Source organism: Myodes glareolus, chromosome 25 (genome assembly GCF_982192425.1).
Source record: "Myodes glareolus chromosome 25, mMyoGla1.1, whole genome shotgun sequence".
NCBI lineage: Eukaryota > Metazoa > Chordata > Mammalia > Rodentia > Cricetidae > Myodes > Myodes glareolus.
In genome coordinates this window covers 22,314,355-22,444,670 of record NC_142050.1, presented here as the reverse complement: position 1 = coordinate 22,444,670, position 130,316 = coordinate 22,314,355, and the positions used below count along the sequence as shown (strand labels likewise).

Sequence of the window (130,316 nt, the reverse complement as noted above, 5' to 3'; positions counted from 1 at the left end):
CTCTTGGCACCACCCAGAAGGTCATCTCTGCTGTCTCCGCACGAATCTTCCACAGCAGGACACTCAGCATCCACTGGGTCGTCTTCTTTATCTCTCTGGTCGGTCTCGCTGGCATCCAGATGTATGTCAGCATTCCTAGAAAAACATAAACAAAACTCTCCTCCCAAATTAACATTTAAGAGTATTAAAAACTCTCAGTGTAAAAATTCAGCACAATCAGTACTGGAAGTAGGCTGGTTTTGAACTTAGAGATCTGCAGGTCTCTGCTTCAAAAAGCAAATCTTGTTTGCCTGTACCAGCAAAATTTTGAATTAAAAATTAAGTGTATAGAATGCAAGAGAAATCCTTTCTCTGGGGGAAGCTGTCACTGGTAGTGTAGTCCCCCTCTATTGTTTAAAAACCAAAGCAGTTGTCACTGGGAATTGAACTCAGGACCTTTGGAAGAGCAGTCAGTGCTCTTAACCTCTGAGCCATCTCTCCAGCTCCCCCATTCAGATGGAAAAAACCTCTAGGTAGCATTTTTTATTTCACCCGTTGTCAGGGGCAATAGGTAATGATAACCAGGTTGACGCGCCTTTATTATGATAATTAGGACCAGTTCTTTGAGGGAGAATGGACGTCGATCATCTGGCTACTTCCTGCTGACAAAGGGGCGATGTTTGGGGGATAAATGTTTTTATCTGACTGAATTTTTGGCGACAAATGTTTTTATCTGACTGAATTCTTGGCGACCTTGACTGAGGGCGGCGGCAGCAGCGGACAGCGGCGGCTGCCACAGCTCCGCCTCTGAAGCCCATAATGGCGCGCTCCGCATGGCCCAAAGGCATGGCTCCGCCCCGGGCCGTGCGCGGGCTCGCCGTTTCACCTCAGGCAATGAACTCGCACCGCCGGCTGTGAGTCTTTTTCAAGCTCCGGCGAGGGGGGGCATCCGCCCACCCGTGGAGGGGCTTCTCCTGCCCGGTCCGCCCGCGCGCAGAGCCCCGTTCTCTGGGAACTCACCTCCCCGCTCGCCCATGTTGCTATGGAAACACAGTTTTTCCGCAGAGCCTGTGCTGGGATTAAAGGCGTGCGCCACCACCGCCGGCTACTTCCTCAAACAAAGTTCAAGTTTTCTGTACCTGAGAGCCAAAGACTGAGCTCTCTTAACAAAATTAGGCGAAAATCACCCCCAAAAGCTCTGTGGCTCTTAAGAACAGGGAAGGCAGTGATCAAGTTTGCCTCCCTACGAGACTGTTGCCTCCAGTCTCTAACAGCGAGTACGCAGGTGGACGGAGAGGGAGCGGAAGCCGCGGTCTCCCGTACCCCATCGTCCTCAAAGTCCCGCCTTAGTTACCTCGCCTTTTTTGCTGCTGTTTACATTCCTCCTGCACTGAACTTAAGGGATTTTTCTTCCCCGTTGCTTTCTGTACCTTCTTTCAGATACCTTAACTTTGATTTTTTTTTTTTTTTTTTTCTATTTAGGCCTATCCTTTGAAATTCCTTTTTACATTTCTTTTCCTCCCCTTTCTGGGGATTTCAACCGACGTCACTCACCGCTCCATGTTCTCAGAGTTCTGAAATTCAAGGCTCTCTGTGCTGGTGTCTGATCTTGGCTTTTTCTCCCGGGCTTTCTCAGGGTCCCCCGGCGTAGTTGTCAGGGTCCCTCAGCGTCCGGGGTTTCGAGCACCAGTTGCGGGGCGCCATCCTGTCCAGCAGGAATGAACCCCACCAAAAACGAGAATTCCTTCTCTGGTCACATCTTTATTTGGAGCATTCCCTTGAGGAAAATTGGGGGAAGGGACGATAGAGCAGGGACGAGAGAAAGCTTAGAGAGAGCAAGTAGGGTCCCGAGGCATCTGCTTTTAAACGGTGGAGCAGCTTGAACGCTGTCCTGATTGGTTAATGCCATTCTGCTGGTCTGAGCATGTGCAGGCAAGGGTGCAGGCAGGGTTGCTCAGCCCCACATGGCTACCTCCAAACTGCAGGACCACCTGTGCCTCCAGGTGGCTCCCAACAGTCACGGTGATGCAAAGCTGACTGACTGACACAGGCTCTTAACTATGTTGCTGGATCTTAGATGTTCGGAGGCTCCCCCTGGCTAGCCAGGAGCGTCAACCTCCTTGCGTCCCTCCAGCTTGCATGTGTTCTATACATTAGAATCTTGTTTCTGAACACATTCCCATTCACCTTCAGGTATAGGCAGTGGTACTCTAGCCCTGTGGCATCGTCTGACTGGCCTACACAGAGCCACATCTTCCTCCCAGGCATGTTATGTTCACAGGCCTTAGGGTACTGACTGTACCCTTCTACTTATCTAAGCCTGTACAGAAGCCAAGGTTAATTTCTCCAGCATGGAACCCAAACGCAAGCAGTCAGAGGCTTGCACAGGATTGGCTCAGTTTCTAAATTTGCTGGTAGATGTTGAAACTGGTGATTTCCTCAGCCTCACTGAGATCCAAAGAGATCCTTTCTTTCACACCACCGAGCAGACTCTGAAGGCAAGCCCCTCCTGATGTCTGCATTCTTAGCCCTGAGGGTGCAGCTGGGGAAGGCTTCTGTGTCCTCATAGCACGTGCCTTATCAGTCTGTTCCACTAGTTTGTCCTCTCCCACTCGGTACTTTTGACAAGATCTAGAATTCCAACAATGGAAACCATCAACCAGAAAACAGGAAAAAGATGCTACACAGAATAGTCAAGGCAATCCACTTATTAATTCAAACACTGAGGATAAAAGTCATCTTTACTTATTTTACATTCTTTGTTACAGCCCTCAGCTTGGCCTATGTCTTAGTTAGAGTTTCTATTGCTGTGAAGAAACACCATGACCACGGCAACTTACATAAAGGAAGGAATTTATTTGGGACTTTTGTATAGGTTCAGAGGTTTAGTCCATTGTCATCACAGCACAAGGCATGCAGCATGCAGGCAAACATGCTGCTGGAGAGGTAGCTGGGAGTTCTACATCCAGATCACGGGGCATCTGAAAATGAGAGTAACACTGGGCCTGACTTGGGCTTCTGAAACCTCAAAGTCCACCCTCAGTGGCACAGTTCCTCCAACAAGGCCACACCTACTCCAACAAGGCTACACCTACTCCAAAAAGAGCACACCTATTTCAACAAGGCCACACCTACTCCAACAAGGCCACACCTACTTCAACAAAGCCACACCTCCTAACACTACCACTCCTGATGGACCATTTTCATTCAAACCACCACATACAAAAGGCAAAACGTGAATTTTTAGTGAAATTAAATTAAATCTGAATTTCAAAGATAAACTCAGAGTTTGTGATGATGAATTAAGATGTTTACCTTCTTGCCACAGCCTAGAAAACATGAGGAGCTAGTTACAGAAAGCATATACAAAATTTTTCTGGTCCAATACTGGAAAGTGATAAGCCAAAGAATGTTAAAAAGAAAAATCCGAGTATCCTGCACTGCTTTAAAGTGTGTTTTGTGGGAGATTAATATTTATTGCATGTAAAGAGGAATACATCATGAAATAAATTTAGGAAACATAGAATTAAACTCAGTTAAATGTGCCTAACACTTCTTTGATGCTGGTAATTATGTGATTTTAGGATGTGATGGAAGATGATTTGTTTCCCAACATAATTTGACAGTGTCTTTTCATGAGAAGCCGCTTGTGAAGGATGTTCGCATAATTCATTGCCCGCACTAGCACAATTTTAAGAGACAGGGAAATCTGTTACAAATTACACCAGAGCCACTGCTTCAGACTCGACTGTGAAGGGGAAACCAGGATGTGAGATAAGCCCGCTCTCAAGGGATTTGTTTACTTTGGAACACACGGAGAAAAGCTGCACTAAAGTAGTCAGAACTTATACTGGTCCATATCCAATATTTGTATTTGTGCTGATAACAACAGCAACAGGAGGATCATAAAACCATCAAACATAACGATGTGGGGAAAAAAAACAAACCCTCAAGTGTCCTCAACATTTCTACTGCTCTTTTCCTGAAAGTGTCTAATTTGATTGATAGGATTGTCCTGCTGGAGAGAACACACTGTGGAAATCCTCATTTAGCAGCTAAGATGATAATTAAAGAACACTGTCTTCTTGTCTGGAAGACATCCCACTGAGAACACAGAGACAGTAAGATCAACCACGGCTTCTTTCTCTTATATTGTGAGGATGGACTGCGTGGCAAATGATTCCGACTACAGAATGGTAGCCGCTCTCGGGTTTTGATGCGAAATACAGGAAGCACCATCACAGAATGGTGCTTATAAGCTTGGGTTACTTAGAAGTAACCCAAGCTTGGACCAAGTCCAGTCCATAAAAACTCAGTGAGAGCCACGATTCAGCAGTATGTAATCAATAGACGTCTTAACTTCTCTAAATACTGAGGGTTAATTTCAACAACTGCTAATTCATCATCCATGGTGTTATTATTTCAATTTAAAAATACACAAAAATAATAATGAGCTATTTAAATATTCCTTTCCATAAATACTTGTGAATCCTGGTGTGTGTTATACATATACATTGTAGTTCTGACTGCCTGGTTTATGGCAACTGAATTAAAAGGAGTTCTAGATACCTTTGACACTTTCTGTTAGCCGTCACGATGATTTCTTATGTTCTTACACACTAATCCAAGTTACTTAAAAAGCACAGGTGAGGGGCTGGAGAGATGGCTCAGTGGTTAAGAGCACTGCTTGCTCTTCCAAAGGTCCTGAGTTCAATTCCCAGCAATCACATGGTGGCTCACAATCATCTGTAGTAAGATTTGGTGCCCTCTTCTGGCATGCAGGCATACATGCAGGCAGAACACTGTATACATAATTAAAAAAAAATAAATCTTTAAAAAAAAAAGCACAGGTGAAAATAGTAGTAACTAACTTATTTTCCAAGTGACAGCCACTATATCAAGTGTTTCCCAAACATCATTTGATATAATTTTTTAATTTTAAAGACTACACCACTGAGCTACTCCCCATATTCTCTTCTGATACAATTCTGACGCTTTTGAGGCAGTCCTGCCCCATTTTATAACATAAGAATCTAAAGCTTTAAAAAATTAAACACTTGTCCTGGGCAAATAACTAGGCACACAGGGCAAGGCTATGCAGTTGGTAAGAACAAAAACTGTGAATTTGGAATCTTTGCTTCAATTACTTGCTCAGATCCTCAGTGAAAATATTTTTGGCAGCTTATTTGTTGAACAAAAACAACTGATTACATCCATGCAACAATACAGTAAATAAGTTACGGTAGTGATTTGCCATAAAACTTGTCGCAAATGAGCTAAATCATTAAGTGACTTCATCGGATTCGTATTTAAGTTGCAAACTTCTATAAGATGTTCCGAAAGGTCAAATCAACAGATAATGGGTATTCATGCTTCAAAAAGTCAGCCAAGATAAACAAGTTTAAACCCTTTAGAAGATGACTAGATAAAATGCAAAAGTCTATAATTAATGCAGACTTTGGGTAATTATGACACTTCAGGCAATTAAGATTGACATCACTAAAACACACTTTCTTGGAAAATGTCATAATGATTTCTAACACATACTAATTTAAAATTTTAATGAAAAAAAGAAGGCTTGTCTCCTAGGTCCACAGTGTTAAACACACACCTTTAATCCCAGTAGCCACACTAGTTGCCATGGAAACCAAGTGGTGCATGCCTTTAATCCCAGGGGTTCACGCCTTCAATCCCAGCCCTAGAGAGGATTATAAAATGGAAGGAAACAATTCTCAGTCTCAGTCTCATTCTGAGATTCCTGGAGGCAGGATTGCCATTTCAGACTGAGGTTGAGGCAAGAGCTAACAGTCGGCTGCTTTGCTTTTTGGAGCTTCAAGCTGAACCTCAATTTTTCTCTCTGAGTTTTTATTAATCATGTTTCAATGTTTAGTGACAAAACTTTAAAACAAACAGCTGGGAGGTGAAGGAACACGTTTTTAATCACTCAGAAGGCAGAGGCAGGCAGATTTCTGTGACTTGAAAGTCTGCCCAGTCTACACATCAACTTCCAGGATAGAAAGCTACACAGAGGAACCCTGTCTTGAAAAAGGAAAAAACAATGTTTTATAACTGTTCAAATATACTCAAACCAAGGATCATTATCAACCAATCATATTGTTTTTATAGATAAGAATAACCCATGGTATTGTGGGGTGTTCTCCAGGGAAGACTGCTGAGATGTGGGTTTAAGTCAATAGACAGACTTGATTAGCCAGCCGGTGACTACACTGGATGCTCGGGATCTCAGTGTGGCACTAAACCTTTTTCAGGTGAGCTCTTAAGCACAAAAAGCCTGTCTTAGATTGTCATACTTCAGTTAACAAGAACAGTTAGCCAGAAGTGGAACTAGAGAAGTCCAAAGGAACGTTAGTAGATTCAGAGACTTTCCCAGAACTGTGGATTTTGATGGATTAGGTCATTGTTTTCATTTGGCAGGTGGTGGTGTCTATGTACTGAGTTGTATGGCATGAATGGTACTTCCATCATGACGTCATGTGCTAAAGTCTGTGGCCTACTAAGGCTTGTGGCCCTGTTACAATGGAAAATCTCAAACCTATTTAAAAAAAAAAGATGATTTTGTCATTGACGCTCTACTCACAGGACCTACAAGATAGAGTCAGCTCATATATAGAGCCATTAACCGATGAACAGTTAATGTAAGCACGACACTGATACACAATGAAATTTTACTCAGCTATAAAGATAAAAACCTTTTCAGGAAGGTGGATGGAATGGGGAAAAAATTACACCAAGTAAGGTAACCTAGGCACAGAGAAACAAATGCCACTGCTTCTTCCGTATGAGGGTGCTAGCTTTAAACCATTAATTGTATGTGTCAATTCAGAGCACTGTGGAAGCCAGGAAAGCTGAAAGGCCATTGAGAGGGAAATGCTATAATGGACGGGTAATAATAGAAGCAGGTAATAGAAAAGTGGGGATCGGGAATACAAGGGCGGGTGGGAAGCTTTATTGGAAAAGCAGTTGCGGAGTGGGGAGGTGAAGTGGTTGGAGGAAGGTAAACCAAGATGAAGGGGTATGAAAAGGCTGTGTGGGACCTACTATTATGTAACCAAATTTAATAATTTAATTTAAAATACAAAAAAATATTTTAAGGGAGATACCCTTCACAACTGGAAGAAACTGCTCCAAGAAGCCATAGGTTATTGAACAAACATCCCCGTGCCAAGAGTGGAATACCTCCCTTGGTTGGCCAGAGAAGTCCCAGAGGTCCCCACCACAAAGACAATCTCTTGCCACTTCTCTTGGTTTCCCATCAGAACTAAATAAAACCTTACTGCTAAACATACCTTGATTGCGTGATAGAGAGAAATCAACCTGAACTGAGCAAGAAGTTTCTTCCTACTGGCTAACTTTCACAGTCCAGTCTTAGAAAGTACTAAGCAGTCTACTGGGGAAGAAAGAGCATTCATGGTCTGAAGCCTGTGATCTTCAAAAACCAACCTTCCAGACAGGATGTCAAACAGTGGTGCTACTGCTAAGAGGAATTGCTAGATGCTCTCTAATGAGATCTGAAGCTGGCCTGCAGGAGGAAATCCATCTGTGTTACTAAAAACCTGGTCTAAACCCCATAGTAGCAAAGATCACAGGCAGAACTGACACAGCATCAAACTAAATGGTTAGTTATACCAACAGTAAAATTCTGCCTTTTGCCTTAATCAAGGAAGCCTTTCTTTCCAGGGAATAGTGATGAACGCAGAGGCTCAGGGCTGTAGAAGGGTGCTGGGGATAAGTGTTGATGTTCTGCCCTAAGCAAGACCTTTATACTACTCCCTCTAAGGTTCAAGAAGCACTGTAGAAGAAGCGCAAGAAAGAATGTTAGACCCAGAGGACAGGGAGAAAGGATGTGAAATAGTTTCTTCTGGAATCACAAACCCAGCAGCTACAGATACCTGCACTGGATCTGAGCAAGAGTGGGTCAGTTAATAGTCAGGAATAGACGGAGGAGGAGCTCAAGGGTCCCAGCACTTACGCTGAGCTATTTCTGCTGATAGATTCATAGAGACAGGGAAGTATGATTTTCAGTAGTGTGACCACTGGTGGCCTCATCAGTCTGCAGAGGATAGTTCCAGTCCCGTAGTCACACAGATGTCCCTGGGTAAACTAGATGGGTTGTAAAGGGACTGGTAGGAATTGTGATGGGAGGAAGATGTATAGGTAGAGGACTAACCAAAATCCATTGCATGCATGTTTGAATTTGTCAAATAACAAACTAAATAAGATGAGTAGGGGAATATACTCAAGTTGAGATAAAACAAAGAATGCAGAGACATGTGGATTGTATCTTACTTTGTAGAGCAATTTTCTTGAAACTTATAAAAATTGAAAAGTTCTAAATTGATACCTGTGAAAATGTGTTATGGGCTAATGAGTACTGGATATGCCTGGGAAATTGCTTCCAACTCAATTTCCTTCATTTTCCAAACAGATGTGGTGGCCTGACCAGCCCTGAGTTGCATTTGTTCTGATTCTGTACAGCAGGCGGTCTGCCAACTCTGTTCTACCACGATAAAAGTTGTTTGCAAAGTTTGCTAATTTACACAACTGTACTGGAACTATTTTTTAAGGTATGGGGTTGTTTTGGTTTTTCATTTAACGAAGAGAAAAAAAACACCAAACAAAATCCAGAGATTTGAATAAAAGAAGCTAAACTTAAGACTTTGCCACAGATAGGTTGCACTCAGCATTTGACACGTGGCACAGAAAAAGCCTGGCATGTTTTGCATTGTTGTAGATGTGAATGAGGAATAAAAACAAAACCATTGATTGCTTTGTATATTTACTTCTGAAATATAGTAAGAACATGGTCTTTTGTGGCATTTTGAAAGGGCTATAATAGCTTCATTTTTGTGTGTCTATTTGCAGGGGAGAGGGTACTTTGAGACAGGGATTGCTGTGAGCCAACCATTATGTGACCGAAGACCACCTTGACTTCCGGTTCATTGTGCCTCTATTTCCCAGATATTGTGATTGCAGGTATGCACCCAGCTTTATGCCAGTTCTTTCTTAAATTAGTTGACGCATTGGTCTCTCATTCTGCAATTACACTTTTCAGGTGCTTGCTTAGCACCACAATGTACCAAGAAGGAAGCTAGCCTCAGGGTAAATTGCTTATGGAGGGACACGGGAACCAATAAGAGGCACCCTTTCGAATCTGTCCACTGCAGAAGTGCAGGAGAAGAGAAATCTAACCCAGAGAAAGCTTCTCAGATGCAAGGATACCTCAGACAAGACATTAAATAGGAATTGGAGTCAGCTAGACAAAAGGGTGAAGAGGGAAGACCAGCAACGCTGGGGTGAAGAGTCAGAGGCAAAAGCCTCTGAAGACTCAAAACGAAAAGAAATCTTGTTCAACGAACTGAAGAGTTTGTGGGTGGAAGAAGACAGTGATGTGTGTATGAGGCTAATTGGGAAATGCATTGAGGAATGTCAATCCTCATGAAGGGGATGGAAGATAACAAGTCTCTGTGATACAATCTGACTGGCATCTCAGAGAGTTCCTCTGACTGCAGAATTGAGTATGATTCAGAGGAACAGGAAAGGTCCATTGCTTAACAGCTGCATTATTTCAATAACAAAAGTTAGGCACCTGATCCAGGTTGTGGTGACGACGATAAAGCCTCACGAGGAAGAAGAGGCAGTGTGAGTAGGATGTAGTCACTGAGGTCCAGGCAAGGGAGCAATTGAGCACAGAGTCAGAGCAAGGGCTGGTTTTGAGAGGGAAGCTGCTGGTCACCCTCCGCTTACCACTGCCTAGCAGAAAGGCACACACAGCAGGTCTGAAGCAAATGTTTGCTAACCAGATGGGTGAATGTGGACCTGTTTCCTGAACGACTGACCGCTTTCATTGGCATGACTGTGTAATGGTGTTTGCTCAAAAGTCTCTGCTTCTACCCAACTGTGGGCTGGATTACTTGAACCCACTGAACTCAACTGTTCAATCTCAATCAGTCATTAGTCACCTTGTCACGATTTCGGTTCCTCCTGAGCAGGGTTGCTACACTTCTCTGTGCCATTCCATCCTGCTCACCTCACTCCCTGTGCCTTACCTACATCCCTCCCTCACCCAGAAACCTCTGACTCACTGTGTCCCCTCCCTTCCCAGACTGGCTGGCCTCGGCGCCATCACTCCTAAAAAGCCTTTTGTGGGTTGCTTTGCTTGGTTTAGTTTCATGCAGGCCAGGCTGGTATTGAACTCACTCTGTGGCCAAGAATGATTTATTTGTTTGTTGAAATACACCTCTGTGGTGGTGATTTGAAAATGCCAGCCCACAAACTGCTGATGACAAATTTTTCTCTTGCCTGTGGTAAAATGAGACTGGTGAGGAGGATGTATTGGGTTTTTTTAAATAAACAAATAAAAATAAATGTCATATTTATGCAGTTCAAACAATTGGTCTTTGTTTTGCATTATGTGATCATACTTCTTTATTTTTTAAGAAAAAGACTTGCAGTCAGTCGGTGTAGCATGAGGGCCGACTTGTTGGGGTTTTCGTCCCGCCCGGTACCCCACAGCTTGCAAATCCCAAAGAGAAATCACACACAGGACTCCATAAGGTTATAAACTGATTGGCCCATTAGGTCAGGCTTCTTGTTAACTCTTATAACTTATGTTACCCCATTATCCTTATCTACATTAGCCACATGGCTCCGTACCTTTCTCAGCTGGGCAAGTTACATGCTGCCTCTTCGGTGGTCTGCGCAGGAGTGGAAACTTCCTGCTTCCCAGAATACTCCCAGTCTCTTTGCTCCACCCCTACTTCCTGTCTGGCTTTCCCGCCTATACTGCCTGCCTGGCCAATCAGTGCTTTATTAAAATATGATTGACAGAATACAGATAATTCTCCCGCACCAAGTCGGGCTGCAGTGGTACACACCTTTAATCCCAGCACTCAGGAGGCAGAGGCCAGGCAGATCTCTGTGAGTTCAAGGCCAACCTGGTCTACAGAACAAGTTCCAGGACAGCCAGAGCTACACAGAGAAATCCTTCTCAAAAACAAAAACAACAAAAATACTTTGTTATGTTGTTTTAAGACAGAGTCTCCCTATGTAGCATAGTCTGGATCCCCCTCCCTCAGCCACCCAGCACTATACATACAAACAGCAAAGTCCTGTCTCTTCAATAACTATGTTGATTAAAGAAATAAAAGCACACTACGTAAGTATTGCATTTGTTTCCAGACTTCTTTCCTATATGAATCTGAGGCAGCTATTCTTGCAATGAGCTTCTCTGCAGAAGGACCTTTATAAACCGTAGTGCAGTCAGCTGTTTGCACCACAGAACACCTCGTGCTAGATGATCAGCTGCAGTGGACACAAGGATCCATCACCCAGCTCCTCTTTGTTCCAGATGATTGAAGGACCATTGGCAAACAACTTCCAGTTGCCAGCTCCTTCAGGATTCCTCTGCTTGCGGATAGCCTCTTTGATCAAGGCCATGCCCCTCTGGGCTGCTGGCACCAATGAGGACTGCCATCTTGAGAGTGCACTGAAGGACATCATGACTCCAGAGATTTCCTGGGATGGACCAAAATTACTGTTGGATCTGTTTCATTACTCAAGCCTGACTTCAACCTCCTCCTGTTCCACTTCCCTCTCTTCCATAGTAGAGATTTTTACGGCCGTTCTTCTATGATGGCCTAATCATGAAACCCCACCCCAGAACTGACTTTCTGTGGAATACAACCTGCTGTGTTAACTTTTTAAAATCCAAAACCATATTCTCAATCATTATATATGCCCAAGATCCTTACACTGTATTTTAAACATAGTAAACACTTGATTCAGTGAGATGGGTTACAAAGGCTTATAGTCTTCCCCGACCCCACAGTTCTTCTTAAGGGAAAAGAATAGACTAAACAAACATAGATTTAAAACTTCATTGTGTGTCCTCATTGTGACTATGTCATAGCAATTCTACTGTAGCATTGCTTGATTGTTATGTTGGATTTATATGCTGATATATAATTTAAAATGTCAAAATGATATGGCATATACTTAGAAAGGCTTGTGAGTCTCAAAAAAACCCTCTAGTATATAAAAAGAAAAGTCATAGAAAAATTGGAAAGTTTACACAAATCTTAGAATAGAAATGAGGGTACCTTTGTTTGCTTGGTTTCATAACCACATGGAGTTTTAGACAGCTATCCCCAGAAACCACCACTGGGAATAAAGCAGTTTCTCCTTTGGGGTTGAACTAATGTCTCCCTGTAAAACTCCAATTTCATGGAAAAGTGTCTGCTTGGCTGGAGTCGCACGCCCACCTGTTTAAAAGAGAAGTACCCCTGTATAAACGTTTCTCACCCAGACTACAAGCAACAGAGGGTGTAGTTCTTCCAATGGCAAGTGAGTGTTCCTAGTAAGATCAGGGCGGTGCAGGTACGCACTGATGAATCTGTCTGTCTTACACAAGTCTGTCGGGTGATATGAGCAAGATACACCCTGAGACTCTTAGTAACATCCCAAGGTGCTTGCTCCTGGTAGGAATCGAGGCAGCCTTGCAGTGGCCATTGCCCAGGAGAGGCAGCCAAATGGCTACCGGATGTCACATGCTCACCAGTGCTCACAAGATAGGTTTTCACCAGATGGACAAACTAAGAGCTAGAAAACAGAGAGACTTAAATGTAATCTACTAAATCCATGAAAAGAACATGAGGACACAAGCTTAAATTATCGAGTTGAAACTTGCTGGTTTTGATAACGGTGATTTTAATCATAAACCTAACATTTATTATTGCTACAATGATGTATACAATATTTGCATCACTCACAATTCTATATGGACTAGGTGGCTGCTTGACCTAAAATTGCCTACTCTAATTTGTTTACTGAATTTACTTGGTGTTGGGGCTGCCAGGTAAAATATACAATATCCATTTCATTCCAGATCAATAGAAAATTGTTTTTTAGTACAAACTCCCCAAACACAGAAGGGGACATGCTTAATACTAACAATTATGTCCTTGTCTATTTGAAATTCATGCTGAGTGCCCTGCTTTCTTCTTCTTTATCTGACATCCCTATCTTATGATGCACACATGACATTTTATCCGGCAGTGTGCATTTCCCTGACTGCTGGTAATCACAGCCTGATTTCAGGAAACTATCTTCTGCTTCGTAAATGTGTGTAGTGTGCATTCTTGCCAACCTTTGCTTTCATTGGTTTCCATTAAAGTGGTCATTCTTACCAGAAAAACAATGTGTGTGGTTTGGGAGAGCTACCCAAGCTCCCAAGATGCATGACCTAAGTTTTATCTATGAAAACATTGCAAGTTTCATGTGACAGTGACTAGGTCAGTATCCAGGATGTACATGTTACAGGCATCGAAAACCTGAGTTCAGACTCTTGTTCTATAAGTAGAAAGGAAGTGTATTTTTCTTTGTTTCTTCAAGATTTGTGTGTGGAAAAAAAAGATTTGTGTGTGTGCAAAAAAAAAGATTTATGTGTGTAAAAAAAGATGTGTGTGTGTGTGCGCACATGCATGTGCGCACACACACACGCGCACATGCATGTGGGTACCCATTGAAGCCAGAAGTTGGCATTGGTCCTCTAAAGCTGATTTGGTTCTGGGAACTGAACTTAGATCCTATGTAAGAACAGCAAGTGCTCCTAACCAGTAAGCTATCTCTTCAACCCTCGAGGAGAGTTTTTCTTGGTGTTTATGTTTGTCATCTTGTCCCTTTGTTTTTCGTGAAATAATTCTAGATGGATAATCATAAATCCAGTAGCTATTTAGAGTTAGCACATGGGGAGATCCTGCTCATGAATCCAAGCTACATAGAGAAATACTGCCAGTCAGGTATAGGAACCAATAGGCTAGGTTTTCCTTCTTTTATTTTTAAGCTACACTAGCAGTACTTAGATTATAAAAGTGATCAAAATTTTCAAAGTGTACTGAGCATCAGACTTTGTTGTTGGCATCTTAGCAGACAGTAATAGGACAGGAAATAGGGGAGAGATACTGAAAGAAAAGAAAAATCATTTAATGCTTCTGGAAGGCCTGTTCACTTCCCACAACTAAATTTCAAAACAAGTATCTTATTTTGTATTTTTACAGAGAGACTGTTAACTTACATTACTCTAGAATATCCTCACAGTGGCATTATAAAAATATAAAAATAACCTATATAAAGTTGAATTTCTGATTTTTTTTTCTTACAGCAGTCATCCATTAAAGTCCAGAATGTTTAAACTATACCTTAGTGCATTTAGTTCTGTAAGAGATATAAATTAATGTGGTACAGCCATGCAGCCTTACTGGGATGCAATTCAAGGAAAAACAAAAAACTTAGGCTACCTAGGGAATCCAGGGGAAAGCACTTCAATTCAAAACTTTTGTAAAGGCTTCATCTCTTACTGGGTTTCGAAAGAAACTAAACGAGGGTGTAATAAGGGGTTTTGCTGTTTGGTGGGTTTTTGGAAGGCTGGTATTCTATATTGGTAGTTGAGGACAGACTCACGTGCTTTGGAAATCAAAAGAACAAAAGACAGCTCTTACTGAAGCTAAGAAAAGGGCTTTTTTGACAGCTCAAAGAGTTCTGTAGGAAGTATGGTCAGGAGTCCTTCCTGCCAGGTATGATACAAACATAGTGTCCTTCAGAACAGAACACAAATTTTTAGGAAGCTGGGTGCAGGAGATCTTTTCAACTAGGAATTATAGGGGCCACTGGAAAGAGTGAAAATATCATCTAGTTGTTACAAAAGAATAAGTTTTATAATGGAACCTCAGCAAGAGGCAAGGAAGGGAACGGCCAGCAGCTGGCCTTGTATGAAATATCTTGGAAAGGAAATTAAAACAGCTTAAGGAAGATCAACAGCAAATAAAACCTAAGCAGCATCAAAGAGTGACAGGATGTCTTAGAATGGACACATCTAGAGAATCCATGCCCTTGGAAGAATGTTTGCCCTATTCAGGAAGCAGAAGGAGAGCATTGTTTGCTACTTTTAAATACAAAACAGATTGTGGTATCAAGGGGAGGCCTGAACTGTTGGGGTTGCAAAATTGTGGGAAAAATGTTGACGGTAGAAAGGTTGATCACAAAAGCAGTTTGTGGTTCCAAGCTTCTGACAAATGAAATATCAAAAAAAAAAACATATTTTCTATTACTTAACTAGCATTCACCTTTCATTGTTTTAATTTTGAACAGCTAAATCATTTTGTTAGCAGACAATATTTCTGAGAAATTTGTGAAAACTGAGAAGGGAGTTAAAGGGTACATACTAGAAAGGCAGACCCTAAGTCCCTTTCTCCCTGCATTTCCCATCAAATCGACACATACATGGTGCTGTGAGAAGTGAGGAATTTTCTGTGTGATGTGTGATTTCATTTTAAATCCTTGACTACAGAAACCTTTATTGACTACAGAAACCTCTCTATTGTCAATTTTTCTCCTTACTTTTATACCGACATGGCCCCCTCTTCCCTACCTGCCTCAACTTACATAAAAAATAAAATACATAAAAAAAATCAGCTCTTTAGTTGCCATCTTTCATTATCCACAGAGTAACAATTAATTCTTTCATTAATCCATAAATTAAAATCAAAATTTTCTAGAAGTCAATTTACTTTTCCAAGAAAAATTGGCAACTGTAGGAGGAGAGCCGCTTGGTCATCCCAGCCACTGGCTAGCTTAGCCTCAAAATAACCACACAGAAACTGTATTAATTAAATGACTGCTTGGCCCATTAGCTCTAACTTCCTATTGGCTAACACTTACAACTTAATTTAATTCATCTCCATTAATCTGTGCCTTACCATGAAGTTGTGGCCTACCAGCAAAGATTTAGCATGTGTATCTCCAGGAGCAGCAGCTCCATGGTGTCTCTGACTCCACCCCTCTTCCTCCCGGCATTCATTTTCCTCTTCCCTCCCACCTAAGTTCTGCCCTATCAACAGGCCAAGGCAGTTTCTTTATTCATTAACCAAGAAAAGCAACACACAGACAGAAAGACCTCCCACACCATTTCCCCTTTTCTGTTTAAACAAAAAAGAAGGCTTTGACATAATAAAATTACATATAACAAAACAGATATCAAGCAAGAATTACAGTTACAATATTTCTATTTTCTCTTTTATCATAACTAAGGAAAACAAAAACCATAACTATCTATCTTTTCTTCAACTCCATTAAAGATGGATATAATATTACCTAAATAAGCAGGAAGTGCATTGTAAGCAACTTCCAAAACTCTAGAAATGACAGAGACATCTCACTGCCTGGACAGTCACCCAAAGTTCTTCTGTACAGTTGGGGCATCCATCTTCAGCCTACAGGCCCACAGTATCCGGCAGAGTTTTCCATGAAGCAGGAAATTTCAAAGACAGGTCTGCCTATATTGGCAGTTTGCAGTCACTTTCTTCTGTATCCTGTAGAATGTCTCATACTCTTTTACGAAGCAGGAACCCCGAAGGAACATTGAAAGACCCCGCCTGGCTTAGCTGCTGTAATGCCATATTATAGCAAGGCTTAAACTAAGAACTAGGGCTCATAATAAGGTCACAGATGATATTGTCAAGTCTGCATAACAGGATGCCTGTGGTTAGACATCAGGAGTTTTGCCACCTGCATGAGAAAGTCCCCAAGCTGCCATGCACCCAGCAGAGAGCCAACACCCTGTCTCAGGCATGACCTCATGGCCTCATTAAAATTGACCAATGAGACCCCTGTAACCATGCATCTGCTTCTGTATGCCTGCTTCTGCCTACCCCAACCCCATATAATCTGCCCCAAACCCAGCCCGGGGCGCTCAGTCCTCCACATGACTGTAGCACCCACAGGCCCTGTGTGAACAATAAAAATTGCCTCTTGCCCTTGCATCCAGTGGCTCAGACTTGGTTCTTGGGCGAGGGTCTCCAAGTGTTAAAGACACACTCTGGGGGTCTTTCAACATCTCACCTTTAGGCAAGTTCAGCATTCATTTCTTTGCAGGTTCTACATGTCCAATTTATTCAACAGTCCAGGCAAGAGCAGTTTCTTGCCCAAATGGCTCACTAAATCCATAAGGAGCCTCTTTCATCTTCTTCTTGAAGTAGTTTGGTGCTGCCAGGAACAGATGTGTCTCATTGTCATAAGTCCTAGATTCTTAAAACATTTTAAATGCCATATTCTGAAGGTCTCTGAAAGATTTGAAGAATACCTAACTAACTGAAATATATCTCTAATATATCTAGAAAACCTAACAAACATGACTACAATCTTGACTATTATTTAGATGACTATCTATTAACCTATATTTTTAATTATACATTATATTTTTAAATGAGCTACACAATTATAATACCTTAATCAAGAGCAGGAATATATATATATAACAAAATTGACCTTCAATTTGTATCAATAAACCAAGATCCATACGAATGAAAATTATTCATTTCTATAGTATATCCCCCTTTAAATGTAAACAAACATTTATAGACAATATTTGGGAATATGGGCATAGATTTGTCCATACTGCTTCCTGATGATTGGGGGCACTGTTATTCAAGTCGTTCATGATATATCCTGTGTGCTAGGTTCATCTTAGTCACCAATTGGGTGAAGTAATTTTTCGAGGGTGTTCAAGGCGACCTTTCAGGGGGACATGGTCTATCAAACCATATTGATCTAGAAGCAATCCACAGGTTCTCATCTTCTGTAAAAACAAAAGAAGAACCTCTTTTCCAAAGCACCATATACTTAGACCCAAATTCTGAAGTCCAGATACCTTTATAATATACATGCTAGTTTAGCTTAGCGGCCCATACAATGAAATGTCTCTCTGAACTTAGCTCCTTCACAGCAATAAAATTCAAAGCTAACACAAGAATATACATAATCCAGACTCTCTGTGAATTTTCCATTATTACATGACTTATTTTTCTTTTACTCCTTTTAATCTATGGCTATCTGTACTCAGTCTCTTTAAAGACTTTACCCTTTTTTAAGCATTGACTTTATGACTCTCTATATTCTTTTTCTTCTCTCTTCCAAACCTACATACATTTATCCAACACTGTGACCCATTTAGAGTTCTTTTCCATCTGAATTTGTTTTTATTGTTTATCTGTAATTATTTTCTGATCAGAAGACTTTCTTAAAATACTAAGTAGCTTGTTCTCAGTGGCCCCGGGGGGTGCTGGCTCTGCCTCTCTCAGGCTTTAAATATGGTGTTGGTAGTTCACTTCCGGCTTTAGGACTGCCCAGTGGGAGCCATCCTCACCACCTAAACTCTGGGTAGCACCATGCAGTATATAAAACTCTTTTTTCTGAATAAAAGCTAAATGTGCCATGCAACACAGTGCATGATCTGGAAACATCTCTGTGTATGGTGGCAGGAATCTGCCATGCTCTCCTGCCTGTGCATGCCTAGTAGACCTAATCCCACTGCTGCTGCTTAATGGAAGAAAAGCCACTGGTGCTTTGACTACCTGGTCCCCTCTACCAGCTTCAGGGGAGCACTGGGCCGTGGGCATGGTTTCAGTTATTTTCCTACTGACCCCAAGTGGGCACAAAAACACCAGAGCCCACAAATGCAATTTAAATGCTCCAAGGCCAGAGTTCACACTGGCAGCCTGGCCCACGAAGCTGCATTTTAAAACTGTGTGACTTTTTTACTGCAGTTGATGCTAAGTCAAGAAAACCTCTCTTAAAGGAGCTGCAGCAAGCTGCCAGCAAACAGCAAGAAGCTATGTTAAACTCTGTATTTTTGTGTCTAGAATTCTCTTTTAAACTCTCTCAGGTTTTAAGTGGATTTAGCTGGCCACGTGGGTGCCAATCTGTTGCAAGGAGACCACTTGTTCCAGCTAGCTTAGCCCCAAAATAACCACACAGAAACTGTATTAATTAAATCACTGCTTGGCCCATTAGCTCTAACTTCTTTTTGGCTAACTCTTACAACTTAATTTAACCCATCCCCATTAATCTGTGCATTACCACGAAGTCGTGGCCTACCAGCAAAGTTTTAGCATGTCTATCTGGGGTTGCTGCAGCAGCTCCATGGTGTCTCTGACTCCACCCTTCTTCCTCCCAGCATTCATTTTCATCTTCCCTGTCCACCTAAGTTCTGCCCTATCAACAGGCTGGTACAAACATCCTCGTCGCCATGATTGGCCAGGCAGGAGGAGTAGGTGGGAAAACCAGACAGGAAGTGGAAATGATGCAAGGATTGCAGGAGAATTCTGGGGAGGAGGAAGTTGATTCCTCCCACTCCTGCCCAGATCACTGAAGCAGCAGGATGTGAGCTGCCCCACTGAAAAAGGTACTGCACCACATGGCTAACATAGATCAGAAAAATGGGTTAATCAAGATGTGAGAGTTAGCCAGTAAGAAGCCTGACCTAATGGGCCAATCAACTTTATAACTTATAGAGATCTCAGTGTGATTTTTCTCTGGGACTAAACAGCTGGGGTACTGGGCGAAACAGAAAAACACAAACAAACAGGCCCCACTCATGTTACAGAATGGCTCACATGTGGATAACTGCATCCACAAAAAGCCTGAGAAAGCTTGGGAAAGACTAGACTAAAGCATTTCAGTTTTCAGCCGTAGCAGGAAAAAAGCTGCGCTGTTTTAAAATGCCAGCTTTCTGGGCAGTCCGGCCAGGGAAAACTCTGACTCTTTCAAGCAGGCAGTCCAGACTATGGAAACAATGTTGCAGCTTGCTTCCTGGCAAGGACCTTGAAACGCTTTAAGAGCTTTTGAATGTTGTCTGCTCCTTATTCCTTAGCAAATTAAAGACCCATGTGGTCAGAAAAAGAGAGATATACAGTAAAGAGAGATTCAAAGAGTAAAAAAAAAACCTCTAAATGGTTTACAGTGTGTTAAAAATATATGCAGGCTTGAAAAAAAAAGGTGCAATATGGTATCAGAGAAACATCACCCTTCACATTTTTACTATCTTAATTCTACCTATCCAAGGGCATGGGAGATCTTTCCATTTTCTGGTGCCTTCTTTAATATCTTTCTTCAAAGATTTAAAGTTCTTGTCATATAGGTCTTCCATTTGTTTGTTTAGAGTTACTCCAAGATATTTTATGGTATCTCTGGCTATTGTGAAGGGTGATGTTTCTCTGATTTCTTTCTCAGCTCATTTATCATCTGTGTAAAACAGGAGCATTTAGGTTGTTTCTAGATTCTGGCTATGACAGATAATGCTGCTATGAATGTAGTGGAGCATATGTCCTTGTGGTATGATTGAGCATCCTTTGTGTATATACCCAAAAATGATATTGCTGAGTCTTGAGGTAGGTTGTTGCCTAATTTTCTGAGAAATTGCCATACTGGTACTCAAAGTGGTCATACCATTTTGCACTCCCACCAGCAAAGGAAGAATTTCCCTTTACCCCACATCCTCTCCAGCATAAGTTGTCAAAAGTGTTTTTATCTTGGCCATTCTTACTGGTTTAAGAATGTGCCAATGCGTTCAAGTATACTTTTCACTTTCTTTTCTATGAGGTTCAATGTGGTTGGTTTTATGTTGAGGTCTTTGATCCATTTGGACTTGAGTTTTGTGCATGGCAATAACTATGAACCTATTTCCATTCTTCTACATGTTGATGTCCAATTACATTACCACCATTTGTTAAATATGCTTTCCTTTTTCCATTTTCTTGTCAGCTAGACAGGCATGTAATTTGGATTAGAAGAAAAATAGTTTACAAACTTTTAATAAGACATGCAATGGCTAAAACTTTAATTACAATATTTTTATGGAAGACCTTGAGCCACTAAGTAAAATTGTTAAAGGGAGCAATGATCCAAATTCCAGTGAGCAGCTTACAAAAGCTGTCAGACAGGTACTCACCTAGGCAGAGTATGCTATACAGAAATAGCAGGTACATTATATTAATTATGACCAGCCTTGGTAAGCATGTATATTACCTACAAAAAAATTACTCCTATCGCAGATTTAGTACAAAATGGTCCACTTTCATGGCCGTACCTTCCCATGTCACCAGTTAAGGTGGTAAACCCTTATTTTGAAGCAGTAGCTTGCTTAGCACAGAAGAGCAGGATGGAATGTAGGAGATATTTTGACAGAGAACCAACTATGGTCAATGTGCCTTATACTAAGCAGCATATTAACCTATTATTTCAAAATAGTGATTCTTGGTCAATAGCATTTGGTCAGTTTAAAGGCCAGATTAATAATCGTTTCCCCGCTGATCATTGCTGCAATTCACACAACTATATTTTTTTATTTTTCCTAGTGTTGTAGCACAAGATCCCTTAAAGGATGTTATACTAAATTGTCCAGATGGTTCTTCAAATGGAAAAGCTGCATATGTTGTTACTGGTGAAAAGGAATTATGGAGTGTGTCCATAGTTACTTGGAAACAATTTAAAAGACTAAAAGCAGGAGAATTAAGAATCTCCACATAATGCCTTAAGTCATGCACCTTTTATGCATGTCCGTGAGCAATCTGCTCTGGACAGATTTTGGCAATATGGCACCAAGGTGACCTTTGCTAAGGCAAGGTAAAAAAACCCTTGCACTGGGTTGTGAAAAAGACCTGACCCTGTATCAGTTTGGGGTCGAGGATTTGTTTGTGCCTTTTTTATAGGAAGAAAATAAAGCTGGATGAGATGACTATATATACAGCAAAGGAGTGCTAGCCCTGATGACATCATAGCTGCTAGTGCCCCCACAGAAGAGTACCAGCCCTGATGACATTACAGCCGCTGATAATCCTGATTTCCTCGTGCCACCATGTTGCAAGCTGAGGAAAGAGGTACCTGAACCAATGATCCTGATAGAACTTGTTGGAGTCTGACAAGGGAAAGAAAATCATGGCAACAACTTGTGATTTCCAGTCTCTTAATGGACTTGCTACACAGACTTCCAGACCTAGTGAGTGTTATGCTTTAGGCCCTTTAAGGGGCAAGCCACGCCCACTTCCGGCAAACCCTGACCTCTCTCCACCATCTTGGATCTCTCACTTACTGCCCCCTCTTGGAGCACACGGGTTCTCCCCCCCCAAGCTTCTCCCCTCTCTCTGTCTCCTCCTGACGCGCGCCCTCCTCTTCTCTCCTGCTTTTCCTTCTCTTTCTCCTCTTCTCTCTGTCTCTCTCTGTCTCTGTCTCTGTCTCTGTCTCTCTTTCTGCCCACCTCCTCCTTTTCCCCTCCATATCCCCCCTGAATAAATATTCAACATGTTGTGTCTATCCATGTCTCTGTCTCCTGCCCGCCTGCCCCAGCCGCAAGCCACTCTGGGGTCAGGCACCAGGGACCCGCCAACATTTCATGCCACTAGCTGCTCAGGGAACCGTCCAGGGGATTTTGCAGCATTTTTGAAAGTGAGTCTTAACCTTGGAGCCAGACCAGAAGCGCAGACTGAACATTTGACTGTTTTACTCTTTGGGATACGGGCACTCATTTTGACAGTATGGTATTCAATCTGCTGTTGAAATATAGAACCTGAGAACTGAGACCTAAACCTTCCCCTCAAGGGAAAAAGGACTCATTACAAGAAGTGTGAAGCCCCTCTTCAAATATAAGGAGGGTAGCCTATGAGTTTTTGTTGCTGCTCAGAGACTGGTACAATTACTTAAAAGCAGCAATGCTACTGGACTCACACCCATCATATAAACCTTCCTTGTCTTTTGATTAGAATGGATTTAAGAGAATTGTGATATGAAAAATTGTGGATTTATTGTTAATTTCCATTCTAGAATTATGGTATTGACTGGTTAATGTTTGTAACTGCTTGAGTTTACCATAAGATGTTAAGAAATGTTTGACAATTCCAATGAGTTCTTGGATTTGACATATTTGATAAAAAAAATTTAGATTTTAATACAGTAAATAAAAATTAAGAAATGCTCTAGACCTACTGACGAGGACATTCCCAACCCTGGTGATCCTCTCTCCTTTAATTAGCAGACTGTAGTCATTAGGAGCATAATTATTCATGAAACATATTATTGCAGATATATTGATAATATATTGGCTCAGAGACACAGAGTATTTCTCTCCTTTAATCCTATGTTTACAGAGGTAGACAGCCAGTGACGGTTTTGATTCTTCCCCCCCCCCCCCCCAGGCACCGAAGACACGGACATGCATAATTAGAATGCATGTTTCAAAGACAGGTAAGTCTGGGGAAAGGGAAGTGTTCACCTAAGGCAGACGAAATTATATTTCCTGTTGCAGAAGCACAGGCTTTGGTGGTGGTGGGGGGGCATGCAGGCCCATTTCCACCTTGTCTGCCAGTCAGAGAGTTTGGAGATTTAACAAGCATAGTTGCACATCCTAACTCAGGAGGGAATTGTTTGGCTCTTCTGATGTTAAGATGGCTCAATGCCATCCTGATGGGTGGTCAAGATGTGCAAGTAAACTTCCGCTCCTTCTATTGTAACTATGAGGTCATCTAGGGAAGGGTGTCTTCAGCATACATCACCTAGAGCACCTTTGCTACCTAGACAACAGAATGCTAATGATTTGATGTCTCAGAGTGATAAAGCCATTGACTGTGTGTCATGTTAATAAAATCTTTTGTTACCTTTTCCCCTGTTTTTTGTTGGGTATAAAAGTGTTAGAAAAATAAACGTGGGTGAGTTTCAAAAGTTCAGTCACTGGAATGTCCTCCTGATACTTTCTATGTTTTCTGTCTTATTATTTTTATGTCCTCATATTTTTTACTTATATTCAATTCCCACTCCCTTACCCTGGTGAGAAGTATTTTTGTCCAGACCAGTCCTTAACATATCAGGAGAGTCAGTGAAAGGAAGCAAAGATTAAAGAGGAAAGTGGTAGCTGACAAAATATCCAGGGAGGCAAGGAGAATTATGAAGTCACTTATCTGTCTTCAGGGAATAACTTTGACATTTATAGTCAAATGTGTGGGAGCAGAAATCTCAGCCATGATTCAAGTGTTTAGCACTGGAAGACCCAAGATTATTTATCACAGAAGGAAACAAGGTGCTCCAAAGAATGTGGATAGTTTTTAGACCTCTGAGAATCTCTCTGTCTCTCTCTGTCTCTGTCTCTCTCTCTCAGACACACACACACACACACACACACACACACACACACACTTCCCTCTTCTTTAGCATATTTCTTTGGCTATTACTCAAAACTCACATTGAGACTCTGGACTAGGCATAACAGTGTCATCTTTACAAGTAGAGATTTAAAAATGCAAGAGAAGTTGGGGGCAGTATACAGAGATCAAAAACAGGGATTCTAGTTAAGTTTTCAACAATGTTTGATTTGAGGTATAAGAATAAATGAAAAGAAGTATTGGCAAAAAGTGAATAAGTTTGACATGATTTGGTAACTGGTAATTAAAAGACAAGGATGGTTTGAGAAATATGAGGATGAGGTGATTTTAAAGAATCAAATTGTAAGACTCGGTGGTATTTGGTTTTCAACAAGCCATAGCATACTGGAAAAGGAAGATCTGGGATGAAGTGCATTAGTTCGTATGTTCATAGATGATACTGAGGGACCTATTAGTTTGTTGCTGCTACTTTATTCCTCCGGAGAGATATCCGGGAAAAGATTGGGTAATCAAGCCATTAATAAGGTTTCTGAAAAGGGTGTGGGTTCTGCTGCAAACAGACCCAGATTTGAATCAGCTCTCTTCTTGACATTGTGCAAGTTATTGGAAAAATGTTACTAATAAAGCCTGTAGAGACCATGGAAGGTTAAATTCAGTGAGAATGTAAACAAGGCATCCACTGTAGAGTCTGGTGCACAGTGCATGTTCAGCTGTAATTGCTTACATTGTTCCATCAAGTGGAATTAACAAACCGACCTCTCATGAAATACTCTTTTGGGCCCTCTTATATTCAAAGTCAATTAAAAAAAAAAGCAAAAAGATTGATCTCCATGGTTAACAATATGATGTAAAGCCACAGAAAAAGCAAAGTGAGTGAACATTTGATTATCAGAGACAGACATCATATTCACAGATAGTAGAGAGCAGGCAAAGAAGAAACTGATATATTTATAAATACCACATAACTGAAGTCTGAGATACTTTTAATGGTCTTGTAGTCATCATTAATACTCTTAGTTCAAGGAATATTGGTGGTGTAAATAAGATTACATTGCTTGATTAAAGAAAAAAGGAAAATGAACAATGGAATAGATTACTCTTTAGAAATTGTCTATGCGTGGAGATACATACACAGGTTAATAACTAGTCAAGGAAATTCATTATTTAAGTTCCTTAGTTACTTTAAGTAAATAGTTTTATTTTAATGTGAGAGGTATTTGAACACACTTATACAATACATTTATAAGAAAGAACCAATGGACTTTCTTTTTAATGAGAGAAAGTAAAGGACGGAAGTTTGAAGCTTTGGATGGAGCAAGATACAGAAAAATCTGGAGTAGAGCAAAGCAGGTTTAAAGCAACAGGGTGTGTGTGTGTCCCAGTGAACATGGAGAAGACAGACCAGCTGGATGCTCACGTTTCTTTTATTCACTTGAAGAATTACAAGGGATTTCAAAGAATTGTGAAGTCCTATGCTGGTAGTGTCCTATTGAAATCATGATACAGAAGATAAAGTATGCTGAGAACGAATTGTATTAGCCAGGTTCTTTAGAGGAACAGAACTTCTTAGAATTATACACACACACACACACACACACACACACACACAAAATTCTGTAAGTTCTCTCTCTCTCTCTCTCTCTCTCTCTCTCTCTCTCTCTGTGTGTGTGTGTGTGTGTGTACACATTTATAAGAAAGAATCAGTGGAGGGAAAGGGGAGGAGTGAGTGAATTTATTGAAATGGTTTACAGGCTATGGTCTAGCCAACACAGTCATTTTAACTTTTAACTTTTCATTTTATTTTGTTTTGTTTTCTTTTTCAAGACAGGGTTTCTCTGTGTAGCTTTGGAACCTGTCCTGGACTGTGTTGTATAGCAGGCTGGCCTTGAATTCACAGTGATTCACCTGCCTCTGCCTCCTGAGCGCTGGAATTAAAGGCCTGCACAACAACTGCCTTGCTACGTTTTAAGTTTTTTGTTAAAAGTCTAATAATACAGTTGATGTTCATTCCATAAAGCTGGATGTCTCAGCTGGTCTTCAGTACACACCATAACCCTGAATACGCAGGCTCTAAAGCCAGTGACTCGATGGACCATCCAGTGAGAGCAAGCAATGAGAGAGCTAGCTTTCTTCTTCCACGTCCTTTATCTAGGCTGCCAGCAGAAGGTGTGGCATGGATTTAAGGTGGATCTTACAACCTCATAAAATCTGGATTAAAGGTGTGTCTTCCCACCTCAAACATCCACATTAAAAGTGGGTCTTCCCACTTCATATGATTTAACTAACCACCTTCGGTGTTGTTCCCAGCCACCCGGGCTTCGTTAATTGCAGATGTCGTCAAGCTGACAACCAAGAATAGTCATTACACAACTCTAAATCAATCCGCCACTGGTAGTAAAGAGCCGCATAGGCAGTTTATTTGAAAACAACAGAAACTGGCCCAAGCTAACTAGGGCAAAGGGGCATTTATCAGAAGGTTACGGTGAGACTTGGGTCAGCGCACTTTAGTACAAAGGTTAGCTCTCCTGGAGCATCTATCATCCTGGCATCATCCTAGATCACTGTTAAAATGTCATCATGCTGGGGCTGAAGAGATGGCTCACCGGTTAAGAGCATTGCCTGCTCTTCCAAAGGTCCTGAGTTCAATTCCCAGCAACCACATGGTGGCTCACAACCATCTGTAATGAGGTCTGGTGCCCTCTTCTGGCCTTCAGTCATACACGCAGACAGAATATTGTATACATAATAAAATAAATAAATATATTTAAAAAAAAGTCATCATGCTGAAATGACCTGTAAAGCAGAAACTGGTAAATTTATTAGGTTCTCGATCAAATCGATGATTCCCAGGGGAATAGTGCTGTAAATAGCAACAGACAAAGACTCGGGTACTTTGTAAACAATTCTAGAGGGCCAGTGGTTTGAGGTGCATGAAAACACATGCAGCTCTTCTGATAGTTATGACAATAGGTTCAGTTACGATTCCACCTGTTTATCCAAAGATCACAAAATGCTATTTAGGAGCGGAGGCAAGAGCAGAATAATGCCACGTATTAAAGTGGTCTGTCCATAGTCCCTTAAGACATGCATGGTAAGACTGTGGTGCATGGACAGTAAGCACGGGCTTGTCCTAAAACAGGAAATTGTGAAAGAGTGACATTCTTTTCATATGTGTCAAATATTATAATGCAGAACTATAGCCATGCCATCATTGCATAAGAACTGGGTCAACATGGCAGGTCAGTTCTAGTGCCACGCTAGCTGTTCTCTTCAGCCTACCATCACTGCAGAGTCATTTCAGCCTAGGAGTGTTTCTAGAAGATTCAGCGTTAAACACCTGCCTTCTTCACTGTCTTACAGGGAAAGCGAACTGTGAAAAAAAGAGTGCAATTTAACTGTAAAAAAAATCCTTTGTCACATTTACTTTGTGCATGTGGGGGGGTGCGTATGTGCCTGTGTGTGTGTGTGTGTGTGTGTGTGTGTGTGTGTGTGTGTGTGCATATGTGCATGCATATGTGCATGTGTGTGTGTGCATGTATGCATGTGTGTTTTGTGTGTGTATGGGTGTGTATGTGTCACAGCCTGCAAGTAGAGGTCAAAGGACAACTTGCAAGAGTGGATTCTCTCCTTCTGCCAGGTGGGCCCCAGTGACGGAACTCAGGCTGACAGGCTTGGTGGGAAATGCCTGTATCCACTCAGCTATCTTGCTGGCCTATAATTTAATTTTTAAATTGTTTGTTGAAAACATTGTCTCGGTATGAATCCTTTTATTAGAACATGATAGGAAAGCTTCTGGAAAAGTCTGAAACAAAGGAGGGAGGATTTATATAGGCTGTTCAGTATTTACACAGTGTTTCTCATAATTAGCAGCAGAAAGTGAAAGCAGGTCTTCTAAGGAACTGGATCCTGGAACTGTCCAGCTGTGGGCGGCTCCTACTGGAATCGCCGTTCCTCTCTACGTCTTCCAGTAAGTTTATTCCATTGCGCTTTCCGGGTTAAAAATCACTTCCTCGTACATGCTAGTGCCCAGAAAATAGTCACGGCATATTCCCCAAGTTCCAGTATTACAACCTACCATAGTTAGTATCTGGTAATAAAGCATCATCTTCAGTGCACACGATTCGCAAATCCAGGGAGATCACGTTGATTGCCCAGGTGGGATTGAATGACTAGAAAGTACAGTGACCAAATATAAAGGTGGCTGCAGCTGTCAGGAATTGTGCACGTGAAGATTGCAGAAGAGCAGGTATCTGTTCTAGGAAATGCATGAGGAACATCACGTAGGGAATCTTGTTGTCAGCACATGATTTTAAAAGCTAGCAATGAACAGAAACTTGGAAAAGCCACAAGGGAATGAGTCGGGAGATAGGACACATGTTACTCTCTCTGAATGACGTTTAGGTACTGGGAACTCAGAAGGCCAAAATGCAGCTTGCACCGTTATGTTAACAATCATTATTGCATCTGCCCCTGAGTCTGACCCCTACACAGCCCATTTCCCAGCTTGTAAGTAAGGTGGATTCCAGTTGGATTAAGTCCCTAAGAGGCTCCAGCAGGATACTGGAGGACCAGGTCAAGAAAGAAGCCAGGAAACTTTTCTCTTTCCTTGCCTGAGTGCTGTTCATCCTGCTTGAGTCCACCGCAGAGACCACTACGCATCTACTTTTTGCTCAGCAACTACAGCTCTTCCTCCAGCTTCACTGTCCCACTGACTTTCTCCTCTTGCTGATCTCTGAGTTTCTTTGTGCCTCAATGTGGCCTCACTCCTATTAAGATAAAAGTCTGGATTAAATTCATTCATCTATACTACATAAAAATTCTGGGACTTCTCAATTTACAATCCGATCAATATATCCTACCTACCCTCCTACTACATCACCTACTTGTCAAAGTTCTGAGTGCTTCTTGCTTACAGCCAGGCTGTTACAAGCGTGTCTAATGGGAGCCACCGCCCACGCTGCTCCTCCTCCTCCATAATGACCTTCTTGCCTCAATGTTGGGAGCCACCTGGAGGCACAGGTGGTCCTGCAGTTTGGAGGTAGCCACGTGGGGCTGAGCACCCTTGCTTGCACATGCTCAGAACAGCAGAATGGCATTAACCAATCAGGACAGCGTTCAAGCCGCTCCACCGTTTAAAAGCAGCTGCCTCGGGGCCCAACCCTCTCTCTCTAAGCTTTCTCTCGTCCCTGCTCTATCTTCCCTTCCCCCAATTTTCCTCAATCAAGGGAATGCTCCAAATAAAGATGTGACCAGAGAAGGAATTCTCGTTTTTGGTGGCGTTCATTCCTGCTGGACAGGATGCGCGCCCCGCACCTCAAGACAATTCTGCTGAGTGATTCAGGCCAGAGCTCCAAGAATTTATCTAAGACCATGCCGTTGGTGTTGCTGTTCTTGCCACTGTTCACCTTCTTTCATTTCTTTCCTTATCTTTCCGGAAGAACATTTATTCAATAATCATGTGTGCTTGGCTTCACACGAGTGTGCCTCTGAAGCAGCGGTTCTCAAGCTGTGCCTTGCGAACCCTGGGTCGGGGGGTGGGGGGGTCCAATGACCCTTTCCCAGAGATCGCCTAAAACCATCAGAAAAAACAGATATTTACATTACGGTTTATGACAGAGGACTGTATTACAGGGTCACAGTATTATGAAGGCTGAGAGCCACTGCTCTAAGGACTCTGATCTGAGCGTTAAGTGTGATTCCTTTCCAAATCTCAGCAAAGAAGGAAGAGAAAGGAAGTATCAACAAATTAGTTGCGTTTGGTGATCTAGGTTTAAGATGCAGAGTTCTGATCCTAATATTTCAAACTTATGACTATCGAAAGGCAGACCGCAAATCAAAGAGGAGAAAGGGAGCTTTCTTTACTTCCGCTCTCTGTTCTGGCCTCCAGGTCCTAGGTGTTTATATGCTCAGAGTGCAAATGTATATAACTGGATGGTACAACATCTTTTTTGTGGGAGACTTAGATTTTGGTTGCTGAGTACCATCCAGGTTTTGTAGAGATGCTGTTATTACTTCATTGCAACTTTATGTCTTACAAGAATCTTAGGAGATGAGTTTGTCTCCACGGTACAATGAAATTTAGCATTGTGATCACTACTGAGCCAGTCTTCAACCCAGGTCTGATTTACTGTCTGCATTTGTTACTTTACATTATGCTGCCTTTAACGAACATTTTAGAGATATGTAATCAACAGCTGTTGCTCTGCAACAAACCAAAGATATCCACATATGCCCATCCACTTTTCTCTCTTTGCCATTTTTAGACACAGGTAAATGAGGAGTTCGGACCACATAATTGCTAAGGTCCCTGCCCACTCTAATGTATTGTTTCTAAATAAAGATACTGAGTCAAACGAGTCCTGAACAAGAATAAGGAAACTACTCTAACATGGTCACTGACTCGGACTAAATCATGTTAATGGTCATCATGTTTTATATATTAAAAGAATTACCAAAAACAATGAACAATGTTAAATTCCAGCCACAATGAGTTGACGCGTTCTCACTGATTTAGTAATTATTGAATGCTATGCATGAAATATGAATGACATAGGACATCAGGCAGATACACTGGAAAACAGGTATCATTTGTGTTTGCTACTCTATATTACTCCATTTTTTTGGGGAAAAAAAGGCCTCCTCGGGCATTCAGCATCTTGGAGCTTCATCTGCTCGCAATTAAATTAACTAACGGTTGGGTCTCTTTCGAATATCCTTCCTTTCCCTCAAGGACTTCTAACTTAAACTATAGATCCCTAATATTGAGATTTAAATCTCAGGCTCTCTTGAAGTTAGGGCACAGGTCTGCACAAAACCCTAGAACTCAATATGCATAACACACACTAGACCAAGAATTTCATGAAATATTAGTCACCAGATACCCATTCACTTCTGTTCTGAAGTCCTTTAAACAGATGGCATTTAAATTTGGTAGGCTATAATTCTTACTACCCCATGCAACAGTGGAGTCAGGCATAAAGCAGGGTTTATATATTCGGTTTATACGGCCAAAACAGTATTTGTAATTGTAAGTGTTACAGTTCACAGAAGAAAATCAGTCACGAGCCAAGGTATACCACAAAGTCACACAGTGCAACAAATCTCACGCAAGAAATTTTTTGGGAAATACACAGGAGGGTGCTTTGCACAGGAGAGAAGCAACAAAGAACTAGCCAGAGGCAGGATTTATTGAGGGTTCGGTAGGAGCAGAGTTCTCCAGGGTAGCTGGGATTTGTGGGGTTTTGTGGCCTGATCTTGGGCTTTTTACTCTGTAGGGTTTGGACACCTGATAGGGTATGGGTCTGGCCCTTATGGCCTTTAGAGTCTTCTGTGGTCAAAAACTGGCAGTTGGAGGTCCTCAGGGGCAAGTCCTGACCACTTACATGCCTCGAGGTGCTTATAATAGTAATGAAAAATTTAATGCTATTTATGTTCTCTCATGCATTGCTATGTTTCAAATGTTGCTGATTTTCTAAATCTGAAAACCATGGTGTTGGTCATAGAACTTTGATCTGACAATGACCCTCGTGATCACTAACTCATTTATTTCACAAATTATTAAGCATAATCATATAGTAGTTCAGGTACATTATTAAGATCGTTGGGCTTGTTAATATCTGAATGATGAATTTCTTGCTATAACTGCTATTTTGCCAGATGTGAATAAAGAAGATAATCGACCTGTAGATTTTACCATATCTAAGCCTTAAGCCGGACAAGAATCCCAGCGCTTCATCATGAAGACCCCGTTCCGCAGAAGTGATGAGATTCAGACACAGCCTTGTATACCTCTATGCTTTACAAGCTCGGGGAGGGGTGATAAACTCAAGCCCTGGGGTATTGTCCTCTTGCAGGACACCATCAAAACCCCTAGCAGCCTGCCTTCTTGTGCAATGATTAGTGAGTCCTCTCTGAGATTACTGATTCAGATCCAGTTTGGGATTGTCAATTGGAATTTCTTCAAAGTGTTAAGGTGACACTAATGGTGCTATGACAATGTTATTTCAAAACCACTCATCTATCTTTCCCTAGACCCTAGTTTTTTAAAATTTTCTCATTTCTAATACTTTTGGGGTTCTTATTCCTAGCTCCAAATATTAGTCATGGATTTATAGAGTCTGAGCCCAAACATGATGACAATTGAGACATCACTGGAAAAAAGAAACTTAGGCGTAGTTTCTAGCTGCAAATACGATGAAGCAGGAAGTCTGAGAATTGACTGCCAAATCTCACAGACAGAAAAGACAAAAAGAAAACTCAAGGGAGAAAACCATTTAAAAAGTTTTTTTTTTTTTTCAGTTCTACATGGTGTGGATTCTAAATACAAAGGATATGTATAATGCCTAGTAAAATGAATGCAAAAGATGTCCTTATGGGTACATTATCAGATTACAGAGCTCCACGACAATGCTAGAAACCTTAGTGGGTAACAGTCACATCCAAACACACTAGATAAATTCTGTCACTGTTACAAAATACCTGGGAAGGTTTTATGGATTTAAAGGCTGCTGTTCATGGTCATTTGGCCCAGTTGATATGGGTCTCAAATGCCACATACACTGAAGAAGGACCATATTTCAAATGATGTTGTTCATCTCATGATAGGAGACAGTGGGGCATCTAGGGCATCAGTGGTCCTTTCTGAGGTGGTACAAGGAACAAAACCATACAGATAATATAAGACCAAGAAAGCTTCTGCCACAGGAAGAAGTGAAGTGATCCCACACAATAACTAAGAATATGAATAGCAGCCCAACCACAGTTAAGATTAATATGGGATAATGAAGCATAGATGGAGTCTAGATATTAGTATGGGAAATAATTTAGAGATGAATTTTTTACACTGTTTCAAGAATATACAAAAAATGAAGTTGAGTTTTGTGCTTGTGTGGATGCTAACCAGTAAGGGACCTCCATGAAGCACATAGTCTGTGATTTACTTTAAATAACTGTTTATAATTGAGCATATCTTTCAGTATTTAACACTAAAATCAGGTTCAAGCCAGCCACATGGCTACAACTGCACTGTAACACCTACTGGCAAGCAACGGTTATTGCACCTACTTCAACTCAAACTCAACCACAGGTAAGATTTATAATTTAAAATATAAATTATATAAAAAATGTAAATTATAAATTTATAATTTAAAAGGGCAAAATGATAGATAATTTAACAATACAAGAGTTCAATAGCTTTTTTACTTATACTATGTATGATTTTATGCAAGGTTTATATGATTTCCCTCCTACATCCCTCTATTTGATTCTGGGGATTAGCTTTGTCCTTCATATTTTCTCCTTAAAAACATGGTTTAATAATAGGGCCAAGAATGAGGCACTTTTAGAAATGATACAGTCTTTACAGGCTGATAATGACCAACTAAAAGGGAAATTCAGCACTCTAGAGAATTTGACAAACAAAACCCAGTCAATGACAGAGGTTGCTGAGACATTGTCTGAGAGAATTCGTACTGTTAAATGTATTAATCAGACTCTGTCAAATGGTTATGATAGACTGACTGATAAAATGTCTCTCCAAAAAGGTAATATACATACTATAAAAATTATGTCCAAGGATGAGACGTTATCTTTACTGGACAGACTTCAGACCTTAAAATCCTCAATGAGGACATTAGCACAAAACACCAGGCAGGAGATCCAAACTTTACAAAAGGCAGTGGTAAAAAGATTAAAAAAGATTAAGGAATTTATCAAATTTGATGACCAGCGACAAAAGGTACAAAGGCAAAATTTAACCTCATCAGTACGGAGCAAACTCCAGGATAGCTTACCCAGAGTTCTAGCTGCCCTATCCAGTGATATTATCAGAAAGAACATCTGGCACCAAGTACCCTAAGGTCTCTGAAAATGGTCTGTCAGCTATGTGAGGCCTTAGCCAAAATTGGTTGCTTCAATATTGCAAATGAGTCTTTGGGTGATTGCTCAGGTAGTCAATTGTCTCCATTATATACTGCTCGACTCAAGCAATGTTATCTCCCTTCTCAGGCCTTCGATGGGGTTGAAGATTAGATAGTCGTAGTTACCTTCCTCTTATAATTCAGCCAAGTATATTTCCAATGCAAGACTGAGACTCTTTGGAATGGAACGTTTATTAAAATATTTATCATGTGTTCCTTGCTTAATATTGTTTATACTGGTTGTGATTTTATACTTGATATCTGTTCCTATTGTAATTTTGTATTGGGTTTGGATCACTCTTGTTTAGACAAAAGGGGGAGGTGATGGGGAATCTTTGTCAACCAGGTACCCTCTCTCTGTGTGATTCCCTTGCAGCACAACTGAGCTTGGACTTCTCATTTCTGTTTCGTGAGTTTCCCCCTTATAATAAATAAAAATATGTTTGTTTTATCTTTTAGCTAGCCTGGTTATTTCCCTAATCAAGCTAACTTCAACATGCAGGCAACAGGAAGAGAATAAGACACACTAGCCTGGCTAGAGCTTCTGAGACCTCAAAGCCTACACCCAGTGATCCACTTCCTCCAACAATGTCACACTTACTCTAATAAAGTCACACCTCCCAATAGTGCCAGTCCCTATGGAGCCTTTGGAGCCATTTTCATTCACACTACCACAGACATCCAGACTGTTTCCCTTTCCTGGATATTGTGAATAGGGAAGCAATGACTATGAATGAGCAGGTATCAGTACCCATGAGTGATATAGATGGATCAGATGGGGCATTTATTTTTAGCTTTTTGGAGGAACCTCCACATTGATTTCCGTAGTGGCTGCACAAGTTTGTACTCCCACTTGTAGTAAGTCTTCCCCCTTCCCTATATCCATACCAGTATTTATTTTGTTTACCTTAGTCATTCTGACCAGGGTGAGATTATGTAGCATGGGATGCAGTTGTCCACGTGGGCACCATCTGTCGCATGATTGTAACATGTGGGCCTGCTAGTTGGGGTTTTAGTCCTGCCCTGTTCCCACAGCCGGTAAGCCCCCAAAGAAAATCACACAGCGGTCTCCATAAGATATAAACTGATTGTCCCATTAGCTCAGGCTTCGTATAAGCTCTTATAACTTATGTTAACCCATTATTCTTATCTATGTTAGCAACATGGCACCATTCTGTAACATGAGGGACTGCTTTGTTGGAGTTTCTATCCTGCCCAGTTCCCACAGCTGGTATGCCCCCAAAGAAAATCACACAGAGTCTACATTAGATATAAACTGATTGGCCCATTAACTCAGGCTTCGTATTAGCTCTTATGACTTATATTAACCCATTATTCTTATCTGTGTTAGCCACATGGCTCGGTCCCTTTTTCATTAGGGCAGGTAACATCTTGCTTCTTCAGTGATCTGGGCAGAACTGGGAGGGAGCTTCCTGCTTCCCAGAATACTCCTGTTCTCATCACCCTGCCTTTACTTCCTGTCTGGTTGACCTGCCTATCCTTCCTGCCTGGCCAATCAGCGTTTATTTAAAACATGATTGACAAAATACAGACAATTCTCCCGCACCAAGAGTAAATCTCCAAGTAGTTTTAATTTGCCCTGATTGCTGAGGGTGTTGAACATAAAAAAATTTGCTTTTCAGACATTTATATTTCATCTTACGAACACTGTTTAATTCTGTGACTCATTTTAAAAATTGGGATTTCTCAATGTTTACTCACTTTAGTTCTCTTTTGTATGTTGCAGATACTAACCCTCTGTTAGATATATACCTGGTAAAATAGTGATCTCCTTCTGTAAGCTGTCTCTTGAGTGATGGTGTCCTTTACTGTACAGAAAGTTTTTAGTTTCATGAGGTCATTTATTAATTATTGACTTTCATGCCTATAATATTGAGATTCTATTTAGAAAATATTTTCCTATGCCAGTGAGTTCAAATGTATTCCCTAAGTATTCCTTTATTAGATATAAGGTTTTATGTTGAGGTCTTTGATCCTCTGAACAGTTTTGTGCAGAGAGATGCAAGTCAAGTTTCATTTTTCTATCATTATATCATTTTCTATACCTGTAGCTATCAAGTTTGACCAGTACATTTTGTTGAAGATTCTGTCTTTTCTATAATGTGTATTGTTGGCTTCTTCATCGAAAAATTATGTGACTGCAGGAGTGTGGGTGTATATTCAGGCCCTCAGTTCTATTCTGAGTCTGTATTTATGCTAGCACCATGCTGTTTCCATTAGTATAGCTCTGAAGGTATTATGGTATTACTTGAAATCCTTGAAGGAATATAAAAAGAAGGGAGTGGGGGAAACCGGCCTCTGGGGACAGGAGCAGCAGAAGAAAAGAGAGAGAGAGAGAGAGAGAGAGAGGAGGGAGAGAGACAGGAAAGCAGAGAGAGAGAAAGAGACAGACAGAGACAGAGAAAGAGAGATGGGAGGTAGGCAGGGCCCTTTTAAAAGGGAGCAGTAGTGAATGTGCACAGGAGATGCTCTTAGCGGCTACAGCTGAAGACGTAGCCTGTCAGAGCCTCAAGGGCAGGCTAGTACAGAGGCCTGAATACTAATAGGGATCGTGTTGAATCTGTAGAATACTTTTGATACAATGACCATTTTCACAGTATTTATCCTGTCAACACATGAGAATGGGAGGAGGTCATTTCGTCTTTTGGTATCTTTGGTATCTCCTTCAGTTTAGATTTTTCAGTGTTCTAATGTCTTTACTGTACAAGTCTTTCCATTCCTTGGTTAGATTTATTCCAAGATTTTTTTTTGAGGCTATTGTGAATGGTATTCTAAGTCAGTGTTCTATTGCTGTGAAAAAACACCATGGCCAAGGCAACTCTTACAAAGCAAAGTCTTTAATTGGCTCTTGCTTACAGTGTCAGAGGTTTAGCTCATTGTCCTCATGGCAGGGAGCACAGAGGCATGCAAGCAGACATGTTGCTGGAAAAACAGCTGAGAGTTCGACATCTGGATCTGCAGGCAACAGCAAGAAGCAACACTGGGCCTGACTTGGGCTTTTGACAATTTCAAGCCCACCCACAATGACACACTTCCTCCAGTGAGGCCTCACTTACTCTAACGAGGTCATACCTGTGAAGTCTTCTTAAGTAATGCCACTCCCTCATGACTAAGCTTCCAAATGCATGAGTCTATGGGGGCCATTCTTATTCAAGTCACTGCACCCTACAACAGCAACAATGCTGCTATAAACTGGACACCAGAAGTTAGCAAATAAAAAGTGTCAGGAATTCAGTTACTTCTTTTGGAATTGTTGGCCAGTGTGATCCCATTGACACCCAAACGTTACGGGCTATTTCCACTGCTCTTTGTTACCTGCCCTCCAGAACTTGACCTTCCGCCTATTGCTGAAGACACCACCTATCTGAATCATAGAACATGAAGGAATCAGGTTGGTATTGACCTGATTCATTACTACTGGCTATCTTTCATAGATGTATCCATGCTACTATAGGAGAAAAATAATCATCAGGCAAATCCAGGTGGGACTCTTGTGAGCTACACTAATGACTGGCCTGGCAAGGCCTTTCCATTATTAGATAGTGTAATAGTGGCACTAAATCATAGGAGTAACCAACTACTTTGTGATTGGATTTAAACCCCACTCCATCAGATGAATCCCATACCTGGCACCTTCACTGGACCACGAGCCTATGGCTACACCGACTGTAGGCACAATGGGTGAATCTACTGTTATTAGTTTGCTAAATGGATGTATAATTAGACAACTCCTAATGACTTCTCTTTACACTCTTAGATACTTTATCTCTCAACCCTCATCTGCGAAGCTTGTATTTGCAGTAGATGGTGATTAACGGGGAGACTTACAACTTGGAAAGTGTAGAAGATAAGAGGCTACAGAATGCTCAATCCACATTCATCCACACACACCAAAGCTCAGCTTTCATTGTGGTAGAGGGGATGAGAAAGATCTAAGAGTCAGAGGTGGCAGATGACTATAAGGAAAGTGCGCTCTGGCTGGCAGAGCACCTGCACATATGCACTGACAGTCGATGGAGACAGCATGCATGAAACCTGTGTGAGTTTTAACACCAAATCACAGCATAGAGTGAGTCTTAGTGATGAAATCCCACCCCTAACCATTGAGCTATAGGCAACTGTTAACTGCTGGGAGGAGAATTTTAGAGTGTGCCCCTGGTAAGTTGACTGTGCACCAGTAGAACGCCACATATCTAAGAATATTTGGGCAGCAAAATTTGGTCTTGGTGGTTTTTAAAAACAATAATTTAAAAAAAGACACAAAGTTGGGTGAGTAGGGAAGGGAAGGTAGACCTGGGAAGAGTTGGGGAAGAGGGTGCACACCAATCAAAACACACCGTGTAAAAATCTCAAAGGAATAATAAAAAATTTAAAAGTACAAATTAAGTTTTAAGCTATATGCAGATGAGATAGTATCCTTTACTAACTATCAGTGATGCTACGGAGTCATCCGGCATCTTCACGTTATCTAAGAACCCATTTGCTAACTCACCTGTAAACTGACCTTGAGCACATTATAATAAAGAACTAATGTCTCCCCTCTCTCCTTTGGAATAATTAAAGTAACAGCTATTGAATATTCATTAAAGTTAAAGAGCAGCAGCTGGAACGGAAGTAAGCAGCATCGTGGGAGCTGTAACATGCTTAGCACTTCACATCACTCCATGAGTAAAAGTATGCTGTAGGGGTTTAGGGACTAGATCATACAGTTGCAACAGCGATCACGGGTAATTCACCAACACTGAGTAAGAATTCAATTTCCCACTAAAATCAATGAGGAATGTGAATGGGTTGCAGATAATCTATCAATTCTTTAAAAGCTATCCACAAAGTGACTTGCACTTAAAATGAATTTGAACGGGAGAAAAAAAATTAGTTTGTCAGCTTTATTTTTGATAACAAATAAAACATTCCACATTTAACTGGAGAACATATGTACCAGAACAAATTCTCTCAAGCTTCCCCCATTTATACAATGCTTACACAAAATTGTGCACAGATATTCTACAATGCGGACATTTTATACCTAGGCCCCTTGGAGGCTGCAGTCAAAGAAGCCATATTCATCTTCTCTGCAGCACCCAGATCTGTTGTTTTCTCTCTATAAGTTGGTTCTCCCACAGCTAGGCAACACGTCGGTGCCAGCAATTACGGCTACAACAGCTGAATGCCGTCGATCCTTGTGTGCTGCTATTACCACATTCGCCCACAGAGAAAGGTGTCACCACGGTTTAAATTATTAACATTAAGCAGGGCAGTAGTGTGTTTCACAGTACATGCACACTGACTTCTGTAAAGAAGAAAAATGGATAGCTGAAGAACAGAACAAGAAAAGAATGTGCAAAGTGCAGTTACAGCACCATGGGAGACATCTGGAAATACGCACCCACGTCCATAAATATACTCTAAGGTTTTCTGTCAACGTGAAGGGTTCACCTTAAAGGATCATAGCAAAGCGAGACAACAGGAAACAACGTACTAGGAGAGATTTTAGTTCAGGGAAGGAAAACCACATGGAAGGAATACATGCAAGAGTTGCTGTTTTATTTGTTCTATTTCTATACATTTTAATATAGCAGATGAATCTTATAGTAAGGTAAAAACCTCTGCTCTCTTTATCCTAGCTAACAAACTTCAAAATATGCAGTTGAAGGAGAATCAGAAGCTTATTTCCTGGACCAAATCCAGTATCTCAAACTGGGCAAGAAGAACTTGAGATAAGAAAATGACTTGCCAAAGAAAACAAGGAAAGCTCTTTCGTGCTCTGCTAGAAAAGCTATGCTATCAAGGATAAGAGTCAGGACTTGCTGGGCTTTTGGAAACAAATATTGCTAATCCTCCCTGATCTCAGGATGAATGTGGAAAAAAGTATCTTTTGTGTACTGTAAAGAGGAACTTCCCCAACACATTGTTCACATGTTCAAATGGGTAAAGAAATCTCATTTTCAATGAAATGTTCATGTTTAAATTTTCATGCTTAAAGACTATTAAGGTATTGGGCAAAGTACTGGGAAAAAAATAAAGGGGTTGAAATAAGAACTGAAGTTGTAATTTTGTGAACAAATTACTATATTTAAAAATTTGTGGAAGATATAAAGAAATAATTTGGGATTGAGGAAAAAGCATTATGATCATCATAATTTTTAACCTTCAAGTCTAAAGAAAACAGACAACCGTGAACGAAAGCTGTACTGAGGTAAGAAATAGAGATTTCTTGAGGAGGAAAAAAGTTGGCAATGCAAACAAGAAACGCAGGCTAGCAAAACTGTGTGCAATGATTGGAACTCCACAGGTCTCTCACAAGCTCTGAGACACATTCCTACTGCCATTCACCCACCGTTCCAGAGTGTTTCTTGGTTTTCTCTCACATCTGTTTCCAAAGTAGTTCAGTGGTCTATGAGAGCTGGCAATTTTTAGCTCAGAAATTGCTTCTAATTTTGTGCACATTTTAAAATGAAAATAAAATTACATCACTTTCTCCCTTCCCTTCCTCCAGCCCCTCCCATACCACCTTCCTGCAGGCACTCTCAAAATATTTTTTAATTGCTTTTCCTGGCTTGTTTGTTTGCTGGTGAAGAGGGCTGAATGCAGGACCTTGCACACTTTAGGCAGGCATCTCCGGGCTCCGTCCTAGCTTCTTGGATTGTACTAATAGGCCAATCTAGACTTATGGTATCAACAGTTTGGGTATTTTAGCATAACGGGATAGAACAACCTTTTTGGCAAAATATGTAGCCTGATCACTAAGAGAAATTATACTCCAAACTCACCGAAATAAATCTGATAGCTGTGAAAAGCTGTAGAGATTTTGAAGAATCAGGCATAGATAAAATGAATGTAAAAATATATACTTCAGTACTTGATCCTCTACACCAGCGGTTCTCAACCTTCTTAATGTTGTGACACTTTAATACAGTTCCGAATGTTGTGGTGACCATAAAACTATTTTGTTGCTACCTTATAACTGTACTTTTGCTACTGCTGTGAATCATAATGTAAATATCTGACATGCAACCCCCCATAGGGGTCAGGACCCAGAGATTGAGAACCAATGCTTTAGTCAAAGCCCCATACAACAAACAGATCATAAGCGATGAAGGTAAATGACAGACAGGCTTTGAGTAACCATTGTGTATCAGGTTATCTTACTTTACAGTTCTAGAGTAGGTGTAACTGTTCCTTTCACTATCTTATCCTTATGAAGGAGTAATTTCATTATACAGATGAGGAAGCTGAGACAGAAAAGCAGTTCCTGCATGTATTTAAAAGGTCTAACGGGAACTTTATCCTTGAGCCAACTTCAGCCTAAGTTTTTGGATGCGAAAGATAGCTGGTTTGAAAATGTCAGGGCTGAATCATTTTCCAAGAATTTCTGATGATGTCGGTTGTTACTGTACTTTCAGTTAATAAGAGGGTACATTTTTAATAAAACATAGACTAACAACTTTCAGTTTTGTTAGCTCTTGATTTCAAAGGAGTTTGCACCACTACTAGTGCCTTTTTAAACCTAATTATTTTATAAAGTCTGGCTACTTTTAAACATTAATTTCCCCTAAAAATTATGATTTAATTTGAAATCTCTATATATATTATGTGAGTACTCCTACGAGTATATGTTCTCATCTTCCTTTGTAGATTTGTTCGTGGTCACCCAATTTCACTATGGGCATTATAGGCAGCCTTGAAACTTTTGTTTTCACTTCCCTGGTAATGGTTTACCAATGCATTGAGAATAATCATAGATTTACCAGAGTTTGTCATAAAATTTTAATATGCAAGTGTATAATTGAAATTGAGTAATCAGCAAACACCATTAGTACAATTATGTGATAAACTGAATCCTTAATATCAAGAATGGTGAGATGTACATTTTATATAATTCACTGCAATCCGATCTGTCATTTCTATATTCCAATTTTTTTGGTAGAGATTTCTAGTTTTTCATTCAACCATATTATTTTATATTAACCTTTAATATTCTGAAACACGGTAATGGAGAATTCTCAGTATTTACTTGTGTTGGGAATGTTGCTCAGTTGGCTGAAAACACATCAGGCCTAGGTCCCATCGCCTAAAAAACAGAACCATGAAATTAACTTGTAAGGATGGAACAGGTAAGGCATAGCCTTGTACATTTCCAAATGCTCATGTTTATCTTGAACAGAAAGACAAGATCTTCGGAATTCAAGACAGAGAACAATGTAGAGGGGTAATTGCCAATTCACAAGACAAGAAAAAAAAAGTGGCATTCAGGGCTCGTGGGAAAATTGAGCATAAACACACTTATCCCCCGAGATCCGCCAGACGGGTAGTGGACGTCTTTTGTAAGTGGGTCGGTTTTGGACACCTATGAAGATGTCTTTCCAGATCCTGGCAAAGGTATGTTCCTCCACGCCCCGGTGGCAGCCTGAACTGAGTTCGAGCATCCCGAGGCCCAAGGTTCTGACCGAAACCCCGCCGGCCGACCTTTCTACCTAGACCTGACAGGAGGCCTGAGAGTCTCATTCCGGACAAACACCGGCCACGGGTACCGGACGCAAAGGTGTGTGTACTGCGACGGGGAGAAGGCCGGTTCGGCGATGCGCCTGACTCTGCAAACCCTCCTCGGTCTGAGTCCGCGCACGCGCGAAGCGCCCCCGGGGGGAGTAGCCCACGACTGGACCCCCATCCCCGCTGAGCGGTGCCCGGACCGACCGCGCGGCTCCCGGAAGGAGGCGGGGCCTCTGGCGGCCACGCCCCGGCGAGCACAAGCGCAGGGGTGTCCGGCCGCGCCGCGTTTCCGGCGCGCTCCCCCGCGTCCTGCGTCCCGTGGTCTCGCCCGCCCCCGCTGCCATGTTGGATTGTGCGGCAGCCGCCGCCGCCGCTGCCGCCGCCGCCAGAGAAGTGGAGGAGTCGCGAGTTTAGCGCAACCGCCGGAGTGCGAGGACAACGACCATCCGGGCCGAGCCGGGAGCTTCCCTGTTGGCACGCGGTCTCAGAGCGCCCGCCGTCAGCTCCTTCCCTCGGCCTCCGCGCGCCGGAGGAGCGGCGGGATGCTGCGCCTGTGACTGCCGGCCCGCGCCCCTGTCACCCCGAGTGGGACCGAGTGCTCGCCCACCTCCCGAGGAGACAGCCCTGGACGCTGCACCCCTCCGGCGACACCATGAGCTCGGGCCAGCAGCCTCCGCGGAGAGTCACCAACGTGGGCTCCCTGCTGCTCACCCCGCAGGAGAACGAGTCGCTCTTCTCCTTCCTCGGCAAGAAATGTGTGGTCAGTGGCCGGGACCCCCGTCGCCACCCTCAGCGTCCCGTGGCGGGTTCGGGCTGGGGGGACTGGAGAGTAGGGGGGAGAAGGGGGCGGGCGCGGCCGGGGTCCCGCTGCGGGCCAGGCCTCCAGACTCCCCGGGCCCTGGTGCTGCCCTCGCCCTGCTCCCCGGGTGCAGGCCGGCCGGGCCGGGAGCCGCCTCCTCGAGCTGCTGGAGAACAAGGGACTGTCACCTCTGCAGGCCAGCCCAGAAGTTCAAGTCGGGGTCCGCGCCCTTGCTGCAGGTTCAAACTTTACTCTAGACCACAAGGGAATTTCCTTCGTGCACCAGCAGCTTAATCTCAGGACGGAATCCCGGCACTGGCCCCTGCTTTACTTCCTACTTATGGATCTGGGCTGTCTTCCTTAACAATGCTAGAGGTTTTAGGAGTGGATAGATGCGGGAAAAGAAGCGCATCGGACTTTCGATCCTTCTTTAGGATTTCAGGAGAAGATAAAGTGGAGTGCAGGTTCACGGACGCCGGATCAGAGCTAGGGGCAGGAAATGCGCTTGCTCCCCATTGCAAAGAAACAGGGTTTAGTTCTCCAGCGTTCACGCCTAGGCCTAGTTTCTGCTCTACGCCCCACTGTTTTGTTTTTTTCCCCCCTTGCATTGGTAAGAAGGGGTCCCGCTCAACCATGTATAAAGAAACCCCAAATTGCAGTAGTTCTTGGCTATTGGAGTCAAAAGTGATTCTGATTCTGAGTTTGGTCCGTGGGGCCAATCCCAACTCCAGATGGCGGATTGGGAGCGAGCAGTTCTGTGGGAAGGGGAATGTGTGTTGTTGACGGAAGCATTCATTACGTTGGCTGCAGGCGCTTCTAGGGCTGGGAAGGTTCACCCTGGTTCAGGCCTTATCTTGATCTTGCCTAGGTGACTTTTGAGTTGGGGGAAGGTTGTTGAAATACTGGCTGGCCCCTTGCTAGCAGCCGCTGCTGAGTGTGGATCCCAGGAAACACCCAGAGAAGTTTCAGCTGAGCAGGACCGTGTTATTATGTTTTTCGTTAGCAGTGCTGGATATGTCAAATCAGACTACACCTGTTTAAGAAATTAAGAATAGACAATTTCTGGAAAGTTACCGGCTTAATTGTTAACTTTACGAGGTTACAAAATTTAGACTTTAAAGAACACTAAGTCCACAGCCAGAAGTAGCAAACAGTGGTTAAAAAAAAAATTGGGGAGACAACTTTAAAGATGAGCGAAGTCCTTCCCCCTATATAGTATTTTAAACAGATGAGAAAATGGAGCCGTTGGCCCCAAGTCACACAGTAATTTGGGAATGTAACTGGAACTGTGTGCCCAGTCCCTTTGTACTTTCCACTACATCATGTTATTTTGAGAGGTTTTTTTTTTCCCCTTTAATGATTTGATTATCAAAGTGGTGTTAAAGGAATAACTACTTCAATTTTATATAAGACTAATATCACTATAGTGTAAGTTTCTTAACACAGCATTACTCTTTGTGTGTTTTCGGTTTAGGAATGTCTCCAGCTTTTTTAAGGTGAGCTGCCTGCAAACAGCCAAAAGGTCAATTTTGCTGGTTTCATTTAGTATACAATCTACCAAACATAAGTAGCCTCGTGTGTTCACATACCAGTCCCATGAACTTCAGGCATGGAGGGCATTGCATTTATGTGCCAGTGAGCTCATTGCTCAGAGCTTAACTGTAGTGTTTACCCAGGGTTTCAAGGAAATGACACACGGGGGATATATTCTGATAGACAGCGATAGCATGGCTCACAGTCAGCACAAGTGGTTTGCTGAGTTGGTCACAAGTAGTCAGTGCCCGGTTTCTTTACATCGTACATTATTAATCAGCCTCACCTTTTGAGTTGTAGTAATTTAAAACCACATTGTTGTTGCCTTTTCTTGTAAGATGAAATTATTGTGAAAATTACAATTGGGAGACTGGTTTAATAGAGAGCAATGTAAAATGGATGTTTTGGAATAATCTTTATAGGCTTTGCTCTCTTTTTTGTTGTTTAAAACAGCAGTGAAATACATTGTTTGATAAACCAAGCAATAAATTTACAGGCCAGATTAAATGTAGTAAGCTGATACATACATTCAGAGCTCTATCTATGAAGTCAAGAAATGAGACTAGTTATATGGTATCAGATTTTAAGCAAGTTCTTCATTCCTCATTTCATCGAATAAAAATGTATTGAGTAATTGAATGTTGAGGTAAAAAAAAAATCAAGATTGATGCTTGCCCTTAGGGAATTTAGTGTCTGCTGAGGGAAACAACCTGTAAAGTGATGGGTGAGTCAGTGCGTGAGAATACGCAAGAGGTTCCTGTCCCAAGCAGAACTGTAGTCAGGAAATGCGTTTTTGAGCTCAGGGACAAGCTCTTTAACGCTTTTAGAGATTGCAAATTTTAGAGATAGCAAACTGTATTTGCTTTTCCTACATGTTAAATTGGAATGCTGTCTCATGAAATGGGTGTGTTGGTCAGAAGTGTATATAATACCTGAAAACCTATTATCAAAGGATGAGAACCATAGGGGAGAGTGGGAGAGGAGAAAAGTAGTATCTCACTAGTTGGAAACGATTGGTTTTATGGAGGAAGTGAATCTTAGAGATCTGTTGTTATGGTATATTTTTAATAGTTAGACTTTATGTATATTAGGGCTTCATTTAAAGTTAAATGTAATATGTGTTATAACTTAATATTGAGTTAAGTAGTTCTCATGGTAACTAGTTACCTAGAATATTGTCTCAAATTTAAAGAGCATGATTCACTTATCTTTTTGACAAGGTTTCTCTGTGCCTTGACTGTCTTGGAACTTGCTCTATAGATAAGGCTGGTCTTGAACTCAGAGACGTCCTGCCTCTGCCTCCCAACTGCTGGGATTAAAGGTGTGTGCCACTGTGCCCAGCAGGATTCATTTATCTTATTGTGAAGTTCTGTTGACTTTCAAGTTGAGTGATAGTTAATTTGTGTAATTCTTGCCATGTGGAGTTTAATTTGTGTAGTCCCAAATAAGTAGGGAGTGGGGAAAAACTTGTAGCTAATTCTTTCCCACCTTTGTTCTGAAAGGATTGAGGATGGTGAGGATTTGTCATTTTTTTTTCCTGCCATTTTTCTGTTTGGTTGGTTTGGTTTGGTTCTGTTTGTTTTCACTGTTAGTGATTCTTAGAGTTTTTTTTTTATTATTAATTAGTGTTTACCTTTGTTTCCTTTACTTTTCAGCCCTTGTTTTTATTACTCATCTTCATTAGTTAAATTGTGTTTCCTGACTTTGTACACAGTTCCGAGAGATGGACCTAAAAAGCCTTGGTACTTTTCTATAGGTTTTACATCTCTCACAGGTGAGCGAATACTCCTGGATGGGTAATTATAATTGTGTATTTGATTCAGCCTAAGGAACCTGGTCAGCATTTCTTACTGCTTGATCAAGTTGAAAAACTTCATACTCTTGGCAGATGTTATCTGGAGTTCAGTCTTTCTTTATTAAGCAAAATGGTTTCCTTCCCCTGCTAAGCTAATACGGGTGGTAGGAGTGGCTGTCTACAGTTGTTTTAAGTCACACCTTGTGTGTGTGTAGCAGTTCTTAAATAGGTATAGAGGGAGAGTTGATCATCTTCTTGAGATGGCCTGAATTAAGGCAGTAGTGGTAGAATGAAAGTGGGAAATGCCTTTGACCTTGAGGAGTGAGGAGAGAAAAATTCATGGCATTTGTAATACACAGCCATGAAAAATGCCCTCCTTTAATGTAGGAAGAAGGTGAGCACCAAAGTATGATGCCACGTGGACTTGATGATGCAGAGGAGTTGGGGACAATATAGCCTACATTGTAAGTCTGGGCACAGTTCTCAAGCATCTTGATCTCCAAAAGGCTCTTACCAAAGGGTTTTAAAGAGTTCCACAGGTAGATCAATCATACTGTCACCTATGAAATACTTGAGGAATTTGTAGAAGCGTATGAAGAATGTTATTAATACTATATTTAGTGATTGTTTACATTTCCCATTGTAAATTGATAAGGGGATTTTAGGGTAAAAATTGCTTTGATTTAGGTCCATCAGTTCTAACAATTTTGTTTACAGTTAAGCATGAAGTCTATAAAGGTGAGCTTTTGAATCCACCTCTGAAGAGTTTCTGAGCCTCTGTAATGTGTTTTTCTTAAGCCCATCCCTGCCTACTAGTTCTGCCACTGCTCGGCCAGTTCTCATTCTATTATGGGACAGTGTTTTGAGTATTTTATATAAAATGCATAATTATAAAAGTTATCCTTTATATAGTGTAAAAATACTACTTAATGGTTAATACCAACCTACCCAGTCTAGAAATAAAATGAAGTGTGTTAGACTAATACAGCAGACTTGGCTAGGACTTTTTTATCAACCATGTTAGAATCTGTTGGCTGAAGTTCTGAAGAGGACAATTCCACCTTTAGTGCTGCTGAGCAGTTTCGGTCATGAAACCAGTATTGTAGCCTTCGGAAACAGAATATGTATTTATTTATTTATTGAGGAAAGGTCTCTGTCTGGCCTCAAGCTTGCGATGTTGGCGTGATTGCGCTAATTCCTGACTTTTGCCTTCAGCCCAGAGTTAGATTGCTAATATGTACCATCACAGCCTAACCTTTAGGGCGTAAAGCATGATTTATTTCAAGTTTATAAAAACTTGGAAGAGTAAGATTCAGATGAAACACGTGCTGATAGTATCTCATTTATTTTATTTCTGTTCATATTCCATAGATTTTAAATAAAAGATTTTAACACAAGTATGATAGCCTTTTCAATTTTAGGTAGAAAAATAATTTTAAAAGAGCAGATAGTTAGACAGTATCATGTATTATTTTGTAGGTCTAGACTAGAAGTCACAGCTTTTTTCTAGTAGGTGATAACCTAGTATTATGAAAACAATTCATTTCATTTTTACTTTAAAAATTCTGAGGGCAACACAACTCAATGCATTCTGTGCTGCTATTTGTAGCTAAATCTTAATTGGCTTACTAATAACCTAAAATAGTAATTCTTCAACTGTTATTAGTTAGTAGTTAGAAGCTGTTTGGCGTCTTCAGCTGTATTCACAAATGCTGCATAACAAAAATCATGTTTATTCGCTGCATTACTGTCAATCCTTGTAGAAGTAGTAGATGATTCCATCATTTTAATGGTAATTAATGATAGTGAGAAAATAAATAGAGAACTCCAATCTCACGTTTTAGTTTTGTGTTAGAAGTGTGTGACACGGTGGTAACCTGCCTAGCATATGGCAGGTTTGGGATTCCTAGGATGGCCAAGTAGTCAGGAAAACTCACTTTAGAAAGTAGAGTCAAGTGAGAGTTTGTGGTGAGTTCATATTTTAATTATCATTAATGTTTAATTTATTATTCTAGACTCTAGGGTTTCTTTGTAGTTAGTAGTAATCATTTAGTCTTGTTATTGAAGACCGTATCATGTCTGTAAAAGAAATGCCCATTGAGATTTGCTAGATTGACGCAAATTGATGACAATGTATTGGGATTATCACAAAGCTGTAGGCTTAGTAACAGTTTAAGTTTTTATTTATAAAGTTAAACTTTTACCTTAGAAACTAGAACTATTTACAAAGTTCTTACCAGATCTGTAGTTTCACATTATAAAAAACTAAATCTTTTCCATAGTATTGATTATTGAAGTTTAGGTTTCAGGGTTACTGAGTGGACAGTCTAGTCCTTGTTTGACTGGGCCAACAGTAGAGAAGGATGACATAGTCCTCTGGTTGCTGTGACAGTGCACGTGGAACAGAATGTCAGGTTTCGGCCCATCTTAGGAAGGCATGGCAGTGGGGGTGGGGGTGAGCACATGCTATTTCTTGGCTTGCTTTCTCCTTCTGTCATGTTTATTCAGTTGGGGGTCCCCAACCTACTGGGTGTTGCTGCTCATTTAGTATGGTTCTTCCCTATCCCGGTCTGGAAATGCCCTCACAGGCATGCCCAGAGTGTCTCCTAATCATTCTTAATCCAGTGACTTGACAGTGAAGATTAACAATCACAATGGTTTTTCAAAATGAGTTGGACTAGAGAGATGGCTTTGTTTACCCAAAAAGCGGTATTTTACATATTGTGCATCTTAACTTTTTTTATGTTAGTGGTATATTTCCTTGTCCATATATTCCTATTGCATTCTTTTTATTCTTACATTTGATGCCATATCATTACCTTTTATGAAGTTACAGTTATATGTAATTTATTGGTCTGCATTGATGCTATAGCAAAATACCACAAATTGGGTAGTTTATAGAACAATTTATTCTCTCGTTGTTGTGGACCTAAAAATCAAAAATCAAAGTACTAGCAGGGTTTGTTCCTTCTGGAGAAACATAATGAATCTATTTCTTCTAGTGTATAGCAGTTACTGACAATCCTTAAGATTCCTTGACATCAGTCTCTGCCTGTACAAATAACATGGCATGGTGTGCTCCCTCTTCTCCGTTTATAAGGACACCAGTTATTGCATTAGGGCCAGCCAACCCTAATGACCTTATTTCATCTTGGTTATATTTGTAAAGACCTCCTTTCCAGGTAGGATTGCCTTCACAGATATGAGGGTTAGGATTGCAAGGTAGCTTTCTGGAGTTCACAGTTCTAGTTAACATCAGTATGTATTTTGGCTTTCAAAAGAAAGGTTCAGTAATGTAATAAACAAATGTGTCCTTTTCAGTATTTATATCGAATAAGTTGTAAGGAAGAAAACTAGGACACAGGCATCAAAAGTACTATGTGGGTAGATAACTGCCAACTGCCCTCCAGGCACTTGTTACAAACTACATTTTCCTCAGCAGTGGGTATTTAAAAAATGTCTTACTGGTGAAAGAGTCTCATTGTTTTATTTGTAGTTTTTGTGAAAGTGAACAGCTATCTGTTGAGCACGCATATTGTTCTTAGGCCATTTGTTTTTCTCTTAGTGATTTGGAAAAAGTACTGGATAATAGTTTGTATCATACTATTTTGGAAACTTGTTTACCTTTTGCTAAAATTATCTTGATGTTTGTGGTCACTGTATAGATCTTAGATTTTCCTATGAGTATTATCTTACTACATCCCCTCCCCCCTTTTCAAAAGCTTTATTTTCATTTGGTTCAAGGTTCTGGAGTGATGGGCATGGGCTCCAGGAAGCTTACAAAGTTGTGTGGTGGCAGGAGAGACTCAGGCATCAGCTGACTGCTCCAGAGTCCAGGACTTCTGGTAGTACTTGCGGATGTGCTTCTTAGACTTCCCCAGGGACAGCTGGGGCCTGGGCAGCACTGTCTTCTTAATAAGCTTCATGTCCTCATCTGGAAGTGGCCCTTGTGGAAATCTCAAAGATGAGAGATCCTTAGGACAGAACCCAGGACAAGAAGATCCAAAAAGCTCTGGTTCTTATTATTCCCCAGGATTACTCCCATGGGCTTAGTTTTACCCCACTCAGTCTAGAGGATGTTTCTGTATCTCCTGAACAGCACAGCTATGGAGCTGGTTTTATCTTGTATAGGAAATCTTGAGCCATCTTTTCTTCACAGGAGTTTAGGAGGAAGGGCCCTGTCCATCTAGAACTACATTGTCTGAAAGAAATTGTTGCCCAGAGAGAGGCAGCTGTAGGGTTCTTGAAGGTTCAAAATAACCAGGCCGTTTCCTGTAGCCTCCACCTCTGATCATGGGTGATCAGTAGTATGGGAGGTAATCACAAATAGATGATGGTGGCCTGGGCTGGGGAAAAAGTGCTGCTCGAGAGAAGATTGGGAGTTTAAAAGGAGGGAATCCCGGGTCTGTTCTGTAGAATACTGGTGAAACAAGACCCACATCTAGGACCTTGGGGTAAATACTTGTTATATCAAGTTTATTAATTAATTAAATTGATTTATTAATTTATACTTTCTACCTTTTGGAAATGGTACTTTGAGTTTCCAGATGTACTTAAAGCTAATTTTACGTTATCTTATGTTTCTTTCTTTTGCCTCCTGCTTGTCTAGTAGTAGTTTCAGTGAGTGTAACTTTGCGGTGATGATACAGCTGGATTACAGTAAGGCTTTTATTACCTCTGTGTGTCCTAATACTTCATTTTGCTTGTACCTGATACCCAGAAAACTATGCTCTTTCTACCCATCACCAGAAAATAGTTGTTTTGATTTATAATAGCATTGGATTAGGTTAATTAGAAAGAATTGATACTCTGAGGTTTCCTGTAGGTTTCATTTCTTGTTGCTGTGACAAAAAGCATTCTTAGGGGAAAAGAATTTATTTTAGATAAATAGCAGGGAAGTCAAGTCAGTAGATATATAAAACAGCTAGTCTCATATCAATTAACATAATTAAGACTATCCCAGTAGACTTGCCCACAGGCCAAACCAATCTAGACAATCCCTCATCTGGACTCTGTTCTCAAGTGATTGTGGATTGTGCCAAGTTGATAATTAAAACTCTGAATCTCCTTTACCGTTTTGTAATTTTCTTAGGCACTAGTCTTTTCTTTAAGTATAAGAGTATTGCTCAGATATGCTTGTTTAAATAATATTTAAGCATACGTGTATGTGTACACACACTGCACTGCCCAGAGTTAACAGAGGATTCCTTCTGGTTTTTCCTAGTATGATTAGGCTCCACTTTAAGCTCTTCTCAGTGCCTTGAGTCCCATCTTTTTTTGTGTATACCTGCATATGTATTTTGCATTTTATTGAAAAGGAGCCACTAGGCAGTTTTATGAAGAACAGATATGTCTGTCTCTTGCTTTTTTAAAATTATTTTTATGGGTCTTAAATGGATGAAAAGTAGGGTAGAATAACAAATTCTATGTACCATGGCCATCAACAGGTAAATGGCCTGTCTTGATTGCTCTGTGTCTCTCCTCACCCTTTCCTGGATTGGTTTTTTTTGTTGTTTGTTTGTTTGTTTTGTTTTTGTTTTCCGAGGCAGGGTTTCCCTGTGTAGCAGCCCTAGCTGTCCTGGACTAACTCTTGTAGACCAGACTGACCTCAAACTCACAGAGATCCCTGCCTGCCTCTGCCTCCCAAGTGCTGGGATTAAAGGAGTGCACCACCACCACCTGGCTTCTGGATTGATTTTAGACTCTTCAGCAACATATGTGTATCATCCAGTCATTCTGGTGAAAGATTTATCAAGGTTACTATCTTTTAAAGTAATCAGCTTTTAGTTCCATTGATTTTACAGTTTTGTTTTCTGCTTTATTAATTTCTGTTCTGGTTCTGTTATTTCCCTGTGCTTACTTTGCATTTTCCAGGTTTTCATAAGGTAGCAGTTATTAAACTGATTTATGGCCTATATCCTTATTTTTCAAAGCTTCATTTGGTTCTTATTTCATGTTTCTGTAATATGTCTGACCTTATTGTAGTTTTAATATTTGGAATACAATATGATGTCCTTTACTGATTGTATACTAAGACCAATTTTTCTTGACTTCTAATTTCTGTTGAGCTGTTCTTGCTTTTGTTGTAGGCTTGGGAAGCTTTAGTTAATGACAACTATTCTAAAGTTTAATTAGCCTTAAATTTTTTATAATGTTTTTAAAAATTTTTATGTAACTACACAATTACACATTCACATACACTGTGTACATGTGAATATGTGTATGTAGGTCAGAGGTCACTTTGAGGGTTTTTTTTTTTTTTTTTTTGCCAAGGCTTCTGACTGACAGAACCAGGGGCTCATCATTTGGGCTAAGGCTAAGCTGGAGAGTCAGTGAGTTCTGGAGATCAGCTTGTCTTCATGCCTATAGTGGTGTGGTTACAGAGAGTGTTGGTGCTCATTTTTCTCCTTGTTATGTAGGTGGAGACCCCGGCCCACAGAATGAAGCCTCCCATGTTTAGGGCAGATAACACCCCAGTCAGCCTAATCTAGAGAATACCTCCTAGGCATGCCTAGAGAGAGGTATGTTGCTATGGAGATTTCTAGTTTCTTTACACTTACTTACTTACTTATTTTGTGTTTGGGGGTGAAGAGGGACATGGTGAGAGTGCCCCAATGGATGTGGAGGTCAGAGGACATTTTTAGGGAGTCTGTTTATTCTTTCTACCATGTGAGTCCCAGGGATGGAATTCAAGTCCTCAGGCTTGGCAGCCCGTTAGGCTGCCCTTTGTGAAGATTCTAAGTCTCAGCAAGTTGACAATAAAAATTACTGATCATAGTGGTCCTATTATTTTCCTACTCTGAAGAACTTTTAACATTTCTGGTAAGTCAGTCTTACTAGCAACAAATTCTCTTAATTTGTTTTGAAAAACTATTTCTCCTTTACCTTTAAAGGAAAGTTTGCCGGATACGGAATTCTAGGTTGAGGATGTTTTTCCCTAACATTATAAGTACTTCCATTATTTTTACTGTTTGCATGATTTCTGAAGACAGTTCATTGTAATTCTTGTCCTTATCCCGCATGAGAAAACATTCTTCAGTATGAACTCTTACAATTATTTGAAGCACATTTAGGGAACCTTTTGAATCTATCTAATCATTATATTTTTTTTATGTTTTAAGAAAGATACAGGCAAGCTTGTGAGGCTTTTTATCTGTTTGATTAATTTTTTCTAACTATAGTTTTATTTGTGTCCCAAAACTGTGCTCATAATACATGCCCAGCCAGTGCTCTTGAATTTGGCTGCCAGGCATCCACTATTGGACTGTGTGGAGATCAGATTCATGCATGGCCTTGTACATTACCAGAAGACTCAGTGGTAGTGTAGCTCTTTAAACTGACTTTTGGTATTGTTTCATAAGCTCTCTCAGCCCAACCTGTTCATTTCTAAAAACAAGCTTCTTCACAGAGTGCTAGGAAACAGCTTAAAGTAATCCAGAAAGTTATGTAATACACAGCTGTGAGGCTTTGGAAAGGCTCTGATATCTGTCAAGTGACTTAATTTTTAAAACTTCACTATTGTGATAGCCATGCAGTTCCTGGTGGTAGCGACTAGTCATATGGCTGCTAGACAGCTGAAAGGTGATCAATTCAAACTGAGATCTTCTCTGGACTTGAAGACAAAGTGCAGAAAGAGTGCATTATGGTACATCATTGCACTTGATTAATGCTAATAGCATTGTAGGAACTTTGATTTTATTTAAATAAAGTTTGATAAAACTCATTTCACTTGCTCTGTTTACACAGTAACTACTTAAACATTTGAAATCCCCTATTATCTATCATTTCTACTGAATAGTACATACTTAGGTGGGTCGCAGAGTAAAGTCAAGATCCAAGTAGTAATAACGTATGAATTCTTATGCAGAAATTGTACTTATACTTTTATCCAAATCGTATTAATAGGTTTTGTTATACATGAGTTACTGAATAAATGACTACCCACACATGCACTTACTTTTAGCTGACATAATCTGGAGGCACACTTATCCATTTATTCTTTTATGAACATTATTTCATGTCAGTGACCATGTCACTAACAAAGGTCATAATTATCCTGTGGCCCTAATGCTTCCTGGGGAAAACGTTAAGTCCATACATTCTAACAGTGTTGTGTTGTGGGGAGGTATGAGTGTGTGTTTCAGGCAGGGAGGGGGTGTTTGGTGAAAGCTGTTTTTTGAATCTGTAACTCTCCTGCCTCAGCCTTCCAAGTTGTCAGGATTACTGGCATGTAGCACTGTATGAGAGACATCAGTTATTTATTTTACAATGATAATTTCCAAGAAATAGGGCTGCCTAGTTAAAGGAAAAGAACTTTTAAAATTTGACTTTACATTGCCAAATTCTGCTACATGAAAAGTTGTGCCTCTTACAATGACAGTCTAATATGTGCTTTCTAGTTCTTGATAGTTCCTAAACCCCATATAATAGCAAGCAAATACAAGGACCAATTTTATTTTATTGTATGTAAATGGTGTGCATTTAAAAATATTTCATTAAATGCCAAAAATGCTTTTTGTGAGCATTCTTAGAGATACCTAATTTTCAAATGAAATGAACAAATGAGGTGTATATAGCAATACACTTTCAATCAAGTTTGTACATTTTTTTGATAAGTGAGTAGTTATGTTTCTTTCCTAAAAAGGAAGTAAAAATAGGCTAATATATTGTTAAATGGAACTTCTCTTTAAGTTAGTTACTTTGAAACAGTATTATTAAACACGGAAATTATCAGTGTTCTGTGATTTGCTCATCATTTTAAAAGTTCAGTTGCCTATGGAAGTGCTACTTTTAATCCCAACACTCAGGAGGCAGAGGCAGGCACATCTCTCTGAGTTTGAGGCCACCCTGGTTTATATAGCAAGTTCTAGGATAGCCAGAGCTACATAGAAAAACCTTGTCTCCAAAGAACAAAAGACAAAAAAAAAAAAAAAAAGAAAGAAAGAAAAAAGACAGAAAAGTGGGGCCGGAGAAGATATGGCTCAACATCAGGACTGGAGTTCAGTTTTGGATCCCCACTGTTCTTGTGTTTGTTTGTTTTTAGGGGCCCACCACCCATCACCCAAATAAATACAAGGAGACTTATTCTCACTTAAGAATACCTGATCTTAGCTTAGCTTGTTTTTAGCCATCTTTGCTAACTTAAATTATCTGGTTTCTCTTTAACTATGCTTTGCCTCTGGGCTTTATACCTTTCTTTATTCTATGTATCTTTCTTTCCTTCTTACTCTGTGGGTGGCTGACCCCTGGGGTCTTTCCTCCTCTTCTATCTCCCTGCTCCCTTCCCTAGATTTCTCCTTGTATTTATTCTCTCTGTTCACCATCCCTGCCTGTTTCTCCTGCCTAGCTACCAGCTGTTCAGTATTTTTAAATTAGACCAATCAGGTGTTTTAGGCAGGCAAAGTAACACAGCTTTTCAGAGTTAAACAAATGCAACATAAAAGAATGTGACACATCTTTGTAACATTAAAGAAATACTCCACAGCATAAACGAATGTACCACACCTTAAACTAATATTCCACAACACCCCACTACTCAAATAAAAGGTGGGCTGGATCATCAGTAATTCCATCTCTAAGGCCTGTGTGTGTGTATGTGTGTGCATGTGTGTGCGCGCGCATGCGTGGTTGGTGGAGGTGATAGAAGTGAAGGATGGAAGCAGGAGAAACATGATCCCCAAGGCAAACTGGCTAGCTAGACTAGCTGAGTCAGTGAGCTCGGGGTACACTGGGTGACTGCCTCCTTAAATACAATAGAAAAGGATTGAAGAAGGCACACAATGTCAACTTCTGGTGTCCATGTGCACACATATGCAAACATGCATACTGCACATGTGCAAAAATTTATTTTAAGGTATAATTTACCTAAGGTAAATATGCAGATGTTAAATATTAAGTTTGACAAGTGATATACTATGTAACTATTCCCTTCAAAATAAGCTTAAGAGTATCTAATGCTTCAAGTAGTGTTTCTGTTCACTTGTTTTCTTTTTCTGTTATTATCGCTTTGCTTGGCTGCTTAGACATTTTTCATTCAGCATATTTTGAAATTGTTACTATCTACGTTTTCATTCTTTGCTCAGCAATATTTCGTTGATGAATATACTATGATATGCTTATTCTCATATTTAAATCATTTATAGTTTTGAATTAGATGCTTGCCGTGTTTTTGACTAAGAGGCTGCCATAATTGTTACACTCTTCTGTTTATGCACATCTTCTGTTTCCAGTGAGTACCTGAAAGAGTTGTGTTCTCAAAGGGTAGATGTGAATTTATAAAAAACTGTTAGCCAGTGACCTTGCCAATTTTGACTTTTCAGTGACTTTGAGTTGATTTGTCTTCAATATTTGGTATGTGCTGTGATTTGGTTGCTGATAATAAATGTGGGATGGTCTCGAGTGACTTAATTGTGCTTCTTTGGGGACTACTGATGCTGAACACCCTGTCATAGACTGTTGGCCATTTTGTTCTTTATTGGTTGGCTTATCTGCTGTGTGTAATGCTTTCTAGCTATTCTTTGTGTATTTGAACATTTGGCAGCACTTAGAAATGTGAACTTCTACAGTGTCTTACCTAGGTTGTCCCTGTGATGTCTTTTAGTTGAGTACTTATTTTAATTATCGTAAAGACTATTTTTATTGCTAAGGGTACTTGGCCTGTGCTGGACTCACAATGACAGTTTACTAGAAGTTTTGTGAGTCTGAACTTTTCTGTTTAGTCTTATGATTCACATTTTTCTTTTCATAGAGAGTAAAGGAAAAGAATCCTGTGGGGTTCAAGTTTTTTCTATTTGCTAATTCATTCAGTACAGCACAGTTTGCTAAGCTTTCCTTCACTGAATTGCCTTGGGGCCTTTTCTCTCACTCAGTGGACTTAATTAGTTTTATTAATTTGTGTTTTATAATTTTTTGTTAGTATAATATTGATTTGATCATTGCATGCTTACCCAAAATCTTAAAATTAGATATGGTAAGTCAGCTTTTTTTTCTATCTAAGGTTGTCCTAACAGTTCTAGGCTGTAACATGAGGGGGCCTGGCTTGTTGGGGTTTCTGTCCTGCCCGGTACCCCACAGCCGGCAAATTCCAAAGAAAATCACACGGAGTCTACATTAGGTTATAAACTGATTGGCCCATTAGCTCAGGCTTCTTGTTAACCCTTGTAACTTATATTAACTCATTATTATTATCTATGTTAGCCACACGGTCGGTACCTTTCTCAGCTGGGCAGCTTAAATCTTTTCTCTCCGGTGGTCTGGGCAGAACTGCGGAGGGAGCTTCCTGCTTGCCAGAATACTCCCAGTCTCTTTGCTCCACCTCTACTTCCTGTCTGGTTGACCCACCTATACTTCTGCCTGGCCAATTAGCGTTTTATTAAAATACATGATTGACAGAATACAGACAATTATCCCGTACCATTTCCCTCTTTTTTTTTTAAACAAAGGAAAATACCCATAGTCCATTTGTTGGGAATGTGGGTGTAGTATTTCAGGCTACTTCCTGCTGGTTGGGGGCGCTGATAATCTTTCGGGGACCAAAGAAAATTTAGAGTTATAATCAAGTCCTGACTGGAGTATCCTGTGAGTCTTGATCATCTCAGGCAGCAGTCTTGAATCTGTTCTGGATGTAGAACTCTGTCATCTGGGCCATCTGTTCCTATCAGAGATTTCTCAGGTGGTCTTCCTTTTTCGAACCTGATTTTTCTTAACTCAGAATGAATCCACAGCCTCTCATTTTCTGTGGAAACAAAAGCAAAATCTCTTCTCCAAAGTAACATACCTTTTGACTTCAATTTTGAAGCCAAGGTATTTTTAAAATACCTACCTTGGATTAATTCTGCAGCATTTATAAGCAAATGTCTTTTGGCGACTGTTGCTCCTTCCTCAGCATTCAAACAATTAAAAGAGAGCATAGTAGCATATAGTATCAAGATTTTCTGTGTATTTTCCATCTTTATGCGGCTTTATTTCAACCTCTATTTCTTTTATTTTTACTTTTAACTTTTGGCTTTTTGTATATATCTTTGTCCTGGAATAACTCTGTAGACCAGGCTGTCCTTGAACTCACAGAGATCCCTCTGTCTCTGCCTCCCCAGTGCTGGGCTCAGAGGTGTTTGATACCACACCTTGAACTCACAGAGATCTGTCTGTCTCTGTCTCCCAGGCATTAGGATTAAAGGCATGTGCTACCACACCTTGAAGTCACAGAGGTCAATCTCTACCTCTGTCCCTTGAAGTCACAGAGGTCAATATGCCTCTGCCTCCCTGGCATTGGGATTAAAGGTGTGTATCACCACACCCTACTTCTCTTTCTTTTTTATTTTTAATGACTTTAACCTTTAGCCTGCATATATTTTTAACACACTGTAAACCATTTAGAGGTTTTCTTCAACTTTGAGTCTTTCTTTTACTATATATCTCTCTTTTTCTGACTACAGGATTCATTAAGGAGAGGATGAAAGCTGTGGCTTTGACATTCCTTAGCTTTCCAGCCTCACAGCAGAGGTACCACTCTATCGCCACAAGTCTATGGCGTTTCAAGGTCCTTGCCAGCAAGCAAGCTGCAGCATTCTGCTCACAGACCACACTCAGTTGGACTGCCTGTCTGAAAGAGTCAGAGTTTGCCCTGGCAGGATGGCCGGCATTTTAAAACAGCGCAGCTTTTTTCTTGGTATGGCTGAAAACCGAAAAGCATGCATTCAGCTTTTCATCAACACCGTTTAAGTGTTTTGTGGCAGGACCTTTTAAAAGAATTGCAGGGTTTTGCAGCTAAGGCTGAGTCAGGAAGCCTCTCTTAGATGAGAGTGCTTGCTTGCCTCTTGCAAGCAGCGCAGACCCGAGAAATTGCTGCTACCAGGAAAACATGCTTTACTATATTCTTTTCTGTCCAGAATTACTTCCCAAGCTCTCTCAGGCTTTATGTGGATGCAGTTGTCCACGTGGCGCCATATGTAACATGTGGGGTTGGCTTGTTGGGGTACCTGTCCCGCCTGGTACCCTGCAGCCGGCAAGTCCCAGAGAAAATCAATCACACAGAGATCTTTATAAGTTATAAAGCTGATTGGCCCATTAGGTCAGGCTACTTATTAGCTCTTATAACGTATATTACCCCATTATCCTTATCTACGTTAGCACATGGCTCAGTACCTTTTCCAAGGGGGCAGCTTACATCTTTCCTCTCCAGTGGTCTGGGCAGAACTGGTCCAGAGAATTCCTCTCTTGGACTTATTCAGAAGCTGGTAGTTTGATTGATATTGTGATAATTTACTCATCAGTTGAGGAGAGCAACTATTATAAGAACAAATCTTCTAATTTATGAGCATAGTATCTCAGTATTTACTTTTAGTAATTGTTGATTGTTGGTGTAGGTAGTATTTAATTTTTTTGTTCACTAATATAAAATACTGTACAGTTTATTGTATTTGTATCCTTTAACTTAACTAAATTGAATATTTAGTTCTAGGGCCTTCCAGAGTGGTTTAGTGGTTAAGAGTGCTTGCAGATCTTGAAGGCGGCCTAAGTTTAAGTCCCAGCATCAGGGGATCCTAAAGATACACACTAAAAATAATTAGTTGTAGTGGGTTTTATGGTTTTATGTTTTTAATCCACATAACCATATCTTCTGTGAAGAGTACAATTTTACTTCTTCCTTTTCTGATCTTTGTGAGTTTCATTTATCATTCTTACTGGACTTGTAATAAGAATACAGTTAGTAGACGCACACTTTCTTGGTATAAGTAGGCAAAACAGGGTGTTGGGCGAATTCTAATTGGTCTTAATAATAAAAACCCAGAGTCTTAGGGGGTGAAAGCTTAGAGATCAGAGAAGCCAGCCACTGGTTCTAAAATCCTCAGACCCGATGGAGTACTTGTCACTATTAGTCCTCAGATTGAATGTCTGTCTTCTCCACAAAGCCTATTATTGAATCCTGAACTCCTGTCTCTTCCCGCCATATATTTCTCTCTTTGCTTAGCCAAATCACTTCCCATCTCCACCTCCCTAGTGCTGGGGTTAAAGGTGTGTGCCACCACTGCCTGGTCTCTGTGGCTGACTAGTGTGGCAAGCTCCACACTGTGATCATCAAGCAAGCTTTATTTGTTAAAACACAAACATAATATCACCACATTTCACCTTTTTTTTTCTCGAAAATTAAAAAAAAGGATATAACTAATATAAGAAAAACTATATACAATAAGTGGAATAACTATATACAGGCAATAAGTACATCAGCAATGTCTAGTCATTTGCATTTGACAAATTCAGAGAAAATACTGTTATCTGTCTTATCTTGGTGAGTCCAAAGTGTTGCACCTAATTCACTTTCTAGTCTATCTTGCATTACCAACTCAAAATTACCTTTTTATGTCTCTCAACCTTATATACTTTACATTTATTTAGTGAATTTCTTTTCTAAGTCTGGTAAACAAAAGAAGACTATAACTATCTAGTCTTCAACTCCCTTAGAGACCCAAGAAGGAAATAATACTGAGTAAGCAAGCAAGCAACTTTCAAAATATATGAGAAATGATAGAAACAGCTGGCTGCCTGGACAGTCACCCAAGTTTCCTCTGCAGTGTTCAGGCATCCATTTTTGACCTACAGGCCTAGAATATTTGACATTTTTCTATGAAGCAGGATTTTTGAAGGACTGTCTTGCCTTGTCTTGGCAAGGTTTGGTGGTCATTCTCATTTGTGTCCTGCTTCTCCAGTTTGGACAACATAGTGTCAGGAGTTGAGGCAAGGACATTTTCTTCCCCAATGGCTGGCTCTTGCCACAAAGAAAGTAAACTCAATGTGGAGTTTTTTGATGCCCATCATTTTTATGTAGTAGATTGTTGCTGCCAGGAGCATGCATGTCTTATTGTCATAAAAAAAAAAAAAGAGCCTGTGTTACTAAAACATCTTAGATGCTGCTGCGGGAGTACCTTCCGCTGCTTCAGCCAATAGTCGCTGAAGCACGAGCCCACGGTGCGGTGCTGCGGGAGTGCCTTCCGCTCCGTCAGCCAATAGCCGCTGAAATACCAGCCCACTGGGACATGGTATATTTCTCTTTTAAAAAGAGCTGCAAGTCTCGGCTCGGGTTGGGTCTCTTGGTTCCAGCTCCAGTGACTAGGCTCCCTTCGTGATGGTTTATGGTGTATATAAGTTTTACCCCCCAAAATAAATACCCCCTTAAAACATAATTGGTGTGGGATTGATTCGCCATTAAGATGCCATATTGTATGTCTCCGAAGCATTTAAAGACAACCTGTCTATCTAAACTATATGTTTGACCTTGAAAACATACCTAATGTAACTACAAGTTTGATTGTAATAGGTGACTAATTGCTAACCTGCATTTCTTTACTAAATAGTTTCAAGAACTAGAAATTGTCATGACATTGTTAAATGAGCTGTGTAGGTACAATACCTTGAACAGAAGCAGAAATGTATGCAGAGTATGTTCTAACACAAATAACCTTAAATCAATATACAAAATATAAAATATAAATAGCCTTATCAATATGCAAAACTCCATATCAATGTAAAATATTTAAAACAAGTAGTTGCTTTCTTACTTTAAAAGTAGATTCAATAATCTACCCTTAGCCTATAATATCTCTATCCTTTTTTTCTTTTCAAACCAAGAACCTTGAATCTAAACTCCTTTGTTTATTTTTTCCCTGACCATTACTAATAACAACTTGTAACCAACTACACTAAACAATGATATATCCATAACCCATTGAACAACCAAAAAACCAGCCACCCTACCTCTTAGGAATGTGAGCATCATGTTTTTAAGTTTATTTCCTGCTATTTGGGGTGGTGGCATCTTGAGAGAATTCTGAAAAGAAAAATTTTGGGTTAATTGTCAAGTCCTGGGAGAGGTAGCTGTATCATTTTTTGTCCAGTTTCTGCATAATGGGAAAGTGCAGGGCTTATCTGAAGTTCTGGCTAGTTAGTCTGTGAGGCTGGACCATCTCAGCTAGCCACCTCAAAATTGTTCTGAGCAGCTTGCAGTCCAAAGCCAATCATTAGGTGTTGTCACTTTAGTGTCATTGTCACAGTCCTGGTGGAACCATCGTTGTGGGATCCCGTCATCTTTTTGGAGACTTTAGAGATCACATTAGGTCAGATTATTCCTTTTCTTGGTAATTTTTTCCAAGTAGTTCTCCCTTCTTGACTGCTTATTTGTCCAAAGGTCTTAACATTCCTCAAGATGATGAATTTTATTTTCCTGAAAAGACAAAAACAAAACTTTCCCCAACCCTGACTTTGGGGAGTTTCCTTTTGGCAAATTATAGGTGATCAAATGAAAAGCATTTGTGAGTTTTATAAGTTAGTTTAGATTGAATGGTTACCCTGTTTGGTGAATTATCACCTCTTCTAATCAAGAGATCTCTCTTGCTCAAGTTTAATCTTTATCAGTTTTGATTTATGGTTTCTCTTGAAACTTCAGGTTTATTTTTTTTTAAGTAATTTTATTAAATTATAAAAGATTCCATTTACGCCCCTCTTCCCAACACCCTCCCACTTCCCCCTCCCTCTCCTCCTCCCTCTTTGTCCCTAAGGGCAGTCAGGGTTTCCTGCCCTGTGGGAAGTTCAAGTTCGTCCCCCCTCCCTCCAGGTCCAGGAAGGTGAGTATCCAAACAGACTGGATCCCAAAAATCCAGTATATGCCGAGGAAACTAGTCCCAGTATCATTGTCAGTGGCTTCTCAGAAAGACTCCAGGCCAGCCACATTCAGAGAATCCGGCCACATTCAGAGAATCTGGTTGGATCACGTGCTCGTTCAGTCGCAGTCCAACTGCCCTTGGTAAACTCTCATTAGATCCGACCCCTTGTATCAGTGGGTGATAGCATCCCTCGCAGTCCTTCGTCATTTTCTTCCTCTTCTGCTCCTGATTTGGACCTTGGGGGGCTCAGTCCGGTGTCAGGTTTATTTTTTAAAGTGGTTCTGATTTCCTCTATCAAGTTGAAGAAACTCTCTTGTTATGGGTAGATGTTAAATTTTGTCCCATCATTTTCTTATTGTTACTGAGATGACAAATAGATGATACTATTTTTTCTTTGTTCTCTTGTTGTTAATGTAAAGACTTTTAAAATGCTAAGGCAGCTTGTATTCCTGGGAAATAAACCTTATATGGTTATGATTGTTACTGTTTTCTGTGTTGTGTAGAATTGTGGACTCCATTGTGAGTCAGTTTGGTTTTCAGATTTATTCTCCTCAGTTGGTATTTATATCTATGACTGAGAAGATTAATAAACATGTTTGATTTTCCTCTTGTATGAAACTAGTTCCTTAAAAAAATACAATTAGTTTCTCATAATGATACAAGTATTCTATTCCAAACAGTTGTTAATAATTTTATTTGGAATTGTTTAGAGAAGAAAGTCATAAGATATTTCAATGAAGTAATTTCATTTTCTTTTTTAGAAATACACCAAAGTAAATTAAAAGCAATGCTTCCTAAGTGTAAACAGGACATAACCTTATGTTCTGTATTGACACGTTCTGCACCTGGGTATGTCTCCTCAGTGGCAGTGCACTTCACTAACAGGTCTGTACCTAGCACCACTTTAAGAAAACAAAAATGACGTGGTTTTTCAGTTAGTTCATTTTCTTCCTTTAAACACATTTTTAAAATCAAATACAATACCTGTTGTGTTTTTGAACATGAATTTGTGTATTAATAAATAACAGGCAAGAGGAAATCATGAAGTACAATAAACTGGAAGTAGAGTTACTCTGGAGGAGCTATTAAAATACCTCTGGCCAAAGGATGGGGGAGATTTCAGGTCTCGCTATAAGTGGTATACAGTTCAGGGGAGAACTGAAATCTTCTAATCCCCTTTTAGAAAGTAGGACAATAAATATTTTCTGTGTTGGTGTAGAACAGTGCTCAGCATTGTGGGTTCCATGATGAGGCAATTTGAATGTCAGATCCACTCCCTTCTGTTGTTTACTACACATCTGTTTTAAGTTCTTCTTGTGTGACGTTTGCTCTTTCTAGAGTTGCTCATTAAACACGAAATGCAAGTAAAGTTAAGCAGCATAGACAGGCTGCAAAAGCATTTTGTTTTCTGGTTTCTCTCATTTCAGAAGTAAAAGAATGTGTGTACTTTAGGAAGTCTTTAAGAAGTATAGTGTTCGGTAAGGTATTTTTTTTAAACAAATAATGAAACTGACTTTGACCGGCTTAATCAAAAAGGAATTTATTGGTCTCCAGAGGATTTCATGGAATCCAAAACAGAGGAAGAGTAAATCTTCAGCACCAGGAGAAGGCAGGGATGCTCTGAATCAAACAGCAGAAATCAGTGGAGCCTTCATCAGCTCCCTGCATCACTTTCCACAACCCATCAGTGCTAGAATAAGTTCCTGGGAGGTGAACTGAGTTGAATGGAAAGAAAAAGAAGGAGTGAAGAAAGCAAGTCCTTATCTTTATTCAGTGCCATTAACGATTCTCTTATTTTGTTTTTTGCTCCGGTTAACCTTACTTCTCTGTTTTCCTTCCACTCTGATTGTTTATATGGAAGTCCAACAAATTAAATGTGGTTATGCATATAACACATAGGTAGAGAGAGTTAGAGAACATAGAATGACAAATACAGAATCAGAATACAAAACCAGTTAGGTTTAACTGTGCTGGTTAAATCACACTTAAGAGTTGAAAATACGTGGCCTTTGTTATGGATGAGCTTTTCCCTGTAGAAGACAAAGCTTGCTTGTGATTGGATCTCTCTGTGGCTACATAGCATGGCATTAAGGAATCCTCACTTTTAATTTCTAAACATGTGGCTTAAAAGCTACGTAAAATTTTCCTAGATTGCAGTTAGAAATATGGTCTTTTCCAAGACTAATATCATGATGTGACTTGAATGGATCATTAAGTTTTAGAAATCTAAAACATCCACCTGATTTAAAAGCAAAAATAGGTATTTAAAAATTAGCCAAGTATCTTTTCTGTTAGTCTGCATTTCTCAACTGTTCCTTCCCTCTTTAGACACAGGCACAGACAAAAGGACTAGGTAGGTGGCACCCGGAACTAGGTGTTTCACCTTTATGATTGCTTACTTAGGACAAATGAGAATGACTTTCTTTCATCCACTGTACATTTGTTAGCATACTCTTGCCCTTCGTTTTACATCTTTCTTTCTTCACGTAACCACCTTTATCCTAAATAATCTCCTCTCTTCTTTCCTTCCTTCCCTTAAAGTCACTGTATCATATCCTGTTGTATAGCTAAACTGGTTTATTTGATGGATTAAGCAAATAGTTTTTTCTCCGTGATAGAGAAAATTTCTATTATATCTATAATCTTGGATAATTTTAAGGTTTAAAGATTTAAATTAATGTAAGGTTTTAAATCCCTAATGATTGCCCTTATTTAAATACACCAAATACTTCATTAAACTCATTTTAACACTTAAGTGATAAGACTACATTGTCTATGTACACACTTGGATACTATCCATTTTATACAATATTTACTTGGTTCAAAGTCCTTTTTTTATTGTGGGACACAAACTATCTTATAATGGTGTTTCTTGGATGCATTCTTTTTTGACCATGATGACTGGCCTTCTAGGGTTCTTGGTGACCAGTTGCAACCCTTTTTTATATATATTGTATGTTACTTTGCTTCTGTAACATTTCTCATCCCTTACAAACTTCAGTTTTAGTGTTTTGTGGTTTTGCTGCCCAACTATAAAAACAAGTATTATTGGTGCACGATTGCCTGTATTTTCTGAAGTTCAGACATGGCTGTAAGGTGGGGGAAGCTCTTGATTATGCCTTTCTTGTTCCCAGAAATCACTAGTGTCTGTGTCCCTGGTGTGAAAACCCTGACTGTACCAGTGGTCATCATTTTTCCCCAAGTGAAATTAGTTTTCTTTCTGAGCATGTTTATTTCCCTGTGATAGCTCTTTGTCTCATCTATTTCTTGATATTTCCCATCCACTAAAAATTTAGCCTAACTTTAACCCTCTTTGTAACAAACCAATGCCCTGGAAAAGATTCAACAAAAGGAGAACTCTCACTTCTATTTTCTCTCTTGCTCACTCTTGCTCTCTCTGTAGGTTTGTTGAGGATGCAGCAAGAAAGTAGCGGTAAAGACAGCAGAACTGCCTCTGAGAGAGGATGGGTGGGAACTATCCTCTCTTGGTTAGGAGAGTCCACCAGGCAACTCCTCAGTGCAGTCTTTGCCATGCGAAGGAGGACAGTCTGATGTGTGGACATTTGTTTTAGGGGCGGAGACTGGATAGTTCTGTGGTAATAACAGGTCATGGCTACTTTTCATTGACTGCTCTCAGTTACATCATTTAGCTGCTCAAGTTGATGGCAAAAGATGCCTCTATTTTGTGTTTAGGGACTCTTTCTGAACAAAATTCAGACTGTGAAAACCTCCTGGTAGGCAGTGGTTGTGTTTTGTCCATTAGCAACTGCTGTTCTCCATTCCTCCAACAGAGTCATCAACTCAATTTGAGGAAACTGTTTGGAGGTGTTTTCTTCAGTAGTTTCTTGGAACTGAGGAGGGGCAACACAGGGCCATCCCTACCCATCATTTGTTAACTCTGATGAGCTCTGGGGAACCACAAAAAGAGAACTATACTTTAGAATGCCACCTTAGCTGACCCAGGAAGCATAAGGGATCTGGGACTTCCCATGATGGGACTTAATAGGCTTGCCAGAGTATCATCTGGAGAGGGAACTGTTGAACCTGGTATGCTGTCCTGGGCAAGTGCTTGGATGAACAAATGCAGTCTCAGGAGATCTGGCCAGAAGAAGAAGAGAAACTGCGGTGCTCTAGCCTCTGTGGCAGAGTCTAGAAATTGTACTGGGAGTAGTAGATGATTAAGAAAGACAGACATCTTTCTGGGTGTTGTAGGAGATTAAGAAAGACACATGTAACATCAAACCGGGATCTGGTGGGCCATGCATTCGGATGGAGATGTACTAGCTGTTTGGATGCTTGTTATGTTTGCATGAACAAGGAAGTGGGGTGGGGGGTGTTCTCTGTAGGGGAATAGCCTTAGAGTGATCATGTGGCCGTCTGAACCTGGAAGCTGTGGTTTCATCACATATTGATTTTAGCTGAAAGGCAACTGTTTGTCACCATCTATAGCAGGACTAGGAAAGGTCTTTGCCTTCTGAGGCATTGACTCTTTGACATGACAATGCCTATGTTGTGAGTGCTCATTCATAGTGGGATATACTCACTTCCCACACTGTAGGGTGTTGTCTTAGTTTTGTTAGCTTGATATAGCCTAGAGTCATCTGAGAGAATTGCCTAGATTAGATTGGTCTGTGAGAATGTCTGTAGAGGATTGTCTTGATAGTTAATTGATGCAGGAGGGCCCAGTGCCCACTGTGGGTAGTTCCACCTCTAGACAAGTGGTCTTGGGCTATATAAGAAAGCTAGCATGGACTTGTGAGCAAGCCCCCAAGCAGTGTTCCCCATGGTTTCTGCTTATGGTCTTGCTGGAGATTCTGCCCTGGGTTCTCATAGATGTGGACTGTGACCTTTTGTAAACCAAAGAAAGCTTTTCCCTAAGTTGCTTTTGGTCATGGTGTTTTCCACAACAATAGGAATGAAAGTAGAACGGGTATAAAAAAGTGTCTGCCCTGCTGTTCACAATGAGAACAGAGATTGACAGAGAAAAAGAAGTCCGCCCCTCCATCTAGGTTGAGCAGTGGGCCACCCTGTTTCAGACCTTCAGACCCACCAGAGAAGTGCCGTGGCCAGAGATTTTGGGTTACTGATTAACTATTAGTGAGTTTTTCGTTTTCTGTGATAGAACACCATGACCAGAAGCAACTTAAAGAAGAAGCTTATTTTGGCCTCTGATTTCAGAGGGATGAGTCCATCATGGCAGGGAGGCGTAGTAGATCGCAGCAGACATGGTGGCTGGAACAGGAAGCTGAGAACTCACATCCTTAACTGCAAGTATGAAGCAGAGAAGAAGTTAGAAGTAGAGCACGACTATATATATACTCCCAAAGCAGTGCCATACTTCCTCTAGCAAGGCTGCACTACCTATACCTGCCCAAATAGTTCCACTAAACTGATATCCAAGCCTATGGAGGACATGCTTCATTTAAACCACCACACCAAGGGAGAAGTACCCTTCCACTGAAAGGCCTGTTAAGAGACCTGGTCTTAGGGCTACAGGAATTCTCTGTGTAACAGTGAAGCTTAGAATAGCAGCTACTCTGGCCTCCAGCCTGGGGTAGGGGTCACCTCAAATATCTCCTGGTAGAGAAGACAGTTTGTAGAGGAGACCAGATCACTCACCTCTTTGGGTGGTGGCAGACATGCACAGGAGCAGGTGGCTCCAGGCTTGAGTCGGGAGAAATAAAGAGTAGAATTGAGGTTACTGCTCTCCTTTCAGGCAACAAATGTGGCAGGGAGTAGTCAGCCTTGAATGGATTTGCTCATTAGAGCAGCGTAGTGAGACAAGGTAGCAGCAGATACGGGCTGTAGCATAACTTCCTGATGTCTTGTGATTGGAGTGGATTAATTTTCTTGTTGGGTATCTTCTCAGTAGGTCAAGTACTAATGCTTTTTGCTTTTAGTATTTCTTTGAACCTTTGTAATTGCTTGCTGTGTGCCTGTAGGGCCCCTAGCTCAAGGAGATGACAATCTGGTAATGAGACCTAAGCGAATGGATTGTGTAATAAAGATGATGCTAGCATTGCAGGAGCACATACCTTGGGAGGACAGATCAGAGCAGGAGAGAAGACCTTGATGACCCTGATACAATTTCTTGTATCTTAAGCTCTGTGAGAATGGGACTGCAGCATAATATTTTTATGATTCGAAGCTAATCGTTTCCCTTATCATTTTATACATATTTTGCACTTATCAGACACATGGAAATTCATTTTAATAAGTGCCACCAGATTGGTAGAGGATTTATACATAACTTGGGTTAGATGGGGAGTTATTAAAAGTTTAGGTTGAGGAAGAGATGGCCTAATAAGTAAACTTCCTCAGGGTATGTCTTTGTAGAAGTCAGAATGCTAGTGCACCTGCACAGAAAGAAGCAAGCTCTCAATAGGGGAGGCTGTCTATTGGTGGTTTTGCCATTAACTACAGCAGCTACACATGTCACAGAGCAGATGCTCAGAAGAAACGGAAACAAGAATGAAGAATATAATGTCTGTGGATGGGAATTGCCAAGAAAACAACTAAAGACTCAGTAATAAGTGTTTTCTAATTTAACTGCTAAGTAGCAAAGTACTCTTAATGTTGAAAGAAAAAGGTATTTTCCCTTGAGCTTTGAGCCTCCAGTACAAATCAAACATTTAAACAAATGCAATGTAATCACTAAAAAAAAAAGATTCTTACACAAGTAGGAAGAATCCCCTCCCACAGACACCCAAAGGAGGCTCCTGCCTGCCCTTATCTAGTTGATTTTGAAATCCCTGGCTACTGTTTCCCTAAGTGGGTGAGGTCTCTTGGTGCTAAGAGTCATCATTAAGTGTGCTTTGGAAAATTTTTTTTCTTTAGATACGAAATTCTGTTTTTCTGATGAAATCATTTTTGTCTTAAGCCAATGTACGTTTTGTGTCTTGAAGTGTATACAGTTTGGAGGGACTCTTCAATAAAAGGTATCAAAATTAAATGTAAAGTAAGCATTTATTTAGCATAAGAAACAATTCTAACAAAAAAAACAAACTCAAAATTCAAAGGGAAAAATACGCTGTTATATCCCTGTTCTATTTAATGGAAGTGGACTGTGTGCATGATAAAGTTTATGATGAAATGATACCAAACATTTGACTCTTGAATTCTGCAATAACCGCATCCTACCAACAGCCACAATGCCTGCCTTCCCATTTTGTTGTCCCAAACTGTTTGCACGGGAAATGCATGGGAGAAGCAGTAGTAGTTACATGTTGTCAGCCTTTCTTCCTTCCATGTTAGTCAGGGTTTAAATCCTAGCTCCTTATGCTAACCTTTGGTGAGCTGAGTTGGAAACCCTAGGAGACCACCTTAATTCCCTTAAACTTCCAGTCCAAAGTAGAGGATTTCCATAATCCAACAAACTTGTCGAGGGAGGCAGAAGAGGGAAAAGATGAAAAACTTGTTTAGACAGATCCACTTAAGCTTTCGAAAAGGGAGAGCAAGAGAAGAGCACCCCATATCTGTACCTATGCTTGTTAGCAGTGTCCCCAGCCACTGGGCAGACAGGCCCTGGAATCCTCTCCCCTGTCTACAGGTGACCATCCCTCTGGTGGGAAACTTAAGAGACTTCAACAAGCCTTGCCATTTGTAGTTACAGTGACTGTCTTTGTGGGTTTAGAGAATTCTAAAAGTCTGTGCAAGGTGATTTGTAGTTTAAGAATTTGCCTTTCAGGCACCTCCTGAGACTTGAGTAAGGATTATAACTTTTGAGTGACCTTGGTCCACTCAACATATTCCTGTCAGTGTGACTTTTTAATCTGTAAAGTGTTTCTTTTACTGTTTTGTTGGTTTGGTTTTGTTTTTCTTTGAGATAGGGTTTCTCTGTATAGTGCTGGCTGTAGGAACTAGCTCTGTAGACCAGGGTGGCCTTGAATACACAGAGACCCGCCTGCCCCTGCCTTCCAAGTGCTGGGATTAAAGGCGTGTGCCACCACTGCCCGGTTTATGAAATGTTTTTTTTTAAATGCGTTCTCCCCACAAATCTGTTCTGGTTATGATAATAAAGCCTAAAAGTTTTATGATTTACTGCTAATTTAAAGTATATATCTGTTACAACTAAAAGCATTCTAATAGAAATAAAAGCTAGAACTGTTGGTCACAGGTGATAGGTTCTTTAGTGTAAGCCGTCTAACAGTGCCAGTCACCCATTGCCACAAACACTGCTTTATGACTGGAAACGGAATACATTGATTTCTCACTATTCGGCAAATAAGCTCATCGTTGGTGGCATCTAGACTTTGATCCCAAAGTTTTTAGAGCAGTCCTGCCTTCCAGAGAAACAGATCACAGTGTACAAACACTTTCCAAACTTGTGTTTATTTGCTGATGTCCTTTTGGTCAAAGCAGATGATATGCACAGTTACAGAGCAGAAAGGAAGACATTCCATTTTTAACTGAATATTTTTTAGGAACGGGGACTATAAATACAGGTTTGCAAAAGTATTTCAGGTGCTGTGGGAAATGACAATATTTTACTGGGTATGAAATTAGTCTACCTTGGAGGAAGATCTGTGATGTAGCAAGAGTACACAAGAAAGTTCTGGAGAAGCGGAAGGAAGAGCAGGCAGGCAGGGATTGCAGCCTGCAAAACTAACCCTGGAGTAGGACCATGCTTTCCTGAAGGACAGTGGGGAGGAGAATCTCACTTCCCAGGATATGCCTCACTTCCCATTGCCTCCACCCGTGAGAGTTCTGAGAGGGAAGGCCTTGCTGAATTACTCATAAGGGCTGATGGTTCTGGTTCTGTAATCGTCACTGTAGTATATTTGTTTCCTTCTGCTTAACAGATTCATGGCCTTTATTGGGCTATTAAGAAATGGATTTCTATTCCAAAGCACTTGTCCCTAGGTTGTTTTTCATTAATATCTTCTTGATTGTGAGAGACAAGAGTAATATAGTTGATTAAGTTCAGTTACTTTAAAGGAATGGAAGGAATGTTTGTCCACAGTTAATTGAGCCACTGTCAATCTAATTTAAGGGATACTTGGTGGTTATTGTTAGAAATTTCTATACTAATGTTTTATATCTAAGCTGATTTTTGCATATACTGTAGTTATTATGAATCAATCAGGAAAGGCTTTATAAAATGCTATAATGTGTCATTTTTAAGTTTTGGCAGCTTAAAGTGAAAATGGAATGGGTAAATTTATACTTATAGCAAATTTTTAAAAACATTTCTGAGAATTGCTTATTGTGTTTTCCTTAGTTTTTTCTAGTGTCAGATTATGTGTGAAAAAATATAGCATAGTTGAATCTTCATTGCATACGCAGATGTTTTAAATTTTTTTCACCGTTTAAGCTTTTGTTTTTATTTTCTGTGTGTTTCTATACACATCCAAATAATGTTACACGGTGTTAGTATTGATGTTAGTAAAGGGTTTCTGACAATGGAATTTTTCTAAAGCTATTACTCTTTGGTAACGGATAAAATAGAGAGATTGTCAGGTGTCCTGGGTTTTTGCTGTTGTTTTTGCTTTTTTTCTTTCCATAGATATGCTTGGGTAGCATTATATCAAATACAAATTCTAGTTTTTGTTGTTTTTTTTTTTTTTGCTTGATGTTTTTTTTCCCCCTGCATGGTATTTGGTGTTCTCTCTCTTTGCTGAAATTTTCTCTTTGAGGATGTGACTGGTGCTCAGCCTCTCTAATACTGGCCTCTTTACTCCAGTCCCTCACGCGGTGGTGACCCCAGCCATAAAATTATTGTGCTGTTCCATGCATTGTCAGGTAAATATCTGATATGCAGCCCCAGAGGGGTCGTGACCTGTGGACGGAGCTGCTCTCAGGAGCAGGCAGCCTCTGGAGTTGTCAGCCTGTACTTGTGCCGCACAGCAATGCAGGCATGTCTTCCCCGGGCCGGTGTCCCAGAGTGCGTACTCTGGGCAGTCTTGGGTTTTCATGATTTTTAATGTTGTATTAATTTCCCAGTTTCCTGCATGAAGCTTAGGTGATTTTTTTTTAATTAAAAATACAGCATTGAACACTGTTACCCACAATGTCTTTATGGATTTTTGTTCCCTAGTAGTGTACTGATCTTACATTCCTGATTTTGACATAATTAAAGGTTTATTTATATAATAGTTCAAGGAATTCTTTTGACAGAGGGCGGTCCCCGATTGTAATTAGATAATACCAAATACCACACCTCCATGTCGTAATATATAGTCTGCTAAGTTTATACAGTGCCCATATTTTATTGAACTTGGACATCATAATTACTTAATTGGATCCGGATTTTGATTACTTAGTGTGCGTATGCTTAAAATTCCATGATTCATGACAGTGGGAATGGACTTGTTGGAAAGAAGAGGATCATAGGGAGTAGAGAGGGCAGGGAAGATGAAAATACATTATGTACCTATATGAAAATACAATGAAACCCATTCTTGTGTATAATATATGCTAGTGACTCTTGAAGTAACTTTATATATGACAATGACTCTTGAAGTAATTTTATATTTACACTGAAAAATAATTGTTTTGGAAGCTAATTCCCTAAATTTTGGTTTAGGAATGAGATTAGTGGTTTGGAAACTGTAATTGTTATTTTCAGATTTGTTGGTGCTTTTTGTGAGTGTCACCTTAAAAGAAATAGATCAAATAGCTGCCTTCAAAAGAAAAAGTGGGAGTTTGCATTGATTCACAGTCATAGGAAAGCAGCAGGTATCCTGGAGTTCCTATCAGCCCAAGATGTCCCCTGTAAGTGGTGAGGTAACTCTTCTGTCATCTAAGAGCTCCAGTGTAGCTGGTTCATGGGAGATCCATGGCATCCTGACCTCCAGTGGCAGGTCAGGTTGGGTTTTGCACCCTCAGAATAGTTTTTTAATCCCTGGACTACCTGTGTAAGTCACTTTAAATCTTTGCCATGGTTTTTCCATTTTTAAAAGAGGAGGCATCAACTATCTTGATACGTTTATTATTACTAATCTTGAATCTTGCTTTCAAGTTTGATTTAGTTCCTTTGCCATAAAGGGACAATTGTTTTATGGAAGTCAGCTTTCCCTGATAGGATTGTTCCACTGTTTAAATGTTTGCATTGTCAAAATGCAATGTACTTAAGGAGATGTGAAAATAGAAGTTCTGAAGTCACACATCTCAGCTTCCGTACTTAGCAGTTTATCAGACACATTATTTATCTTCTTTAGTATTGTGTTTCTTGAGTGTAATGTGAAGTTAGAATAGTAATAACGATTACATGAGGTTAGTGTTTTTAAGTATATGTTTCCAGGTACATAAATAAAAAAGATTTATTTATTTATCATATATACAACATTCTGTCTCTTTGTATGCCTGCATGCCAGAAGAGGACACCAGATCTCATAGATGGTTATGAACTACCATGTGGTTGATGGGAATTGAACTCAGGACCTCTGGAAGAGCAGCCAGTGGTCTTAACCTCCGAATCATCTCTCTAGCCCGACATTTTAAGAATCAATAAATGTTACTTTTCAATAATTGTTGATATGTGTGTTATATTAGTTATAACCTCAAAAAGAAGTAACTAAGAATGAAATATTCATTGTATTCTGCTTCTGGAAGCTAGCTCAGTTGGGTGGTCCTGGGTTGGTGCTTTGGGAGGTTGCAGTCAGGGCCTTGGCAGGGGCTGGGAGTCCAGTTGTTTTGAAGGTAATGGTTGTGCATTGGTATTTTGCAGACTATGTCTTCGGCAGTGGTGCAGTTATATGCAGCAGATCGGAACTGTATGTGGTCAAAGAAGTGCAGTGGTGTTGCTTGTCTTGTTAAGGACAATCCTCAGAGATCTTATTTTTTAAGAATATTTGACATTAAGGTAAGTTTTGTTTTGATTTCATTTTAACTTGTAGGTGGTTATCTGCCTTGATTATAATTTAGTCTAAATTTTCTGATTGTCTTGTGTGTGTGTTTAAATTGATACACTTGAAGGGTGAAATTCATTGTAGATACTTAAGGATATTGGAACTGAGTGGGACATGAGATAAGGATATTGTTGACCCCCTCTTTCCTATGTCTTTGTTTTCTGTCCTTTTTTTTTGTCAAACATGGTCTTAAAAGTGAAAAAGCAAATCCCAAAGAGAACAATTTATTATTAGTTTTATATAGCCTTTGTTAAAGACCTTTTCTGTAGTTGGTGTGTTTTATTATAGTTCTTACTATACTTCAAGTATAGTTAAACATTATTGTAAGTATGTTTTGTCCAGGGAAGGCTATACATAGGCTCTAGACAGAAGTAGAATGTCTTAGAATGTGTACCTTCACTGATGAAGTAGACTGCAATAGTGCCCTGAAAGTAGCTTTATATTTCTTATCAACACTAAGAAGCACTGTTTCAAAACAAATGACTATTCAGCTACACTAAAAAAAAAAAAAAAATGCATTTACAGCAAATTTTTTTATATTTTTTTCTTTTATTTTTTATTAAGTTATATTTCATCTACTTATCAAAGTTTGTCAGAAAACTTCCAGAATATTTAATCTTCATTCTTCAGGGACTGTTCATCCACAAAGTAGGCCACCATGTCATATTTTAAATCCCAGCGCCCTCACATACTCCTCATGTGCCCCAAGGAGATGTTCAGAGTATTATTTTTTTCACTGGTGCCTGCTTTCCCTCCTTCAATAACTTCTTCTCCTTAGCCTTATCGGGCAGGAGTTGGAAATGCTAAACCTAGTCCATCCAGAAGTAGTGACATGAAGAATAAATATATTTCTTCCACTGTAGCTGTACTATGACAGTATTATGTGGATCTCTCTCTCATCTCTTGTTTAAATTTATTTTTGAACAGCCTGAAGATGTCTTTAATTATTCTGCATCTGTAAATTGAGGAAGAGAGCAAAAGATATTACTACAGTGTTTGATTAAAAAAATGACTTAAAAATTTGACTAATGGACAGATAGTGATGGCACACACCTTTAATCTCAGCCATCAGGAAACAGGCAGGTGGATCTCTGTGAGTTCGAGGCCAGCCTGGTCTACAGAGACAGCTCCATTGACAGGCACCAAAGCTACACAGAGAAACCCTGTCTCAAAAAACTGGGAAAAAAAATCTTGGCTAATGGGGATACACATTGGTCATGGGTACTTCTCACTTGCTCATGTGGTCTTGGCAATCTAGTGAGCTTAGTTGTGCATAGCGAGTTTACTTGGAAATGCTTGCCCTGTTGAATGAAGCTCCCTTATATTCTATATGTTCCTAAAAGTTTTTGTTTATAGAAACAGTTCCTTTAATGAGTTGTGTACTTTTATTCCTAGATGTATTTTTTTTTTAGTAAATTTCAACCTTCTTTTTCTAGGATGGGAAATTACTGTGGGAACAAGAACTATACAATAACTTTGTATATAATAGTCCTAGAGGATATTTTCATACCTTTGCTGGAGATGTAAGTCTTAAAGTTTTTGTCTTAATAATTACTCTACTAGCTACTGTCTTAGTTACTTTTCTGTTGCTGTGAAGAGACACCATGACCAAGGCAATTTGTAAAGGAAAGAGTTTATTTGGCGTTTACAGCTTCAGAGGTTGAGTCCATGACCATCATGGTGGTAATCCCAGCATCAGGCAGACATGTGTGGCTCTGGATCAGCATCTGAGAGCTTACATCCGACCCACAAACAAGAGACAGAGAGAACTATCTGAGAATGGTACAAGTCTTTTGTAACTTCAAAGCCCACCCCCAGTATCACAGCCCCTCCAACTAGGCCACACTTCCTTAATCTTTCCCAAACAATTCTATTGACTGGTCATCAAGCATTTAAACCTATGAGCTTATGGGGCTATTTTTATTCAAACTTAATGAGTATTTAGTTGTTTAAGTTTCTGCCACGTAAGGAAGATTTTTCTTACAGTCTTTACTTTTGCCTGGGCTTTTTCGCTAAAAAGTTACTTAAGTTCTAAAGTTGTTGGGTTTTTTGTTTGTTTGTTTGTTTTTAACTGTCAGAAACCAAACTTTCCCTCCTTTGAAATGTGCTTCTGTGGATTGCCATTGTTGTTACATAAAGCTAAATTTATGCACTTTGTTTGTTCCTTTTGATGGAAATATTACAGACTTGTCAAGTTGCTCTTAATTTTGCCAATGAAGAAGAAGCAAAAAAGTTCCGAAAAGCAGTTACAGACCTGTTGGGCCGACGGCAGCGGAAATCTGGTAAACATCTCCTTGCTTTTCCTTCCCTTTCTGTACATTAAAGAAGCCAGCAAACTGGTTACCAAACAGATGTGAATCATTGGCTGTTACTTATAAACTGTTGGTATCTGGCTCCATTCATTCCTGTGCATCCAGTATATGGGCAGTTTTTGTCACAGCACAGTTGAGGTGGGACAGAGTCCATACAGTCATCAAACCCCAAAGTGTTTACTGTCTAGCCCTCTAGACAACAAAGCTCCAAGATACCTGCCTCGAAAGAAACACTTTTACTTCAGTCACCTTTTTGATTTTGCTCATAAAATTCCGTGTTTACTAACTTTTAAATTTGAATTATTAATTGAATTTTCAAAACAAATTTAAGTACTTTTATGTTTTGTAAACACTTTTAAGAAGCTTAAGAACAAATAAGGAGAATTGCAGAGTAAGTCTGAAAATGTTGCTTTGTCTTTTTGTTCCAGTGTCGTACACTGTACAGTCATAAGGAACTTAATTTAATGCATAAGATAGCTTTTAACATAAATATACCAATTAGAAAGTGATTCAGGATAGTGTAGAAGTTTAAATTAATTAGCATAGAGCTATCATTTGACAGCTGTCTCTAGCCTTCCTGAAATGAAATAAAGACTGATTGAGGAAGGTGAGCCTCCCTAAAACTATCCTGTTAGGCATATCAATCTCAGGGATCTCATAGGAGTGACTGCTGAGCAGATTGCTTAAAATAAGCCTCTCTGAACAACTTTGTGTACATCTAAGGGTACATGTTACCCCAGATTGGAGCTAAGTGTGTTTAGCAATGAACAAAGGAAGGCACTGGATCTAGAAATAGCAATAGAAAAACAAACACTATTTTATGATTTTTATTGTTCTTTAATGAGTTCCAAGAAGGAAGAGACCCATTTGGTATAAGGAGAAAACGACCTCCCCCAAGTTATCCTTTAATTTCCACACATGATCTCAGTCTCTCTCTCCCTTTCCCTCTCCCCCTCCCTCCCTCCCTCCCAAGTTGTTCTTTAATTTCCACACATGATCTCTCTCTCTCTCTCTCTCTCTCACACACACACACACACACACACACACACACACACTTTTTTAAAAACCATATTGAGATAAAGTAAATCAACCTTCTCTTTATGATGAATAAATAGAATAATTAGAGCCCTGCAATTGTACAGTCAAGAGCAGCTTATTTCTTGTTTCTGTTTCAGAAGTATTTAATGTTCTGATACTGAAACCTAACGCTTAGGCTCAGTGTCTTTGTTCTGTTTTGTTTGACTTCGGCCGTCTTCCTTGATCACTTTGTACTTTTAAGTCAAGGGTCTCTGTCTTAACAGGGTCTCTGTCTCTGACCGGTCAATTCTGGCTCGTCCTGCTAACCAACTTGTTCTGGGATTCCCCTGTCTCTGTCTTCTGAATGTTGGGATTATAGGCCACACTTGCAAAGCTTTTTCATGAATTCTGGAATTCTAACTCCAGGCCTCACACTTGCTAGGCAAGCACATTCCTCTCTCTGAGCCTTCGGTGCCGTTTTTAGTGAGATTTTGTGACAGTAATCTAGTGATCTTTTGGGAAAACTGTTAGTCAGAACAAGTGACATTTTGAAGTGAAAAAGAATACAAAGCCCTTGTTAAAAGTAATTTTATTTGAAACAGATAGGTAAGATCACAAGCCTTTTACCTAGTATAGGAATTCTCCTGCATATAGTGGCTATCTAAAGTTTAGGTAAAATGTTTCACTTGCTTAGAGAACATGACATTAAGGACACAGCTGAGTTGATCACTGTATGGTGAGTCTTCATACTAAATCGAACCCTGTCTCCCTTTTTACCTTAGTCAGTAGCATTAGATTAATCTGTGTTCTTTTCCTCACTGTGTACTATTTGTAGTCCTTTATCACATGCTCTTTAAGACTTTTTCTTTGGTCTTACTGGTTCCATTTTTTAAGTAGTTCTGTGATAGAATCTATAGATTCAGCCACCTAAGCACTTCATGCAGTTCACTAGGCTGTGTCCTTTTTAGTGTGTGTTAGGGTTTGAACATAGTGCCCCACATTGTAGCATGAGTCGTCCTGTGCTACTAAAACATCCCAAATGCCAGACACACACTGTTCCGTTAGTGTTTTTAGCAAGTGTTTCACATGAATGTCAGATTCTGTCTCTTCAGCCAAGCTGTTCTGCTTTTTTTTTCTCACTTAAATGGCTTCCAACCAAGGACATATATCTTCAGGAATTGCTGTTAAAACTTACATTTTGAATCTTTTATTTTTTTTAAGTGGGCACCAATCTGCATACAGAGACTAATATCATTTTAAAAACTAAAGATTGACAGTATAGAAATTGCTTCCTTTAAATGATCATATTGTTGCTTCATCTGATCACAAGCTAGAATGTTACACCTATGGTTCCCATTGGTAGGATTCTTAATTAGTCCACCAATAAAATTTTATTGTGTTTGTTATTATTTATAAGCTAGCTATTTTAGTACATTAGTCATTAATGTTTCTCTTACAATTTCAGGAAAGTTTGTATTAGAAAAATATATAGAAATTATATTTGTTTAAAATTATAGAAATGCAGCCAGTCATAGCCGTGGTGTCTGTAACCTCAGCACATGGGAGGCAGAGGATGCAGGAGATTTGCCCATGAATTTGTGGCTAGCTTAGCAGTTATGACCTACTTAGCAAGTTCTGGGTCCACCAGTGCCTCCAACAAACAAACAAAAAATTGTTAAAGTGCTTTTTTTGGAGGGGGGAGTTTCACTTGTATATCTCCCAAATGCCCCTGAATTTTAACAGTCTTTCTCCATATTCTCTCCCACTACCTCCTCTCCTCACCTCTTCCTGTCCCTAATTGATCCTCCCAGAAATTCCTACTTACTCATCCATAAATATACATTTCTCTTTCCTAATTCCTTATTCTACCCCTTCCCTCTGTGGTTCTGTCTGGATTGTCGTTTAGTTATCACTGTCCTAACAGCTGTCACTCACAGAGCGCTCGCGTCCCTGTGCTGTCTGCACACAGCACTGAGACTGTACTGTAGATGCGGGTTCTGTCATGTCACCTGAGAGCTGCTTTCTCTGCTCACTCCAGTCCAGTTGTCTTGGCAGTCTCTCACACTATAATTTTAAGCTTTTGGGCTTTTCTTCTATTTGGATATCTGCATAATTATGTGATCTTAAGAAAGATTCCTTAGCAATCTCTATATATCACCTCAAAAGTAAGAATTTATATAAATATGTTATCAAAGTTTTACTTTTATTAGGTATGTGTGTGTGTCTGTATTTTATGTGTTTAATAAATGTTCTGATTTTTTTTAACAGAGAAAAGACGAGATGCTCCAAATGGTAAGCTTTTGATGATTATTGACAAAAAAAGTTTTCATGTTACAGTTTAATTATTGTAGAAATGTGTACCATGGGTTAATGCTTAATATTTATGATCAAATATCATAGTTTAATTTATTCTTGCTTTCTATTATAGAATGATAGGCCAAACTTAGAAATTTACTGTTCTTAATTTGTTTCCTCACATAAGGTGAAAGTACAGTGTGAACTCAAGTAGTATTCTCTTCTGTACTTCCAAGTTGGTTGTTTAGAAAGTGCATGCGCTTAAGTCTTTCCTAAAGGCATTGCATTTTATTTGGTATATGTGTTCGTTTCTTTTTCAGATTTACTTTTTTTTCCATTTTAAAACACTTCCTTTATAACACTTAATGTTTATTATTTGTCATGTGTTACATGACACACTTTGTTAAATGGAGACTTCCTTGTTTAAGAGTGCCAGTGCTGCCTGTCATGCACACAGCCCCCTGGAGTTTACTTTTTCTTCTTCGTTGTCCTTCATGTTCTCTCTGGAGGGAGGCTCCATTACTTTGTTCACATTTGAATGAGAGCCTTAAAAGTAAAATCTTATTGCTCCAAGAACCTTCATTATAAGTGGGGATTTATCTGCTGATTTTGAAATGCCTTCCAAATCCTCTCTTCAGAACTTAGAAAGATTATGCAGGGAAATTTGCAGAATGCAAAGTTCTTAATATAGGATGACCATTGGTAATTATTGAGGTGTGTGCCCTTTACACAGATAGATTGCCTTTTAATTTTGTCTTTAAGTCTGTTTTCCAGATATAAAACGTGAATCAAAGATAAGATGTATTAAGTTTTATTATTTAACCTTTCAGTTTTTGAATAGGTAATTGCCTTCAGTATTGTTTGCTCTGTACTAAAGTTTGACATAGTTTATCTTTTGCATGGAAATATTACTTATAATAACATATAGGAATGCTGTGGGATATGAAAGATATTCAAAATGCTTAGCATAACAGTTAATAAATGTCAGTTATCATAAAGATGATAACAGTAATAGCAGGTTTCAGTTAATTATCATTTACCACCAGCCAGGCATTGTTCAGTAATCTTCTGAAGTAGGACCCATTTTACTACCATGTAATAGATTACAAATAGGAATATATAAGTAATTTGCTTCAGATCACAGCACAGTTAAGATTGGGCACAGAGTTCTTCCCCAAGTAACCTGACCCAAGAGTTGATCCTAATCATTGCCATGTTAAAATTGACTTTTAAGGGGAAAGCAGGCCTATAAGAGAGTAGATAGCACATCTCAAGATTGGAAGTTGGAATGTGGCAGAGGCAAAGGAAACCTCTGAGTAATGGGTTGTTCTTCTCTGAACCTTTAATGGAGTTTAGAAGTTTTTCCTGATAGGTGCCAGTATTTTAGTGTTTTGGGTGTTTATTATGTTGTGTTTGGTGTAGCATCTAATTTTTGAGAAAATAACTTGAAATATTAAATGATGTATGGATTATTCAAAAATTTGGAAACATTTATTTCAATATGCATATGTATTTATGAACAGACACTTAATTGCTATGAATAGATAACAATTTTAATATTTTAATATTCCTATTGAGTTGCTCTTAATTTTGTTTGGTTGCTTGGCTTGGGTTGTTGATTGGTTGGGGGGGGTTGGGTTTTTTGTTTTGATTTTTCTTTTCTTTTTTTTTTTTTGAGACAAGAGTCTCTGCACAGCCATGACTTTCTGGAACTCACTGGGTAGACCAAGCTAGCCTCAAATTCATAGAGATCCTCCTACTTCTGCCTGGGAATAAAGACTTCTCTTGGTAATCCTTGGTTTAATACTTTTAGTGTTTTGGTGTAATAGTCATAACTTGTTTTCATTAAATAAGTGAGGAAGTTTTTTTTAAATAATATTGTTAAAGGGCAAAATTATGCAGCCAGTATTGCCGATATATTCATACTTTTCAATTTATAAAAATATATGTGTGTCTTTATATCAAATTCTTAATCGTGAGTTATGAGATATATTATGAGAGTTTTAATTATTTTTTTGGCTTTTTTAGTCTAGCCAGTTTTGTTTTCTTCACTGTGTGGAACGATAATTTTGATCAATTATAGCTTTACTGTATTTCAATATGTCACCAGTAGGTGGCAGTGGACACCTTAACCATGGTTTGCTTGTCTGCTGGCACTCTTTGGTCCTCATGTGTTAGCTTATCAGACCTTTTCAAACTATAACTGTTAAAAAGTCACTTTAATGTAGAAGTTGCATATATTCCTAAAATGTAATTTGCTTACATACCTCAGTGTGCCTCCGTGTCATCTGTCTCTCAGCTATCTTGCCTTTAGTGTAGCTCTCTTTCGTTGTAATTAAAAAGAAATTTGAGTTCCTTTAGATTTGAATTTGAAATTAAGATTAAAATTAAAATGAGATACCTGTTGTTTATAAGAATATTTAAAACCCTTTTCCTGTGACAGTTGTCCTAAATTAGGAAGGGGTAGTTTGTATCTTCCTGTCCTCTTCACCCATTCGCTGTTGTTTTTCTGTTTGTTGTTATTATTCATATAGAACAGTCTGGTCTTAAAGATATAGTCAGCCTTGACCTTCCTGGCTTCCTAGTCATTCTTAAACCTTCCTCAGAAATACATTAGTTTCCCTTGCTGATATAAGCAAGGCTTTCAGATAACTTTAATGATTCCAGCCTATCTTCTCAGGGAATGGTGAAAGCCCTTTCAAAGTTTATGTCCCCATTAGGCAGCCAAGATGTCATCTGTCTGTTTTAGTTACTACATTTCTGTTGCTGTGATAAAACTCCATGACCCAGGCAACTTATAAAAGGTTTTTAATTTGGGGCTCATAACTGTAGGGAGTTAGGGTTAGAGTCCATGACTATCATGGTGGGAAACATGGCAGCAAGTAAGCCAACATGGTAGTAGTGGAACAGTGGCTGAGAGCTTACATGTTGATCTAAAAAAGCAAGAAGCAAAGAGAGAGCTTACTGAGAATGTCATGTGCTTTTGAAACCTCAAAGCCTTCCTCCAGTAACATACCTCCTTCAACAAAGCCACAGCTTCTAATCCTTCCCAAATAGTTCCAACAACTGGAGACCTAAGTATTCAAACATTTGAGCCCATGGGAACCATTTTCATTCAAACCCAAACACAGATCCCAGGCTTTGATTCTTATTTATAAGTATTGGTGATATTTTGATACATTTTGAAAATTGTTAATGAGGTGATCACACAGGAACTTGGTCTAAGAGGAGGTTTTGTCAGAGAAGTGTGTGTGTTAAAAATGGGATGTTGAGTTTGAGGGTACGTAAGAATTTTTAAATTGAATCTGTTGCATTGAGACTTTGATTTCTTTAGAGTATCTTTTATTATATACAAGTTGTGGGCTACATCATTTAGTGTTTCTCCTAGAGATATTACTGACAAAAATCTCTGAAAGTCCCTGGGTACTTTATCATTAGATCTTTGCAGGTAATTACTTTCAATTTAAGTATTTGAGCTTTGTGCTTCTGATAACCAATTTAACATATGTACTGGTGGGAGAATATTAGTGAACTTAAATCTGGCAGTTTCAGAAGAAGATGGTAGTAAAATTTTAAAGTATGTATTTTCTTATGGATAAATAAGGTTGAAACAAAGAAGATGGGATCAAGAATGCCATCAATTTCCTTATGAGTGTTGTATTGTCCATATCATTTTACCAGAATTACAGTAAAAAGGAAAAATATTAAGGGATCAGGTTAATTAAATTTTATAGACATTAATTTACTTCATAGTATTTAATGTTGAGATACAAGTAAGCAGGCATAAGTTAAAAGATAAAGTACAATAAATTATAAATTATGATTATATAAAATCATGTTTTTAATTGTATCCCTCTCATACCATATAGGTCCCAATCTACCCATGGCTACAGTTGACATAAAAAATCCAGAGATCACAACAAATAGGTTTTATGGTTCACAAGTCAACAACATCTCCCACACCAAAGAAAAGAAGAAAGGAAAGGCTAAAAAGAAGAGACTAACCAAGGCAGATATTGGAACACCAAGTAACTTCCAGTAAGACTCTGTCTTCTGTCACTTAAAAAGATAGGTCTTGTTCTGTTGCCTAGGCTGGCCTAGGATATAGGCTCCTCTGCCTGAGCGTCCAGAGCCATACCTGGGACTGCAGGTGTGCACTGCTACACCGGCTCTATCTTTGTTCTTTTTTATGTCGTCTGTGCTGCTCGTGATTTTTGTCAGAAAAATTCAGTTTCTATGTAATAGTCACTTCTCTGATGCTGTGGTAGAGTATCCCAACAAACAGCAACTTTGAGGAGAAAGTGATTGCTTTGGCTTACTTTCTCGGAGGGAATGTAAACCATCATGGTGGAGAAGACATGGCTACACAAGTGTAAGGGATATGGAGAGGATGGGAAGTGGGGCCAGTCTATAAAACTGCAAGGTTCCACTTCATAAACTGTTCTACAGCCTTTCAAATATCACCCACTAGCTGGGAACAGTGTTCAAGTACATGAGCCTATGGGGGGACATTTCACATTCAAACTATAACAGGAAGGATGTGTGTGTTCATTGGTCTTTTTTGTTTGTTTGGTTTTGATTTGCACAAAAAGAATGAATAGATTTATAACGGAAAGGTGAGAAGGAGCTCCCAAGGAGCAGACAAGCTTCCAGTGAAGAATACCCACAGTCATCTCTTTAATAGTTAGAGATGTTTCGGTGGTATTTATGTTGTTTATTTCTCAAGACAGTGTAGCCCTAGCTGGCCTAGAATTCCAAGTATCCAGGAATGCGTGTGCTACCAAGTCAGGCTTCTTCCATGAATCTGAAAGTTTACTTTTCTCCCCATCTGAACAGAGAAGTTAGATGTCTTTATTTCTTTATTCAACTTATTGTTGAACATGATTTTATTTTAACTTTGATGTATAAATAACCTGGAAGATGCCTGCAAGAATTGTCAAGAAGAGAAAGAAATCGGGCTGTATATAACAGATTTCAAGTGTTTTATGCATTATTTTACAAGCCCATATATGCATTTACTTTTCTAATTTCTTTCTATGTTCTACTTTAGACACATTGGACATGTTGGATGGGATCCAAATACAGGGTTTGATGTAAGTATCTTTTAAAGCTATATTTCCTGTTACTAAAATTCTATGGCTTATCCTTGGATTTTTATTTATAGTTTTAAAACCTAGTATGTATTAGAATTAGAATAATGTGCTGTGTTTAATGTGCTGTGTTTGTTTGTGCTGCTGAGGTTTGAATCCATAGTATTATTCTGTCATAGTTGCTAAGTCCTTTAAGATAAAATTTTTTTTGCATTCTTTGATTATGTGCTAAGTAAGTACATTTTGTGTTTTAAATGCAAAGAGAAAAAATGTTATTTCTTTAAGTAATAATTTCAGGAGAATATCAAATTAATGCAATAGTATAGCCAGATTCTTAGTATCCAGTTTGTTTGTTAACTGTAATTATTCTCTGAGACACTGTTGTCACTCCTTTGCCGTCGCTTGCTTAGCGCTATGACGGCACAAACAGGTCCTGTCCTCAGATCTTCAGATTCAAAATTAAATTCAAGATTAAAGCTGAGTTAAATTAAATTCAAGATTAAAGCTGAATCTTGTTAAGGACAGGTTAGAATAGATGAACATAGGACCTAGTCTTGTGGATTAATAAAAATAGAAATAGAATGCCCTCTTTTAAGGCATGGAAAAGATGAGACAAAATAGAAAAATTTCTTTTGTTCTTATCTTTTCATAAAAGAAAATGTGTTAGCATTTAAGTTACATAACCATTTTCAATGTCTGTGAATTTAACTTCAGAACGACAGAAGTCAACTGTAAGTTTTGCCGGGTTTGTTTTGGGAAAGAATTGCCTACTTAGAAATTGTTTTGTCTGTTGTAGCTCAATAATTTGGATCCAGAATTGAAGAATCTTTTTGATATGTGTGGGATCTCTGAAGCCCAACTTAAAGACAGAGAAACATCAAAAGTTATTTATGACTTTATTGAAAAGACAGGAGGTGTAGAAGCTGTTAAAAATGAACTCCGAAGGCAAGGTAATTTTAGTTTTTTGGCACTTAGCTCTTTTTCCCTTTTGAATTTTCTAAAGTCAACCTTGTAGTGGACAGCTGTGCACCCTTCCTTGAACAGAATGTTTAAATTTATGGATGCCAAATTTGGTCCAGCATCACTAACTTTAGCTAGATATGGTAAAATAGCCTTTAATCCCAGCTCTCTGGAGGTAGAGCAGGCAGATTCTGTGAGGTTTTGTCCAGCCTGTTCTACATGGAGTTCAAAGGCTACATAGATGCTAGAGAGACCCTATCTTTAAAACACACATGCAAAAACTTGACATGATTCTTGGTATAAAAAGTCACCTTGTGATCTGTAATAAAATATTTTCAGAATATAAACTCTGTAAAAAAATTTCTATTTTCAAATATGAATCTTTTTTTTTTATGGTTTGGTTTAGTCCAGATTATAATACTTTCTATTGGCTCCTGTCACCACAGTTTTTCCAGTCTTGTGATATTGGGTAATTTAAAGAACTTTGTGTTTTGGTAGCTTCCCAACACTTATGATAGTCGGGTGCGTAGATGGTCTTTGTAGTCACGATCACCATTTCAGCACCAACTGCATTTGGAACTGAGCTTCTCCCACGCTCTACTTAAAAGCAGTGTAACTGCGCTAAACTCCAGTTAAGTGCTCTTGAATCTGATTGTCATTTGAAAGTGGTATTTAACTCCTTTGCTTTTTTACTGCTGATACTCATTCAATCTTTGATTCAATATGTTCCCCCTATTCATAGTCAGTAAGGTCTGAGTCTTTGGAGCCAGCTATGGAAGCAAACAGTTTATGGCTCCCACTGCTGCTGTGTAAGCACCGCTAGTTCAGTAGGAGCTGCATTCTTGCTCCTTTATCTTCGTAGCAGACAGTTTGCACTTCAAATGCTGTGGATTTTAAAGCATACTGTGAACATAGTTTCATTTTAAGTGGGGCGGTCATGGTGACTGTTCTGTCTAGGTGAAAGAGGGACTTTCCTTAGGGCTCTGCCACACCCACTGCTGCTCAGGCTGCTCAGCTCTGTTAGTCACAGACACTCAGGAGCATTGGCTGCTTTGCTATCCTGTGTCCTTCATGCCTAAAGAAAAGTGGATCATACTAGACTGGATTTTCTTTAAACTTTAATACATATTTATATATTTTAAAGACATATAAGGCCTTTCCTTAATTACCCTAAAAACAAAAAGTCACAGGCTTTGAAAATCATATTGGCACCAAATGTCATGATAAAAGATTTTTATATTACAAAAACCTAATTTTTTCAGTGTGGAACCTATCTTTTATACACCAAAGGATGGTTTTATGTAAGACTTTTTTTTTTCAAAGATTTTGTTTGTTTGTTATTTGTAATTATGTGCTTATATATACTGAGGATTGGGGATTGTGTGTGTAAGATCATCAGTCAGTTGTGAGCTGTTCATCATGGCTTAGGAACTCAGCTGAGGTCCTCTGAAGCAGTCCATACTCTTAGACAATGAGCCATCTCTCCAACCCAGACAGATTTTTTTAAAAGTAAGATAAAAAACAAATTATATGTTTACTTTTTTCTAATTAACAGATTTTTTTAGAGCACATACATACATTAATATTCAAAAGTATGGGAAACAGAAATGGAAAAGTTAATGAAATTTGTTTGACCTCCTTAATTAAATCTTTTGTCATTTATTTTATAAAACCATGGAATCAGATTTATAAAGACAAACAGATTTGTGATTTCCCTCTCTGTGTAGCTATTGAAGCCCATTAACTTACAACAATCTGTTCTTTAGGTCCACCACAGTGGAGTGGTATGTATGTGTAATAGTATTTGAACCACTGCCCAGAGTTTTGCATGATTTGCTGTGTTGATTTTTGGAGTAGCTAGAGTTCATATGTCTGCCTTCAAAAACTAACATTTTGAGCGTTAAGATTCATTTGTAATAAAAATATATATACATTTCCATGAGTCAGAGCTTACATATTGTCTATAATTTAGATTATTTTATTGAAGTTCTCTTTATTAGGAAATACCTCTTGCCCACAGCACTCACGTTTTTGCTGATATTAATTATACTATTTTATAATTGCTTTATACACTTTTTAAAATAACCTGTATAAAATATGTTTACATTGACTAGGGTAAAGGAAAATTGAGTAATATTTATGAGCACAGTGTCATATATCTACTTAGGGACTTGAAAGTATTTCCATAAATTTAATTAAATTAGATAATACTTGCCTGTTATATTTTCATGAGAGAACTGGATATCAGTTCCTAAATGTTTCATGAATTCTAAATGGGAGGAGGGGAGGAAGTGGAAATTTTTGAATGGAAAAATTTTTTAAAAAGTTTTATGAATTCTATAATACTGGTATACCTTCTTAATATTTTCTGCTTATAAGTCTTATGATTATAACTGTATAAGAAATATAATTATTGACATTCTTAATATTGATGTTGATTTGAAATAATTTTTATGGACCATGAACAGAAGGGTTTTTTCTGTAAGATTATGTATTCCTATAGATTAACCAAGGATATTTATTGATATTTAACATGTAATATGTATTATATATACTATGAAAATCATTTTTATAGCTATCTTTTATGTTTTCTTCTGTTACTTTTTCAAAAATTGAATAATAACAAGTGTCATTTTCCTTCTGGTGCTTTTGATGGCTCTTAAAAGTTTTTCACACTGCTGGCTGCTTGGCTTACATCTTGGTGCATTGGACTGTCCTAACAGTGTGTCATCTGTCTTTACTCTTCTAGGTTAATTCTTTCACAAGTGTTCCTGTGATGTAGTGTGTTCTTTGTGTTAGATAGAATACAGACGATAAAAGCTAAAGATTGGTAATAGATTTTTTTCTTAGTGTCACTTAAGACAGCAGAAGTCTTAAGCTAGAAAGATGGCTTAGTAAGCAAGCACTGACTGCTTGCTCATCCAGAGGACTTGGGTTTGATTCCCAGCACCCACAATGCAGCTTACAGCTGTAACTCCAGTACTAGGAGTCCGACAGTCCTGGATTCTGTCCATGGGCACTCATGTACGACATACATGTAGGCAGAACACTCATACATGTGAAAAAAAAGAATGTTTTTTTTAAAAAAAAAAAGAAGAAGAAGAAAAGAAAATAGAAGTGGCTGCAGTGTCAGGGCTCTTTTCTTTTGTACCATTGTAGTAAGGAATAATAAGACAGACATTTGTAACAGCGTGTTGACTAATGTTACTCAGTACCATGGACACTTTCCACAACTAAGTCTGTAGCGGTTGTGAGTTCTAAGATCTCTGTGTACCCCTAAAAGTCAGTTTCTCTGATCAGTCTTGAAACAAATGGGAAATGATGCTTCTGGATTTGTATTTGTCACCAGTGAAACCATGTCTCCGGAAGTACAAGATTTAATCCTTAAAGGACTTACTTATATTTCCCAGTATATTCTTACGATCTTTTGGATTTGTTTTTTTAATGTATCTTACATCTTCACTTAAGTAGACTAAGAATAGAAATATTAACTACTAGGGTAGTACTAACTTAATAACTGTCATCTAATTTTATAGTTTATAAAAGTTTTCAGCTTGATAATAATTCAGTTCTAAATAAATAATTGAACATTTAACCAAACAACCACCCTCATCTGTTACCATATCTAAAACTGCTGACCAGTTCTGAATTATATAAAACACTGTGTTATAAAGTAAAAGGACATATGTAAATTAGATAATGAAACTTTACATTTTGAAAGAAAGTGCATTGTGTTGGGGTTTAATTTTAATTGATGTTAGAAAATTCTAATAAATTTTTGCCATACTATAAAATTTCTGTCTAAATTGAGTTTATACAAAAATCTAAATATATTTAATTCTAAAAGGAAGGTTCATTATTAATATAAAATGTAAGATATTGCTTACAAGCAAAGTGTGTAATTACATTATATATTTTCTTAAATATTTGTGTGTGTGTGTGTGTGTGTGTGTGTGTGTTTGTATTTGCACACGCACGCATGCCTGTGCATGTTTTGGGGTACCTGCAGAGTCCACAGGAACATTAGAATCTCTGGAGCAGGAGTTAAAGGCAGTTGTAAGCTGCCTGATATGGGTGCAGGGGTCTCAACTAGCATCCTCTGTAAGCACAAGCATGGCTTATAACTCCTGAGCTGTCGCTCCAACCATGTTTTTTCTTACAGCTTCAGAACTGGTACTTAATCCATATAACTAGATTCTGTTGTTGTTTATTGACAACAGGAGGATAATCTTTAAGCTAAATATAATATTTAAATATTATAAAAATAATATATTTAAATATTTAAATAAATATTATGTTCTTAATAGAATTGTATTATCTGAGCTCAGATATTTGTAAAATACATTACAAAGTTTGCAGATTTTGCTATTTGTTTTATTATGGGTTTATGTGTGTTACGGTAAGTTGCTTTATTAGTATGTTTATGTTTTCATTTTTTTCTGTATTCTTATTTCAGCACCACCACCTCCTCCACCTTCAAGGGGTGGGCCTCCTCCTCCTCCTCCCCCTCCTCATAGCTCAGGCCCTCCTCCTCCCCCTGCCCGTGGAAGGGGGGCTCCTCCTCCACCACCTTCAAGAGCTCCTACTGCTGCACCTCCACCTCCACCTCCTTCCAGGCCAGGGGTTGTTGTGCCTCCACCTCCTCCAAACAGGATGTACCCTCCTCCACCACCAGCGCTGCCCTCTTCAGCACCTTCAGGCCCACCACCACCTCCACCTCTGTCTATGGCAGTGTCCACAGCACCACCACCACCTCCTCCACCTCCGCCTCCACCAGGGCCACCGCCTCCCCCTGGCCTCCCTTCTGATGGTGATCATCAAGTTCCCGCTCCTTCAGGAAACAAAGCAGCTCTTTTAGATCAAATTAGAGAGGGTGCTCAGCTAAAAAAAGTGGAACAGAATAGTCGACCTGTGTCCTGTTCAGGAAGGGATGCGCTTTTAGACCAGATACGACAGGGCATTCAACTGAAATCTGTAAGTAATGTGGTCTTTTTTTCTTACCGTTTCTTTTCTTTCTTTTTTTTTTTAAAGTATTGTGGGCTTTTACCATACCTCGTTATAAGGTGTCTATCTTTGAAGCTTTTCTTTTACTTTTTATAAATTTTTAAATGTGTGTGTATAGTGAAATTTACTCATTTTGGATGTGTACACACTGTAGCTGTATAATCCGCACTTAATATCAAAATGTATCTGTAACCATAGAAAGCTACTTCATGCTTCCTCCCAGCAGTCAGTGATCTGATTGCTATGTGATACTTTTGTATATTCTAAATATCACATAGATAGAATCTTACAGTATGTTTGTAATTTATTGTTCTAGACTTTAAATGAAAGATAGTTTAATGAAACTAGTTATTAAACTAAGGGGAATTAAAAATAGCCCACTTGGAAGCAGTTGCAGTAATTTTGGTAAGTTCAAACATGTAACTTTATAAAAATGATAGCATACTCTTAAACATTGAAGTTTTCTATTTTGTAATTAAAAATAATAAATCAGACTCCAGAAAATTGAAAGAGATTCCAGTACTAGAATTCATAACAGTGATGGTGCATCGGTTTGAGTTCTCTGTCTGAGAATCAATCATTTCTTCATCTTCTAAAGGTTAGGAAAGCTCCCCACATTGCACTTTAGTCCAGATGAACCTTACGGTGTGTGGGGCTAGAGGCCAGAACTCAGGACCTAATACCTGTATGGCAAGTGCTCTACCACTAGGCTGCCCAGCCCCACAAAAGTAGATTCTTTGCTAATGGTTTATCACTGAGCTCTGATACTTTCTTTTTTTAAGGTGTCTGATGGTCAAGAGTCCACACCGCCAACACCCGCACCCACTTCAGGAATTGTGGGTGCACTTATGGAAGTGATGCAGAAAAGGAGCAAAGCCATTCATTCCTCAGGTACTCTCCCATGAGCTGGAGGGTAGAGGAAGCGTGTCTGTAGGATGTGGGAAGCTCTCAATTTCTGCTTACTTTATGATTCTCCTTGTTATCTCTTGTGATAATTGGGCAGCTCATTGTTATGAGCCTTTGTAGCATATTTAATCAAATTCTGTCCTTAATGACTAGTCTGCCTAAAATTTTAAATAGATATTAAAACATCACAGCCATACAGAAACTAGAGGAAAAACTTTGTAAATAGTGAAGAATTCATCTTCTATACTGGAACACATTATAGAATCATTGACAAGCAGCCTCTAAAATAAGGCGTGAGATTTCTCAGTTCTTTTCTATGATATTTTAGTAATAAGATTTATAGTGAAAAAGAAGTGTCGTAGTTGGTTTTTTATCTTTAATCATTGTGGGGGTCTGTCCCCCAGCTCCCAGGTAGTCACATAGAGACTTATTCTTTTGTATGAATGTTTGAACTTAGCTTGGCTTATTTCTAGCCTGGTTTTCTTAACTTAATTACTGCCTCTACCTTTTGCTTCTGGGCTTTTTACCTTTATCTATTTCTGTATATCTTTTCTGAACTTCTCATTCTGTCTGCCTGGGTAGCTGGGTGGTTGACCCCTGCCTGGCATCCTTCTCCCTTTTTCTTTTCCTCTCTCTCTCTCTCTCTCTCTCTCTCTCTCTCTCTCTCTCTCTCTCTCTCTCTCTCTCTCTCTCTCCTCCTCTCCCCCTCCTCTCCTCTCCTTTTCTCTTCCTGTTTATTCTTCATGCATGCCAGCCCTGCCTGTTTCTCTTTCCTAACTAGTTATTGACCATTCATGTCTAGACAAGTCAAGTGTTTAAAGACAGGCAAAGTAAAACTTGGTTTGCTGGAGAGAGGCAATTAGCTTGCTTTTGCTTTTCTCTACCTTCTGTTACTTTTGCAGTGCTGATACTAGTATTGAAACAGTTCCTTATAGGAAGTCTGTCTTAGAGGGGAACAGAAGATATTCTGTGTTTTTATCAGCCCATGTATGTAATGTCACATTACTTTCTGGGTCTTTCTCATTTAAAATGGAAATATTCAACACCATCTTTCTTAACAAACTTGGCTTTCATAGGTTTTTGTGAGGTGTGGCTATCATGGAAAATTGATCGAATGTGGAAGTGCAGATGTTGAATTAGATGACATCAAAACCTGAATTCACTTAGAGACTAATGACTGGATAGCCTCTACACAGCACCCTCTGCTGTGCGGGATCCTGTGATGTGTAACAACTGAAACTTAGCTTTCGTGGAGTTTGTATTCTAGTGTGAAGACATAAAATTTATAGACAGTCCAACGAATTGAGGTAGAATGACGAGGAAAGGGAAATGGAATAGACAGTTACCGATGCTGGAGAAGTTACCCGGGATAATCAGGAAAAGCCGCTTTCAGGAGGTGGTTTCTGGGTGGGATGTAAACGATGAAACAACCAGAACCAAGAAAGGGCTGCTTCAAATGCTGTAACATGGAGGAACAGTAGTTCAGTGAGGGGGAGGGACAGAAAAGGAGACTAGAGACAGTGAGGGGAGGGATGGGGAAGGTGGAAGACTTAGAAGAGGGTGGAAGGGCTTGTCAAGTCATGTGCAATGTTTCAGAGGGAGCTCAGAGTCCATCCAGACAGCAAAAGACCTTTAGGAGGAAGAGGGTGACATTTTAATCTTTGAATTTAAATATCCCTCTATCTGCTCTGAAGTAAATCCACTGGAGAACAACAGTAATTGAGGCAAATCCTCACAGTAGGTATGGACTGTGGTAGAAAGGAAGATCCTTGGTGGAGGGAGAAGAGGAATTAATGACTCACGCCTACTCACCTGTGGTAATGGTGATGTCATTAAGATGGGTAAAAGCAGATCATGGGAAGAGACGAAAGTTCCAGGTTTACAAATTTATGTACAGAATGTAAAAGTAGTTTTACTCACTGTGTGAGTAAAAAAATCAGAAAAGCTAACTAGTTTCATTTGACACATTAAAAACACGCAGATATTAAGAGGCAAAAACCCAAATCTTGGCTATCCTAGTCTCATTTTTGATCACATTCATGTCTATCGATTGATTTTATTGGATTAATTTTAAATCTTCTTAGTAACTGGATTTGAGAATGTAAATGTTTCAGGGGTTAATTAGTTGGAGAAGTCACTGGAGAATTATGTCACTGTTCATGTGTGTTTAACTCTTGGTTTTGCGTTTTAGATGAAGATGAAGATGACGATGATGAAGAAGATTTTGAGGATGATGATGAGTGGGAAGACTGATCTATATATTATATATATATTTTTAAGGTGAAACACTAAACACTACTTTCTGTCTGGATCTGTAAAATTATCATGTAAATGTTCTACCAATTTGCTGTATATTTTTGTTGGCTTTTTTGCTTTTTTTTTAAATTAATCTGTGCAATACCTCATTTAATCTGTAAAGGTTTGTTATAATCCTATACAAAGCTACTCCCTGTTACTGTGTGCAAGTTTACAGCAGGATGCTCACGTGATTTGTGAATATTTTCATTCCATCAACAAGGGAGTTTAATTATGTGTGAGACTGACACAAACCTTAATGTAATTTAGTTAGAATGCCAGAAGGAGAACACTATTTTCATACCCTACTTTTTCTGTATCTAAATTTTCTTAATAAAATTTAGCATAGCACTACATTCTTTTTTAAGTGATGTAAACTTTAGTTTCTTTAGCCCCTTCATTTTGAATATGATGCCACATATGAATGTTGAAGCTGATACATTGCACAATTCTCTTGACATCACTACACTGATACAGTTTTTCAAATTCTAGCAGCATGTTCTGCTCAAAATCACTACAGAGATATTAATGAAGAGAAGCAGTAGCTCACCTCTTCTGTAGCATTGCTTGCTGTTGGTAAGCAGTAGCATCTGCAGGCAGGAATACTAATGAGGCCTCATACATCTGTACTTGACCAAGGTTGCTTTTGTGTTGTGGCAAATGTGACAGGCTCTTCTCAGCAAAGAATTAAACACTTTGTTGTCACTTCCAAAAATAGTTTCAGTTACATTTATGGACGTTATTTCATGCATCCTAGACAGTTGTATTTGACTCAAAGTGGTATCAAAACAACGCTAAAATGGTATGAAGTATTTTTGTATTTTGCAGATTGTATGCATTGTTGTTTTCAGATATACAAATTATAAATGTCAGTTTTCTTGGCAAAAGTATGCAAAATGCCAAAACTCACACTGTATGTTTTTACATTGATGGTTTCTCCAGATTTTTGTCAAGTATATAAAGAGAAGTTACATTTTCTTAAAAGGTTGATGGTCCCAATGGCAAATTTCTTAGACTACATAACTAATTTGATAGTTTTTTTTTTTTTTAAGAAATAAAACCTTACAGCCTGCACATTTGTTATGCCTACTAGATTGTGTGTTAAAGTTAGGATTTCCTTGCCTCTTTACAGTGCACTGATCTGCCTGAAGGTGGCCGGTTCACAATTACAGTGATAATTATCTTACCTACCTTCTTTAAATAAATTTTAGGTAGACAATTATCTGATTTAAATACAGTCATTTTTCTCACATTGAGTTGTATGCATAATGTAGCTTCAAATGTATTCATTATAGTCACAATATCCAACTAAAAATTATGCTATCTATAAGTATACCGACCAAAATCTAGTATTGACATGATCTTGACAGGCTGGACCTGTAAGATATGGCTTGAATTTTAACCAGTTTATCACATAATCTTTAGTGATCATGCATCTAGTTATCGTCAGGAATAATTTAAAAGGTTTAGTTGCTGAAAGCAGTTAAGTGGTACAGTAAGATAGTTAAGTTATTCAAAGAAGGTTACCTTCCTTGCAAGAGTAATCACAGCACATTGGAAAGATTCTCAGCTTTTTCTAGTCCAAACAGCTCTCTGCTGCTAGGAACCGTTTCTGCTTACTATCATCTTCATGTGGCCAGAGGTCTGTGAGACTGGTGTGGACGAGGCTAGACAACTGCTACCCGTGGAATTAGGAGTTCATGCAAATAGTAATAACATCAGACTTTTGTATTCTCTTTTCTTTTTGACATTAAAAAAAAAAATAAATTCCTAAAAATGTCTTTTGAGATAATGCCAATTCTGATGTCCCTTACCTTTTGGCCAAGAAGTTTGGGATTTTTCCAATTAATTTGATATTTGACCAGGAGCTTCTCTAGAGACTCTCAGTTCTTTGAGTCACATATACATGAGGGGTATGTTATTTGCCAAAGGTAATTGAGTTTATTCTTTTTCATGCAGAAGAGTGGTTTTGTTTTTGTTTGCTTTTTATTTTTGTGCAAAGTCTAAATAACTGGAGCAATGGAATTCAGTTCAGGCATGAAGACTAAATCCACTCTACCAAGTAAAAGTATCCGTTGTACGTCTCAGTCCTCCACCGTCTTGCACTGTGGGTGGCACTATACCTGTGCATCGTCTGGAAGCCTCACGGTATGTCCAGCCATGTGATTGTCTGGTAGCCTTTGCATTTAACAAACTAGCATGAGGCCTTTTATATCTAAATGCTATGTGATAGACAATTTCAGCTAGCCACATATTGTATTATGAAATTCATAAAGATTTTCAATCATTCAATTCCATTTATCAACTGAAATTTTGTTTAGTATGTGATTTTTTTTGAAATGTATAGTGAATAGGATGTTGCACTGGTGGCAATTCATCATGGAGCATAATAAAATTAATTTACCCAAATAGTATAAAATATTGTGCCTTATTTGTTTATTAAGTCATTAGAACAAAAAGTTTTAATTGTTGAGTGTAGCACAGCATTGCTGGGTAGTGGTTTTAGCCCTAGTCCTGCTCGCCCTCAGGATAGAACACCATGAAGTAATAGACTTCATGAGTAAAAGAACACTGCTGCCTGTTGTGGGAAGCCTGCCTGCTAGGCACCTGCTGTGCGGCCCTGTGCGGTACAGTGCTTCTAAACAACTTTTAAAGTGCAAGGTCAGTGATAGGACTCTGCGAGACCAAAAAGGTAAGGTTTTCCAGACTGGAGTGATGCTGGCATTTTACTGGGAGTTCATGTGGGAGATAGTTTTTAGTAAACAGTCTTAGGAAGTGATGTTTATTTAAACTGGAAGCTTAGTTTTTGATAAGTGGGATGTTTTCTTCCACTGACCCAGGCCCAAGTGGGAGTCTGAAGATGAAGCTGTGCTTGGAATCCAGAATGTAGGCTGCTACAGAACACCACCTTTGAGAACTTTGTTCTCTAACAGCGTTTGTTGTGCAAATGTGAGCACTTAAGAATGAATGACTCTATTAAAGGAATTGTTGCAGAGGCAGTTTGCCTTAGAATTACCACATCCTGTTACAGTTATCTAGATGAAGATTCCTGAAGTGATTTAGGATTGCCCTTCCTGAAGGGCAAGTGTATTGATAAGAAATGAGGTTCTCTGCAGAAAAGTTGAGAAGTTTTACATTGCTTGGCACACAGCTCTCTCTACAACAGTTTTTTTCTCATTATCTCTTGTCAGTTAACCTGCGATTTAAAATGACAGAAATTGTTCTGGACTGGAGAGATAGGTGGCAGAGGTTAAGAGCACTGACTCTTCCAGAGAAGCCACATTCAAATCCCACCATCCCCATGGAAGCTCACAGCTGTCTGTAACTCCAGTTCTAAGGGGTGGGGCAAACTATTCTTTCCTCAGGCACCAGGCACACATGTGCACAGACATACATACAGCAGAACACCATACACATAAGGCTAAAAACTTGTTAAAGAAATTTAAATTTGGGAAGCCACTAAAAAAAGATTTGGTAAGAAGCTTGTTGTGGATATGATGGGGTACATACTCTGATTTGTAGAGGTGTGTGGCTACAGATTTCACCTTCCTCATCTACTGAGTTGCTAGAAGCCACCAGCACCTGTGCCCATCTCTACCCAAAAAAGCTGGAAGAATCAGCCTTTTCCTGGAACATGTGGTAGTGTTTTGTCTCAGTTGGTGATGGGCACCCTGCATTGCCCAGAAGTTAAGTCATCACAGGGTATTTAGGGGTTGAAATGAGGTTAAGCTTTTGACTGTACATCCAAATTACTTCATTATTTTCTTTGTAGACGTCAGTAGACATTGTTTTTGCTTGGACTTAAGTAGTCTATGAACTTTTACATTAAACTTAACCTAAAAGAAAAGTAGTTTTCAAATGTGAGTATCTGAATAATTTTTAATCAACAGAGACACTGTCAAAGACTGGGAGTTCTTCCAAGAACAACATGGACATTTAAACCCAATGTCCTAGTTTTGCTGAGAGAGGGGACATTTTGTTTTGATTGCACGCTCTTCACATTTATTAGAAAAGAATCGGAAGGAAAACATACCTTGTGTTTGTCAAGTTGACTGGGAGAAGTGGACTGAAAAGGAGTTACTGTTACGGAAAGTATCTACTGTGGACCAGCGCTGATTGTGTAGCGAAGGTGTTCTAGACAGCAAGTGTGAAGTGGTGTCTGAATCGCCTTTGACCTTAAAAACCAAAACCAAAAACCTTTCAAGTTTTTAAGTTAGGCTAAAAGTTGTTAGACTCTTTCTTAAAAGAGAGGAGAATTTGTGTTTATAAGCAAATATGCTCGCTTGCTCCTTTCCCTCCCCTTCCTCCTCTGACTGGAGAATTTGTAAGCCCCCCCAACATTGCCCAGCAAATAAATTTTAAAATCTATAACCTGAAGGGTAACGGGGAAGATCCAGTGAGATGGTTTATTTGAGGAAGAATGGAAATGTAAAAGGACCAGCTTTTAAAGTTGTACTATCTTATTAGTTAAAGCTTAGTGGGTGCCAGACCATGTAATAACACTAAAGGTGTTTTATGTCGGTTTTGCCCCCAACCAAAACAAACAACTTTTGACCTTACCCATGAATGTTTGACAAAGGATGTAATATGGTTGAATAGGTAAGTATGAGAATAGTGAGCATAGTTCTAGACGTCCAGCTGCTTTCTACGCCATTGGGAAATACAGGTGCCTATAATGGCTTCAGTGGACTCAGCCCATCCGTAGATGGAGCCATGTTTGCTACAGAACATGCTATGGAGGACTGGCTTCCTAGGTCTGTTTAGGTAGCTGCTGTAGGCTCTGAGCCAGGTGGGTGGCTTAGGACTACACAGCTCCCGTTAGTTCCTTATCTGGTATGCCGGTGTGTGCTAAATAGTTCAACAGCCAGTCAGCATGTGCAGAGAGCAGCTCAGCTTCCTTGAGCATTTCCGCACTGAGCCACTTTTATCTCTTTCTTATCCAGGACCCCAAACTGCAGAAAAATAGTTTTTGAAGAGAATGACTTATCTTTCTGCTATTTGTTTCTCAACCATCTAAATCGCTTTGAACCTCATATTATTCCAAATAAGTTAAGAGGAATATATTGTACATTTGGGTTATTTTGATTCTGCAAAGCCTACTTTACTAATCTTGATTTATTGCTAAATGATATTTAATGAGTTGGGAAAATTAGAATATCATATGTGCCTAAAAATGTCCTCATTCTTTCTACTGCATGGCTAATAAAGACACAAATTTAATACTGTTATATCTTGGTACTTGTAATCTGTGGTTCCCACATATTGACTACATAACATAATAGACTTTGGGGGGGTTCACTTAAGAAAACTCATGGTATATGCACATTGATTAGATTTTCTACAAAATCAAATTTACAAATGGTCCTTTCTTTCTAAAGCCTTTACAGAGTTTGAGATTTTTTTCTCAGAAATCTCTCAAATTCACCTTTATTATTTTAAATATTGGTTTTACTTATTCTTTGGTAATCCTGTACAATTTATTTAGATTATATCCATGCCCCTCTACCAACTACCAGGTCTCCCCACTGCCTTCCTACCAACCCAAGTTTCATATTTGCACACACACACACACCCATTTGTAAAACCTGTTGAGTTCAGTTTGTGTTGGCCCACAACTCCTGGACTTGGGACCTGTCCTGATATGCTGGCTAGTTCTTATTGTCAACTTGACACACTAGATAGTCATTTGCGAAGTGGAAACCTCAATTAAGAAAATGCAGTCACAAGATTGACTTGTGTGAAGCCTATTGGGTATTTTCTTAATGGTCGCTTGGGTGGGCATCCTACAGAAGGCAGTGTCATCCATCGGTTGGTGGCTCAGGGTCCTATAAAAAACCAAGCTGATATGTATGGTGGGGAGGACCTTGGTCCTGCCCTGCCTCAACTTAATGTCAACTCGGACTCTCCGTGTGGGGCCTTACCCTCTCTGAGGAGTGGATTTGGGGTGGGGCCGGGCAGATGAGAGGATTAGGGGAACTGGGACTGGTATGTAAAATGGAAAAAAATATTTTTAAATTTGAAAAAAGTAAATTAAAAAAAAAAAAGGCTGAACAGGCAAGTTAGCAACACTCCTCTCTGGCCTCAGCTTCAGTATGGCCTGCCTCCAGGTTCCTGCCTTGAGTTCTACTCTGACCTCCATCAGTGGTGGAGTGTAGTCTGTGAGGTGAAGTAAACGCTTTCCTCCCCAGGTTGCTTTTGGTCATGGTGTCATGGTGTTTTCGCAGCAATAGAAACCCTGACTAAACAATGGGGTTGATCAGTGTACCAGATGCCATTCCATTGAAAACCAGCTTTCCCTTCTATAGCAGCAATAAAATGCCAACAGCTGCTTGGCTAGGTGTAGGACTTTTGTAGTGGTGCGCTTTTGTAGATGTTGTGAACGCTGCCAAACTCTTGAGTTCATATGTGTATCTGCCCTCTTGCATCTAGAAAACAGTTTTCCTTGAACTTGTCTACTACCTCTCACTTTGCCCCCTTTTCTACATAGATCGCTGAGCCTTGTGGGGTGGGGGTAGACATCCCATTTAGGGCTGTGGATTCTGTATCATTCTCTACATATTGACTAACTGAGAGGTTCTTTAGTAGTTGCTATGTTCTGCAAAAAGAAGCTTGTCTGATGAGGGTTGAGCAATGTATGACCTTTGTCTGTTTAGTGGAATAATAGAAAATGGGTTTTCCCCTGGTGCCCATGATCTATCTAATAGGTTCTTGGCCTCATTGACAGTATCCATGTATGGGTTTGGTCTCAGGGAGCAGGGTGAGACTGATGGTTTCTTTTTTCCTATAGCCTGCACAGCACATTCCAGCACTATAAACACTATAGTGAGCAGGGATGACAGAGTACCAGCTAGATTTCTCCTTCCCTTCATATACTTGTCTTCAGCAATAGGGGCTTACCATCAAGCTCTGGAGGGTTTGCAGTAGCGTTAGCAGTAGTATGTCCTGTTTGGAGATCTATGGGACTCCATTAGCCAACAACTCAAAAAGATAACCCATTGGTAGTTGGCTTTTGGTTGGGGCCAGCATATTGTGTCTACTTAGGGTACTCTCCTCGCTTTATAACCTCCGTTTAAGTTACTTTTACAAATATGTATATTTTGGGAAGGTTCTCCAGTAGTAGGTGCCCTTATGGCTTTCTTAAAAGGCCTCTAGTAGTAAATTATTCTTCCCTATTTCCCTCTCTACACTACCCTCCCACTCATTACACCATCGAATCCTTCCTATTCCATTTTAACCCTTTCTCCCTTTATAACATGATGAACTAGTGAAAAGTCGGGGGAGAAATGGAGACATGAGGAAGCATATGCCTGTCTTTATAAATTCCCAGTGCCTGAAATATTTTCTAAACCAAAGGAAAATGTGCTTGAGCACACGTTTTAGTATCCTAATGGCCTACAATAAAGAAACCTATTAAAAATGATACTTTGACCCTTTAATACAGTTCTTCATATTTTGGTGGCATAAAATTATTTCAATGCTACTTCATAACTAAGTTTCCAATGCTTATGAATTATAATGTAATGTCTTATGTGCTGTGCAGGATATCTGATGTGTACCCCTGTGAAAGAGTTGTTTGATCCCTAAGGAGTTATGACTCACAGGTTGAGAATTGCTGCTCTATAAGATCATGGTAACAGATCAAATTCATGTGACCATATATAATCCCACTGAGGACATTTTATTCATTTATTTATTTTGAGACTGGATTTTTTTTTTTTTTTAGTTGCTTCCGGCTCTTTAGCAGTTTTTAGTAATTTAGCAAATTACAGGTTTGGAGGTGTGCTCATGATCAGTTAAGAGAGAGCAACAAAAAGATATTCATTAGTGAAGTTAGAACCAGATGAGCCTGGTGGTGGTGGCACCCGCCTTTAATCCCAGCACTTGAGAGACAGAGGCAGGAGGATCTCTGCGAATTCGAGGTCAGCCTGGTTTACAGAGTGAGTTCCAGAACAGGATCCAAAGCTACACAGAGAAACCTGTCTAAAAAAAAAAAAAACAAAAAACCCATAGAACCAGGTGATTGACACTAAATATTAGGTTTAGATTGATATGTTAGTTTCACGTTAACAAAGAGATCTTGGTGTAAACTATTCTCTTAGCATCCTTGAGGTCCTGTTTTCAGCCATAGTAAATGAACCTTGCAGAAGTTAAATAATGTGTTCAAAGCTAAGCAGCCAGTCAGTGCAAAGCTGGGTCTTGATTGCCGTGGGACCTTGGCACAGATGATATTAGCTACCAGTAATGAATGATCTGAGTAAGAAATTAAAATGTTGCCTCATCTCTGTAGAGTTCAGGTTGGCCTTGAACTCACAGAGAATCTGTCTGCCTCTGCCTCCTGGGTGCCTTAAAGTGTCCCACCACCACCCACTGAATGTTTACTTTTGAATTACTGTTTTTAAACGCTTTCATCATCCCTTACCCCCATTCTCTCCTCTATAGCAATTGAAACATTTTTCCATTTGAAAGATTAAGTAACTGTTATGTTTGCGTAATCTCAAATACCTAATAATTAATTATGTAAGAATTATATAAGAATTTATTTAGAATTACCTCAGGATCTTCCTTGTGAATTTAAAATAAACCCTGACGGTATATGTTAAGAATGTCTTTACCCATTCCATATATTTTAGCAACTAAATGCTGCTGTCTCCTGAGTCTGAACACCTCCCAACTATGGTGGATTGAAAAAAACAGAAGCTGTAGAAGGCTAAAGCAACTTCTAGGAAGATATTCATTCACACTTAGGTATAAACAGATGTGTTTTCCTCAGACTTTTCTCTTTTAGCGGAATTTATTTTCCAACTCTCCATCTAAGTCAAGGGCAACTTTGGGCTACTAGTTGAATCTTCTGGTCTTCTTATTTTTTATCACATTATTATTATTATTATTATTATCATTATATTGGTTTTTAATCTTGGGTAATGGCACACCACACCCTATCTTGGATGAGGATTATTTTTTGATAAACTTACAGAAGACAACCTGTACAATTGTAACCTAAAGTAACTCTAGACATTTGTTGCTGTTTATGTAACAGTGAGTAATGGATCATCAGATTTCATTCAGGAAGAGAAAGTTAGTACTCACGCCAATAACTGCTTACTCTGATGAGAGTGGTTTGGAATGCTTTTCAATTGGGTGTCTAATTTTTAAAACTTGAATATATGGCTCCAAAATGTTATGTTGTTAACAAACATTTAACTTTGGGTAATTATACTCCAGCTAATTACAGTGTTTCAGTTGGGAACAGGTTACTTCTAAAAATCAGTGCAGAAGAGCCAGTGTCAAAAGCCTCAGTCCTAGATACAAATTTATTTAATGACCTCAAAACATAAGGCTTTAAAGATTATGGTTACCTACCTCAAGAGGACTTCTTTTGAGAACAAGATTTTCATTTTCCAATTGAAAGTGCTTGCCTCTCGCAGCTCTACTAACGGAACCTACTGACCATTGCTCTGGACTACACATGGAGGCAGGGTGGTTCCAGAAAAGGAACCTGAAGCATGCGCAGAGAATTGCCCACCTGGCTGCTCCCTAGCCGCACTCTCTTGAAAACTTAACCGGGGGATGGGAGGGAGGGAGGACGAGGAGATGAAGGGTGGACAGGACCCTGTCAATAGGCTTTTTCCTGTTTGGGGCTATGGGACAAGTCCTACGTCCTCGTATTTCAGCTGTGATCCTTTTCAGCCACGTAACAACTTTGAATTTGTGAACTGAACACAGCTAGCCTGTTTTCAGCTCAGTCACAATGCCAAGACGTGGCTGTGCTGCTTTCCTTCTATACCATTCTAACCTCCAGCGTGAGGGACCGAGCTACTACAGGAGCTCTGGAACAACCCAAACAGGGATGGGTTTTGCTCTGGATTCCCTGCCTGTTTGTGAATGTCTTCCTGGAAGCAAACTGGGGCTCGGTGGTTCAGTTGGTGTGGCTGGCCAGCAAGCCTCCAGGAGCTATCCTTGACTCTCAGTGCTGGGATGTCCATAGCAGGTTTTTTATGCAGGCTCTGAGTTCCAAATCACATTCCTGACTGAACCATTCCCTGTTGTTAGTCTTCTGCTGCCACTTTAAGAACTAACCACGCCCACCCCAGCCATCTTCTCTCTGGTGTGCGCACGCGCGCATCTGTGTGTGTGTGTGTGTGTGTGTGTGTGTTTTGTGTCGTATGTACGTGTGTCTTTGTTCTCTCTATGTTTGTCTATATCTCCCTTTCTTTAAGTAATAAATGTCTAGCTTTATGTATAGCCTTATGTCCATTTACTCTTCCGTTCACCGCATCCAGCTGCCTGACTCTGCTGCTCGCCCAGGGACCCTGTACTGCTCTGGCAACAGCTTCTGCCTGGCTTGCAGGCCGCCCGGGCCCTCTCAACATCATATTATTTTTAAAAAGAACAATACCTGTGGTCTTAAACGTGTAAGTTGGGAAAACCGATTTAAACACTAATAACTTTTTATCTAGTTGTTGTTTTACAGAATAACATTAAAGCTTGATTGCAGGCCACTGTGTGTACCACTGTCAAACTGAAATATCTCACATCATTGAACGTTTGTGAGAGCTTTTGTTTTTCTTCGTTTTGTGTGTGTGTTTTGAGGTCTGGACACATTTGTATTTAAAAATCCATATTGTCCTATCTGAGAGACTGCCTTCCTTTTTGTGTCTGTCTTAGATAAGGGTCTGTGATAAAATGTGACTCGCCAACAAAAGCCATCCAGTGCCTGCTTTTGAACAAGTTCAAGTAAAGAAGTGCTTGAGCTTCCTGAAAGGGTTGATGTCTTTGGCATTTCCACAGTTTTTATGTGGAGGGGGTTTCTGATTCCGTGATGTCCCCAGTACAGAGCAGAGCTGCTCATTCTTGGAACCATTGGGTACATTAGTGCACAGTCTATGAGGAATGCTGACACTAGAAAACAGGTTGCATCAGGACCAGGTTCTAGTTCCTTGGTTTCTAACTCAGTGTTTGGAAGAATGTCCGGATATGTAGTGAGCACTTGGAAAATATTTGTGGAAGTCACATACATCGATCTCGGTGCCATTGTTCTAAGTTTCAGAACAATCTTTTGCCTTTATATCATGTTATCTGGTGATTAATGGAAATGAAACTCTGCCTTAAGACCCTCATAGAAGGAAAAGATGGTGTTACCTTTACACACACACACACACGCACGCACGCACGCACGCACGCACGCACGCACGCACGCGCACTTCCCATACCTGAAAAGGCTTATTCAAGAAAGGAAGTTCTTAGGAAATCTTAACAAGAACATACTGATTTACTCCAGCCATTGAATCATCTCAGCATAGACATGGCAGGTGTCCCTCCTGCCTCCTCTCACTCCTCGGTAGTAAGTATCTCAGGGCAGGTGGTAAGTCAAGATCTTGCTGACGTAGAGTCATTCAGCACCTGTGGCCGTGGAGCACTGCCTGGGAAGCAGAGTGGGCCTCGGTGTTTTTGACCCCGTTTCGAATCAGGATGAGGTGTATTTTCAGAGAGCGATGTGCGCGTGTAAATCACCACCTAAACACTTCATCTGGTCTGGTGCAGTCTTTCCCTCAGGGAACTGGGATGCTTTTTATAGGAGGTGAACTAATAGGCTTTGACCCCAGCTTTGTGAGTTCTCGGGCTGTTGAATGACATCTGTCATAATGCCCTGCCTATTTGCAGCACTGGACCCTGATAGAACATGCTCTACCGTGCTTTTCATTAAGAATTAATGTGCTCACTGGATGCTTAGCTACATCATGCTTGTCTTTATTCTGAATTTTTTTAATATGCTGTTTTGTGAGCTGGGAGGGCCCATGTCTCTACATCCCACTTCTGTGGCATGCTTCCTAAGTCCTTCTGCATTCTCCTAAGGTTCACAGAGATCCAGCAAGGCCGGCTTTTGCAGTGCAATGTGGAGACTTGTCATTTAGTCCCTGGATTCTGGGGAGAAGACTTAGCCTCCACAGCTAAGCACTTCCTGGTAACACAAATGCTATCAGCTGTTCCCTCCTCCTCTGGGAAGTTCTGTGCGGTCTCACTAATGATGTCAGGAAAAAGGAAGGTCTGGCTTTCTGTGCTGAGTTAACATGCACAGGAACAGAAGCATACACACACCTTCAACCTTACGTCAAACATGCTGTTGCACACTAGTGGAAAGGATGAAAATAGTGCAGACACCCCCACAGGGAACAGCAGTTTACACTGAGTGTCTAGGAATGAGGGCCATCAGGAGACTAGCATCTGGGTTCTGGGTAAGGGCCGTGAGCAGCGGCACACAGCAGCCCAGGCTTCGCAACCAGTGATGCCCAGCTTCACATTAGCCTCTGCTCCTCCATTTCCCACCTGTCCGATGGAGAGAGCGCCTCTTCATGCCGTGAAATATACACAAAATAACTTAGTTCAGCGAAAGACCCTCATCTACCGCCTGCTAATGTGAACCTCAGGCACTGACTAAACATCTGGAATCTTCTTTGGTTCCAGATATTCTTTCTAAGAGATGGGATGAGTGAACAAAATAATCCTGAGAATTACGTGATCATCTTCCTCGGAAGTTCTTCAGCTTTATCTTCTGGAAAGAGATCTGGCTAGAATTTCTTGGGCATGAAGAAAGAAAGCAAATGCTAAGAGCATGGACCTTTTTGGTGTGAGAACATAATGCTTTTAATATTTAGCAATATTACATACATAGCCAGCAGATGTATTAACTCAGAAAAATAATAGTTTCTCTTTAAAAAAAAAAAAAGAAAAAACTTTAATCTAAGGTTATTGGGATTACAAAAATAATAGCACATTTCTTTAAGTGATTTGCACTTTGCCACCGAGACACCAGAGCTGCAAAGAAATCCGCAGCCTCTATCCGCACAAAATCTTATGACCTTAAAGAAAAAGTTTATTTTCATATTTACAGAAGAAACGTGCTGATTGCTTCTTAAAATTCCCTTTGGAATTCCACAGTGACACTTTTGTTGAAGTCGGGAACATTTCAAATTAAAGAAGGCACTTTGGAAGCAGCTTGCAAGGCCCCTCAGGTCACACCACTGCACAGTTCTGGGTTCTCTTCTACAGACAGGTCTATCTCAGAGCCTCGGGAACTTCCACCTACAAAGACAGGTGTGGCCTTTCAATCAAGCAATAAGAGTGTTCAAGTAAATCACCACCATCTCACCGCCACCTGTAGGATCTACCTTTAGCACTTTTCCCTGAGGGGAATTTGAATGTAGATTATGATCACCGAGTGGTGATCACCCACGTCTATAAATTTGGTAGTAAATCCTTTGCAGTTTAGGGTGAAAATTCTGAGAAGTGATGAATCTTTTCGGAATGCGGATAATACTTTATTTTGTTTTTTAATCAGGGGATTTGAAGTTTTGTTTGTTGGAGTGGCATAAAATGATCCTGGCTGAGATAATAAGTTGGCACGCATGGAAATGTGTTCATTCTCCCACTCAATGTGCCTGCCTCTAGTGCTGACTGACACTTGGCGTGCTTGCTCTCGCATGCACAGATATTAAAAGATTAGTAAGAATTTGGAGAGGTGGCGTTGATAGCATCCATCCATGGAGACTGATTCACTGAATCAATTTCACCTTAAGGTTAGTTCTGGGGTGACTTACCCTCCGGAGCTGTCTTATGCTGCTCCCCCGAATGGCTTCCATGAGGTTCTCATGAGCTGATCTCTGGGGGGTAGAGGGTCGGGAGCTGTCTTCCATTTTCTTCTCTTGCACTGACCTCAGAGAATTCTTTATTTCCTTTAGGATGTTGTTTGGCTGTTTCTTAACCTTCTTCCCTTTTTTCTTTCGCTGTCCATTTTGTAGGGCCCGCTGGGCATTTTCCTGTTGTTTAATGACTTCTGCGATATTTCTGGTGATGAGCTTTTTCTCTGGGAGTGGAGGAGGAGGGGGAGGAGGGGGAGGAGGCAGCATGTGCGGAGGAAGAGGGGGAGGAGGAGGGGGAGGGGCTACCGGAGATGGAGGTCTGCTTCTCCCAGTGTGGACTTTCTTGGAGACTTTGGGAGATGACCAGGGAGACTGCCTTGGAGAGGCGTACGGAGAAGAGCCTGGTGTCCCTCTTTGCCAGACTTTGGTCCTAAGAGCAGCTCCTCCGTCATACCCCTCTTGCTGTTTTTGCTCCTGCATGCGCTTTTGCCTCTGTTTATCCATATTCCTTGTTAAAATACTCGTCATACTCATTCTTGGTCCTGGGAGCTCAAAATGGTAGCCCAGCCTCAGCAGCGTGGTGTTCTCCTTGAGCAGCTTGACAATCTCCATCTCCACCTGGGAGCCCATGATGTGTCTCTGGTTGTGGAAGCGCAGCTCGGTGAGCACCGTGTTGTGCTGCAGGGCTCTCATGATGGCCAGGATCCCCTTGCCCGTGATGAAGTTGGACTCCACATTGACACTGGTGATGTGCTCATTGACCTTGAGCATGTCTGCTATGGCAATCGCCGCGGCGTCATCCGCGTGCGTGTTGGCCAGACTGAGCGTCTTCACGACTGTGTTCTCCTTGAGCGCTTCCGCAAAGCGGGACAGGGTCTGTGTGGTGATGTTCTCGATATTGTTCAGATTGACTTCTGTTGTGTCAGGGTCGTTGTTTTTAATCTTTTCCAGGGCGTCCTCAATAACAGTGGGATTTCCACAAGGGTGAATGGCGGCGGGCGACTCTGTGTTCCTCTGTGTCCCTCCACTATTGCTATTGGTTAAATTTATGTTTTCTATTTGGCTTTTAAATGTCTTTGGCTTGGAGTTATCTGAATTAGCGCTACTGTAGTTTACAGTTCCGTTAATGTGTTTTGTAGCTTCAGTTGTAGCTTCCTCTTCCTCACTGTCCTCTTCTTCTTCCTCTTCCTCTTCCTCTTCCTCCTGAGACTCCTCCTGCCCCTCCTCCTCCTCTGTACACACTTCCTCAGAGACTTCGCTGTTGCTTTCTGTGAAGATTAGCTCTTCCTCACTCTCCTCCTTGTCTTCCTCTGCAACCTAAGGAGTGCATTGACACCATTAAGGTTTCCCTGCAAGCAGCGTTATGAGTTTACAAAAGTTAACTTAAGTACCTCAAAGGTCCTGGGGAGCAGGGTCAGCAAGCCCTTGGTTCTCACCTCTCTAGTTCAAGTGGCCAAGGTCAATGTTTGGTTGCATAATCACTAACCGCTTTTCTGTAAACATTCATTTTCTACAAAATAGTGGGCTTTTACTGAATAAGAATATTTGATCGTTTTCCTAGTTTGAATACAGAAGTCTGAGCTTCAACTTCAGAAAATGCTGGATACATTTTTCAACATTTTAGGCGTAGCAAGATGTTGCAACAGATAAATGTACTTGCAGCATAAGCCCAATGGACTTCAATCCCCTGGTCTTTTGACCTGTACATGTGCCATCATAAATAAAAAAAGAAAATAAGAAAACTTTAGTATGTTGACTTCCCAACTCATTTTGTTCCAGTTTTGCAAATCTCTCTGGATTACACTGTCCTTTCCTATTTTCTACCAAACAAGTACAACAAAAATAAACAATATGACCATGAATTCCCTGTCCTTAATGCTCAAATTTCACCTGTTACCTTGGCTAATTAAGAGGTTGAAACAAGAGAGTAGTGAGTTCAAGGCTTGTCTATCACAGAGAGAGTTCAAGGTCAGCCTAGGTAATTTAGTGAGACTCTGCCTCAAAGAGAGGGCCCAGGGCTGGGAGCATAAGCCAAGCAAAAATGTTTATTCCCCAAATGTTCCGACAATTCCAGATGTGACCAAGCCTAGTGCCCTCTGGCCTGTTAGGCTCCGTGTCGAGAAGCAGATGCGGCTCTAGCATTTATCTGTTGTGTGATGGCATCCAGCACAAGCAAGTGGAAATGCCACACTCCCCTGGAGTCACTGATCAGGGCAGACCACAAGCTGCTCTCTGGGAAAACAAACAGTAAGCCGAAGCTTTGGTGGGTGCCATGGTAAAGCATGACAGCCTGCAGAAGGCTCGCCTCCCTAGATCCCACCCAGCAGTGCTGCGGAGCAGACAGCCCCAGGGAAGTTCAAAGCCAGTCTTTGCCCAGCCTAAGGCTTTAAACGTAATTAGCATTCGTCCCTTGAAAAAGGATTTCAGGTAAACGGGATTTGATTCTAGCTTTGTCTCTTCTATTCACAAGTCCCTCTGCAGACTCCCAAAAGACTGCTTTCTCTTTGTCGTTTTGTCTTTTATTAGGAAAAGCCTTGGAAATGCCGAGAGTGTCCGTTTTGCTCTCTTGTGAGTCTTTCTCCTTGTCTCTTTCAAAGCCCCATGGCCCTTCCTTCCCCTACAGCCTCTTCCATCCTCCGCACTGGGAGCACTTTTCTTTTCTCTTCCAGGGGTGCTGCTGTCTGTGGCATGTGCATGAGGATGAAGCTTTGGAAAACACTGTTGGTCTCCAGGTTTGTCCGCCCAGTTGTCACAAAATAGCGTCCAGTTAGCTACACTTGTTGAGAGTGACAGGCACCAAGTGATGGCCTGGGAAAGGGTCAGCCTCTCCTGGGATGACCTGTCCAGTCTCAGTTTACTTGATATATTAGGAGAAGAAGGGAGAGGGTGTCTGTCTGTCTGTCTATTTGTTTGTCAAAGGGGTGGAAGGACAGGAGTCGCAACTCAAGGATACCAAGCCCCCTGCAAAGCAGACCATGGATCAGTTAGACAGAGTTCTGACACCCCAACTGAAGTCACTTTGTGTAAGTTCTCCAAAGTGGGGTCTCCATCAGTTATCTAAGGGCGTGTGCTGTATCCTTGTGGTTTTGGACTGTCTCAAAATCCACAGTAGGTTGCTTTCATACAACCACAAAATTTCATCTCCTTTAGTACTTAAAGATCTTTAGCCTCTCTCTACAAATGCCCTTCCCCTTCAAAATATAGCTGGAAATCGTGTCGGTTCTCTAGCAACGTGAGCTGTTATGTAATGTCTATTGATGCCTCTTCTAGGAGCCCGCCTTTGAACCCTTCCTGAAGTAGTCCCTGAGATGTCTGCATTGACAATTCTCCCAATAAGCTACAGCGCACACTTTAACTACTTGTTTGCCATTTTCTCCATAGACTGTTTGAAATGGGTGTAGGCCCGTGTCGTTTTTCTCACCTAGCACAGTGCCTAGCATCTTAGAGAGGCTCAGTGAACATGCATTTACTGCATGATCTCAGTTGATACTGGTTAACAGGTTCTCATACCTAGAGGAAATACTGATAAGGTCAGATGACATAAGGTGACCAAGTGCCCTGACTATTTGCCCAGGCCTGGGGGTTTACCAAGATACAGAAATTTTCTAAAGCAGTCCAGGGCAGTCTGAAATTGCTGATCACTCCGGGAGGGGAACGTATGGGAGAAAAGACAGCAGCAAGGGGAAAGGGAAAGGTCGGATGGCCCACAGGGCGATCCCTGCTCCTTTATGAATCAGTCCTACATCGGAGAGGAAGTGCTCACTGGTTTCCTACATCTGCTGCTTTGGAGTTAGGATTGATCCTCTGGGGAATGCGGTGGAAAGGTGGACATAGTAAAGGTGGGAGATGAAGTGGGAAGGACTGAGCAGACAGAATGCAGATGCCGGTGAACATGGAGAGTAAACAGGGCAATAGCCAGGAGACAGCCAGCCTCTTCCGGTTATCTCCACAACACCATCATGGCTGTATGGAAGCAAGAGGCTTGGCTTTCAGCTCTGGTCCTGGTTCTCCATGTCAAGAGCTGGTTGACTTTAGACAAATCATCTGACCTTTCTGGGTCTCAAGAAACTGCATGATTCTTATAGTCCTAATGTTAGCGTGTGTCCTAAAGGTCAGATGGGGTTGCTAGACCCCAGCTAGTTGGGCCTACCCTGATGGTTTCCCATCTGCAGAGCCTGAAGAATTTGTGCCTTTTGAAGTACCAGACCATGTTCCTCCTGCTGGGCCAGCATCTACACATCTGAAAAACTACCTTCATGCCAAGAGTCTCTAGCTTCAATCCCAACTTGACTGAAAAGCTGCTACCCTCACATAAGTTCCTTAACTTTTCCTGGTCCTGGCTCTCAAGTGCAGAAAGTAAGATGAGATGAGATAAGGTGAGAAAAACCTTATTGGCCCTGGGCCTTAGCCCCGGCAACTACTCGAGTGAGGAAAACTGAACTGTTACATGTCCAGGACGCCTAGAACTGATGTAGGACACATTTATGTCACTCTAGATAAAAATAGAAAAAAAAAGGCTGTCACTAAGTAGGTGCTACAAAAACTGTTCCTAAACCTTCACAAAGCCAGTGGCCTCACCACCCCATCCCATCCAGATCCCTGCTCCTTCTCATGGAACCTCTTTGTGCCATCGTCTTTGAGACAAGCATCTGCTCCCCTCTCCCTCAGCTGCTGGGATGTTTCCCCTGTGGTGGGACTGGATTTACTCCCTCTGTCAGTCAGCAGGCTTTTGCTCAGCACCCTTGTGACTACAGAGACAGCTGGCTGGGACCGTGAAGTGGGAGAAAAGTGAACCAGCTGAGCAAGGAATCAAAGTCCGTAAAAAAGACAGCCTCTCTAATTGGACTGATAAGCCACTGGCAGGATCAGCAAAACCTTTGGCAGCAGGAGGTGGGTGTCAACAGCAGCTGACAAGAGGCTTTGCCCTTTGCTTCTCTCTGCTGTCATAACATTATGACATTAAAATGCCTTTGTCCTGTTATTGTTGTAGGTGCCTCTATGTTCTGGCTTCTTAGGGATAGTTGCATTCTCAGGCTGGAGAATTTTTTTTTTTTTAGCAAGAATAGTTAAGACGTCGTTCTATTTCATCAGACTGTTGACTCTTAGGTGCATTCCAAACAAACAAACCAAAAACAAATAAGGACACCAATCAAAACAAATTCGACTTTTAAGTGACAGTCGTGGGAGAACTGACTGGCCCAGATCTTCACTGGTCATAAGTGTTCTCTCCTCATCTCTCCCTCTGGTTTCTCGTGACTGCAGCCACAGTGGCCTTGGAAGATCCTGGCTTGGTCCCAGTGGCCCTTCCGACGATGACTGACACAGGCTAAGCTCACACATATCTTGCTACAAATGTGCACACAGCTATCGCCAAGATCACCACGGTTCCCACGTTAGTACTGCGGCAAGCTGGCCACCATGAGCCAGTTTATTTTCGTTACAAATAATTTCAGTGGCATGCACAAGCTTTTAAATAGTTGTTTGTAGTCTTGTTTCTTTTTCTCTTCCATGAACTCAAAGTTTCTTTCCTATAATAACATTCTACCACTATAATGACTTTCCCAGAGGTTAGTCTTTTGAACTGCCTTACAGCGATGACTCATTGGGAAATTCAAAATGACTCTTGCCTGGGCAGCACACATGTGCTTCCTAGACCTGAGCTCTCCCACATAAGCATCTTTCCTAGTCTCAGAATCCTCTTCAAGGAAGAAGATTGTCATAGGTGCAGCTATACACGCAGGTTCAGCCTGTATCCTTGGTGGGTTTTTTCCTTTAGATTCTATGCTAAAGCATGGCTTCTCTTTGGGCAAAGCACTAGAACTTGTCGGAATCTCAATGGGGAGGGGAGAATCTTGATTCACTAAAGAAACAAAAAATGAACTCTCTCAATGGACACATGGTAAGAGAATCCTTGAAAAGGAATGATTGTCTGTACAAACTCTGACAACTTAAGGACAAACAGGAGGAGCAAAGAGGACTCTTGACTCTTATTTCCATCCTCTCCCCATAGCTTTGAACTTGGGCATTGGAAATATAAAGCTGCTTTTACTGCCGCCATTATTGCTGCTAAAGTATCAAGAAATAAATGTACTTCACTGAAGGAAAATTGTACCAGAAACATGCAACGCAACAATCAGGGCCTAGAGTATTTGATGACTCATTCAAACCAATACTCTGTGAAACGGTTCCCTTTCCAGGTTCTCATTTTTAATCAATAAAACTACTCTCACCAAGACCATTTTGACCCAGAAAATAGTGCAGTAATGAACACAATTGGGCTATAAGGAAATTTAAGTGATGAACACTGGGAAGCTGTGTTCTCAGAAAAGAGGGGTGTCTGGCTTTGGAGTGAGGGGTGGGGTAAGGAGGATGGGTACAGCCAGGGCACAGTCTTCAAAGCCTACCTTTCCACACTCCCCAAGTCGTTCCTTCTCCAGAAGTTTTTGGGACTCCTTTTCCCAATAAGCCATCAGCGCCTCCCTGCTGAAGTTCCCTGTGGGGGTTTTCTCCGTCAGACTCTTCTGCCTCATCCCCACAGGAAGGGTTCGGTCTGGTTCAATGTCCTCCAGCTCCCTCTCAAGCTCCTTAAGCTCCTCAGCCGAGAGGGAGGCCAGAAGTTCATCCTCATCGATGGATTCATATTTACTAAGTCCCCTTCTGTAACCAAAGGTAGACATGGTCCCAACCTCGTCAGACACCCCAAAAACTTGAAGAAGCAGGCATTCAAGGCAAGCAGAGGCTGAGCGGGAGGCAAGTGTCAGGCTGGTCGGCAGCTGGCGTGAGGAGTGGCCTCGGGAGCCTTTTAAGAGAGGTGATGCAGGGCTCTGACAATGTGGAGAGGCTGAAAGCATGGGCTGTTTTAAGCATCAGACGTCAGCTAGACATTTGAACACAAAGAATGTCACATCAGTGGTGGATGGAGGTCTCAGAACCAGCAGGGATTATTCACACAGTGGCCAGAGCCATATTTAGCTGAGCCCGATAGCTAGTGAGGACAGGCGGAGTGTTTCAGATAGGAGTTGACATGACTCTCCTTACTCGGTGCTCAACCAATGCAGGGTAAACTTTGTTTTGAAAATGCCTTGTCACAGACACTGTGGCCATGAACGGATTCTTTCAATATGAACTGAGGGTGGAGAAACAACTCTACAATGTCCTAACTGCTATGGGTAGTTAGTGTGGTTCTTCTAGAAACATCCTGGGTAGTATGATGGGGACAGAAGCTATGATAATACAGGAATTTATAAATTATCATGCTTTGTGGTATGTGAAACCCTGTCATACGGCCCCATAGTTGTATGTCCTTTAGAATTGCGGTTTGACCCTCATTTACATTTTGGCAATTTTGGCAATTTGAGACTGAGAGATTACGTGAAACACTTTAAGGCTGACGGCTGGAAGGACTGAAGGAATCTTCTCCACTTCACCAAATGGCTGCCTTCTCCTTCCTATGTGAGTAGAAACTGGATTTTTCCGGTTTTCTAAAGACTTCTGCTGTGAAAAACCAATGCTCAACACTCTGAATATTTTATATCATTTAATCCCACAATCATATGAGGAATATTATCATTGTCAGAATCTGAAAAGCATAGATCCCTGAGAGGTTGAATAACTAGCTTAGGAAAACAAAACTAAGAAGTAGAAAGGTCTAGAATTTCAAACCAGATAATATCTGAGCTGAAAATTAGAAAGACATTAATTTTTAATTATACATATGCATTCATTCTTGAGACAGTGCTATATTATCTGTGGAGATTGTAGAATTTCATGCTAATTTGAGAATACAGATATATAAAACTGTTGTAATAAGTGAGCATAGAAATATGCACATGCCAACACATCACAGCATATCATATTTATTCATTCAGCTGAACTGCTGTGACTATTTGGGCTGTTTCTACACGTGGCCTGTGAATAATGTTGCCGATGACACTTACCTGAAAGTCTTTGAGTATTCATACTGTTTTTATTTCTCTGTAGAAGAAACGTTAGGTTGCAGGGTAAACTCCCTTTTAGTGGAGTTTCAAACCATCCATGGCTCACCCATGAATACCCAACCGTGGGAAAAGCTCCAGTTCCCTTACATCGCCCGTTACTGTTTCTTTTCCGGGTCACAGCCGTTTCAGGGAGGACAAAATGGTGGTCTTCAGCTTCCTAGTTACTAATGATGTTGAGTGTAGTTTCATGTGCCCATTGCCCTTGATGACATACTCAAGTTGTGTGCTTATTTATATATTCAGTTGTCTTTTTACTAAGTTGTGAGTTGTTTATATATTTGAGAAACAAATATTAAATGAGACAAGTGATTTGTATATATTTCCTCCCATTTTTTGGTTTCCTTTTTAGTGTTTTTAGAAGAGTGATTTTTTTTTAAAATGAGGTTCACTTTATCAATTTTTATTTTTTTTGTATATATTTCCTCCCATTCTTTGGTTTCCTTTTTAGTGTTTGTAGAAGAGTGATTTTTTTTAAATGAGGTTCACTTTATCAATTTTTATTCTGTCAGCTGTTTCTTGGTGTTTATAGTTAAAACATCATTTCTAATCCCTCTGTGCAAAGATTTATTACTATGTTTTGCTCAAAGGTTCTGATTGCCTTTTAGATTTAAGTTTATAACCTGTTTTGACTAAAATTTTTTGTGTGTAGAAAGTAAGATATACATATATATATATGGATGTATATATACATAGATAGATATAGATGACTGACAGAGACATAGACAGACAGACAGATAGGTAGATAGATCAATTGATGAATAGATAGATAGATAGATAGATAGATAGATGAATAGATAGATAGATAGATGATAGATAGATAGATAGATAGATAGATAGATAGATAGATAGATAGATATGACAGACAGACAGATGACAGACACACGGACAGACAGATAGATTAGATAGATGAATAGATAGGTAGATCGATAGATAGATAGATAGATTGGTATAGATGACAGACAGATAGATTTGATAGATAGATGGATGAATAGATATAGATGACAGACAGACAGACAGACAGACACCTACTCATCCTAACACTATTTGTCAAGAAGACTCCTGGTATATTGTTTGGCACGTCTGTGGAAAAGAAACTGACATTGATATAAGGACACTGATGGGTGGTTCTGGTCTGTCTCTTTGCTACTGTTCCATAATCTCACTTTCTGTAGCTTGGTCGTGCAATGGAAGTCAAAGAGTGTGAGTTCTCTAACCCCACTCTTGCATGAATGAGTCATATATATATATATATATATATATATATATATATATATATATATATGTTTTATTTTAACTCGTAGAGTTCTGTCTTCAGAATAAAAGGACACATTCCAGATAGAGAAGAGTGAAACTATAAATACTTAACTAAGTTTTTAAAATTACTTTTGTGTTTTGAAGATACAGAATATTTGTTCCTACTTCTGAGGTTCAATGTGGTTGTGATTCGTTACCACGTTGAATGATGGTCAGGTAACGTAATTAACAGTATTGACTTTGTTTCTTATTTTGAACCAGTAGCACATATTTTTGTGGAACACATGGTGCTTCATTTTATTAAAACATGGATTTGAGTTTTGGCAGTGCCATCAAGCTATTATAGATACATAAATCTGGTGAATGAAATGAATTATTCAGCTTAACAGTGATAACAGTGACATTTTACATAAAAATAATCACAAATATGCTTAAATTGCTTTTAAGACAATAAAATGTGTATAAATTTAGCAAAACTCATTATTAATGACACATTGGACCCATGGCACGTTGGTCAGTGCAAAGACTTAGCAGTAAATAATTATGTAAAATTAGGAGAACTGTGTTTTGCTCTTTTCTTTTAAGTGTTTGATTTATGTAGCTCATTGTTGTCTTGAAAATTACTGAATGCACATCATATGTTAGACTTCAATTGACTTACTTGGATTAGAGCAATAAATGAAACCAATTGAGTCCTTTTCTTCGCAGAGAACAGCATAAACATAGTCAACAGAACACAGCAAACACAAGGACTACAGAGATGATCAAACAGGATAGGGGAAGTAAGGTTTGGGGAGGACAATTTTTCATTTCAGGAGGTTTCTATAATGAGATGGCTTTTAAACACAGATCTGGAAAATGGTTCTATGCATGCATATTATAACATACATGCTGTGCGACCATGAAATAATTGCACTGATATTCTTAGGATAACCGACTCGGATTTGAAAGGACCCTTGAAATGCTTAACCCGCTGCCATTTCCATCTGTGTTGTATTTGAACATCATCGATAAAAATATTCCTTGACAAATGACTTAGGTCTATAGAAAACTCCTGTTTATGTTGTACTGAAAATGCTTAGGAAAAAACCCTCCATATATTTTTGGTTTCCTCATTTTAATGATCCAAACTAAATATTGCCCTTCCATGAGTTTCTTCTGTCAAGTCTTGAGCGCGCCATAAATGACTCCAAAGAGTCAACATTAAAATGTCTTACCATGTGGCGCCATCATTGAAAAAAAAAACCTTGTCTCTTAATAATATCTTCCTCTGAAGAATATCTTATTGTATTTACTGTCAGTCCATGTGATTCTAACGACATAACTCACAGCCCACCAGACTTCATAATATCTGCTTAGGAACATTTCTACAAACTTTAAATCCATTTGTTAAACTTCTTTTTTTTAAATATTTATTTATGTATTTATTATGTATACAATAGTCTGTCTGTGTGTCTGCTTGCAGGCCAGATCTTATTTCAGATGGTTGTGAGCCACCATGTGGTTGCTGGAAATTGAACTCAGGACCTTTGGATGAGCAGGCAGTGCTCTTAACTGCTGAGCCATCTCTCCAGTCCCCTTTGGTAAAATTCTACCATGTAACTAAATACTGCCACCTATTCCTGGCTTTGACTAACAGACTAACATATGATCAATAATGTAAATTTTCTTGAAACTTTTTTTTTTTTTACATCAAGAAAAAATCCAGTTGCGCATGTGTTCTAAGAGTCAGTATTTTATATTTTGGAATTTTTACTTGGTAGTTTTGTTCATTATATTTAGAAACAATGATAGTATAAGACCACAAAGCCTTTTCAAGATTAGTATGCCTTATTTTAAAAAGATCACTGCCTTGGTGAGAATTTTTTTTTTGTGCTTGATTCTCTGATTCATTAAGATATATAATGTCTTGTGATAATGTCAATTACTCATTATGGAAAAACTGAGTTTTCTCTTTCAAGTCTACACACACACACACACACACACACACACACACACACACACACACTTCTAGATTCTTTCTGAAAATATCCCTGACTGCTTGTGTGCACAGTCACTCTACTTGCTGTGAGATACGGCCGTGCTGCAAGCTAGGACTGCGGACAGGAAAATAGAAACCGATCCAGTTTCTGCCCTCAAGGAGTTGAGACTTGAGGGAGAAGAGAGTAGACAGCTGGCAACAGCGGTGGGGAGCAGCCCAGCCAGGCGCCGGGGGAGGAGCCAGAGCCCTGCACAGAACAAGATGTGGGCCAAGTCAGAAAGGCACTGGGGAGGGAAGATGAGAAAGAGAACAAGAGTGTACACTGTTTGACACGGAGGGAGTGGGGGCGGAGGTGCAGCCCAGCAGAAACTTCCCTGATAGCTTAGGAAGGGAGCACCCACCACATTCTCTGTTAGCTCTCGGCACTGTGCCCTCCTCATGCTGAGGGCTCACAAATGTTGAACGTTTGACGTGAGTTCTGGAGGTGAAACTAAAGAGATCTTTATTATCACCTAGCACTGTGTGTTTCTCTCCAACATTACCCTGTATATCTATCACATGTCATGTTGCCTGAAGGGCTGTTGTATAGGCAAGAGTCATGATTCACATAGGGAGACAGAAACAGAGGTCATTAGTACAGCCAGAAGTCGGTAGTACCAGTCTTTCCAGAGGGCCGGTATTCCGCTGGTTATTTTGCTTCTTTACTTTTTGAGTTTTATTTGAAGATATTACACACATGACAGAGTTTATTGTGACATTTTCTCTTTTATTTTTTAATATGGTTGTGAGCTACCATGTACTGGGAACTGAATCTGGCTCCTTTTCAAGAGCCGTTAGTGCTCTTAAGCACTGAGCCATCTTTGTAGTTCCCATGATGACATTTTCATATATGTACATAGTATGCTTTGGTCATATTTTGCCTCTCCTGAGCCACCAGTCCCCTCCTCTTTCCAAACGCTCCTTCTGTGTTCATTTTTGCTCTTTCGTGTGCATTCCTCATGTAAAAGTAGTAGCAGTGTTCTCCTAACACCTGTGTGTATAGAGCAATCCAGCCTAACACTACATGGAGGAAAACTCCACTTGTTAGAGACCATTTTGGTGATGGTTTCTGTACTACTGGTGGCTGATATTTTGGGGTGTGAAGAGTCTGTATCATTGTTTGTCTTTTTACTTTAGGCTCAAATTTCAGGGAGTACTTGGTAACTTCATATTTCAAAACAGTTTCAACTACAGACATTTCTATCTATCTGAAGCTACAAAACAGAGCACAAGATATGCAGTATGTGGATTTAATTTTAAATAATATTTAATATATATGTTATATGACATACAACATCGATTTGCTAACTAAAACTCATTTCTATGGACCCTGTCCTTTATGGTAAAATAGACCCCATCTCTATGAGATTTGGCATATGGTATTTAATTTCAGGAAGTGTAAGGGATCCCAAAAGTCCAGGATGGACACCAATGTGTTATCTTACTCAGCTAAGATCTTTGAGCTGAATGACGGTCCATGAAAACACCCAGATAATCTCCAAGTGTCTCAAACTGCCTAAGATCGGCTTCTTGCTTTCTCTCTCTGCAGTTTCTTCACCCCAGCGGAGGCTCACACTTCCTCAGCCACCACTGGCTAGGGCTTCAGTGTTTGTGCCTCTTCTCTCACAGTGTGCTGGTGTGTAGGGCTAGGTCTCAGTTTCTCTGCTCTAAGTGCCTCCGAATTCCTGCTTTATTTCGGGCTGATCCCCTGTGCCTCTGCGCTGCTTGCAGTTTCTGGTCAGCAACGGACTGAAATTCCTCTTATGTTTTCACCTCTTGCCCTTCTCCGTCCCCCACATCTTCCATAGCACAGCCAGAGTGACCTTTTAGGAACACAGATGTCACCAGGTCATTCCCTATCTAAAACTCCCTAACGCCTTCCATTGTCCTTCAGGCTGGACCCTTAGCCAGGACTTCTGCCCACCCTTCCTGCTTTCTGTGGATCTCCTTCCAGAACCCACGCTTGAGCCATGCCGAAGTGAATTTGAACTACTCTGAGCTGCTCTGTCCATTACCCATCGCACTTCCTCCCTCCCTGCCTGCCTGCAAAGCCTTTGTTTCTTCGTTCCTGAGACCCCAGGACAGAGGAGCTCTCGGTTCCCACAAATGTAGTTCAGACTACCTGCTCATAGATTACTTGTTTTAAGTAGGGACAGCGCTTTTCCGAAGGCAGGAGTCCTGTCCGTTCCACTTGCTGTCTCCAAGGCCTAGGACAGTTATTAAGAGTTCAGGGAGTATTTCAAAAACAAAGCACCACAACGCAGGGGGACAGGAATGTTTAGCCATGAAATTGAAACTGTAGCTTTTAAAAATGACAGAAATCATGATAATCACCGGATCTGAGGTGATTCAAAGGTTTTTGTTTTGTTTTTTTGTTTGTTCTATGCTAAGACGATTCATTTTTTAAAAAAAATATTACTTTTTACATATCAATCCCAGTTCCCCCTTCCTCCTCTCCTCCAAGTTCCCCTCCAGCCTCCCTACCTCACCTCCCATCCGCTCTGAGTAAGGTATCAGTCAGTCAAAAGTCAGTTATCTTCCGGTATCTTCCACGAGTTCAGGTTAGCTGATTCTTTTTTTGTTTTGTTTTGGTTTTGCTTGAAAGATGTATTTATTTACTATATATACAGTGTTCTGCCTGTGTGCCAAAGGAGGGCACCAGACCTCATTATAGATGGTTCTGAACCACCATGTAGTTGCTGGGAGTTGAACTCAGGACCCCTGGAAGAGCAGCCAGTGACCTTAACCTCTGAGCCGTCTGACCAGCCCCTGGGTTAACTGATATTGCAGGTTTTCCTTTGAGGTCAAACTCAAGGCATCTGGCAAGCTAGGCAAACCAAACATAGTCACACTACATTTGTAGCTGTGGAACCTGACTCCAAAAAGACCCAGCCCTAGGTCTTTTTGTTTACGGCCTTCAGAGAAAGCCTTCCTATTTGTAACACATGACCACCTCCCCTAATTTTCTCTTGCTTTTGGACACCTGAACACTTACAGGGCCCACAGTCCATACTTTTTGGCCACTGTTTATTCATGGTGTGTGAGCTAAGAACCAGCCAACTGCCTAAGAGGCAGTTCAACCTCAGGGCGATATCTTTATTCATATCATGAATGCCTTATATTTTATTTACTTATTTATTTATAGTGATTCTGTGAACTGGACCCAGGACCATGTTCATGTCAATGGACCACTCGACTACTGAGCTGAACCCCCAGTCATATTCCTGTTTGAGATAGGATCTCACTGAGATTCCTAGATTGGTCTTAAACTCACTCTGCAGCCTCAATAGACTTTGAACTTGTGATTCTCATGCATTTGCTTCCTATATATAGCTGGGAGTTCAGACAACTGCCACCAGGCCAGACATACTTTTTATTTTGTTTTAATTGTCCCTAAGTTGCCTCGGAGACACAAAAATCATGTTATATTGTCTTTTGTAAGCACGGGAAAATGGAAAACTCTTTTGTTCTACAAACGTCAAGGATTTTTGCCTACTTTACAATTATTATTAAATTCTCCCTAACCCCTCCCTGTCTAACGTGTTTCCCACCTGGACGGGGGAGGCCATGCAGTTCCCACATCTCTTACAGATAGTTTGTAAGGAGGCTGAAGCCATACAGTGGTTCCTGAGGAAGTTAAGCTTCCGACTCTGCTCAGGCTGCTTGTTGGAGCTTTTCAGAAGACCAGGGAGAGACTCCCAGGGGAGAAGGTCAGGGAACGGCCAAGCTCTGGACAGAGGGCAAACACACGCCCCAGGGATCAGATGAGAACTGAAGATTCCCCTATCAGGCCTGCTCTCTCAGACTTGGCAGACAAGCAAACCTCCCAGCAATGCCAACTTGTGGCAGAGAGTGTGAGTCAAATTTAAAATTATTAGGGCTATTTATAATAACATCTTACAATTGCATAACACTTATAGTTTGCAAAATAGATTTTCATAGCCTGTGTGCCAGGTAGTATAACATAATATGATCTCCCTCTATTAATCTCTATTCTAACACTGTGTTTAATAGCCATTAATGAATATATGTGATTTATTTCATTTGACAAAAGATAAAATGGGTTCTGAGAATTAAAATATATCTTTATGTTCATGCAACTAACAAGTGATGGTTATGATTATGCTAGCTCCGATCTGCTTCTCACACTGGTGTTACTATCTGGCATTTTAAAATGTATCAAAAGGAAAGACAGACACACTGAGAGACTGAACTGTGAAACGGAGTCCCGAGGGTTGGCCACATATGACTGATCCTATGTTTATCTGACTCAAACATATATAAGTAATTGTAATGTGTGCAAATGAAAAGATGACCTAGCAGTATTAAAACTATAAAGCTAAACATGTAAACTGGAGGGAAAAGAAATCCAAAAACAAGAAAGAAATAACTGAATTCCTTTAATCAAGCCTTTCACCTCATACAGCAGAATAGGCGTGTGAAATCCCACTTAGGAGACAGGAAACAGATTGTATCCTCGTCAACTGAAGTTCCAATAAACAAAGTTTTGCTTGTGGTGGAGGAGAAGCTCCTTCATTGATTCCCTGGCAACCTGAGTTACTTAGAACCCAGGGTGTTGGGAGCAGATTTGCTCTTCCGTGGTGTGATGGAGAAAGCTTTAACCACACCGCGGGTGAACCACACCGCGGAGGCTTTCCTTGGGAAGCCTTCTTCTCAGTTTCAGGACTGCATTTGCCTAGAAGCTGCCCGTCCAGCTGGGAAACAGCAGCTGAAGCACTTGGATTCTGTGCTGAGGGTGGGAGGGCACTGGGGTCAGCAGAAGGCCCAGGAATGCAGGGAATGCTTAGGCTCCTGCAGACACACTGGGCTCTTTCATAGCGGTTCTGTCAGGAAAATCCACAGCACTGTGTTTTCAGACTCCCTGCTGTAACTGACCTTTCCTTCTGAAGTTCTCCGGACTTCTTGAGCGCCAGCCTTGACAGATTCTCCCCAGACACTCGGTCCGGTAAACTCTGTCTTCCTTTGTTTCCTACCTGGAGCTGTTTTTCAAGGTTATTGTATGATTCCTTACCAGTTCACACCCTTCACAAGTTAGGAAATCTCACTTTTAGCTCTTCAAAGTTTTACATGTTTGGATTATTAGGGTGTGTGCGGTGATGGCGGGGAGCACCTTTCAGAACAAGTATGAAAATGTCAGAAGCCGGCCAAGCCATTTCTGTTGCTCTGGGACTGGGGACCAATGGGATTGGTGAGAGCAGAAGGCATGCCGCTGCCTTGACGGATCTCATCAGCTGCTCTTAATGGTCTTATCGGCACAGAAAAAAAGATTGAATCATGCGCTACCAGCACAAGGACTGAGCACTTTCCTCTGAGCCAGAAGACCTCACTGTGTAGGGGCCAGTGAGACAAAGCAAAGCCTAAGCTGATGTTAGCCTTCTCCCAGCAAAGGTGAGCAGAAGTATTGTTACATTAAAATCACTTTAAAGCAATTTAGTTTCAGATTTTCAGAGGTGTCCAAACGTTCAGGAACACAAATTTCCAACCACTGCCTGCCATGCCTACTCACTGAATTTTCAGAGAATAACTAATACTGTGCTTGGAAAGAGAACACGGACTTGAGTTCTAATAGAAAGAACTAGATACTGGTGTCTCCCAGGGACAACTGACAAGGTAAAAGCAATGGTTGACTTGTTACTGGATTCTGAAGTGCAGAACGTGTGTTCCTCTTCAGGCCCTGTGCAGGAACTGCCCGTCAGTCCAATGCTAGAACTCAGGCACTCCCAATGCCCCGATTCAGATTACTAGACTGTCTCCTGATGGAAACAGCAAATCCCCAGACATCCCCAGCACTCCCTAAGGTTATACAACATGGGCTGTTGAGGTCAAATCCGACTGCGCTTCCGCTTCGTACACCTCTCTTCCCATGAGAAGCCCCTTTCTTCCCTTGACAATAACAGATGACGAGGGCTTCATAAAGCCAGAGAAGATGGGAGGTTATTGTGTGCTAGGCTCAAAAGTTCTGTGCTAAGCTTTTTTCCTGTGAATCTTGTCAAAATACTTAGAGATGCTAGTGAGGCACCACACACGGCTCCAGCATAGGCTTGAATATGCTCAGATGTCATCACGACAGCGTGTAGTCCTATTTCTTAAAATTAACCTTTTTGCTTCTGCACCTTAAGCGCTAATTCTGTCACTGTGTAATAATAACACGTGAACTTGGATTTCTCATGTACATAATATATGTATGTGTAATGACTGATATGCTTATAGCTTGTTCAGAATCAAGAAACTAGTAATATGCAAAGTGTATTATTAAACACTGGTTCAGTATCTGTTTTAATGATCAGATAGATATATTTGCATGATTCATCTAAGAGTGCTAAAGCAGTTCATATTTTTTAAATGTTTGTTAGTTGACAAAATTAGATACATATATCGATGAGATAGAACATATGGTTTTAAAATATGTATTATAATTATAGAATGACTAAATTGAGGGAATTAGCATATGTATTGTCTCACATACTTAACCTTTCTTATGGTGAGACTATCTAAAGTCTTTTTCTTTCTCTTTTTTGGGGAGGTTTTGGTGAGTAGGGAGGATTTGTTCTGGTTTATGGTTTGAGAAAATGTAACCCACCATCTACCATGTTGGGGAAGGTCTGATGACTGGCAATGTAGCAGGAGTACACAGGTACTGGTTACATTGGAAACAGACAGGAAAGCAACCAGGAAACAGACACAGGTTAGGAAAGTGAACCTGGTTATGAAGTCTCAAGGTTCCCCTATATTCCCTCCAGCTCAGTCTCACCTCCTAAAATTTCTACCACCTTCAAAACAAAACAGCAACACCAGCTGTTTAAATGTGTGTTCCAATACATGGGTGTTCAAGGATAGCATTCTATCCCTGCCCCTCATTGGCTATGTTCATCTCGTCATAAAAAAATGTATTTAGTGAAATTTAGTCTTACAGCTCTGATACAGTTTGAAAGTCCAAGGTCTCTTCTAAAACTCAAGGTGATGTCTTAATTATGAACCCATGTTAAAAAAATGTCACAAAACATGTCACATACATTCATCAAGCATTGTCATTCCAAAAGGGAGAAAAGAGACACAACACGGAGAGGTCACACCAAAGGAAGACAGTAACCCAGGCATTGCAGCTCCTGGTCCAGGTCATGGGGTAACATGTGGGCACTAATGGGCTTAGGCAGTCCTTCATCAACTAGTTTGCTTGCATCCTACATGGCCTTCCTCCAGCCACCTCCACTTGACACTTTCAGCTTTCCTCAGCAGATATCCAAATTTCTGGCGTCTCCAGTATCCTAGAGACTCCACAGTAGCTTAGGCTGTACATCTACAGCTCTACACTAGCCTGCTCAAGAGTTCTTGTAGAGAATCCAACCTTGCTACATATTGTCTGGTCTCAAAGGCCTTCTGAAGTTGGAAGTAAGCTTACATGGCCCCTTCACCCTTGCATCTTGTGGGCCTGTAAATACAACACTGCATTAAGTTTGGGTGCCAGTTCAAGTCATATGTGAGTCTCTTAGATCACAGCCACAGTCATTAAAATCTGTAACAATTGCATCAACTACCCTGTCTTTAACTGAGGTCCAATTATCTTTCCTTGTCAAACACCACATTTTTCCTATCTTTCTGCTCTATTTTCTCGCCATAATCTGGCTAGAAGAAGCGAGTACAAACTATGCCACAGCCTGGATATTATGCTGTATTCTTCTGCCAAAATACATAGTTTATTACTTTTTAGTTTAGAGTCACTGAAAATTTTAAGACATGGATGGAATGCAGTCTGATGCTTTGCCATAATATGTCATCAATGATCTCTATTCAAAGTCCTGATGTCATCCTTCATTTTCCTGTGAAAACTCATGAGGAACTTTGCGTTACCTGTCTTTGGTTGACATTATAACTTTCAAGTTGTCATTGGAATCAACGTTCTTGAGTGTTCTTGAACGTGTTTAGCCTGAAGTTCCAAACTTCCTTCCTTACTTTTACAAACCATTTCAGAAAGTCTATGACCTCCTCATCTCAACTACCTGGTACCAATTTTCTGTATTGGTTGTTTTTCTAATTGATGTGACCAAATACCAAACAAAAATAAATTTGCAGGATGCAGAATTTATTTGACTCATGTTTGAAGAGATACATCCCCTCAAGGTGGGAAAGGCATGGTGGCAGGTTGCTTTATGAAAGATGAGCATGGACCTGGGCCTCTTCTGCAGTCCAGCGCAGTAGAGAAGGCATGGCAATGAATGGCTTCATGGAGGATGAGTGTGCAGGTAGGGACAAGTCTTCTCATGTCTTGGCAGAACAAGAAGCAGAACTCTTCCGGTAGTTTTTATATTGTGATGGCTAATCTTCATTGTCAACTTGTCTGGATTTGGAATCACTTACAAGACATATCTCTGGGTATGTCTATGAGAGCATTTCTAGAGAGGATTAATGTAGAAGGAAAGACCCATCCTAAAGTTTGTGGTATTACCCCCATGGACTAGGGATCTAGACTCAGTGAACAAGCCAAAAGAACGCCAGATGGGTACCAACCAACTTTCACTGTTCCATTTCCTTATTCAGCCAAATGTGAGAAAACAGCCTTATGCTCCTATGGCTATGCCTCTTCCGTCACAGTGAATCGGACCCTCTCAAACCATGAGCCAAAATAAACCCTTCAATCCTTAGGCTGCCTGCTTCCAAATATTCCATGAGAAAAAGGAGAAAAGTAATTCACATGTAAATATACACTGCATTTGTTATTAATGACAGTCACCATGTTTATGTAAACATTTAAAATTTATTCATGTCTGATAATTGGTATCATTTAATTGAAATATACCCAATGCTCTCTCCTACCTAACAATTTATGATAAGTCCTATTTTCTGCTTCTGTTTTGTCTTTTGAGGTTCTGCATATAAGTGTTGGAGGAAGACCCACTTGTTCATCCTGGCTGCCCAGAACCGAAATAATCACACAGAAACTATATTAATTAAATCACGACTTGGCCCTTAGCTCTAGCTTCTTATTGGCTAACTCTTACATCCTAGTTTAACCCATCTCCATTAATCTGTGCATCAACATGAGGCCATGGCCTAGAAGCAAAGTTTCGGCACATTTATCTCGGGCAGTGGCAGCTCCATGGCATCCCTCGACTCAGCCCTTCCTTCTCCCAGCATTCAGTCCAGTCCTCCCTGCCTAGTTCTGCTCCACCTTGCTCTGCTATAGGCTCAAAGCGGTTCTTTATTCATTAATGGTAATCACAGCGTACATAGGAAAATCCCACATCAAGTGAGATCTTGTGATTTCTATCTTTCTGTGCCTGGGATATTGCACTTAAGGTAATGAATGCTTCATCCAAAGCACATGTTCTTGTATCATATACATGTACTGGTTAGTTTTGGTAAACTTGTCATAAACTAGAGTCATTTCCGAAGATGAACTCTCAATTGAGAAGATGTCTCCATGAGATTAGCCTATAGGCAAGTCTGTGAACCATTTTTTTTTATTATTATAGATTGATCTAGATTATAGACCAATTTGGGTGGTGCCACCCCTGGATAAGTGTTCCTGGATGACATAAATGCAGGCTGAGCAATCCATGGAGAACAAGCCAGTTAACAACACTGTTGTAATCTGCTGACCTGGCCTTTCACCTGGGTACCCTGTTCCTTTAAGAGACAAGTCCCACCCATTCCCAATCTCCGCCCCCTTCCACTGCTGAGTCAAGTGGGTCTCGTGCCTCCTCTCTATCCTGTGCTGTGCCTGCTTGCCTGTGCTCTCTCTCCCTCCCCCGCCTTTCTCTCAGTCCTTCTGGAGAGGTAGCTTCTGCCTCTCTCCTTTCTCCCTTCCCCTCTTCTCTTACCTGCCTCCCCTTCCCTTTCTCTTCCATGACTCCCTAAATAAACTCTATATCCCAACTCTCTCTTGCATAGGGTATCTGTCTGTCTCTCATGAGCCAAGGAGATCCGCTGCTGCCCCTCGTAAGACCACCCCTTGTGGGACAGGCCTTGGGTCACCAGTGTTTAAATGATAACATGCCCTCCTCCATGACTTCTGCATAGGCTCCTCCCTCAGGTTCCTGCCTGACTTCCCTGGATGATGGGCTGCTAGCTGTAAGAAACCGTTTTCTCCTGAAGCTGCTTTTGGTCAATTCTTGTTGTATCACAAGAATTGAACCTTAACTAAGACTATATGCCATTGCAATAGTATGATATATTAGAATGTGTATATGTACAGAAGTGTTACATTAAGTGCACATATATCCTACACATGTATTATAGTCTATGTGTATATGCATGTGTAATGTTAATTTTAAAATGAATAAGTTGAAGTAGATTTATATAATTTTTTATATATCTAAAATAATTTATGATTTGAGAGGTAGGTGCATACACAAGAGTAATGGGACTTAAAACTCAAAATTTGGATAGGAATATCTAGTAAATTGGATTATTAAAAAGATTAAATATTTTCTGTCGTGACTCTTGTGTTTTTCATGCTGTCTGATGCATATAT

The 130,316-nt window shown here is 40.1% G+C and overlaps 2 protein-coding genes, 1 long non-coding RNA gene and 1 pseudogene across 5 annotated transcripts; 2 read left to right on the top strand and 2 right to left on the bottom strand.

Moving 5' to 3' along the window:
- Positions 1–858: 858 nt before the first annotated feature.
- LOC148117848 (Nuclear RNase P) lies at positions 859–1,048 on the bottom strand (annotated as a pseudogene).
- Positions 1,049–19,097: 18,049 nt separating this feature from the next.
- On the top strand, positions 19,098–23,481 carry LOC148117847 (uncharacterized). Its single transcript, XR_015736665.1, has 2 exons — positions 19,098–19,234; positions 21,540–23,481. It is a non-coding gene; the product is annotated as an uncharacterized LOC148117847 (long non-coding RNA).
- A 19,328-nt stretch (positions 23,482–42,809) lies between these two features.
- Wasl (WASP like actin nucleation promoting factor) lies at positions 42,810–97,335 on the top strand. Of its 3 annotated transcripts, none has more exons than XM_085683692.2 (11): positions 42,810–43,166; positions 74,857–74,991; positions 76,474–76,560; positions 77,223–77,319; positions 80,635–80,658; positions 84,531–84,699; positions 85,712–85,754; positions 86,548–86,701; positions 91,168–91,685; positions 92,498–92,606; positions 94,813–97,335. In XM_085683692.2, the coding sequence occupies exons 1-11, from the start codon at positions 43,059–43,061 to the stop codon at positions 94,872–94,874; spliced, it is 1,506 nt and encodes a 501-aa protein (XP_085539818.1). In that variant the 5' UTR covers positions 42,810–43,058; the 3' UTR covers positions 94,875–97,335. The 3 variants fall into 3 exon arrangements, with proteins under 3 accessions (XP_085539818.1, XP_048306955.1, XP_048306951.1); XM_048450998.3 differs by lacking the exon at positions 42,810–43,166 and adding an exon at positions 71,509–71,632; XM_048450994.3 differs by lacking the exon at positions 42,810–43,166 and adding an exon at positions 71,649–71,681.
- Positions 97,336–107,533: 10,198 nt separating this feature from the next.
- On the bottom strand, positions 107,534–115,386 carry Lmod2 (leiomodin 2). The gene is made up of 3 exons (XM_048450993.3): positions 114,958–115,386; positions 108,512–109,870; positions 107,534–107,996 (listed from the first exon to the last, which is right to left on the bottom strand). The coding sequence occupies exons 1-3, from the start codon at positions 115,228–115,230 to the stop codon at positions 107,970–107,972; spliced, it is 1,659 nt and encodes a 552-aa protein (XP_048306950.1). The 5' UTR covers positions 115,231–115,386; the 3' UTR covers positions 107,534–107,969.
- Between the last annotated feature and the right edge of the window lie 14,930 nt (positions 115,387–130,316).

What these genes read in the sequence shown, in the direction of transcription:
- Wasl (XM_085683692.2), top strand. Translation starts at nt 43,059, where the DNA reads ATGAGCTCGGGCCAGCAGCCTCCGCGGAGAGTCACCAACGTGGGCTCC. An exon ending in TCCTCGGCAAGAAATGTGTG is followed by an intron (nt 43,167 to 74,856) that starts GTCAGTGGCCGG and finishes GGTATTTTGCAG; the next exon opens with ACTATGTCTTCGGCAGTGGT. An exon ending in AAATGAACTCCGAAGGCAAG is followed by an intron (nt 86,702 to 91,167) that starts GTAATTTTAGTT and finishes TTCTTATTTCAG; the next exon opens with CACCACCACCTCCTCCACCT.
- Lmod2 (XM_048450993.3), bottom strand. Translation starts at nt 115,230, where the DNA reads ATGTCTACCTTTGGTTACAGAAGGGGACTTAGTAAATATGAATCCATC. An exon ending in GACTTGGGGAGTGTGGAAAG is followed by an intron (nt 109,871 to 114,957) that starts GTAGGCTTTGAA and finishes TGCACTCCTTAG; the next exon opens with GTTGCAGAGGAAGACAAGGA. An exon ending in GCATAAGACAGCTCCGGAGG is followed by an intron (nt 107,997 to 108,511) that starts GTAAGTCACCCC and finishes CTGTCTTTGTAG; the next exon opens with GTGGAAGTTCCCGAGGCTCT.